Raw genomic sequence first — 128,062 nt, forward strand, 5'->3', positions numbered from 1 at the left:
AGAGTTGTGTCAAAGAAGAGTGCTTGGGAAATACAAGGGAAAAGTGTTTGTCTTTATTGAACATACTTGTATATTTGTACAGGTGGTCCTCACTTAATGACGTACTTGGTTACGACGAGCGTTGTGATAATATTAAAATACGCACTGGCAGCGGAGTTGTGAGTGAGTATGTATTGTACGTTCTTGCCTACGCTTCTAATTGGCGTATGCTCATGCAAATATAATTATTAAAGGTAAAAAAGGTAAAAAAAGCATGGTACAAATGGCAAAATGTGTGCAAATACTGTACAGTGGTAAGGTAGAAATACTGTTTCGCTTAACGACGAAGTCGCCTAACGACAGACCCCTTGGAAGGTAACCCTGTTGTTATGTGAGAACCACCTGTATATACACAAAGTTAGCAACTATGTGTGTCATTCATTCATTCATTTATTATCTATGCTGCTTATCCATCACCCAGGGTTGCAGGGATGATGGAGCCTATCTTTGCTGACATTGGGTAGAAGGCGGGGTGTTACCTGGATAGGTTGCCAGTTGATCACAGAGCCACATATAGAGACATACAACAATTCAATCTGTCTATTCTTTGTGGAAAGAAACCAAAGAAAACCACCCAGACATGTCCTGTCTGAATTAATGTGGGGTACAATAAGAAAAAAGTCAAATCAAGTCAAATAATTTACATATAGGGCCAGATCAGATCAGAGGAATCTCATGAAACTTTCCATGTCAGACAGATCTGGACCATACTCTTTAAAATGATTCACAGAACCTACACATTCCCTCATGAGGACAGAGGTGGTAAGCAAGACTGTGATAGTCAGGGGAGGTATGAGGGTTGGGTTTGGGTGCAACCGGCACAAACAATCTCATGTTAGTACTATATGCAGGGATAGCAGCTACAAGGTTCTGGTGACATAATACAATAAGGGCTTCAATAATCATGGGAGCCTGGCAATGACTCAGGAGAAGACATGAGTTAACTTCCAAACCTAACAAAGCCAATATCTAATTATCAAGCATTATATAATGCCTTTAGGTTTCCTTTATAATGTGAAACTATAAGCTGCGGAGTTTCAAAGCAAGTCATAACACTCGCAACACACCCCATATTGTACATTGTCAGCTAGACAACAGCATCACAGGTCTACACTATTTGGGTAGGATTTTGTTCAAATTATCTCTACCCATGTAATCTCTTTGCAGCGTAGGAGACATTCATTAAATATGTACATGGAGATGACCCGATTGTGGAAAAGCCAAGAATGGCTGAGGTGGAGCAACTCTGTCTGTGAAGGATGTGAAGGGCTATGCAAACTTTTAGCTGTCACCTAAATTGAAAAAAAAAAAAAAAAATATATATATATATATATATATATATATATATATATATATATATAGACCTAACATGTGACTTTTTTGTGATGAAATAATATCTCTTTGCCAAACCTTATGTCTGCTTTGATCCTGTTAATTATGCTAAACTACTTTCATTTCAGAGATTTGCTTGCATGGCTTATTTAAAAATCATACAACTATAGAATTACAGCTGAACAGTCAACCTTTTCAAAAAGATGCTGAAAATATTACCACACAATATATAATATTATTTAAATATGATTTCAACATATTCAAAATCTGAATGAAAGCAAGAACTCTACTGTAATCCTTCAGACTTGAATAAAATTGGACGGTCATGACACTAATATGCTAATTTCTTACTCTCTGTTGTTGATTTAATAAACACATGAAATACATATATCGTCAAATGGATGAAAGAGATTTCCTATGGATGTATGGGGATGTTTCTGATTAATTTTTTTTAACCTTAAATCTCTCTTGCAAATTATTATAAGACTAAATTACATAGTCAAAAAAGTGAATTAGCCATCTGAAAAACAGAATCACCGGAGAGCAGATGAGTAGGGCCATTTCTGAAATCTGAGGCTGCAAGAGTCCACTCTAAACATTTAGAATTGTGAAATGAATGTCATAAAGTGACAAAAAAAGAGTTGATCCATGTCAATATGAAAATGCAAATTGGTCTGGCAATTCCAGGCTAAGTCTCAGATTCATGCAACGAAAAAAATGTGCAGGCTGTGCACATAAACATCTGTCAATACATCAGCCTTCACTTTCGCTGGTGATGGAAAACAGAACTAACAGCTGTGCTCTGCTGCAACCTTCAGTCCATACTAACAGCTGGCTGTACGGATCAAACAAGGTCCACCACACCAACTACTGATGTTCGTGGTTCACAAACACACATTTTCCTGATATTCACAAATTGATATAATTTGAGTTAGGTAACATCCTAATCTGCTTGTTGGTCACAGTAAAGAGCACATCGATATAGGTTTGTAGCTCTATTTAAAATTTTTACTCTAACTCCTTATTCCTCGTTCAATGACGTGTGATTATTGAGTTGAAGTGGAATTGGATTTTAATTCGCAGACACAACAAATTTTACGATCAAAATATATGAAACAAGAAGACATTCCTCCAGTAATCTTGGCATACAAGGAAGACATTTCCAAAGAATGTTTCCTTACAGAAAGCCCAACAGGTAAATACCAACAATAGCTGTTGTTGTTATATGTGGTGAACTTGTATCTTCCAAATTGTTTCATTAATCAATATCAATATAAATAAAGAGACAGAAGACAGAAGATAGCTAGACATCCACAAATAAATAAACAGCAGCAAAAACAAAAACAGCAACAACATTAGGGATAATAATGGACAACATAAAGGAACTGTATGGGAGAAAAATACACAAGCAGAACTATATAAATAGAAATAGACCTCTAAAAAAATAAAGATATAAATAGATAAAATTAATGAAGTATTTGTATTCTATGCCAACATGATACTAGAATCAAAGGTTACCTCAATTTAATAGCCAAAAAATTGCAATTGCAAAAAATGCACTAAAAACAAACAAACAAACAAACAAAAAACTTCAATGACACCTTGGAAAATGCGCCTTTTTGTGACAGGTTTAAATCAGTTGCATTGGATTGTTTTTCTGTGTACATGTAAACACAACCAGCAACTAAGTTTGTTTACATCTGTTTAAGTGAGAATTTTTACATTAAAACGTGTAATAATTGTCCCAACTTCCTATTAATCTATCGAATTTCCTCAGTATACAAGTCTCATGACTCCAAAGGTTAACTTTCCTCAGCTTTTCCCATGTCTTTCACTGTGAACAAAAACACAAACAAAAAGAAAAAGAAAAAGAAAAACAAAAACAAACACAAAAACAAAAAATAAAAAAATTAAAAAAAAACTTAATTAACCAGTTCATTTCACCATTCTTATTTACTGTCACAAATCCTCCTTTTATATATTGTGATTTCTCTTAAATTTATCATCGGCAGTTTATCATCTTGATACAAATTAATTTGTTGACTCTCCCACCTCATCCCCAATCCCTAAATGAAGGCTTATTCTGCTTAATTATGATGTTGGTGTAACTGAACATGTCCTTTATTAAATGACCTTCAGCATAATAAAAAACTGTCCGACTGTTGAACTGGTAATCCCTCCCAACCCCATTCTATTACACTTATCTGGAACTAGCAGCAATGCCAGCTGGTTGGTCAAAGTTAGTGGAATTGATATACAGCGATGTTAGTGACATTGTTCCAGCATGCAACAGCTTTAGCATGTAGGGATGTTGGTTTTGTTATTTCTAATTGCGATACTGATTTACCATTTTATTAAAAACTATCAAAATATATTATTAGAATGGGTCTGCTGTAAAAGTTTCTATCATCTGTGTGTGTTTTTTATATTGTTTTTTTGTTATCTTGCATCTGTAATTCTCATCCCTTTATCTGTCAGTGTTTTTCACATATTCTTCCATATTTCTAATTCTGTCCCTCTTGTCAATCCCCTGCAAGATAATCTGCAGCTGTAATCTGTAGTCATCTGTCATTGTTTCTCTGGACAGGACATTTGCAATGAAGCCAGATTATCATTTCATATCATGACCTGACCAGGAGAGGACAAGTTAAAATACACCCACTCATACACAGATGGACATACTTTTGACAGGGCACACACAGTATTCCTGTAGGCGGAGAAGGCAGAGTGAACTACATACCCCAACCATTTATGTTGTGTGTGTGTGTGTGTGTGTGTGGATGCTTGCGTGTGTGTCTGTGTGTGTGTGTCTGTGTGTGTGTGAGTGTGCATGTATGTGCTATCTATCATTATGAGGACAGGGATGGTCTATAAAGGCCAGTTTGAGCGGATTAGACTTTGGTTTAGATACTTTGTGATGATCATGTCAAAAGCAGGCAGGTAGATTATGTTTTATCATCCCTAAAATTGCAAATAAAGTTTATGTGCTGATTTTACATACCTAGAGGTGCACTATTGTGTTTGTATGTCATAAAACACTGTTTGATTATATATATTATTTCATTTATTTAAGTTTTCTTTTTTATGGGAAGATGATTTATAGACATATATACATACATATACACTGCTCAAAAAAAATAAAGGGAACACTTAAAAAACACATCCTAGATCTAAATGAATGAAATATTCTGATGAAATACTTTGCTCTTTACACAGTTGAATGTGCTGACAACAAAATCACACAAAAATGATCAATGGAAATCAATTGTATCAACCCATGGAGGTCTGGATTAGGAATCACACTCAAAATTAAAGTGTAAAAACAAACTCCAGGCTGATCCAACTTTGATGTAATGTCCTTAAAACAAGTCAAAATGAATCTGTGTTGCTTCCTGAGTGGACACTATGATTTCACAGAAGTGTGATTGACTTGGAGTTACATTGTGTTGTTCAAGTGTTCCCTTTATTTTTTTTGAGCAGTATATTTATATAACTCACATGGTCAACGACAGTGCGACAGTGCAACTTGGAGGGGTGTGACTGGGAGGAACGGCCCCCTGGATCTGAACCTGAGTGATGTTTTGTTAGTGGACTTCCGTGCTCGTTGTGGATTGTTCATAACAAACACCATGTTCAGGCATAAAGGTGTCCATATTTTAATATGATGTCAACCATGCTGAGTTGTGCCCTGAAAGCTTCATCAGGACCCAGAAAACAAGCAACAATTCTCTCTCTCATTCACACATCATGGCAATTTTACCAATTTACCCTTTTTGGATGGATGGATGGATGGATAGATGGATGGGGTGCATGTAATTATTTTCAAGTCAAAACTATGTTCTTGTTGTTTTTTTTATTGCATTTTTAAAAGGACATTTGGCATGTCAAAATAAACAATATGACTTGCATCATGGTTGAGATGTACCTCCATCTTCAGAAAAAGACATTTTCTTTTCATTGTTTGTTTCCTACCCTAACTCACGCCTGCACTGAGAAGTTGGAGAGCAACTGAAACAGACATTTATCAGCTTGTTCTGCTGCATATTCACCTGTTTATATCTGGACAACCTTCATTTCCCAACACTAAAAAAAAGCTTGGGCAGTAATGACCTGAAAGAGTAGTAGATCTTCATTTTATCCTGCTGATACAACAGGTGAGCACTGCCATACAAAAGTCTATTAAAGTACACCGTAAGTATCTTTTCCAGATGATTTAACAAAGGCCTGCCGTTAAAAACTGGCATATGTGCTGATGAATAAAGGTGGAAGTAAATGCTACACTGACTTTTCCATACAGTATCCAAAATTGAAAGTGATGAAAACACAGGTATATTAAAATTTGCAAAGAAGAAAGAGAGGGGAAGAATGGGAGAGCAGATGAAAAACAATTCAGGTCAAAACAAAAATAACGCAAACAGGAAGTTGATGTAAACGTCAGAGGAAACCTGGTTGCTGCACTTAGTAACCACCTCCGTCTCTCATGCCCCCCCCCTTCCTCAGTACTATTTTCCATTCACCTACTTCAAAGAAAACAAACCCTATCAAACGCAAATCAAGCCTCAATCAAAAACGCAACAAACATCATGATGATGTAGATTTTTTAAGCTTATTTGTTTCAGATTTCCATATTATTATTATGGTCCCTACTCCGTATTACAAATATTTTGGGGAACCTACCTAGTTTTGAGATTATCAAATTAAAGAGTTTACTTGATATCCTCTGATGCATGGTTCCATTTTTTTTTTTAAAATATACATATTTAGCGTGGAAAAAAAGGATTTAGTCAGACAGACTGGGGGGAAAGAATCCAGGAAATCCCATTGTCCAGGCCTGTCTGAAGTTTGCTAGAGCATTTGGATGATCCAGAGGAGGACTGGGAGAATGTCCTATGGCCAGATGAAACCAAAATAGAACTTTTTGGTACAAACTCAACTTGTCGTGTTTGGAGGAGAAAGAATGCTGAGTTGCATACAGATAACATCATACCTACTGTGAAGCATGGGGGTGGAAGGATCATGCTTTGGGGCTGTTTTTCTGAAAAGGGACCAGAACAACTGATCTGTGTAAAGGAAAGAATGAATGGGGCCATGCATCATGAGATATTGAGTGAAAACCTTCTTCCATCTGCAAGGGCATTTAAGATGAAACGTGGCTGGGTTTTTAAGCGTGACAATGATCCTTAAACGCAGCGCCCAGGCAACGAAGGAGTGGCTTCGTAAGAAGCATTTCAAGGTCCTGGAGTGGCCTAGGTAGCCCCTAGATCTTAACCCCATAGAAAATCTGTTGGATGGAGTTGAAAGTCTGTGTTGCCCAGCGAGTCCCAAAACATCACTTCTCTAGGGTCAAAATACCAGCAACAGTGAGTGAAAAACCTTGTGAAGACTTACAGAAAATGTTTGACTTCTGTCACTGCCAACAAAGGGTATACAACAAAATATTGAGATGAACCTTTGTTATTGACCAAATACTTATTTTCCATCATAACTTGCAAATAAATTCTTGAAAAATTTGACATCTTGCAATTTTCTATCTCATCTTTTTAAGTGGGAGAACTTGTAAAGAAAGAGTGAAAAAAAGGAGCGGCTGAAGTGTATTTATTTTTGACACAATAGCGATTGCAGGTGTTGTTGATTATTATTTGGAAATAATATCACTGATGGCAGTAATATTTAGAGATTAGGTTCTATAATAACACGCTTTACAACCAGAATCAGACTCAGAGATGCTTTATTTGTTCCTGAGGGACATTTAGAGGCAATTGTAAAACTGATATACATACATGTTACAATATACAGTATGATAATTAAAAAATAGTTGTTGGAAGGAATGTCAGAAGTTGTACTCGCTAGTCCTGTTGGAAGAAGGCTCTCTGCTTTCATATAATGCCCCTCGCTCCAGAGCTGATTGAACAGAAAAGAGAAAAAAAATCACATATGGAAAAGGATCTTCACCCAAAATCCAGCATTTAAACCCAATATGATACATAATATGTTTATTGAATATTTCAAAAGGCCTACACCTGATAGTTTATGATTTACTAATTCAATTGACCCTTTTCTTTATGTTTTTTTGAGGTCATATTGTGAACATATAATTTGATACATATGTCTTGTAAAGCTTTTACAAGATATACACGGCAAAAAGAAATTATAACCTATAGTATGAGCTAATATTGAAACAAGTAGCAGGGAGGTCACCCTGATTGGTGACTGCAAGTATATTTGGAATTTCATTTTGAATTAACTTTATTTGGTCTTGATATTATCTTAATTTCCACTATTAAACAAAGCTACTTTGCTTTGGCTGCTGTTGCTTTGTTTTTTGCTGTTCTTTATCACTTCTAGAAAATTTCTTGCTCATTTGTTAATTTTTTTAAACAAATTAACTTCATTTCACTAGAAAATAGGGAAGGAAATTGTTTTAAATGGTAACGTATGAAAGCGTTTTAAATGTAACACTTTTAATAATGTGCATAAACATGTAATGCTGTTTCAGATTCTGGTAAAACTATTTTATTTGATAATGTTTTATATGGATTTTTTTTTTTTTTCATACCCAGATGTCATTTTTGGGGCTTTTTATACATGTGTGTGTATATATAATTTACCAGGGTAGGACAGTCTCTTCTCTCCCTCAGTGTTTTTCAAAGCACCTTTTCCTCGATGGTATGACACTGTTTCAGAGGAAAAACAGAGATGGACAATTTAAGAATACCTAAACCTCCATGCTTTGGTTTCCTACCATGATGGCGTTTTAGTTGACACAGCTACTTTTTTCAGAGGACAGGTCTATAATCAGATACTTCCTCAACTAAAACAGCATTTCAGCAACTTAGCTGCTGGAAAAGGGGTAATTTTTCAATGATAATCACTGACAAAAATGGCATTCTCGGGAATTGTGATGGCTAAAGCAATATATCTTTGGAATTATTAACTACCGGTAGTTCTCATACTAGCTCTTATCATTTGAGACTCACCACTATGACTCTGTGTTGGTCCAATCCAGCGATTCTGCCTCCTGTCTGATACTGAGAACCAGAAACAACAAGGATTCAAAACCATTTTTGTCCAACACATGATTCACTTTTTTTGTGTTTTTGTATTTTATATCAATTGTGCTTTTAGCTTTCCATCTCAAGGACGCTACATAATAAATTATATACAAGTATTAATACAGAATAAGAATAAGAATAAGAATAAGAATAAGAATAAGAATAAGAATAAGAATAAGAATAAGAATAAGAATAAGAATAAGAATAAGAATAAGAATAAGAATAAGAATAAGAATAAGAATATTTAACAGTTTGTCACAAAAAAGTACTGCCTTAAATAGTTCAAGCTGCTAAGTATTGCTTTAGTATTTAATGTCCAAATTTATTCTTCATATTCAAAATGCAATATTTTTGTAAAATACTGTATTGCAACTGTTGTTTGTCCACTGTTGCTCACTGTTCCTACTAAATATACCGTCACGGAAAAATTGTTACAGGGATTTGCAATAATCGATATTTTACAAGAACTTGACGCATGTTTTCTAGGTGAGCGCTGATCAATAAAATAAAAGTCATACTTAAGAGAATGGTAATGGATGCAGTTAAACAGATTTGTTTAACTGCATCTTTTAAAACATAGAATTCTAAGTAAACTGCTACACGAACACGGGCTTGGGCTTTAAAACACATTTCAAATTTGTAAGAGCATACATTTTGTTCTGCCTGGTACTATCCTCAGTTTGTCTTAATCATTTGGATTTAAAACTAAGATTGTTCTTTCTTAAATATAATCTTTAATCCGAAAATATTTAATCTGAAAATATGAGAGTTTCGGGTTGGTAAGTACTGTTGATTGCATGTAAGCATGCATTGTCAATGTGTGCGCGTGTGTATGTGTGTGTGTGTGTGTGTGTGTGTGTGTGCGTCCACTTACATCTCTTCTGCAAAGCTTTAACGGTGGGTGTGTAGAAGCGGATCGCTAAAACCATTGCCAATACAAAGGAGAGCAAAGCTGTCATCACTTTGTAGAGCTGTAGTTGTCCCTCTATATTTACCACAACATCATCTTGACACACATGCATAACACATACACCCACACACAAACACACACATATACGATCACATACCAAAAAAAAAGAGCAGGTATAAATTACAAAACATTTGTATTCACGAAGTAATTGTACTGTAATTAGTTCTTCAATCTATATGCAAATAGAAGACAAATATGCCACACCGACTGGTTAATTGATGAAGTGTTTCGGCTTGAGTGGAAATATGGGTCTTTTCTTTTCCAATCATATTTGAGGAGGCAGAGGTATGAGCAGGATTTGTGAAGTCATAAATTTCCTGAACGTAATCCTGATAGAGATTCTTCATATACATTTACTGTCTGCATCATGCAGAAAACTGAAACATTCACCTTTCAATGCAAACAATGTGATTTTTAATAATACATATGAGAATTGTGTCCATCAGATCAACTTTGCAAGTGAAAAATAATTTTATATGAAATGGTCAATTATTCAGTTTTACAAAACTCAATACTTGTGATTAGACGAGAAATGTTGAAAACCTTGGAAAATGTGCTTGAATTGACTTAAATTGATATACACGTTCCCAGACACATTTTGATTATATATATCTAGTTCATCTGTTTCCAGCCAAATAAAGTGCAGGATTGACGGTCTGTCCGTCTTACGAATACAAAAAGAGAGAACAAGATCACGCTTCAGTTATTTAACATGACTTTCTCTTTAGAGGGAGATTGCCAGCCAGAGTGTTTCTGCAAAGTGTGTGTCCATTTTGTAAAAAAAGGCTATTGACCATTGGCTCCTTAACCAAAGCAATCTCAGATTTAGAAACTAGTACAAAACACTGTCACATAGAGAGAGCAGCAGGGTGAGTGAGGTTGGTGATCAAACCAAAATGTTTTGTTTTGGTAAACTGATAATGATTAAAGGAGGACCTCAGTCCTAAACTTGTACCTCTGTAATGCTCGCCCCCAAATTCCATGGGTGGTCAGGGACATGGAATCTGTTTGGTCTACATTCAGAGCTAAAACAGTGGCAATAACTTAGTCCGGTAGTGTTAAAAAAAAAATGTCAGTAATTATTCTGGTGGCAGCCTGTTGGTGGAAACCAGTGGTGAAAGAGGCTGGACTAGAGAGCTAAAACCCCTCGCAGGGACAATGATTCATGAAAGGATGTTGGAAAAATGTTCCCAAACTAAATGGGAAACGCAATGCTCAGCCCCATACTATATATTTACCGAGAGGAATAGAAACAACTGTTTGTTGGTTAGTCATTGACCTCCTGATCATGAAGGAGCAATGCAGATTGTATTTGCCTCATAGAACAGGAGTAGCTCTTCCTACCTACTGGAACTCTGGAGGGTTTGCGGGAGTACACTTGGAGAAAATTGACAAATGGAGAAAAATGACGTCCCATCGGTAGGCCAGTTGGGGGTGTTCTGGGAATATGGCGTTCCAGAGTATGCATATGGGCAGGATTTCTTGGCACAGGAAGGGGGAGGAAGCAGTAGCACTTCCGCCTCACGGCAAGAAAGACACTAATAGGATCGGTACAGGGAGTGTGGAGTTATCATGTAATCCCTGTGTCTGTGCAGGTTTCTTCTTGCAGTCCAAAAACACGCAGAAGGTTGGCTGGAAAAATTCGAAAATTTTGACTTGATGTGGGAATGAGAGAATGAATACTTGGTTGCCTCTACAGTATACATGACTGTCTCAGAAAATTAGAATATTGTGATAAAGTTCTTTATCTTCTGTAATGCAATTACAAAAACAAAAATGTCATACATTCTCGATTCATTACAAATCAACTGAAATATTGCAAGCCTTTTCTTATTTTAATATTGCTGATTATGGCTTGCATCTTAAGAAAACTCAAGAATCCTATCTCAAATTATTAGAATATCATGAAAAAGTAATTGTTTTTTTTTTTTTAATTGCATTACACAAGATTAAGAATTTTATCACAATATTTTAATTTTCTGAGACGGTCCTGTATGTAGCCCTGTGTTGGACTGGCAGCTTGTCCCGGGTGTATATGTAGCTTTTGAAGCCCTTACATGTAGGTTAAGTGCAAGGCACAATAAGTTCGTGCATCTTAAAGTTGTGAACTTTATCTCCTAAAGTAGTGCATAGTTTCAGAAAAAAGTATAAAATATGAATCACAACAACATCACAAGTTAGTTTCATATAGTAGTCAAACCTGCGCAGTGGAGTCGGAGTCTCTTACAGCTGCTGGTATCATCCAATGTTTTACTGCCTTCCTTCCAGTTTGGTGTGCCCTTGCATCCTTTTTTGCCCTCACACACAGAGCTCAGAAGACTCTGGACAATAGTCTTGTTGCTGTGGCAGACAGGGACTACAGTGTTGGAGGAGTGATGGAGCTGATGGATATCTCCTTCACACTGGCCGGTCCAACTGACTGTGATAAAGCTCAGGGAGGAGACGGAGCTTTTGGCAGTGAAAGAAGGGCCGGTAGGAGAACAGGAACAGTCCCTTCTGCTGCTGTCGTCATCCTTAGTTGATTCGGTAATGGTTGGGGTTGTTTGGTTTATTTGGAGCAAACACGGGCCTGTTAGTATGGAGAAAACAGAGCAATACACAGTTCATCTATAAAGACTGGGAAGTTATGAAAATCAAGACATAATACTATAAACAAAATACTCGAAAACTGGGAGATACACCACCTGAATGCCGATTGCAGATTGTTCACCGTGAAATGTTATTGCTAGGCGTTCAAAATGAAACAAAAACAATATAAAATACTGTAGCACACAGTTTTTTTTTGCACTTGTCAAAAGCAGAATATCGAGTTGTTAAGTTTTATTAATTCCGACTAAAATAGTCATCTTTTAAATTGCACACATTTTAAACATCTACACCAACATGATTTAATGGTGTGTATCTAATCTTGTAAAAGATATAAGTGATTTTTTTTTAATTCTTTTTATAAACATAAATATGCTATTAGAAATCTAGATAGATCTTTTTTTTTGCTTTGGTTTGCTTTCTTTTATTTGACGTCTAGGGGTGTTTTCCCATTGTTTTGCTAATTTTACTGTTTTTTTTTTTAACGTCATAAAAATCATTCCTGCCTAAAATCTGCCGTAACAAAATAAAGAAGAAAAACAAATTAATTTGCAAACTTGTGTCAGATGCTACTTAATAGAATAACACATAATTTGGTTACAGAATACTGAAATCATGTTTCAGTTTTTAAGTTTGCCAGCGGTTTCATCTTTTAATATATTCAGATGGCTTAATCAAGTATGTTAAAACTGAATAGTAAACCAAAATCAATGATAATGTATTGATTCACGATAAATAATGTTTTCATTGTTTCATATCAACCTTAATTGTGTCATATTAAAAAAAGGCATTATAATTATATAACAAGGCAAGTTAAAGTATTCTACCTGCAGACAGATTGTCACAAAAACCACCCTTGTCATTTTATAGTATGCTGCACTGGTCTTCACTCTGACTAAGACCAAATTTATCGTCAGTTAATGAGTAAAAACAGTTATATCTTTCATGCACGTAAATGTCACCTTTTCAACACTACAAAGTCATTTTAATTTAGCGCCGCTGTTTATGGGCGGCAGAGGTTTCAAATCAGAAGTGAAACTTTCTGCATGTTTGGATGTTACGATAGCAAATTATAAATGCCAATTCCTTGTTTTCTAATTATAAAAAAGGCTAAAAAGAAATAAATTTAAATTCACAAATGTTTTAGGTGCTGTTTCATTGTGTTGAGTCCAGAAAATCAAGTGCAGGCGTATTATATCAGACATTATATCAGACATTATAATAGTCATCACTTCAGTCTAGAACAGAAAGAAAATGTGAAACTTTGCTTTCATGTAACCTCTGTCTGTGCAGGACGTGGGGAAAAGTTCAACCTTCCTTCACTTTTATAAATTCTTAGAACTCATGAAAACAAGAGACCAAGGCCCTGCACAGACACACTGTTAATCAGACCTTCGCTTCGGGTGAAAGACAAAAAGATTATGATTGCATGTGATTATTGTAATATCATGCTGCATATCTTCAACAAGGCTGCTTGTAAAACTGCTTCACCATAGATTATCAGTTTTGTTAATAACAGCAAAAAAGATAAATATTATGTGTCTGTGAATGTCATTTGGTGATTTTCAGTGTGGTGATTGTTACGTACTCTGGTTGAACAGTTGAACCAGAAGATGCGAAACATATATTTGAAATGTAAATATAAGGATATAATGTTTAAAAAATAATATGCATTTTTTTTTTTTATACTTTTACACTTCTTGACTTATATTTGTGTGATTTCATAATAAATGGTAATGTCGTGTCACTTAGACCTATGGTTTAAAACTACGCATCTGATATTACTTGTTCACCTTTGTATTTATGTTATTATTGAAAACTGTTGACAATTAACTAGATATAAATAAGTGGATGCTGGTTTCCCTCTCCTTTTAAATTCTATTTTTTTTTTCTGTAAGAGATCATCTCAATTTTACAACATTGAAAATATATAATTTAAAAGGAACAGACCTCAGGAAAAGAAGATTTAGTTGTATTGCAACATTAAATTCAAATCACTTTTAAATACAATTGTCCAAAATTATAGGGACAATTATAGCCTAAATGGTTTACAGTCTGTACAAGAAAAGACACCAGATGAATTGTCCCAATTATCCTTTTAGTAATTAAAAGTCTTAATGGGCTTGGAAAGAGGAGCCTCTCCACAAATGTATATAAAAAACTAGAAAAAAGGAAGAAAGAGTAATGTGATACAATAATGTACAGATACAGTAATGTGATTAAAATATAAATAAGTATTTGGCCAGAAAACAGATGCATATTCAGTAATAACCATATGAGATCCGTCCAGTCATCTGAAATTAACCCATTATATTCAATGAAAATAATATTACAAACTCAAGACATGATGAATAAACTAAATTAATCTATAATCAAGGGACATCTGATATTTTTTACTTGTCATTTTTGATTGGATTGAGGTAACCAGGCTTGTCATGCATTTTGCGCTTTCCCAACTCCAATTTCAGATTACAGTCACAATATTTGCTGATCAATATATTGGTTATAACTGCACAATAATGAACAAATCTAAGTAATGCAGTTTTATCACAAAAGGGAGCTCATGCTTTAATCTGAAACAGATGTTTTCTTTTTACTCGGAAAAAAAACAACTACATTATGGATGTAAATTTTCATGCTTGCTAAGAATGTTTGGTGCATTGAATGTAACGATTGGCCAACAAGCTAAAATTGTCAAGCCATTTAATTACATTCACTGTACAAAAGTCCAAATCAAAGAATAGAGGTTATAACCAGTGGGTTCCAAGCTTGTGTATATTCCCCTTGCTGTACACAGCTTTGTCGCAAGAACCCTGATCAAATTTTTTCTCATGTGTACTTGCCGAAAATAAAGCAAAATCCATAGAATTCAAAATTTTTTGTACTGTCTTGTACAACTTATCTTAGTATTGATTGTAAGATAGTTGTGGATACTCTAGAAAGCCGCATTCAGAGACGAGGTAAGACAAGGTCACAATGGAAGAACTGTTTTTATATCACAAGCAAAATAATATCCCGACATTTTGTATAGATTTATCCTTCAATCTTTCTTTTCTTTGTATGAGGAAATTAAAAATAACAATTCCATAGCTTGAGTTGTTCCAGAATTGTGGTAGTTCAAATGGTGAAGACAAAACGATTTGATATCTGCTATCTAACAAACGATCGAGAAAAAATACACAATAATCACCCTCACACACTTTACAAAATATATTGTTATTGCATAATTCTTGCGCTGCAAACCAAAGGCTCTACCGAGGCCAATTTTTCAACAGGGAATTCATAAAAATGCAAATCGGGTTTTTTGTTGTTGTTTTTGTTTCTCAACGTTTTATTAAGCGGAATCCTAAGACTTTCGTTGCTTTTGTATTTGACCAATTTTTAACCCCTCTGGTTAAAGTACAGGTAAATTGACAGGTAAAGTATATGACTTCTTGGTGAGAATGGGTTTTTCTAATTGAATTAGATTTTATTAAATGAATGTTCATTTTAAAATGTAACTAATGTTAGTTGAGTAACCTGTGTTTACAAAATGATCTTTATAAATAACAGACAAGAGGGCCAGGAAAATTAAAATATGGAATCGTTTTACTGGAATGAATGTAGTCAGATGAAAACAAACAAAAGAGGTAATTTGATTAGTTTTCTTTTTTGCCTATAACTTTTGAGATTTGTGCTAAACTTGCATTAAACTGTTCCTCCTTTCTCATAAAAAAGGCTTCAATTCAGCCATTAAAGAACCATTTCAGCACTGATACCATGGACGAGTATAGGAGTCTTTTGTAACGATGCAAAAAATGTTCAAATCGTTAGAAAACAACCAATAAAACGCCAGATATAAAAAAATTGCTCACAATATAATGTATATGGATTATGACATTTTTAGGTTTGTTGCTACCAGTTTTGGTTGTCATAATGATCAAAATTAATTTCCGCCAACAATGCATCAACTTAGTTTATTGCATTCAAAATATTGCTGCTACAAATGCTGACTACATGTTGCAAACGACCGGTTGCATAGCATGTACTGCATGTACTGCAAATTGACTTGTGGATTTTTAATAGGATTACAATACAAATGACTATAAATGATTAGTCCAATGTAAACAACCGACAACTGCTGCCTAGTGTTTGGTTTAATACGAGAAATGATTTTCATTTTTTTCTTTATAGTCGTGTAGCTCCTGTGATTTAAGAGGCCACGAGGACCAGATGTGGCAAGCAAAGAAAAATGGAAATGCAAAGACCAACTCTTTAGTATGACATTTTCTTTTGATTACATTGTAATGAATCTGGGTTTTCATGCAGTTTAAGCCACTACTTAGTTTTCAGCCTAACAAAACACTATTGTTCGACTGAGCTCATTGAAATTCTGTATTTCCATTCTCTAAGACTATGTCGTAATGACATGGAACTAAATTACGAACTATTTTCACACTGATAAATCTTTGATAACACCTGATAAAATTCTTGTTTCTCAATAAAAGTGTCCTCTAAGGATTGGGCAGAGTTATAATAACAATCCTTAAATGTTGTACAACATGAAATTCAAATTTTTCAAGTAGTATTTTTAAGAAGCAAGCACACCATTATCTGGGATTAATAATACACACTTTGAACATTGCAACAACACTTTGTGATAATATTAATATACAAAAAACCTGCAACATCTTCAAAATGTTCCATGTAAACAAATCACCTTTTGCCAACATAACAATGACAATTTTTAATGTCTTTTTAAAAATGTATCAAATCATCCGCCAATATAAACCCTATCATTCAGCATCTGACATGTGACTCGAGCAACTATTGATATATATATTGTCCAAATGTATAACTAGATCTACTAACATCAATAACAATCAAAATAATTTATTCATGTGAAATATTGCTACATTGTTGGAACAATATGGAGCATATTAATCTATGATTTCTGCATTTTCTCAGTTGGTGATCAAACGACAACAGTGCTGATTTCCCATGTTCCTCAGTTTACGACACTGTTGGTTTCTTATGTTCCTCGCCTTATGACAGATTCCCAAACAATGTGCACTTACCAACATCCATTAGTAAAATTGTTATGATGCTCACTAGATTCCTAACATCCATGATAGTCGTAACAGCTGCTGGAGAGGGAGAACAGGCAGACCGGAGAAACAGATGACAAACAAACTGATAAAAGGAAAAACCAGAGTTGTTTAAACGCTCCACCCCACTCCTCCTATGAATCACTTCATCTGCCTGCTGCTCTGTTGCTGGTGCAAAACTGCAGATTTCCTCCCTTCAAAGCAACCTCTGTGAAAATGGGTATAGAAGGGTGGGGGTTGGGGGCATTGCAGATGAGAAAAGAGGAGGAAGAAGTAGGAGGATGAGGTGAAAGGATCAGCTAAATTCATTTAGTTTTACAACATGTTTGAGCATTTGCTGAGTGACTAGTAAACAGGAACTGTATGTCTGTGCTTTCACAGACAGGGGGATGAAATTATTATACATAGCACACTTTACACAAAAATAAATAAATGGGTGCTGAACAAGATCATGTAACGACGCTGTATATTGTAAAATAGTAGATGTAAACATCAGTCTTATGTTTTGTCCAATTTATCTCTGACAGAATTAGATTAACAAAGATTTCTTATACAAATAAAGGTCGAGAAAAGTTTTCAAGTGTTATTTATTTTCAGTTAGAACAACGTTCCTGATATTACGATGTGACTTTTGATAAATGTTCGAAACTGCATTTTCAAAGACCAAAAAAGAAGTGAATCAGCTAAAATTTCAAAACCACATGGGAAATATACTGGATTTTTACGAAAACACAAATATAAAAAATGGCTTCATCAAAGGCTCACTTTTCAGCATGTGCATGTTACATTGTCATTGTTAGAATATTTGATATTAATTTTTTCAATTATTACAGAAGCATCTTCTTTATATTCAAGTTAGAACTAAGTATTTTTGGCTTTTGAACAGTTGAACTGTATTCCGATCTGTCCTCTGATTTTACCCTTTGACATTTGACACTGCATAGTAACTTTCAATTTAAATGTGTTGTTGTTGTTGTTGTTGTTGCGTGTGTATGTCAAACATACACATACAGTCACTGTGTAAACCATGTTAACGTCAGTTTAGGAGACTGAATAATCAAAAAAGAAGCACTTGGATAGATGAACAGTCTGAAGCAGTGTGTAACTGGAGCTGAGGAGACACTCTTCAAAGATTTTCGGAGAGGTGGGTCTCGGCGGGCAGCTGAATATTGTTGAATAGGTGCTGTAACTACACTTTATATAGTATACAAATGAGGTTAGCCCCTTATCTTGAAGGAGTTTGTTTGGGATGTCCTGGAGGTGAATATGTTGGGTTATAGATTTGTGCAGATTGATTTGTCTCACTGTTGTAGAGGCCATCATGCTTCTCATTGCACTTTACAGGATACATCACATTCTCAACCGATAGATGGGTTGGTCCATTAAGCCACCTTTATCAAATTAGAGAGACTTTTACTGAACAGAGAGGGACCCTGTGACACATCCTGTCATCCACATTCAACTCGGTGCTGAGACCCGTCCCAACACAGGTCAATATGAAACTACTTGCAGAAACATTAGCACCCTAAAACTTACCCGAAGAGGTCAACAACCCACACCAGTACTCCTATCTGAACCTTTATTGTGAACTAATAGCCTTCTTTTGTTTTCCAACAATTGTTTGTTTGCATTGTAAATAGTTACAAAATATATGTATTACATACCTATGATCAGGCTGTTTAAGTCAGTCATGTAATAACTCTGAATCCCGCACCACACTTTCTTAATACTGTGACCTACATCTGGCTGCGCTTGCTCTTTTTACCTTATTCATCATCTACCTATTGATGTATCTTTATCTTTATTTAATCAATTCTATTTAATTTTTTTTTTACTGGATAAAAAGCTGATAATTATTGTTCAGGTTCTCACCATAATGGAGATGCAGTACTCAGTTGATGTAATAACAAAATACCTGATTTATGTTGCTGAATTCACTCTCCCCCTGTCGTCACCTGACTTTATCACCCATTTTATTTCAACCTCCTTTTTGTTTAACTACAATACAAACCCCAAGGTTTTTTTAATGCTTTTCCTTGAGCTCATTTATGGGGTTTAAATTCTTCCTTAAAGAAGTAAGTATTGACAGGCCACTGTAAAAAGATTGTTCACTAAGATAGTGAAGCACTCCCACAAATCTGACATTTTGACTACAATCTGAAAAACCAACCACATGCGTCCCACGTCGTAATGGTTCCTTCTACAAACAGCGAATAACCAGTTGACAAAGCTTTTGTTGAACTAAAGAGACACCGTACATTAATATGGACAAAAGACAGAGAATGTCATCGGCTCATCCCACCCTGGTGCAGAACCGAATGCTTCAGATGTTCCTTTATGCTGTATAACAGCAGTCAGGACAGCATAATAACTCTGACCGGCCGGAGGTGCATCTGTGCTACAGCTACTTCACCACCTTACTCACTCACCTACATCATGTCCTCATTCTGTTGTCTATTATTATCCTTGTTGTTGTTATTCCATTCTCATCCTGTTTATCAGTTTTTATCCTTGTCATTCTGCTATCTATTTTTACCCTTCTTGCCTTCATCCTTTTAATTACCTCATTTATTTGTATTTACATTCATATTTGTTGTCATTGTTACACTGCTGTGACAAAGGAATTGGCTGTAAGGGGATAAATAATGTAATAATAATAATAATAATAATTTATCCTTTATTAATTCCTCGTGGGGAAATTCGTTCTCTGCAATGAACAATGATGCAGGTGGTTCAGTGTCTTGCTCAAACACAGTTCGACACAATAAAAGAATTGGACCAGGATTGTTCGGTTCTAAAGACGATCTTATCTTATCTTATCTTGTCTTATCTTATCTTATCTTATCTTATCTTATCTTATCTTATCTTATCTTATCTTATCTTATCTTAATTGAATTTTAGACAAGGCAAATAAGAATTGATATCATTAAATTTTCTCTGTGAATCTATATGTTCTGTACATTTAAGCTTGTTTCATAACATGTAATCCTATAGTGACATTTGTCTCATCGGGTATTTTTGACCAAAGGAAAAAATTATTTACTGTTTATTGTTCTAAAGAATTCCAAATATTTACATTATTGAAATATTGTTTTACATTTCTTTTTTTCTCACTCAATGTTACAGCCACAAGAAAAATATATTTCATACTTTTGGGTAGAAACGAATATTTAATTTTTCATAGCATTATTATTACTATTGTAATTACTTGTGGTACTAGTAGCAGTATTTTGAAAGGTTCGGTGATGTGGTATTACGTTTACCTGTGGTTTAAGTCTTTAATACTTTTAAATGAAAATATTTCAAAAAAGTCCATTGATGATACAGTATACGGTGGAAACCGCTTAGAAGACTTTAAAGTACTTCCATGGGTCCCAACTGTACCCAATAGACTTTTTTTTTTATCCTCTTTGGTTTCCTTCCATTTTCGGTCTAAGGCAGACCTGGGCATATCATGGCCTGCGGGCCACATCCGGCCTGTTTTGCTTCTCTATCCAAACAATTTTTTTTAAATATTTTAAAACGTATTTTCAATCAATATTGAATTAAGAAACTCCTTATTTTTTCCCTTTGTTTAATTTTGTATGGATGACTTAATACAAAATAATGTCGGTACATTTATATGATCATTAATGATTCTAAAGTTGAAATGAAATGCTAAAAAATTTAAATACTTATTTTGCAATTTTCATTTTCTACAATTTACATGATACCTAATTGGCCCGCACATAAAAATTAGATACAAAATGCGTCCCGCCAGCCAAAATAATTGCCCACCCCTGGTTGAAGGGCCAGGGAAATAATATAGTCTCACATTATGTGACTAAGCCATCACATCCATCTAGTAATTAAAATAAGCTTGTGATTTATTTAAAAAATCTAGTAGTGATTGAAATTGCCCAGGAGACCTTAATAGATGTGTTTTCAATTTCTTTGAAATAAGTATACACTTGAATGAAGAAAGATTGGCAATTCTCTCGGGTGCGAGAAAAGATGAAAGAGAATGGCCAAGAGTTCACAATGTCATGTGTATCGCAGACCCTGGAGCACCTGCGTATGTTTGGTTAGACTCAGACATTGCCACCATGTTTAATGCCTGCCAGCTGAAGGTGAGTCAGAAACCATATTTTGGGATTTCTTGTCTCAGTCGAAACAAAAACAGTCAGGCTTGTATTCATAGATAAGGTTGATGTTCTCTTGTCGTTTGTCTGTTCTGCTGCAAGGTATGTGTGGATTGAGTGTGTGTCTTTTTTTCTAATTTAAATCTGACTTTTAACTTTGTTTTGTTTTCTTTTTTTTTTTTTTGTTTATAATTTTGAAAAGAAAAAAGACTGCACCTCTGACATGGTTGTGATCTCTGCAGTATGAGCTACAGGTGATACTGCATACAACTCAGAACAGAATAGACGAATAAGAAATGACGCTAAGCAAGAAAAACAGAGAAAAAAGTCCATATGTATTCACACAATAGTCATAAAATTATAATAATTTCTAAATATTGTATTGTCCCTCTTCGGTCAAAACAGTCTTGGAAACTTCACCACACCACTGAAGGTGTGCTATGATATCTGATAACAAGATACTAACAGCAAAGTAAAATAAAACTTGTTTGTCTACCATAGGATTGAGATCCAGGAATTTGAAGTCCCGATCAAGATTTTAAACTTACTATTGCATTTTTGAAACAAACAAACAAACAAACAAACAAACAAACAAATAAAATAAAATAAAATAAAATAGAGCCATTTTTGAAGTGTAAAAAAGAAGAAGATGAAGGAGACCACAACCCAGGCAGAATAGTTTCCAAGGGAGTGTACATAATAGGCAACAATTTACATGTCAAAGGTATATCAGATTGAATGGCCGGACGTAAAATTCCCAGCATAGGATTGCTCATAGCATTACGCTACCTCCACTAACAGGTATTCTTCTCATTACAGGACTGTCTCAGAAAATAAGATTATTGTCATGAATTTCTTTATCTCCTGTAATGCAACTAAAATAAACAAAAATAAGTTTTTCATGATATTCTAATATTTTGAGATAGGATTTTTGAGTATTCTTAAGATGTAAGCCATAAACAGCAATATCAAAATAATAAAATGCTTGCAATATTTCAGTTGATTTGTAATGAATCCAGAATGTATGACATTTTTGTAATTGCATTACAGAAGATAAAGAACTTTATCACAATATTCTAATTTTCTGAGACAGTCTTGTATGTATCCTAGTGTTATGCCTTGCTCAGGTAAACAACATACAACAAAACATAATAATCCATTTGCATAACATAAAAGAATAACTTGTTAATCAGATACGGCTACAGTCTTCGATTGCTCCATGGTCCAGTTTTGACAGTCATGCATGCGCTGAAACATTTTAGGGTTTGATAGCGCTCAGCGTGAGCACCAGGATGAATCTGTGGCTACTCAATACAACAGACTGAAGAGCACTGCGAGCAAATAACTGACACACGAGAAATAAAAGCTGTAAGCCAGCATCCCTATCCAACCTATAGTACCATTCTTAACCTTTCGACCAGTGCATTCTTGTCTGAAGTCTCTTCCTGGGCAAATATTTATGAAAAGTTCATTTTGCTCCAAAATGTCGTTGTTCTCTTAATTAATTTGGATAATACATGGACAATCCAGCCCAAGAACAGCTGATTACATATTTGATTTCTGACTCATTAATGACTTCTAATCTATGAGTAAATGAATATGATAGATTATACAAACATATCCAAACCACATCCAAAATTGTTTAATCCTTTCCCTCAATTATGAATTTATTGTAATTACGAATGGGATTAAATGTAGTGTCATTATGAAAATGTACTCTACTGATGCTTCTATTCATTCTCTTTAGATTCAGGGTCTTTTTTCCTTCCCCCAGCCTCGCAGTCAGTAACTTAGGCTGAGCTTTGTGGCGTCATCAGTCACTAACTGCTACCACCTTGTGTTCAACTTGTATGAGAACAAGAATAACTGTTATCCTCTAAAGAGTCACCTCAAAACCAATCATAATAACCCAGAGATTTGTGAAGCTGTAACATGGGCACACAGTGTCTATGTTAACTCCATCTTCTGTTCGCCTTTTATGAGACACTGCCTTTTCCAGAGTATCTACTCTTAATGTCATCATCTATTTTGAAGACTTCTTGCGAAGATGACTCCTTTACTTACTGTGGTTAAATTTGTTGTCATTTATTTGTAAAATGATGAAAAGCAACTCTAGGTTGACAAATTATGCCTCCGGCATTTTCTATGTTCATCTCTTATGTGTCTTCCAGGATGAGTCATGGTCATTTAGTTACTTTAGCTTTATTATTTGGTTGAGTTTGAAACATATGGGGGCAATTTTTTTTTTTTTGTATTTTTTTAAGAGTCTGAAGGAGTATGTATTTTGTATTTTGATTTGTTTAAAAAAAAAATTAAAGTCATTTAAAGTGCGTTTAGAGTATACATGTAAAATCTTCTTTTTGTGACAACTGGACTTGAAAGTCTTCACTTGAAGACATTTCACCCCTTCAATTCAATTGAAGAAATTGCCATGACAAGAGGGTTTTGAAAAAATATTCACCATGACCTGGATGACTGAGACATTTAGAGTATAGTTGAATAACATTTCTAAGTAGTTGGATACATGAAGAGTATATTAAAGAAGTAGATACAGCAAATGCATTGAATCCAGTTTTCTGCAAGCATAACGCCAGTCTCTCTCATTGACATCAATTGTATGGTTGCGTGTAGGAATAGAAGAGGACCAGCTTTGTAGTCAAATCCTTTGAGATCACTGTAAATCAAGCTACTGAAGTGACTAAATTTGCCTTTTTTTACCAATTAAACTTACATATGCTTTTGTGTTTAGTTCTATGAATGGAATGTATTATATTTATTTTTAACAGATGTTGATTGAAATCAAATTTGCTTTATATTAATACAAAAACTCACCACCTGTGATTTAAGTATGCACATGAAAATGCAGGTATATGTATATACATATCAAATGATGAAATATATATGTAACTCAATAACTGGCATTAAAGTCTCAGGATCAATTAAGATCAACTTCAGTTTAATTATACACAACCTCCATGAGAGAAAGAAAACAAAAAGGGATCTTTAAGAATCTACAGTTACCATTATAATCATGAAAGTCATAGTAATCAGTAGATACACCATCCTAAAGCTGTTTCCCCCCTGGACAAGAGTAGGAGTCTGTATTAGAGCATCATGTTTGCCTCTTGTACATCAACTATTCTTTTTCGGGAACATTCACACAAAAACACCTTCTTCACTCTTTCTTTCCAATTCATTAGAAGGCAAAATGAGGCAAAAAGCTGACATGTATGTGTGTTGATAAAAGTTTTGAATTAAAACAGGGCTGACATACAATGTCATGTCTGCACATGTCTGTGCAAAACATAAGAACATGGATAGGCCTTTTCCTTAACATGCGATCATGTGAGTAGCAGAGTACCTAACACACAGCTTATATGAAATGTCTGATCATAGGTATAATGCATAAGTGTATAGGTTAGTGACAACATTTGGCAGAAGCAATGGGACTCATAGTGAAACATGCACAGGCACATGCAGCAAACTCTCGTCTTTTTTATCTCAAGATACACATCTTTATTGGTTGGTTACCCCTGTCCAGTAAGGCATCATTCACAACTCACTTATAAATTATATGCTTTGATAAATTAGATAAAAACACACCCCTGGTGCCTAGCACTGAACCTAGCTCATCGTTCCATTCTAAATCTTTGTATTTCAGGATAAAGGCTCGAAAGGATCCTCTCTGTAGGTGTGGATACTGATTGATTTTTTTTTTGAAAAAATTCAACATCGAGATTCAGAGACAAATAGAAATGGTGAGGAGGCTTAAAGCAAGGAACTTTTTGCACCTGTTTATAAGTTGTAAAGGGCCCGTTTGTAAATTTCTTAACAGGAAGATGAATTTGCAGACAGATAGAAACATTTTGTTCTTAAAGAGGCGATAGATTTTTGATGAGTGCACTGACAACTCATGAAACCAGAAATTACATACATCGTTTACAATATTATTATGTGCTCTTCAAATGGAGCATGAGGAAGAGACCCAAGCCGTCCTCCCTTCAAAGGAAACATTTCAGGACACAAATCTGGGAAACTATCTGGGAATGTATTGTTCCAGACTGATTCATTTCTTGTACTTTAAGAATGAAAAACTGACAAGAAGAAGCATCCAAATGTTTTTTAGTGGGTGACCATGGGAGGGTGATACCTAAAACTGTAGGGATTCACTACTCACTACTATGAGCCCAAACATACTTTGAGTCCAGCACCGTAAGTCCAGGGTGTCAGAAAAAAACATTCCAGCCCAAAATGCTCACTTTAAATGACTTTAAACATTTCATTCTCTATTCATTAACAGAAAAGCCATTTGCCACATTTTCCTTTTTATACTGCTGCCACTATTTTAGCAATATTGATAATACGTATAAGTTAACAACTTTGATGTCATAGTCATTCGTGTCTACCCAAAGCTTTTCGCCACTTTAATGTCCTAACTTTGTTTAAAGCATTCTCAAATTACACATTTAAAAAAAAAAAAAGAGTTCAAATGGTTTGATAGTAATATTGACTGGATAAATCGGAAATTCCTTGAAGAGGCAGATTCAAGGCATAATGGTGCCAAGCAATATAAGCTGTGGGACAACTATTACATGATAGACTCTAATATTCAAAATTAAAATTGCATCTTTTTTCTTGATTTAGATTGATGACTAAAAGCAATAATCGAAGAAATGAAGTCAGCTACACACATAATTGTCCTTTTTCTTCCCTTTGTAGCCATGGTGATCTGCCAGGCGTTGAGGTCATTTGGAGATCTTGGCTTGCTGCGGAGGCCACCGTAACAGTCCAGATGCAGTCATGACATCACTGACTGGCTCCCTTTAGAGACATGTAACTGATAATGCTCCATTAGAGATGGCAGTTGGTGATGTTAACAGTGCTATCACTATTCTAAATTGAATTTTAAAAAGGGGCAAAGCATTTGAGGGGCAAATACTTTGGGTATGCAGTGTCAAGACATTATAGCAAACTCTGTTTCACCAAGATTTAAGTTAACTCCCGATCATTACAAACTATTATGGTTCAACAGCTATGAAAAAAGAATAATGCTCTATTAGAGCGCAACAACTGTATCTTCTACTTCCTCAGCTGCATTTCTGCTTTTCTGACATGTAGAAGCATTCCATTTTCTTGAGAAATAAAAAAAGGACATTGAGAGAACTTAAGTTCCTTTCAAGAAATAGCGAGCCTTACCGTTGACCACAATAACATATGAAATATTGTGATGAATTTTCAACATAAGTATGATCACAATACATGACTTGAGTGAAGACTTGAATCCACCAAAATTTCCATCCACTTCCGTGTATCAGGAATGCAAAACATATAACACATGAATTAAGACTTTCTTGACAGTTTCTGCAACATCTGCTAGGCAATTTGAAAAATGAGGCCTATAACTAAACGTCTGTACCAAAATACACATCTTAAGAGTGAGCAATTTTTTTACTTTGACGTCATCAGAAATTCAGATGAACGCATGGATCTGTTTATTACACTTGAAATCTCTTGGCTATTTATTTAAAAAAAAAGAATTCACAGCCATTTTTTTTCTCAGTGTCTTTAAGACTTCTCAAATATGGTAATAGAACTGCACTTCAATTGAGGCCTAGAATAGAGAAAAACACTGAAATTCTAGTTAAATGAGCTTAGTATTTGCCGGATGAATAGGTGAAGTACAATGTCTGCTAAAACACTTGTCTACTCTCAACACGAGTAAAATCAAAATATCTCTGATTTGAATGAATCTCATCTTTCACAGTACATTTAAAAGAAATTGAAAGCCATCATGGTCATTTTAAAATTACAGGTTTGTAAACCTGGATCAGCTGAAAGGAAATTTAAGAGCAGTCTAATATGATGAAAAATGTTGGGTATCATTACCATCTTAAAATAATCGCCTGAATAATTTTTCAAATCAAATTCTAATTCAATAATGGCACATTTTTTTGTGTGTTTTCTGAAATACTTGAAAAAAAATGACTCAGGCGATATGGAACCTTTTACCTCTCACACAGTCAAAAGGGTATTAAAGAAAATATAAGAATCCTCAAAGCAAAATTGATCCTTTACACAAAATTTTTCTGAATATTCTACATCCTTTATGTCATGCTTTTAGAGATCTTTCTGGAGGCAACTGTACTTCTTTAAAATCTTGCGTTTTCAAATACATACAAATTCAGTGTTTGAACTGCTTCAGCTGACATAAACACTAGGCTGTACAGATTCACTCCAGTAAAATATCAAAACCCAAGTGTGAACTCAATGAAATCAAAGCATTTCTTCTGGTAAGCATTGTCAAGGAACAAGTCATGTCCATAGAGCAGTTGTGGAGAGAGAGTCTTAAAGACATAAAAAAGGGTTGGTGAAGAAAAGGAACAGAGGTTGAATTCATACAAATTGAAGTCACATGTTCTTCAGACTGGATTGTGAATGACAGAGACTCAAGCAGAAGCAGGTATCATTGCCTAAAGTCAACACATTATGATTACGGGGCTACAGACCTCCAAACTCCCCCTTATAGTCCATGGAACGTGTTTTACTTAAGAGTGCATCACAGCACCTGCACTTGGAAATCCACTTACAGTTAAATGCTAAAACCCCTTATGACAAACTTCATTGGCAGTTGAGGTTTTGAACAGATGTAGACAAAACTAAAATGTAGGATTACAAATAGCTTCTTGAGCTACAGACCATGAGTTGTGTGCACATTCTTATGTAAGTTTCAGCTCTTTGTGTTGGTGTTTACCTGTCGTCAACATTAGAAATGATGAATGAACTACACATATCCTGCTAATATCCAAGTACTAAATAGAAGGAAAGCCTCATACATGACCAGCTGGTGAACATAAAACTGTTAGCAACTAAGGTGACAACATTTAGAAGCACTAAATATATATATTTTTGTGCATATTCTTAAGAAACTCCTTACATGGTTAAAAATGAATATGAAATCATTCATCTTTTTCATGCGGCCTTGCATATTCGTCATTCTGTTAATCAGGTAAGGAGGATTCTCTCCCTTTTTTTCCATCTTTATTTTTTAACTAATTCATGAATGTGTCATTTTTTTAAATGTTTTTCTCATACTGCTGTTTTACAAACTATATTTGAATTAACAAAGACTTTGGATGATGGTTCGAAGCAAGGACTGGAGTTAGCTAAGTGTCCCCAGGACTGGAGAAATATAGCAATAGAAAAATTTAGAATGTTGTGCATGATAAATGTTATAGCAATGTCTCGCGGGTGTAAATGTGAATCACATTGTCCATTAGAGACATAATTGGCGATAGGGTTTTGCAGGTCTTGCAGTTGCATCAAGTAACTGTGCCATTGCAAACCAGTTTTGGTGCATAGACATATGGGTAAGAGGTCTGTTTACTTTTTTTTCTAACACAAAGAAACTCACATGGCCCAGGGAGGAGTTTGTTTACCAATTCTGGTTTGATTTTAGTTATAACAGAGCTCATCATAGAACCCCAAAGCAGAATATCACACATTGATGGTTTGCAAAGCTTTTATTGCAAATTGCAGTAAAAGCTCTTGCTGTGACAAATATATATTCACCATAATATGAACAATACCTAAAACAAGGTCTTATTCATATATTCCCGATTATTTAATTAAATGTGCTTTTAAATCATATGTATATATATAATTGGGAATAGTCTCATAGTCTAATAATTATGGACAATTTTGGACATCTCAACGCACTGAGTGTGACTTAGTTGATTAAGACCAAAGCAAGGTTAAATCGAAGACTGAATACAGGGTGGGCATATTCAATATGAATGATTTTAAATTTTGCTCTTTTGATTTATGGTTGCATAAACAGGCAACATTCTAACGTGTTCTTCTCAATTTCTACAAGTGACTTAGGTCTATTATCTCAAAATGGGGCATATTGTGGACATCACACTAAGTTTTATTAAGTACAGCTCATAATAAATTATCAATGAATGACTGAAAGATACCAAAACTGTGATTCTACATGTTCAATGCATGCAGTAGGAGATTGTTTATGATTGGCAAATTATACTGACTTTAAACTTGCCAAAATAAATTATAAAAAAAAAAAAAAAAAAAACAGGAAAAACACTAAAGCACAATTAGGGCTGTATCCAGATTTCCAAATCTGAAGTTGGGGTATAAATTTACCAACTTTTTTTTCCCCAGAACTCATAATGAAAATCAGTGTATCATGACAGAGCCCAGGTAGACCGCAACCCCTGCTATTATATGTGACCTTATTTATTTACTTAGTAGTCTTCCAATGTTTGAATCCACAAAGTTGTGTTAAAATTTCAATAGATTTACAATGAGTTAAACGTTCTCAACAGAGCATCACACAGGCTGAACTGCTTAGACAGCTGGACTGTCTATGTGAAAGTGAACGCCAGAGCAACTCAGACTTGACATCAAACAGTTTTCAACCAGTATGCTTGCCCATCAACTCGCAGCAGGAGAATTTACCATGAGGTTATGTGTGTGGGTAAGCTCAACTAAAGCAAAATTAAAACACATGCTTTTGAAGTCACACTTATTCATTTGTAGAAGTGAAGCCATTTGAAAGAAAAAAAACAAAAAACAAGTTACCCTCTCCTGCTGTGAGCTACATGTGTGAAAAGGCAACACAATTTAACACTACACTTTATCCAGGCTGACACTTTCCACTTGGGCAGGATTTGGATTCATATGTGAAAGGGACTTGAGGGATTCATTTGTTTCCTGCGTGATATATCCTTTAAGAGTTGGAAAATTGCCTCCAATTGTTCAGCTTGAGGAGTATGAAGTAATGATTTGATTACATGAATTACAAAAACACCCAAAATAATTTCAAAAGCGAATCAAGTTTGACTCATCTCAAAAAAAAATCTTGCTGTCAAGAAACAATTACAAAGGTTTTACAGTGATGGATAGTAAAGTAAAATATTACTTTTGCTGATGTGTAGCTGAAGCTGAATTATTATTTGAAGTGGCTCAGCATTTAAAGAATCACTTTTGCAATGTTGTAATTGTTGAGATAATGAGGAAATGATTTCTACAGTTGATATCAAATGTCCCCGGGTAAACAGTGCCATTCATCAGTAGCCTTAAGTTTTCAAAGTCAAGGTGTTGGGGGGGTCTGCTAAGTGAGGCAGATGTAAATTATCTCAGAACTCTACCATTAAATGTATACATCTCAAATTAATGTATGGTCTATTTTAGTGATAGCTCACAATTTTTTTTCCTCATACAAAGTCACTCCAGGGACTTCAAAATCTTGACATTAGACAAGGACATAACATATTTATCCATCTGGAGTTGCTTACTTAATGCAAATGGGATCATGACTAACAGCATGAACCACGCAGTTTCTAGCCAACACCTACTGGACACTGATGTACTGTCATGTTACAAAAACATCTTTTTGACATAAGGGGGAGTGCACTTGTGTGTTTATAAAGACTGATTGCCAAATAGCAACACACACATGGAATTTAAATGGAGTAGAGGATGTAAGGGAGGAATAGAGAGGGGAGGAGAGTGCAGGGAGACCCAGATACAAGTTTTTTTTTTTTAACTCTTAAACACAATGCAACAACCTGAGACTAGTGAGGGAGAGTTGGTGGATAGGAAGGGTGACAGAGTGAGACAAGGATAGAGAAAGCCAGAGATCATTAGACTGATATTGAAAGAGAGGGCAATAGTGCAACAAAGATATGTAAAGCAAGAGACCTCTTGAACAAGACAACCCGGGAGCATGGGACAAAGTTGGGAGGAAGGGAAGGGCACTGGAGCTTAGGGGAGTAAAGACAAGGAGAGGGTAAGACAGCAAAGTAGGGAAGAATTAGGAAGATTTCAGACAGAGATGCAGTAATGCTCTCAGGAGTATGGCTGTGGAACTCCATATCCTGGTCTGTAGATAGGTCTCCCTGTAGGTGACTGAGAATTGGAGTAGGCTACCCCAGATGGGTAACTGTAGCCACCATAGCTGTAGGAGGCTGGATAGGGGGCAGGACTGCTCTGGGGGTGGCTGGGGGTGTACTGACCAAAGGCTGAGCCGGGGTTTGGAACAGGAAAGGATGCCTGGCTTGGGTAAGGGCAGGAAACTGAAGGTGTAGGCTTGAAAGCTGGCCTAGGGCCTGTATAGCTCACTGCTGGGGTGAAAGATGAGCCAGAACCAGGATAAGCTGTAAACTGTGATGGAGGAATAGATGGACCAGAACCCGCTGCCACAGCCGCCACTGCTGGAGGAGGGTTGGGTGGAGAGACGGGGTATGGGCTGTAGGGGAGGCCAGACGAGCCCACAGAGGATGAAGCAACAGGCTGAGAGGCATTTTGGTAGCTGGAGGACTGAGGTTTGGAGTTCGGCTGCTGACTTGCTGTTGTTGCTGTTGTTGTCGGTGGATTCCATGGTGAGGTTGCTGCAACAGGGTCCTGACTTACACCAGTGGATGATGCAATGGTGGTGGGATGACCCTCTCTCCTCTGCCGCAGGATCTCCTGGAGTTTCTCTATTCGCACACGTCTTTTGTGGGAAAGAGAACGCAGGGATATGAAGCGGTCAAGGAAGGAGTCCAGCGGCAGAGAGCCCTCCAAAAATTCATCAGCTAGAACCTGTAAAAAGAGATGTAGAGAGCAAGCTGTGGTGAAGATTTTAAGAGACCTTTTGGTGATCCTTCTGATCCATCATCGATACCCTATTGTCACTCTATAATTCATCTATTTATTTAATTACGACTAATTAGTAACCCAAATAAATCTGTTAAAAATCCCCAATATTTCCAAGGTAAACATATTATAAAACTGCATACCAATTACTGCCTGAAAATGGTTGCAGGAGAGTTTAGATCCTCCTTCAAGAGCATACAGCCATGACAGGATCGACCAAACACCAGCCATATGATCAATATTATTTTTTCTCTCCCTTTATTGTTTAAAAATTTTTTTTGCTCTGACTTATTCGATCATGCCTCCTTAGTATGTGGAGCCGACAAATTCAATGTTTAAGAAATTAAGAATTTAGACAAAATCTATGCTGTGAACAACCCTTTACATATCATAGCAATATAATCATAAAACACAACCAACAATGATCAGCTCAATATGTTTGTATCATATCTCATAATATGCATCATATTTTGAAGTCTTTAGAAATATCCAACCATACGCAAGAAGCCTTCTGAACACATACAGGTAATGCTTGAGGCTGAAAAGGCATTGACTGAAGACTTTCTTTATGATATGTCACAAAGCATTGGCAGAGGGTGTGCAAAATGACGCAGACAAGGAATACTTTTAACCAAAAACTGATTTCCTCCTAACAAAGATGACTTTAATGATGACATTATAAACCTGTAATATGCCACAACAGATGGTTGTACAGAACGAAATCTGGGTGTTAAAAAAATACTTGGCCGGTAATGGGATAAACCCACTGTCTATCACCACTGCAGGCAGTCATGAAAAGGGTGAAAAAATCTTTTTGATGAAGAAATAGCTTAAGTGTTCTGTCAATGAAGGTAATTGTCCATGAGCTAGATAAAACAGAATTAGTGACACTCACATGTGGTTTTTTATAAAATGATAGAAACCATGAAGTTCTGGGTTATCTCAGCTTCAAATTTTGAATTTGCTGCTTATGGGGCTGGTTGAATTAACTATGTTTGGAATTCTATCTTAAAATATTGTTGGTGGACACATAAGCTATTTGTATGAGGTGATTCGAGTGATGCAAATACGTTTATGATTATGACCCTTATTTTCCTCCAAAAGAATACAGGTGTTTTCAGTGAGAAGAATCTCACACAAATGCACAAAAATGTTATTTTTTCAGGGAGTAGTAAATTGTACTTTCTTTCAGAAATAATCAATGGTTGCAACCAATGTAAAAAATCTATTATAAGAGTTGTTAATCTCATTTTAAAAGATGCATTTTTATGTATAAATACATTTTGGAATAGTTAAAAGAGTATCTGTTTTTGGAATAAGATACCTGATTTTGATTTTGATTTTGATTTTGATTTGGGAAACAGGTTGAACATTAACAGCATTTAGGTTTAAGCCAATTTTAGATCAAAGCGTTGAGAATTATCTAGTGACAGAAATAAAATTCAGCACTGGTTTTCAGTTTCGTGACTTAAAGTACTGCATTTAGGAATATACTGTCAACATGTCAATGAAGGTCTTTCAAAGAATTGAGTATGTGAACACAGAAATATGTGAGGAAGTATTGTAAAAAAACAAATACTGACCTCTGATTCTGCCTCAGTTTTGCTGCCCTCTGCCTGTAGTCTTGAAAACAAGGCCTCAGGAGACACCTGACCCACAATCCCATCTGAGTAAAGGACAGACACATGTGGAAATTGTTTTTTTCAGAGATAGAGGAGAAATGTGCTTTGAGAAACCTTCCAGATATTAAGCAGCTTGAATTGCCCTTGAAAAACAGGAAGAATTATTGCTTTTAAACAATGTGTATGTAATGAAAAAAAGCTTATTGTTGCTGCTCAAAAATGAAATGGCAGAGCAACACAGTAAGTTTGCAGTATAGCTAAGTCTGTGCATGAGTTGAACAAACTATTTTATATAGCATTTGCCATTTAGTGATTTACTTGCAATGATTACAACATGAATCAGCATCTACTGATTTCTGTTCATTTGTTTGTGAGTTATAGACAATAATAGAGGAAAGAGAAGAGGCTCTTTATTCAAAACATTCTTAATGTTTGAAAAATTCAGTTGAAATCATCCAGATTAATTACATGGCATCAAAGAGCTATGATGAAAGGTTAGTAAAAATCAAATATAGGTAAAAGGAAACAATGGAAGGGAAATCCTTTTCACTGAGCTATATCTGATCCTCAAGTGTGTGTCCATTATGAAAAACAACTGGATTTCATGCTGTTAAACCCTTTTTAAGTTCAATCCTTCTAGCAATATGTCAATATTTGGTTTTGCATTTGCGCAAAACAGCAGGTTAATTGGAAAAAAAAATTGTAAAACTGCCCCAAATGAGTGAGTGAATGTTGTCTGTCTCTGTATGTGGCCCTGCAATTGATCAGCGGCAGAAGATGCATGGATGGATTTGTGCAAAACTTGTGTCTGACTAATTCTTTTTCCTATTAATTTAATGGAACTCGTTACCAACATAATATTCCATTGTTTGCATGAGAAATTTTCACGAATGGTTACATAAATTTGAGGATAAAGCACAGTTATGTTTAGACTGATAAAGTGATTTGTCAAAATGACTGCAGGGGTGACTGAATACACGGGCATTATATATGAAGTAGGTATATGATAGATGTTTAGAATCATTAGTAGTGGTAGTAGTAGTCGTAATTATCATGAATTTAAGAATGATATCATTATTATTAATAATAATAATAATAATAATAATAATAATGATAATAATAATGATAGCAGAATTTCAAGACTTCAAATCTGGAAATATTCTGTTTGGGCGATTACGGTTACCGTATCTTCTCCGGTGACCATGTTTTTTCTGGCTAAACAGACCATAAGGAGAAATATGATCCTCTCCTAAACTCAAACCAAATCTTGAGTAATGCCTCAATGAATGGATCATAACCATGGCTTCTTTTAGTAATAGCGACAAGAGGTTGTCAGTCCTGCTGGCAATCAACTCCATATCAATTCAACTTAAATCAAAACAAATTGTTACCCCTATTATGTTACCTATGTACCTATATGTTTCCCTTGTGAATCCTCTGATTGCGATTAAAAGATTTAGTAAACTAAAACTATTTTTTGACTTTCTCTTATTGCATCAAAAAAATGTCTCCTGTGTCTGGGACACATCCCCCGTGTCCCAAAGTGCAGGTTAAGCGGCAGATATAGGATGGATGGATGGATGTCTCAAAGTAGTGGGAAAAGGTTTCTTTTCTTTGGTAACCACTTATCTAGAAATCTGCATGTGGTATACCTTGCATGAACAATTACAAGCATTCTACCAAGTAATATACCAGGAGAAGTACCTTCTTCAGAATCCACTCACAGTAAAGTATTAATGTTGTATTGAAAATTATTTCTTTTATTGTGATACAGTGAAGAAATTTCTATTTTGTTGTGACACAGTGAAGGCAGGTGGATTTTGTCTTGTCATGAGTCACAAATATGTTTGAGTAGCTTCACTCCATTACGCATTGATCCTGTCCTCTTAATCTCCTACCTCTCATGGAACAATGTTGTCTGTAGGTTTCTCTGACAGACTCGAGCTGACTGTATCTCTCCACCAGCACCTCCTTCTGGGATGTAAGGCGTGGCTTCATGTCCAGGTTCTGCTCTGCAAGGCTACGATTTGATGCCAATGCCATCTCTCTCTCCAGCTGGATATTCTGAATCTGTGGATAGCAAAGACAGAAGCCACTACATATTTAAACCCTGAAATATATTAGAAATACCGCTTTTATTGGAAAAATTGGAAGGAAGACAATCTCAATTAGATGAAACAATTCCTGATTCTAATAAAGAGTGACTGATGCATTAAATATGATTAGCTTGTTACAAGTCATATCATTGTGGATGGCGAAAAGAAAATAAATTTGTTTGTAATTATGAGATCCATATAAGGTGAGCAATTTGTTAACAGGTAATTAGAGTTATATGATTCAGCTCATCGACAGGTCCTTGAGGGTGGTACAGTGACATACATTTAGATATTGTTTTGAAAGATTGTAATTTCAAAGGCTAACCTTAAACAATAAAATGCAAACAATTTAACTGTCTCTCTGTCATGAAGTATACAAAAAACTGCAAAAGAAAAGCAATCTTGAAAGAGCAGCCCTTAGTAAATACTACAAAATATTCATAGCTGTAATAGCTTACTGTATCAAAATGTTGATATAGCATTAACTATAATGAAATATCAAAACAACATTAACTATTCCTACTTTCACTGCAACACCCGCTCTTATTCTCTGAAGTCCTGTCCCTAGAGCTACCCATATAAACTCCAACCCTGCTCTTGTCTATCTCTCCTTAGCATGGCTCACCTGTTACCAGATTGTGTTAACAGATAAAACTTCTGTTAACTTGATGACAATTGATGAAAAACAATTTACATGTCAATGTGTTGTTAGAAATTAAACTCAGACTGTTTTTCTGATAAATGACTTGTTAATTAGTTCCAGAGTGCCAATAAAATTCAAATACGGTTAGCAAAATACTCTGTCAATCACAAAAATATGTGAAAATGCTAGTGTTTAATTAGACACCCTGTAGCAGTAGGCAATTGTGTGGTGTTCTGCTTCCACTGGCAGGCATGCTCAACATTTTTTCTCTTCATATGAACAAATACTCTCTTTATCCAACATGTCTTGAGTCATGGTTTAACCAGCTACCCTTCATACATTGTGTCAGTTGATCATAATTTGGACCAATGTGCTCTATTTCTTTCTTCTGCGAGAGTGTCCAGAGAACTAAACATTCAAACAAAAATATGTTCATTTCTAACCATTTCTAACATTTCTAAGAGATGCCCTGGAAAACAGTTGACCAATGATTTGAGACACAGAGTCTGCAAACATCACAATAAAAATGTCATTGCCATGTTACATTTCTCTAGTATCCTACCAAACCATGTAATTTCAGATGTCCTTTTTTGCTGCATTTACTTAAGATTTTTCTGGATTAATCTTTTTATAATATGTTTTTAGTGACTTAGACTTAACTGTATTCATTTTGCATTGCTCAGATAAGTTTCTCTAGTGGAAAGAACAGAGCTTTACTATTTAAGCCATCAAACAGACAATAAATTTAATTCAATAGTTAGAATCATAAAAGTAATTTACCAATGACAATCTCCTTTTTCTAAATAACATCTTATTCAAATCTAAGAAGATGTCAATTCCAGACATTTGCAAAGGTCTTTATACAACCATTCATGACTATACAGTTCCCAATACGTTTTCCCCATTTGTTGCCTTTACAAATGAAATCATCATCATGAACAGGTACCAATCACCATCCAGGGTGAGGAAGATAGTGGACTCCTACAAGTACCTAGGGGTCCACATTAACAATAAACTGGACTGGACACACAACACTGACTTACTCTACATGAAGGGTCAGAGCAGGATTTTCTTCTTGTGGAGACTGAGGTTGTTTGGTGTCTAAAGCTGGCTCCTTAAGACCTTCTACCAGTCTATGGTAGCCAGCGTACTCATCTTTGCCATAGTGTGCTGGTGGGGCGGTCAGTTGGTTCAACAAGCTAGTGGGAAAAGCCCGTTCGGTGGACTGAACCTGGACCATCTCCAATCGGTGGCAGTGGGGAGGGTAAAGGACAAACTGGGAGTTATACTGGACAATCCTTCCACCCCCTGCACGACGAGCTGTGGCTGATGGGCAGCTCTTTCAGCCAACGGATCATCCCACCTTGGTGCAGAACTGAATGCCTCAGACACTCGTTTGTGCCCATCAGACTATATAACAGCAGTCTGGACAGCACACAACTCTGACCAGCTGGAGGTACATCTGTGCTACCACAACCTCCCTACCTCACCCCATTCACAGGTCTTGCTCTAACTCCATTGTCTTTTCTATCCTTGTTGATCTCAGCCCACTGCCTATTTTTAAGTATTTTATTCTTGTCATAGCTATTGTCCCCCTATTTATGTTGTCGTTTAGTTTTGGGTCTCTATTTTCCCCCCATTCTGTTGTCCATTCTTATCCTTGATGTTGTCGGTATCTATGGATATCTTTGCTATTTTCTAATTGTCTCTATTTATATTTATATTCATATTTATTGACACTATAACTATTACACTGTTGTGCCAAAAAAAAAAAATCCCTATGGGGATCAATAAAGTTTATCTTAGCTTTTGATTAATATCATATGCTTTTTGACAAGGATTTGCAAAGAATATGTAGTGTAAAATAAGTGTTTTCATCAATATTTACCCCCTTTAAAGTGACTGACCAAATTCAACTGAGTTCCAGCTAGTTGATGCCAGTAGTATCACAATTAGGGAAATGGAGATGACCTGAGTGTAGCTGAAGTGTGTCAAGTAATTGTAGTATAAAAACAGCTGTGTCTGGGTGTTCCAGTCTCTGCTTCATCTGTATCCTTGCTACAAGTGTAAAATGGAGACAAATGAATATTCCAAGCAAGTATAAGACAAGGGGTGGCTACAAGATGTCCAACTCATTGGATGTTCCGGAGAATCAAGTAAAATCAAAATCCATAATTAAGAAATGGAAGGAGTATGGCATATATCTAAATCTGCCTAGAGCTGGCCACCCTCACAAACTGATTGACCAGGCACCAAGAAGACTGATGAGGGAGGCCAACAAGACATGATTTTTCTGAAGGAGTTAAGAGCTTTCTATGGCCCAGATGGGAGATACTGTGCATGAAACAACTGTTGCGTGGAAGATGGTCCGAGAGAATGTCTGTTAAAAAAGCTCAAGTGAAATTTCCTCGGAATTTGGCCAAAGGCATGTGGAAGATTCCAAGGTCAATCAGAAGAAGGATCTTTAGTTTGATTAGAAAAAAACTGAACTTTCTGCCATCAGACTACATAGTATGTTTGGCAAACACAAAACACAGCACATCACCACAAACACACCATCTCCCTCCACCATGAAGTATAATAGTGGCAATGCCATGCTTTGGATATGCTTCTCAGTGTATGACCCTGGAAGGAATGTAAAGGTAGAGAGGAAAATTAATGGAAAAATATCAGCAAGTCCTGGGAGATGATCTAATTCAACCTGCAAGAGAACTTCGACTTGGGAGAAGAATTATGTTCCAGCAAGACAGCAGGCAGGCAGGCAGGCAGCAAAAGCTTCACAGAAATGGTTCAAGGACAACAAGGTGAATTCTGCGGAGTGGCCAAGTCTAAGCTCAGATCTCAATCCAAATGAGAATTTGTAGTTTGACTTAAAAGTGCTGTTTCTGCATTATGCCAAAGCAACCTGACAGAGCTTCAGCAGTTTTACAAGGAGGAATGGAGAAACTAGCAATATCTAAATGTGCCAGTCTGATTGCGATGTATCAACAGAGACTCAGTGTTGTGATTGCAGGTCCAATGCTAATTTTCAGCCTGCATGAGAATGAGCGTACCACTACACAAGCTGTCATGTTATATAGCCAAACTAAAAAAAGGATTGAATCTTACATTTAAAAGTCCAAATTATGTTTCCTTATATTTTCTTGGAAACACAAATTCTTCATGCATTTCAGCACTTGAACAACGAGCCTAAATATGACTGCCACCACGTAAAATTGCTGTTATTTTCTTTTTCATTTGAGTTTTCTTTGTTCATGTCACCTGAAGATGTTAACACACATCAATGAGTGCTCAGTCAGTCCTGTCTTTTTGTGTCTTTGCCCTAAAGTATGGAGTGCACCATGTACAGATGGGTGAATATATCAAGGCCATAAACGCTGTCAAAGAAAATTCAACTCACCTGTCAACCTTAAAAAAACATTACATTTGAAAGACGGATGAAAAAAGCAAAATGAAACAGTCCGTTTTACCTCGTCAGACTCCAGAGCAATACAATCAACCTTCTCGGGGTTGTCCAGGAGGTCCTGTAGCTCTGATTGGCTCAGGTCCTGGAGCTTCTCCATTTTATTTGCCAGGATGGCTGTCCATCAAAAGAGAAACAAAAAACTATAACTCACAAATGGTGATAAGAGAATGTAAAAATAGCTTATCTTCTATCATGGAATTCCCTGTTTGTGAGTCGTACGGTCATGGTTGACAAACTTGAATCAATTGACAAAATAAACAATAGGAATGTCTTACTTTCAATAGTATACTAACTATCATACAGCTTACACGCCAAATGTAAAAATGAGCCGTTTAAGATTTACTAGTCTTAATTAGCTGGCTAGCAGTATGAAGTACAATTCATATTTGGTCAGGAAAAGTGAGTGAAGGCCACAGTACAGAATAAACAGTTAAGTTGGTCATTAATGATAGTTAACAAAGAATTTGTACTTACACTATGCTAGCAAACCAAGTTTAGCCTTACACTGGCTAGTGGTGACATCCAACACCACCGATTTATTTCCAGTGACAGGTGACGTGACACGTCCACAAGAGCGCCGACCTGCTCTGACAGAATCTAGCCAAAATACAAGCTACGTAGTCCCTTTTAGCACATTTATATCAAAATGTTAGCTAAATACTTCGTCGACGTCCAATTCCACCGAAGAGTTCCGGTTTTAACGTTCCGATGACAACAACAGTCGGTATGATAGCAATGTAAGGCATCCACCGTCAACTTCGAAGGAAGCCCTGCCAATTCCCGATCAAAAACCGAGCACAGAAGGATCCGTCCCGGTCCCACAGACCACTCTTGAACGTCGCTGTGTGCCAGTAATGCTCACTTTGTTAGTGGGGCAAGTAACATCACTAGATTCCGTTAAAACCGTTAATATTTTTGCTAAAAATAGGAAAGTTTAGATCCACACGAAGAGAAACCACCGCCATTTTGGGAACAATCCACGAGCCATGATCAGCAGGGGCTTCACAAAACGTACAATTCCTAATACGGTTAAGTAAGATCGGTACTGTAACAGTTTCCTTATTTAAGATACCGAAAAATTAACTATTTTGCTTCTCGCAACAACTTTAAGGTTGCGTTATTCTGATTTCTGACCGCTGTCCCCCTTATAAGAAAGGTAGTGGTGCGGTCCTCTGCTCAGCTGATATGAGGGAAACCCCTATGTGACGATAATGTTCCATAATGTTTGTTTTGTTTTCCACACGATCTCAATTAATCATAGACTTGCCATTCCATGACATGGGACCTTGAAAAGAAAAACAACAACTGTACATTGCTACGAAAACTCGAAAACACAGCGGGACAGCGTAATATCTGTGTAGTTTCATTCTGATCTGATGCAATAATCATAATAGTGATAATAATTGCAATAATAGCTGCTTATCATGTTACACAGGTATAGATAGATAGATAGATAGATAGATAGATAGATAGATAGATAGATAGATAGATAGATAGATAGATAGATAGATAGATAGATAGATAGATAGATAGATAGATAGATAGATTTGCAATCACAAATATTTAGCCCTCTTACTTCAAGACAATAAAGTGGTATTGGTGATAATGACGTAAAGGACAGAAACCGAATTTAACGGAAAAAAGTCATTAAAAAAATAATTTTGGACCAAAGGAAGATTAACTTACTTTGAAGTTCAAATGAAAAATGGAACTGGTAAGAAATTGTTATTTGTAGTGATATTGGACCCACAGTTTCAGTAATTTGTGTATCTTTGCACATCTTTTAACTTTTATAACTTCTAACAAAGGCTTTCGATAAGTGCTGACTAGCTTCTTACACCCCTCAATCAGAATCTTTGCCCATTGTTCATGAGCAAAAGTCTCTAGCACAGTGATGTTTGAGGTCTTTCATGGTGCAATTACCTTCTTTAAATCCCACCAGGGATTTTCACTGTGATTTAAATCTGCTTACTCAGAAAGCCACTTCAGAACATCCCATGATCTTTTCCTCAACTAATCTTTGGTTGATTTGAAGGTGTGTGAGGGATAATTGTCTTGTTGGAAAGTCTAATGATCACCAAGGTTTAATTTGCCAACTGAAGGCATTATGCTCCGTTTTAACGTGGCCTGGTATTTCTGGGAATATTATGATAGGTACACAATCAAGATAGTTAGTTCCTACCACAGAAAACAAGCCCCACATCATCAATGACCCCTCTCATTGCTTGAATGTGGAGATGGTATTCTTCTGGTCATCAACCTGGCCTCTTGCATTTGTCCAAACAGTTCCAGTTTGAATTGATTCATAAAACTGTCTCCCAAATTCCTCTTCGTGTATTCTAGTTGAGCTTGATGTTCCTTGCGATCAAGAGTGGTATGCACCATGGAGTCCAGAAATTAAATCCTTGTTCATTCAGTGCATGTCTTATTGTTGCCATGGAAGCACTTGAACCAGTCTTCATCAGGTCATCCTATAGGTGTCTTGAAGTCAAACAGGGGTTTCTCTTAATTGTTCTGAGTAGGTTGGCAAAGGCCCTTAATGACATTTTGGGCTTTCTTCCACAGCACTGCGGGTTTTGTAGAAATAATCTCCCCTCTCAGCTTTTCTGAAATCTCTTTTGTCTTTCCCATGGTTGAAACTCAACTTGAATACCTTTATGGATTGGGTAGGTATTCTGCATACAGTATGGTAAAGGAAAATATTGGATTATTATGGTGTTTCCAAATACTTAAATATGTTTTAACTCCAGGCCATAAAAAAAGTACAAAAAGCTAAAAAAAGATTCTATCTCATTTGAATAATTGTGACATGATGATAACAGCAAAATACTTTTACATGAATTATATGTGTTCATTTTATGTGCTCCTGCAGCATCTTTCAGCCGACACTAAGGTTCCTTTGATTTTACCTTGCCATTCATAGCTTGCCTCTTGCAGTGTTCAATTAGACAAAGCAAAAGAAGGTAACATGAAATATGACAGTTTGACTGATCTGAAATTGTCTAGGCTGATTCCTGTATCTTAAAACCTATGAGCTAGCTATCATCTGTGGTAACAACTATGAAGGAGTCTTGCTGTATTCTATGTGGATGAGCACAGTATGCTCTCATAGCAGAACCCATTTTATTCCCAGAAGTAAAACATCACACTACAAATTCTTACTTGTCTTCTTAAAGTAACTCCTGGTGCCACGATCCAGATAAGTGAAACACATGTACCTTCTTAACTATATAATGTGAAAATATATATGATTCAAAGTACTCCTTCCATCTTCCCATCAGTCCTCTGACACCAATACATTCCCCTATCCCTTTCCTTAATCACCCAGACCTTCTGCGTGTCCTTCCCGTCTCAGTCACTCTGTTTTGCCTACCTGCCTAAATCATTCCCTCCCTCCATACTGTCCAACCTACCATACGGATTATCATATGCCAACTCTACCTTAAACTTGCACTGCATCTCCATATGCTCCTGTCTGCTCTTTTCAAATAACCTCAGAATCCCACTTCTTTTTTGCTAACCTCCTTCTGGTATATTACAGACTAAGGTCTTGTTTTCAAGGTAGGTTTAAGGCTCTAATGGAAAGTATAAAATGTATTCGAAATCTGTTTCCAATTTCTTACTTTCAATTAATAAATTCATTAAATAAATGAATAAATAAATAAATAAACAACAACAGATGATGTGTAAAGCTAGTCAAAACAAGTCATGGCAAGGGGAACCCTGACATGAAACTCCAGGTAAGAAACATGCAACAGTTTAGATAAGACATGCAGTGTTGTTCAAAAGCATTCATACCCCTTGAACTTTTCCACATTCTATAACATTTTGATCACAAACGTAAATACATTTAATTTTATGTGAAAGATGCAAAGTGGCAGACATTTATGAAGTACAAAAAAAAATCACATAATATATATATTCACATATTAACTTAAAAATTAGGCGTGCAAAAGTATTCAGTCCCCTTTTCTCTGAATGCATCAAATTGCCTTCAGAAGTTGCCTGATGATTCTTGGATGTTGACCTACTGACTAAATAGAGTCGACTTGTGTGTAATGTAATCTCAGACCTGATCTGTGATGGCCTCAGAGGTTTGTTAAGAGAGTACTGAGGAGCAAACAGCATCATGAAGTTCGAGGACCACACTAGACAGGGATAAAGTTGCAGAGAAGTTTAAAGCAGAGTTAGGCTATAAAAAGATTTCCCAAGTCTGAACATCTCACGGAGCACTGTTGAATCCATCATTCGGAAAGGAAAAGAGCATGGCACAACTGCAAACCTACCAAGACACGGCTGTCCGTCTAAATTCACAGGCCGAACAAGAAGAGCGCAGATCAGAGATGCAGCGAAGGTGACTGGATAATGCAAAGATCCAGAGCTCAGGTGGAGGAATCTGTCTACAGGACGGTTGTTGGTAATTCACTGCACAAATCTGGCCTTTATGGAAGAGTAGCAAGAAGAAACCCATTGTTAAAAGAAAACCATAAGAAGTCCCATTTGTAGTTTGCAAGAAGCCATATGGGGGACACAGCCAATGTGGAAGAATGTGCTCTGGTTGGGTGGGACCAAAATAGAACTTTTTGGCTTAAATGCATAATGCTATGTGTGGGAGAAAGCCAACAGTGCACATCACTATGAACTCACCATTCCACTGTAATTCACTGTATTAAACATCCGCTCTGTGAGCTGCCACCTTACCATGGTTGAGGGGTTTGCGCATCCCAGTGATCCTGGGAGCTATGTTATCGGGGGCTTTATGCACCTGGAAGGGTCACCCAAGGCAAAAAGGGCCCAGGTGAGGGACCAGAGAAGGAGCGGCTCAGAAGACCCTCATGAAGATGACAAACATCGAACCTAGTTTTTCCTTGCCTGGACGCGGGTCACCGGGGCCTTCCCTAATGAGCCAGGCCCGCAGGCTCGGCCGGGCAAAGCTAGAAGGATGGATGTGGGTCCCCCTTCCCCAAGGGGGTCGGTTGTAGTGTGAGCCGGGTGATGGCCAGAGCGGGGGGACCTTGGTGGTCCAATCCTCGGGTGCAGAAGCTGCCTCTTGGCACAAGGAATGTCACCACCCTGGCGGGAGAGGAGCCCGAGCTGGTGTGCAAGGCTGAGAGATTCCGACTAGATATAGTCAGACTCACCTTGACTCACAGCGTGGGGTCTGGAACCAGGCCCCTCGAGGGGGCCAGACTCTGTATTCTGGAGTTGCATCTGGTGAGAGGTGCCGGGCAGGTGTGGGCATATGGATTGCCCCCTGTCTCGGCGCCCGCACCTTGGGGTTCAGCCCAGTGGACGAGAGGGTAGCCTTTCTCCACCTTCAGGTAGGGGGGTGGGTTCTGACTGAGGTGTTTTTTTTTGCCAATCACCCAAGAACAGTTCAGTTTATCCACCTTTCTTGGGATCCCTAGAGGAGCTGCTCGAGAGCACTCCTACCGGGGACTTCCTCGTTCTACTTGGAGACTTCAACACTCACGTGGGCAATGACAGTGCAACTTGGAAGGACGTGATAGGGAGGAAAACCCCCCCGTTCTGAACCCGAGCGATGTTTTGTTATTGGACTTCTGTACTCATCACGGATTGTGCATAACAAACATCATGTTCAGGAATAAAGATGTCCATATGTGCACTTGGCACCAAAACACCTTAGGCCACAGTTATTTGACTGGACACTCAGGTGAAGAACTGATCACCACCTGGTGGTGAGCTGGCTCTGATCGTGGGAGATGGTGGGGTAGGATGACCTACAGGGTACCAATGGAAACTGGGCCACTGTTGGTCAAAGAAGGAGAGAAAGAAGGCGTGTTCGGAAACGGAGAGAGAAGAGGAAAGGTAAGAGTCTGGCATTGAGAGTAGGGACTTTGAATATTGGTACTATGACAGGATAAGGTAGAGAGTTTGCTGACATGATGCAGAGTAGGAGTGGATATACTGTGTGTCCAGGAGACCAGGTGGAAAGGTAGTAAGACTAGAAGTTTAGGAGCAGGCTTTAAGTTGTACTGTCATGGTACTGACAAGAAGAGAAATGGAGTAGGAGTTATCTTGAAGAAGGAGTTTGTCAGGAATGTTCTGGAGGTGAAAAGAATGTCAGATAGACTTATGAGTCTGAAACCCGAAATTGAAGGTGTGATGCTCAATGTTATTAGTGGCTATGCCCCGCAGGTGGGATGTGAGTTTGAGCAAAAGGAGAAGTTCTGGAATGAGATAGACTAAGTGATGCAGAATATCCCCAGAGATGAGAGAATGGTAATTGGTGCAGACGTCGATGAGCATGTTGGTGAAGGTAATAGAGGGGATAAAGAAGTGACGGGCAGATTTGGTGTACAGGATAAGGACACAGAGGGACAGATGGTGGAAGATTTTGCAAAAAGGATGGAAACGGCTGTAGTGAACACTTTTTTCCAGAAAAGACAGGAACAAGGGGTAATATAAGAGCGGAGGTAGGAGCACACAGGAAGACTACATCTTGTATAGACGAAGTAACCTGAAAGAGATCAGTTACTGCAAAGTAGTTGTGGGTGAGAGTTTAGCCAGACAGCATAGGATGGTGGGTTTGTAGAATGACTCTGGTGACAAGGAAGATCAAGAGGACAAAGGCAGAGCACAGGACAAACTGGTGGAAGCTGAAAAGGGAGGAGTGTTTAATGGTTTTTAGGGTGATGGACAGGCTGTCATATTAGGTAAAACTGAATCTCCATGGACCATAATGTTTGCAGATGACATTGTGATCTGTAGTGAGAGCAAAGAACAGGTTGAGGAAAATCTAGAGAAGTGGAGGTATGCGCTGGAAAGGAGAGGAATGAAAGTTAGTCGCAGCAAGACAGAGTATATGTGTGTGAATGAGAGGAACTCGGGTGGAACGGTGAGGCCACTGGGAGTGGAGATCATATATTGGAGGATTTCAGGTAGTTGGGAGTGAACAGTCCAGAGCAAAGGAGAGTGTGGAAAAAATGTGAAAAGACCGGTTCAAGCAGATTGGGATGGGTGGAGAAAAGTGTCAGGGGCACTATGTGATAGAAGACGATCAGCCAGAATGAAAGGAAAGGCGTACAAGATAGTGGGAAGACCAACAATGCTGTGTGGCCTAGCGACAATTAATATGGCAAAAGACAGGAGGTAGAGCTAGAGGTCGCAGAGATGAAGATGCTGAGGTTAACTTTGGGAGTGACCAGGATGGATAGGATCAGGAATGAGTCTAACAGAGGAACAGGACATGTTAGATGTTTTGGAGAGACGGTCAGAGAAGCCAGACTGAGATGGTTTTGTCATGTACAGAGGAGGGATAGTGTAAATATTGGTAGACGGGTGCCTAAATTGGAGTTGCCAGACTGGAGGCTTCGAGGAAGACCAAGGAGAAGATTTATGGACGTCATGAGAGAGGGTATGAAGGTAGTTGGTGTGAGAGAGGAGGATACAGAGAAAAGGGTTAGATGGAAAAGGTTGATACATGTGGTGACCCCTGAAGGGAAAAGCCGAAAGGAGAAGAAGAAGCATAGAAGAATAATTCATGTAGAATTATTAGATTAATTGTGTGGTGAGGAATGGGTGTAAGATCCAACCAGTGAACATACTGAGTACTTGATAACTTTCCAGCCCTTTTGGTGATCTTTTCTTTTAGGAATGCACTAAACCATTGCAGTTCAGTAGAAGCTAACCTTACAAGTGAAGTGCACTTGTAACCACTGGGCTGTGAAACTGGAGCTGAGATGCTGGTGGTAGCTAAGAGGTGGGAGGATATTATACACTGTACTATTTTGCTCAAAATTATCTTTTGTAGATTGTTGTGTTGTTTTAACACTGTGGCCTGAACATGGAGGCTTGAGACTGCAGCAGCCGAAACTATTCTTCACAGTGATCACTAGTGTGCGGTCAAATCTTTTTGATCAGATAATGTATCCTTGATCAATTTTTTTTTGGTGAGGAGTAAATGCCCCCACACTGTGTGACCTTGGAGGAAAAGTGAGGAAAAGAGAAGATTACTATAGATGTAGTGATGGAGTACATGAAGTTAGTTGGTGTGAGAGAAGAGGATACAGAGAATAGTGTTATATGGAGGAAGTTGATTTTCTGTGGCGACTCCAACCCCAGGAGGGAAAGGCCAAAAGGAAAAGAAGAAGAAAAAGTAAGGCAACATTCCTCACTGCTCTCTCTTTGTAACAGATGCTGTGTTCAAAGTTTGGGTTTAATTTGTGTAGAATAAAACTGTTCTCACTATAATGTGGTTGTGTGTACTTTTGTATTTTTATTGTGATAACCTGTATTTTTGTAACAAAGTGAGTTGTGGTTATTTTTGGTTTAGATTTTGGTGTTATTTACAAGGTGGACCTATTTGTCTCATGATTGATTGCAAAATTAATTTTTTTACCATATCTTATTTGCAACGAGAACCCCCCACCCACCAAACACACACACTACTTCTGAGTGGTCAAGACCAGATCTAATAATCATATTTCATTTTTATTTAATAAATGAAGGCCCAAAACTTGGCATTTGTAAAGTCTTTATTTATGACCTTGGTTTCAGAAAAATGAGTCACTTGCTCATCTGTTTCGTGGCTCCATTCTCTTGACTTAAAGAAAAATACATTTACATGGGTAACAACTCAACGTCCTCTGTCGTCATCTACTGGACACTATCTATTAATGCAGGTCAACATTCACCCCAGGATACCACATCTCCACCATCTAAGTTGGGAGCTTGTGAATTACTGAAAGTCAACAAATTAGTATTTAATTGTAATGAACACAACACGCATCCCCAGACCGAAAGGGTAATTCCTTACAATGCGACCAGAGCAAATTGTTGCTCAATTCCTGGAAAAGGTCTCTCTCATCCGAACAAAATAAGGAAAAACGATGAGATGCGCCCAACCCCATCCATTTGCAGTGACATCATGCAGGTGGTGTCAGTGTCTTTGTTTGAACTGTGCCCTCTGGAATATTTTCTTGAAGAAGCTCAGTCATAAACTGTTCATCTTTCACATCCAATTCTGTGGATGTGTAACCTCATGAATCACTGTTTGTCTCAAGCACTATATCCTCAGTTTCCAGCTAGTACTTGGTCTTTCAGTTGACCGTGTACCTGATCCACATGTCTCTTCACTCGTTGTCAATTTCCATTCATGATTGTATGTAACAATGATTCATTAATGTCCTGAATGACAGCAGGAATGCCATTTGGTATATTAGAGTTTCTCCTGACGACCACAGCATATCCTGGACTGAAAGTTGCCAGTCTTTTGCTGATGTCATGTGTTTCTCTGTTTCATTCCTTTACCTCCAATTTTGATTTTAAATCTGTCAATATAAGATCAAACCTGGATTTTAGCCTGTTACATTAGTAAGACATTCGGTGACGTGCCAGTGGTTGGATGTGGTGTGATGCACTAATTAATCAGTAATTGAAACAAATGTGTTTGTAAAGTACCACTTCTTCTTTTTCATTCCCTCCTTAAAAGGTTGGCCCACTCTCTCTAGAGAGCAAATTTGATGGAGGCAGTGTTGGTCTATTATGAATATGATGATTTTTACTCAATTTCTTCAGGATCAATAAAATATTTCTAATTCTGATTCTGATTGATGCCATTTTGTTTCTTGAATGAAACACTGGTGAAACAAGCTCTATAATCTGACATTTCCATTTCTGGCAATCCAAGAACTCTTTTTGCATCATTTGGGCATGAAAATCATTCTGCTGGTCAAAAAGTGGTCCCTTCTGCCATCAGTCTAGCTTCCACTACTATTTCATTCAACTTCATTGTATGACTCATCAAATGTATTCCTCTGGGTAGATTTCACAACTCTGCACGCCTCCCTTGTTATACAAAATGAAAGAGGTAGGAAGGATGTGCAGCAGGTTTGGGTGTTTAAGAATAGAGGCAAATTTATTGACGGGTGCCAAATGAACGGTGGGAAGATTGTAAGAGTACTTTCAGCTACACAATATTCTTCCATTTTCATGCCTTGGTCCTTTTCATTTTCTTTTGTTACCATATATTTACTTCACATCACCATCCTATGCTGTCTCACTTCCCTCTCACCTTCCACTACTTTCATTACCATCCTTATTGCAAAGTTTATCATCATTAGTTCTGCTGTGTTCATATTCTGGATACCAAAAATGGCCATAACTTCATCATCAGCTCTATTACCTTCAACAATATATCCAATGAAGTGTGGTCCAATTACAGCTCTCTCACCTCTGGGGATATTCTGCATCACAACTCACCCCAGAATTTCACCTTCTTTTCTAGCTCACATCCTACCTGTGGAACATACCCATGAGTGGAATTGAACATCACAACTTCAATTTATATCTTCAGACTCACCACTCTATCTGACACTCTTTTCACCTCCAGAACATTCCTTACAAATTCAACCTTCAAGATGCTGAAACCCCGACTCTGGTCCCAGGTAATAAATAAGTAGAATAGATAACAATCTTCTCTTTTCTGCTTTTCCCTTCAGAGGTCGCCACAGTGAATCAACCTTTGTCATCTAACTCTATTCTCTGTATCCTCCTCTCTCAACTACCTTCATATCTTCTCTCACACTAACTATTAATCTTCTCTTTGGTCTTCCTCGAGTCCTTCTGTCTGGCAGCTCCAATTCCAGCATCCGTCTACCTATATATAAACTACCCCTCCTTTATACATGACCAAACCATCTCAGTCTGGCTTCTCTGACCTTCTCTCCAAAACATCTAGCATGTGCTGTTCCTCTGATAGAATAATTCCTGATCCTATCCATCTCTGCAGCCTCTAGCTCTGCTTCCTGTCTTTTCATCATCGTAACTGTTTCTTGGCCATACAGCATCGCTGGTCTCCCTACTGTCTTGTACACCTTTCTCCACCCATTCGAACCTGCTTGAACTGGTCTCTTCACCTCTTTACACACTCTCTGTTGCTCTGGACTGTTGACCCCGAGTACCTGAAATCCTCCAACTTGTTGATCTCCACTCCCTGTAGCCTCACCGTTCCACCAAAGTTCCTCTCATTCACACACATATACTGTGACTAACCTTCATTCCTCTCCTTTCCAGTGCATACCTCCACCTCTAGATTTTCTTCAACCCTTTCTCTGCGCTCAATACACATTACACTGTCATCTGCAAACATCATGGTCCATTGAGATTCCTGTCGAACTTCATCTGTAAGCCCGTCCATCACCACTGCAAACAAGAAGGGGCTCAGAGGTGATCCCTGGTGGAGTCCCATCTCAACCTTGAACTTCTCCGTTACCCCTACAGCACACCATACCACTGCACCAGTCTAACATACTTCTCTGCTGCTCCAGATTTCCACACACAATACCAAGTTCCTCTCCTCTTACCCTGTCATATGCTTTTTCTAGGTTTACAAAAACACAATGCAGCTCGCTCTGGCCTTCTCTGTACTTCTCTTATTCTTAAAAATGGGCACCATCACACTTCGTCTCCATTCTTAAGGCATCTTCTCACTCTCTAAGATCCTGTTGAATAATCGAGTCAGACACTCTACTGCTGCCTCTCCTAAACACTTCCACACCTCCACAGGTATATCATCAGGGCCCACTGCCTTTCTATTCTTCATCCTCTTCAATGCCTTCCTCACTTCATTTATACTTATCTGTGCTAATTTGTGGTCTACATCTCTTTTACCCTTGCGCCTCTTTCATTTTCCTCATTCATCAGCTCTTCAAAGTACTCTTTCCATCCAGCATCTGTCAATACATTTCCCTTTCGAATCTGAATCACCCGGACCTGTTGTACATCCTTTCCATCATTGTCTCTCTGTTTCGCCAAACTCTGCTCTGCCTTTGTCCTCTTGATCTTCCTTGTCACAAGAGTCATCCTGCAAACCAGCATCCTATGCTGCCTGGGTACACTCTCACCTACAACTACTTTGCAGTCACTGATCTCTTTCGGGTTACTTCGTCTATACAAGATGTAGTCTGCCTGTGTGCTCCTACCTTCACTCTTATAAGTTATCCTATGTCCCTGTCTTTTCTGGAAAAAAGTGTTCACTACATCTATTTCCATCCTTTTGCAATATCTCCCACCATCTGTCCCTCTGTGTCCTTATCCTGTACACCAAATCTGCCCATCACTTCTTTATCCCCTCTATTACCTTCACCAACATGCTCATTGACGTCTGCACCAATTACCACTCTCATCTCTGGGGATATTCTGCATCACTTCATCTAGCTCATTCCAGAACTTCTCCTTTTCCTCAAACTCACATCCCATCTGCAGGGCATCACACCTTCAATTTCGGGTTTCAGACTCATAAGTCTATCTGACATTCTTTTCACCTCCAGAACATTCCTAAAAAACTCCTCCTTCAAGATAACTCCTACTTCATTTCTCTTCTTGTCAGTACCACTATAGCACAAGTTAAAACCTGCTCCTAAGCTTCTAGCCTTACTACCTTTCCACCTGGTCGCCTGGACACACAGTATATCCACTTTCCTTCTATGCATCATGTCGACCAACTCTCTTCCTTTTCCTGTCATAGTCCCAATATTCAAAGTCCCTACTCTCAGTCCCAGACTCTTGCCTTTCCTTTTCTCTCTCCGTTTCTGAACACGCCTTCCTCCTCTCCTTCTTTGACCTACCGTAGCCCAGTTTCCATTGGTACCCTGTAGGTCATCGGTACCAATGGCGGTCGTTGTTAACCCAGGCCTCGACAAATGCGGTATGATCTGGTTATTATTTTTGATTTGCATGTTTGGATTTGGCAAAAGTTTTACGCTGGATGCCGTTCTTGACGCAACCCTCAGCATTTATACGAGCTTGGGACTGGCTCAGGGAGACACTGGCCCATGCAGCCCTGAGGCTGCATTGTAGAATAGATAGCAATGAATTGCAAAATATGAAATGCAAAATACACTTAATTGTAACGGTTCGAAATGTTCATAAATTATTTTATTTTTAAATAATACAAATGAACTTTCTCTATATAAAACATACATTTGAGCCACATCTGTTTTACAAATGAGAAATGCTATCTTTTTTAAGTGAAACATTGGAAAAGTGGAAGTTGTAACAATAGATGATTACAACAATGAAGGGTAAAAAAACCAACAAAAAAATTGACAGAAAACACAGAAAAACAAACAAACAGAAAGATATCTTCACCAGACAATGAGAAAAACACTGTTTGAGAAGGGACTGGAGATTGGCAGGTGTCAAATGCCAAGTTTGACTACTTTAGACTACAAAATGGTGTTGAGACAACGACCACCACTGGACTTATTACCAAGTACAGTTGCACTGTGTGGTTCCAAGTATTATCTGTTGCTCCCTGTCATTTGGACCCATTCTTAATATCACAAGTAAAAACAAACAATAGCTGCTAAATGTCTACATTGTCAGAGTCTCTGTGCATCATTTTTTTGTTTTACAACATCTGAAAAATCATTATTGGTTCCACAGATGTCAATCTTTATTTTTACACATGTATTCATCCTCTTGGCCCTATTAGGAATACTTAAGTTGGTGTTGGTGCATGTGTACATAATACATGTAAGTGAGAAGGTAATGGGGAGTCACCATTTTACATCAACACTGCCTTTGAGACAATTTTGCACGGGAGTGATGTGCATGTCAAACATCTTGGCGGGATGGGAAAGGCTTCAGTGTTTTATTCGTTTATTTTTTGGCTTGTATTCAAATGCGTGCAAATGGTACAACTGCATGCAACATACAGTAGGTCTAGTGTATGTGGATGTTATACAGATATCAACTCCAGCAGCTTTTTTTTTTTTTTTTTGATGTGTTTCATTTTATAAAAACAATGCACATGCAACTTGGAACAGCTTCCAGAGTCAGGTGTGGCCTTATGCCCACCAGGATGTTAATGCTTTGTTCACATCCAGGGGAGTCCATGTCAAATAGAGGACGCACGTACGTGTCCAGAACAGAGCTGATACCTTCCCATTCACATAGATGCAAAGGGGAAACTGGCATCCTTCCTGCTTTTATAATACTAGACAATGAAATTAAATTGATATTTGTTGTTAACTGCATTTTTTTATTTTTTTGTTGTATACCTTTGTTTTGCTATAACCCAGGAAACATCAACCAGGACTGTTGGGGGGAGGGGGCAGACAAGATTTTCTTAAAAGAGCAAATATAGATTTGCTCATCATCTTGCTCAGAGTTTTACAGTGATGTAGTACATTGTCACATTATATACGTTTTATCCATTGGTGAACCTTTAGGAAGGCCCAATGTACAAGAGGGGTGATGAAATAGGAAAATAAAATCAGAATTTCCCCTGTTAGTGTAAAAATCAAAGCTGTATTTTTTACAAAGAATTCCACCTAGATCAGAACTGCAAACATTGAATAAGTTTCATATCCTATCCACTTGTATTTTGGGTTCCTCTCCATGCACACACATTACTGACAACATACCATGAGCAGTTTTACACCCTATAAAAATGTTTTGTGCCAATAGTAACAGATAGAAGAAAGTTCACACCGAAGAAAACATACAATCATATGACATGGTGTGGTTGCCTAGCCACAGTAAACATCTTGAGAAGAGCAGGAGACCAGTAATGAACCTCTGAGGTATAGGCACCAAATGTAGGACCTGTACTTCCAGATTCTGCATCCACAGTGTAGCATAGCAGAAATACTGCCAGTATCTGGCGTTCTAGAGGAGGCAACAGATGTGTTAAGATGGGGTATGCAGCCTTCAAGGTAGAGGATCAATTTCCTCTTTTTCAGATCTGTACAATCAGAGGCATGTGTACAATTCTTTTTGGTTGAGATTAAACCATCCTGCTTATCTTTATAGTACCCCACTCTGAGAGAATGACTCTTCATTGTCTCCTGAAAGAATTATAGTGTAAGTTAAGACAGGAATGCCATCACAGCTTAATCTCCAAATGGTAATGAATATTGAAATATGGCACCCCTTATAACAGAATAAATTAACTGTAACAAGAGTGATTGTCAGATCTCATCCAAGCTTTCTGGTGGTGCCTGATTGTAATTCTACATCGTGTTTCTATTCAGTTTGCCTCTCCTCTTGGTGACTTTGAGAGCAGAGGCAAACTGTTGATCAATTAGGATCGGATCCCGTGCCGTCCAGAGACACTGTCCAGTGAGGAATTGGAAACTCTCTGGGTGAGTGTTGGATCAACCAATGAGGATGGTGGAAACAACTTGTACCATCCTATGACAGTGCTTGATAAATCCAACTCCTCCAGCAGGATTTGAGCGACTCCCATGAAATATTTATGTTCCATGCGGCCATAGTCTCCCCACACGATTACCTGAGGGAAGTGAAAAACCCATACTCATTTAAATTGCAGAGCTCCACCAAAATCAATCTAGAAAAAAAAAATAATTCTATCTCACCTGTAAGACTTTACCCTGTGGACTCTCCTCAAATAGCAGTCCTTGCTGATAAAGTGGGTCGAGGGTTTTCCGTGCAATTTTAGTTTTCTTCTTGGAAATGTATGTACCATTGCTGAGCAGATAGACTTTGACGTATGGAGCTGAAACAATAAAAAAACCATTAGTGTGGTTCATCCGTGTGTGTGTGTGTGTGTGTGTGTGTGTGTGTGTGTGTGTGTGTGTGTGTGTGCATGCGCACGTACGCACATGTGCACATGCATGTACCCCACCTGGCAGGGATTTGGATCCTGGTTTTTGTACGAGTCCTCTTGCCCGAATTATCTCCACCTCAAGCTGTCCATTTTTTTCCATCATTCCAATCTGGATGTCTCCTGGAAATAAAAAAAAGGTGTCAATACAGGACTATATAGGATTGAAAATGATCAGTCATATATGCATATATATATATGTGAATCACTGTATGCTTAAGATAGGGTTTTTATCACCTGTAGTAAGACTTTATTTAATTTGTGGAGTGGACGTCAAATTTAAAACATTTTGGCAAAAATTATTATTAGCGCCTGCCAGTTATTAGCCAGTTTTACCTGAAGGTACCTTTTTGTGAGCAGCTTAAAAATAGAAGATACTTTCTCTTAATGTCTCAAAACTAAATTATAAATAAACAAATAAATACAGATACGCATTTTTGTAAACAGGAATTATAACCAAATAAAACAGTACCGATGGCAGGTGTCGCCAATGTCTGACGGCCCACAAGTTGAGCTCGTCCAAGGCCGTCCAGGAAGTCACTGTACTGATTGCTGGCTACCAGGTTCACAGCGGGGAAGATAAGACTGACATGCACAGGAGCAAGTCACAATGTAAAGATACAGGTTTACAAGAAAACACTTCAACAATGTTTATACCTATGTTGTGTTTTTTTTCTTTGTGCATCATTTATGCCATGGTTTTAAAAAACTACCGGGAAATTGCCTGAGCAAAATAATCCTCACCAGAAAACACCAGGACACCATTTGAGTCAGTGTTTTTTTTTTTTTTTTTACCGTATTAATTTGTTTATTATTCGGAGCTGGTGTTTTACACCAGTAATTGCCACATACTTTGTATGACATATGTAGGCCAATGTTTTTACATTCCCCAGGGACAGAAAGAACTGTGTCAGCAAGGGCTGACAAGTGGTAAAGTTACATTTGCCTACAACAACATACATTACGACCTTTGTCAATACATGTAACTCCCCTGCTGTATTCTAAAATGATGCTGCTGATGCTCGCATAGGCAAATAATCTGTTCTCCTTATTTGAAAGGTATAGGAAAAAAACGTAGTTACTAACTTCCCCTCAGAGTTGTCACTGTTTATGGCACCGTTGTTGGATTCTCTGCTGGGCTCACGGCTAATATTCCTGGTCAGCTCCACAGCCATGCCAGTCTCAGTGCTCCTTTGTATAGAGGCCATTCTCTTCTTCTTACTCTTCCCCTCTGGAGTAAAGAAAGAGAAATCACTATGTGATATAGCAATTTTATTTACTGGAAGTCCAATGCAACTGCAAATGAAAATTAACTCATTTCAATTAACTCTCAATGGAAAGATTGAATACATCTCACTGTTGTACTGCAAAACCAACGTAAGGCTTGTAATGTTCTCTTGAAATTAACAGATCACACTAACCATTAGTCTTGATTATTATTTCCTTCAGTTAAAAATCAGAAAACTCAAAGTCAGTCAGCTTTATTGTCAATTTATCCACATACAGTATAGTAGATATACAAAGGAATCAAAGACATTTCTCACTTTCCCACTGTGACATGAGATTAAAAAAATAATAACAGAGTGCACATTAACAGTAAAGTGCACAATAAACAGCAGATACAATCTACCAGTACTGACGTGAAAAAAATATTTTACAGCATAAACTGAAACGTATAAATATGTTATTTGAATTTGAATATAGCGTATCAACAAAGTTATCTGTACAGTATATGTACAGTATACAAATATTGTATATACAATGCATATGCAGGGATTTAAAAATATATTTAAGAAAGCTCTAACATATGATGCCGATCATTTTGATACTCCATTTTAAGAAGCCTGCATGACTTCAACAATCAAACATCAAACATTTCCTAGAAACATTGAAGACAAATGTCATCAAACACAAGTTAGTACATTTACTCTTTTGTCAGTCGAAATGAGCTGAGCTGAGTAAGTATTTGGCTGTATTAACACGTATATAAACTTTGCACCATATAGCATATGTAATTAACTCAAATGAATAATGATGGTTGCCTCAGTTCGCTACTATTTTGTGGTTACTTTTAAAGATTTGGGTGAAGTTGATGAGGTGATGCAACTTGTCCTTGCAAGATCCCCCTTCATGAGACATTATGCTGATCGACTGAACGTCTTCTGAAAATAACACGGGACATGCAAGGTAAGAACCAGGGGACCAGGCAAAGGCAATGCTTGGTTCCTCTTGCATTGCAAAAAACAACCTGTCAACTGGGTGACTCCGTTATGACTCCCCTACGACACATTTCTTTACGACTTCCAGTTTTCAGTCTACGCCTGGAAAATCGCAACGTATAAGCCCAGCATAAGTCTATGGGAATCTGCAGACTGTGACGAGATTATTTGCATGGCAACGAAATTTAGTTTTAAATTAATGGAGAATTGTATCCAGTGATTTCACTATGTGCGGTGAAAACAGCAGTGGACCCAGAACAAAACCTTGTAGGAACCCCCTGCCTAACAGCAAAAGGATTCAGATTGTCAAACAGAACAATGGGATCTCATAGAGAAGTATGAAATAAAGGCAGCACTCAGGTCTAATGAAAAGACAGAGGACGACTCTACTCTGCCTGTAAGAGAACTTAAACTACTTTCTCCAACTTTTGACAAAAAGAAATGGTTTAAAATGTTTCTGTTTGCCAGCAACTCCGCCTGGTTACATTAAAGAGGGGTGTATTCACAACAGTTTAAAACGAGCTGCAAAACACTTGAAGAAAAGCCCTAGAATATTCAATACTAGAATATTCATTAGATAAGACCCTAATGCCAACCATAATAACAACCCAAGCAGTAGACAACGGGAAACAGACTCTATCTACACACACACACACACATTTCTGAGCAGGGGAACATGTGTAGACAACCAGCCTGAAGGAGAACAGGTGAGCGTGATCGGCATAGTTCCCTGGTCAGCTTGTGCAAACATGTTTTGCTGTGATCTTTCTCAGACTTTCTTTTTTTTCTTATATGCTGGATTTAGCACCATAACTCAACATTTGGTGTCAGAATACAAACATTCACTCCCACTGAAGAATCAAAAGAAAAAGAAGAAAGAAAAATCAAACCATTTGTCTCTTTGAAGCCAAACGTGTATTCACTTTCCCATCCTTAATTAAGCTGCTTTCTGTCTGCTCAACTTTTTACTTTTCTGGGAAATTTTGGCATTTTTGTAGGTATTTCTAATGTCCATCAGTTGTAGATATCTGAGTTGAATTGGATCTCTACATGAGATTTCTCCTGGTTCTCTGGCTTCATACCACAGTCCAAAAACACGGGGTAGATCAATTATGGACTATAAATTGCCCGGACGTGAATAGAAGAATGAATTGCAGTATGTCTCCATTTGTGGCCCAGTAATTGAGTGGCAACCTACCATGGTCTACCCCACCTGATGCCAAATAACAGCTGGGACTGGCTCCCGGACTGTGAACCTGAGTGCTGGATAAGCAGTAAAGACAATGAATATATAAATATATGCAAGATTCAAAAAGGCTGTAAGAGCAGTTTGTGTGTACTATTTGGGGCAGCTTACTGGAGGAGATCCACAAGAACTAGTGAGTAGTTGCCATCGCATGACTTAGGAACATTGCTACACTGGGAAAAATTCAATGGAATTTGTTGTGACCTGGAAGAAGGGCTTCCCTCTGCTATGTTGAACAGGATCTTTGTGTGCAAGCTGGAAAAAAAAAAGATTACCAATCAGTGCTACCAATGCATTGTAGGAATGGTAGGAGTGGGTGGTATATTCTTCACCATAGTGGCCGCTCATCCAAGAAAGGGTTATCATTGTGTGATATTTTGATTGTGGAGATGTTTCAGGGAGCCTCCTTGAACAGTGAGGTCTTGCAAGGTCCAAACTTCTACAGCTCTGCCCTTGGAATTATTGCATGTATCAGGGTTCCATCCCTGGCATTCATGAAATATTCAATCCATGTTCACTATGTGAAGTACACTATAGAGGACAGAGATTTTCTTCGCTTTCTCTAGTGGCCAAATAGGGATATTAACAAGGACTTTGGCTCTTGTCACAATGCTTTCCAAAATTATGCAACAAGTGCTCTGCAGGAGAAGTTGTGGCTTGGATTTATACTTTATCACAGGACAATTTTAATCAATGGAAACAGGTTGCAGGACACGAATAGGCTGATACATTTAATGTGTGCAGAAGCATTAACCCTGTGAACTTTGGGTTGGTCATACATGTCCAACTACATCACTGTACCAATGCAGGCAAGGGGGAATAAAGAGAGTTGGAGGGTTTAGTTATTTGTATTGAAAACCCTGCATTATTGAAATACATAAATAATGAAAATAGTTGCTTTCATACATTTGTGTATATAGAATATTGACCATCTGAGAATCATTCAAACCCCTACAGTGGAGATATGTCAGATTTCCAAGAAAATCCAAGATGAATGATGGTCTCTTACTTAAAAATAAACAAAAAAAAATAGCAGGTGTTTGAAAACATGAAGAGGACCAGGCAAAACTCATGGTAGAAGTTAGACTACACTAATTTGATTAAGAGGAAGGAAAGCAGATAAGAATGAATATTGTTAGTGCTTCTGACATGCCTAGAACTATGGATCAGCTCATTGGCTACTCTCAGACTGGAGGAGGCTGAAGGCAGCAGTTGCCTGTTTCCGCAGGTTAAGAGCCCTTCTGTACTTCTGGCTTGAAGTCACTTGTGAAAGCAGGCCATGGGTCATGACTCAGCATCCAGGCGGCACTAGTCAGGGCATTTTGACCCAGACCAAAAGACATACGGTCACAGTGGAGTCCTAAAATTGCAGGTTGACACTATGAATTTTGTTGGGAGTTGAAGTTCTCATTGCCGGCCATCTGTGACTGTTGTCAAAGGGAGGAAGACTGATCCTGGCTTGTAAAACCAAATTTTGCTTACAGTTTATCTATCTTGACCTACTAAATGCATATAACACATAGTTGGAATACTACAGCTCTTTCCATTCTTTTAATAAAATAGAAAACGATTTGCCAATGTAATAAAATTATAATGATGGCATTTTATGATATTTATAAAAAGAACAACCATCTTGACATTCTTTCTTATCTCTCTTTGTTCTTAGTTATAATGGGGACCAATTTATCAAGGTAAAGTTAATTTTTATCTACTCTTATCTTTATATTAGGGACCTTTGAACGTGATCCAAAATTTTTTCAATAAAGCCAAAGCAACACATATTATACCCAGCTAGTCCCCAGATAGTCAGATCCTATACACACAAGTTCTTCACCCCCTACTAGTTTCCAAGTGATGGGACCCGTTATTAAACTCCATCCGACCCACGGACCTCTGAGGTATTTCCGACAAATGGCACTTTACCACTACACAGTTCCGATACAGAATCTGGTACTTATATTTAGTACCTGCTCTGGTGAGATGCTAAGCCAACCAAGCCAAAATCAAAACTTGATGTAACAGTGACTGACTAGGCAGGGGGTGACGTCACTCAGCGCAATCCTTGACACAATTAAACCACTATTATAAAAAAAAATTTAAAACAATTAGACACTTGCAAGACTGCTCCATATTAGTCCATACTTTTCAATCGTGTTTTGGGTTTTGAAAAGGCCTTCAGCCTTCGCCGGCTCTCCTCACTTGCTTTGTGAGCAACTGGGCCACCTTTGCCTCAATGCCCTCCATTGTTTATGGGATTTAGTGTAGTGTGTGTGAAATGACGTCACAGTAGCTTTTCCAGTATGCTGGGTAAATTCATCAACATCGATTTTTAGCTAAAATTTCATTTGATCATTTGGTATGGTCCAATAAATTACAGTTTGAGTAATCTATTGCCCATTTGTTTGTAAAAAAAAAAAAATGGATCCTTTTTTAGTTTATATTTATCATTACATGGTGTTCATGGTTGTAAAAAAAGAGTATGTCTTGCTTTGTGCTGTAGGATTTTAATCTGTTGAATGGAGCTGTTCATGAACGGTTGAGAATAATGTGTCCCTTGATGTGTGAAATCATATCATTACTGCACATCCCAGTTAAAGCATACAACTTACCAGGGCCACTGATATGAGAAGTGCTTCTGCTGCGTCGGTTGCCAACCATGGCGGCAACACGGGCGCTGAGGCTGTAGCGTCTCTTCTTGCCTCCACCACCAACCATGCCCAAAGCAGTATCAGATTGGCTGCCATCAGTGTGTTCCTGCATGTAGATATCCCTGCTCATACTGGAGCATTTCAGCATACTGCTTCCTGAAGTTTGCATCTGTCTACTGGAGGGGAAAAAAAAAAAAACACAACAAGCAAACAAATAATAAACTCCGACATACTTGATTGCTAAGCAAAGTAAATGACTGGTCTATATTTGTCTGATCTCTTTCCTTATTTAGCCTAAAAATGACAAACTAGAGAACTAAACAAATTAAAGATTATTGTTTTCTGTATTTGTTTTTTCAAAAAAGTTTTAATCCATCCATTGGCTACCACTTATCCAGGGTTAGGGTTAGGGTTGTGGGGGCAGCAGAGTGGCCCAGACCTCCCTCTGCCCAGCTACTTGGTCCAGCTCATCTAGGGGGATCCCAAGGCATTCCCAGACCAGCCTAGATATATATTCCCCCAAGCGTGTCCTTGGTCTTCCCCAGAGCCTGCTGCCAGTTGGACATGCCTGGAACACCTCACCATAGGTGTCCAGAAGGCATGCTAACCAGGTGCCTTAAGCAACTTCATCTGACTCTTCTCTATGTAGACAAACAGCGACTCCACTGCACTACCTCCCATGAGATACCTTTATCCTTCTTGCTATTCTCTATAGTCATCAAGCAAAGTTCAGTTTGTATCAGTGGCAACATATTAAGTTTGTGTGTAAGCCTTACACAATCATTTAGACAAAAAGCCAGCTAAATGCATCTACAGAGAAAGGGAAACCCACAATGAATAGCATGGAATTAAGAAAAGTGAGGGGAACGGAGTGGCGAAGGGGGATGGAGCAAAGATCTTGGAACCTAATGTTCTTGGTTTGATTCCCAAGCTCCTCTTGGACTGTTGAAGTGTTGTCGAGCAAAACACTGAACTCTTCACTGATCCCTGTGCACTACTAAGTGGCAGCCTGCTGCATATTCAAACCTTTATTTATACTTGTAAGACCACTGAGGTCTCCCTCATTTTCAGGGTCGACAAGTTTACAAGCAAGCAGAGCACAGTACCACATTATAGTGAGATCAAATTAAAAAAACAGTAGATAAACTAAAAACAGGCGAAAATGAGATTAAATTAAAGACAGTACGGAAGCAGTGGATAAAAACTCGAAACAAGTAAAAATGAGATCAAATTAAAAACTACAAGGGGGTGGATAAAACTAAAAACAAGTACAATTGGCAGTAAAAATAAAAAAAACAAAACAGTAGATAAACTAAAAACAGGTGCAAATGTGTTTAAATTAAAGACAGTATGGAAGTAGTAGATAAAACCCGAAACACGTAAAAATGAGATCAATTTTTACTCAAAAGTACAAGGGCAATGGATAAAACTAAAAACAAGTGCAATTGGCAGTACATACATTTTTAACCAAGTGTTTAAAAACAGCGGCAGAGGGGAGGGTATCTAATTTTAGGGTTTGTTGCAGATTCCATGTTGCATATGGTTCATGATTCATCCATGACGGGTTAAATTTAGAGGACATTTTCTTGCAAGGGATTTCTTAAGTATAAAAAAAAGCCTGAATGAATAAATAAATATGCACAAGACAAATAAGGACTGACCTTAAGCGGCCCCTTGGGCGTTCCGACTGGACTGACATGTAACTGGTAGTGCTGAGGTGGGAGCCACTGCTGGCTTGAGAAAGTGCTGAGACGTCACTCATGTCACTGTCTGACGAACGACCGGACATGTTGTCACTACTATGCCGCTGCTCTGAATACATCTACAGAAAAATCTGAGAGTGAGCTCTGTGGAAGTACAATGATGGGGTGAAGGTCTTACAAGTGGATGCTCACCTTCTTTTTGGTCTGTGGGTCCATTTTTTTGTCACTTAAGGCTGATGTGCTATAGGAATGTACTTTAATTTGCAGCTGTCGGACTCTTTCCTCCAGGACCAAAGCTGATGGCCAGATGCAGAACAGATAATTCAAAAGTGTTCCTCAGAGTGAATACTGGACCTGGTTCATGTACTTCGATCATGCAGCACCTTCACAAAGCATCAATCACCGTGGTGGGCTACTAAGAGAGAACACAGGGCCTGGTTGCTGTAGTTAGGTGAAGCAGAATGTTCACAGATGGTACTTAAAGTCAACAATCTTAGAAGAATTAGAAATCCTAAAATACGAAATACAAAACAGCTTCTTCAAAGTTTGTATTGTGAAAGTATGAAAATAAAAATGGCATATTGATTGAACTACAAGCTGCTATAAGCAACTCAGGGATGTGCTAAAGGTTAAGCTATAAACATCTCATAGTATTTTTTTCTGGACAGATTCTACTGTGCTAATGACAATTTAACATGGTCTAGTCAAAAATAGCTACTTTTAAGAGGAATATCAATTTAACAGTTTTAAATTGTACTTACGTATAAAAAACACCAACAAAACTTTATACATGGATGTATTATCATGGTTTGACTGCGAAAGACTCAAATTCTTCTAGAAAATACAGAAATTACAGGTCTAAAATGTCAGCTTAAAATAGTATGGTATGAAGACTGGCTTGCAGCAAAATCTCCTCAAAATCAATTGTTTGTTATGTACAGCAGTTGTTTGTGCAATAAAAGTTTTGGGGGAAGTTATTTAAGTTCGTGACAACCCAAAAGAAAATTGAAAAAATGAAAAAAACAAGAAAAACTTTTATAACTCACACCAAATTAGTACCCTGTGCCTCTTTAGAGGGGAATTATTGTAATTAAGTGTGTGTCATATTAAAATGTCGAATTTAGGTGGTTTCTGATAAATCATTCCAGTTCTCCTTCAAACCCACCTTGCTCAACACTGCTGTCCTTGGCTGGAAGCTGCGGTAGCTGCCGGCCCCTACGACTTGATGAGGATGTGCCAATTGAAGAGGAGTGACTGTAATTAGGGGTAGCTCTGATAACAGATGGACACAAACACAATGGGGTGAGACAAGAATAAATCATCAATTCATCATGAAAGAATGCGAGGTCAATCCATCATTTAAAATCATAACCTGCTGTATCTGTAACACAGAGAAATGTCAATTTCAATCATGATAATATAAATGGTACCATAGGAGCTGTTGGTAGTGACCGAAAGAACGAGATTGTGGATACAAGCAACCTAAAATGAGTTTTCTCAGGAAGGATGGTCGAACTCTCCCTTAGAGATAGGGTGAAAAGTTTGGCCATCCGGGAGGAATTAAGACTAGAGTCACAAAAAGAGGAGTTCTGGACGCCTCTCAGGGGAGATCTGGGAGGCATTCATAGGGAAGAACCAGGACACAATGGATAGACTATCTCTCTAGGATGGCCTGGGAACGCCTTGCGATCTCCAGAGTAGCTGGACCATGTGGAACTAATGTGGAATACCATTACAAATGTTATAAAAAACATACCAAAGAATACCAAAGAATGTCAGATGCCCAACCCTCTAGAGAAGTGTTGACAGATATGTATAGGGGTTTGAAAGGTTTATCAGTAAATAGATGAGTTATCTGCTGTTATCTGAGTTTTATTAAATGAAGTGCTGTATTGACTGTTTGGGAAAAAAACAGTCAAGAGATAAGGGGAGAAAAACTGGATGATAAATGATATATGTCAATCTTAACTTATTTGTAATATCATTAAGAATCATATGCATACATTTTAAGAAGGGGGGCTGAAAGACAAATTACACACTGGCTTAAAGGTTTGGCAGAAATAGGAAAGATGTATTTTGTTACCACAGACTGAAGAATACATTACCAGACAAGCATAAAGGGAAACTATCTCACTCCTAATAGGCCATATATTCAACAACAACCAAAGAGTTAGGGTAAGATTTATATAGATGTGGAATGATCAAATATCATTAGTCTGATGTGTTCACATGTTACACCACAATTTGACAGCAACTGTTTGTTGATGTCATGAATGTGTATGATATAGTGGAATAAGGAACTGGAAGAGTGATATTCTCTACCTGCTAGCCTATAAAAAGAAATACATAAATGAATAAATAAAGTAAAGGCATGTTGCAGAGGTAAAATCTGAGAGTGACCCCTGTGGAGGGACCATAAGCGTTTAAGCCTATGTGCATGTGGTGTGTATATAAATGAAATATAATAAGTGCGGGATAATTGTTAATGTTTACACTTAAATTGACTTGTACTGAGCTACGCTAACCAAGTCCTTATTAAAATTGTATTTTTAGGATTCATGTCAGCTTCATTGTCTTTACTACTTATCCTGCACGCAGGATCGTTGGGTGGCTGAAGCAAATCCTCAAGATATGCCCACTCAGGCAGACAGAACATGACAAAACCACAGAAAAAGGACCAAGACAACCACTGGGACTGAACTTGAAACTTTCAGTGCACCATTGCATGACCCATTTTTATATATTTTTCTTATTAATCATTTGATAAATGTTTGAGATGCGTGTGAATATTAATGAAGCTTCTTATTGAGCTCCTAAGTAAAGATGCTAAATGATGGAATCATTCAATCAGAGTCAAGGAAATGTTCTAAAAGGTCAACTCAATGATTTCGTTATGTGTTACAGTCTCTTCATCAATAAAATAAATCAACTTTAACACCTGGAGGGAGAATGGAAGTTGGAAGATCGCAGACATGTTGTGCTGGCACTCCTTACTCTGTCCAGCGATGGCTGCAGATCACTGTGTTGCCACAAAATGGAAGAAAAGAGGAGAGAAATAAAAGAGGAAATCAGGAGAGTAGAAAGAGTTAGTGAAAATAAGGAAGAAAATTTTGAACAAAAAGGTAGTTGGGTGGGGCAGATGAAAAAAATATGCATGAAAACGAGATCATGGGAAAATAGGACAATACAGACACCAGGGGGTATTGGAATAGTAATTGAAATGTAATATTATTGGCATTATGGTATGGTTAGTATATATAGTATGTAAGTAATTATGGAGACATTCATAACATTTAACAAACTTTCTAGTAAGTTGCTCGGAGTAAATATTTCACTCTTAAAAGCTGACAGGGATTAACCTACTGAATTCACTGTCGCTCACTCCAGTTCATATACCCCTTATGACATTTTAGATAACATGTAATATCTATTGCGCTCCAGGTTTAATTGCCTAGAACGCCAAATTGTAACTTTTAATTACAACATGTCCATATCTACTTCTTGTTCTGCTTTTGCACAATTAGCTTCCTATGTCACTGATATCTCAGTGAAACAGAAACACATGCAGGATAAGATGAATATAGGTTCATCAAGATGTACAAGTTCATTTAGTATTGTTTTTGGAGGTAAGAGGACAAAAAGATAAAAGAGACAGGTGAAATCTAATTATGAAAAATACAATAAAAAGCGATGCTAGCTAAGCCAACACCATCGCACAGAAACTTAACACACACTGCAGCATCACAATGGTTTGACAAACAGATGATTTATTGCATTGTGACAAAAATATTGTTAAAGAATGGCCCGTTAGCACAAAAATGATTCCCAGTTTGTTTGGCAAGAGATGTAATGAATGGCCTCCTATTACAGGCTTACCCATAAATGGCTTTATAAATTTTATTTCCTCACAGGGGCACCGAGGGGGTTATAGTATCTACCCACACCCATTGTATAAGCAAGACATGCAAAGCAGAAAAAAAAAACATGTAAAAAATAAAAATATCCATTACAAACTTACCAGTGGTAACCCCCACTTCTATGTTGATTGTTGCATAGATATTTATGAATGTAAATTATGTACTGCAAGGACTTGACACTCATGAGAATCCTGTGGTCATGCAGTTGTAAAATTACATTCCATGTAAAACATGTAAAATGTAGTTAGCTCATAGTGAAGATGGAAACCATCATTGAATGACATACTGTATGTCATAATATAAGACTGGATGTTGTTTGTTTTCTTGATTTACCTGTTTGTATGCAGGCACTCAGCACTCCCACCCCGGACAGACCTGCGCATCTCCAGGACCTCACTGTCATTGTGATGATGATGGGTAAACAAATTTTATCTGATCAGAGAATTATGTTAATAGTTCCAGTAAGTTAATAATATCATTTTAGATAATGCAAGAATGCAAATTTAACCATAGTCTGTGAGTGTTGTAGGGGCTTGCAGTATTATGATAAAAGTACCTTATAGTTTATGGATCGAAATAATTGCAAGACACTGGGAAAACCAATTATTTCCAATATTCTAACTGATACTGTGTCTAGGGGTCTGCGTTGGACTGATGGATAAAATGAAAACAAAAAGCTTTGGACATAAAGAATGAAGAGACATTGTGAGGCGAACATACAGATAGCAATAAAAGCATTTCAAATAGGAAGGTTGATTTGTGAGATAGTAATCAAATTAAGTTATACATGAATGTGTATTATCAAAAATTAACATTCAATAATGTTTAACAAATTAATCTGTAATTAACATTAAATATATATGTATATAATTAAAATGATCAAGTTACTTAGACCTACACGCCACAACATTTACCAGTTCTTACAGTAGTAAAAATACGCCCCCAAAAAAACCTTACACACTTCTCCTTTAACAATACAATACAAATGCCCTTTGATTTTCCTTGAATTTTTTTACTTCAGTAGTCTCAGATGACCAAGACAACTTAAATACAAATCCCTCCACAGAAAGCATCCTCAACAGGTTACCTGTCCTCACTGTTCTCAAAGTCCGAGTCGCTAGAGCACTGGTACCCTTGATGGGAGTCATGGTATTTGGAGGGGGAATGGTGGGGGTTTTGGTGGATATCATCCAGACTCCTGGTGAAAAAAAAGGACAAAAAAAAATAAATACTGACGTACTGATCAAAGTAATACCATGGGTGGCACATACTGGGGTATACTACAAAAAAGGGATGCGAATGCGAAAAGACACCTTCAGCATATTCCGTATATGCATGTGAGCACAAATTTGACTTATCATAAAGTTGAAGAAATCACCTTGTTACTTATTTAAACTAAAATCAAACAGAAGCAGTAGATGTGGAAGATAAGATAAGATAAGATAAGAACAACTTTATTAATCCCGAAGGAAATTGTTGTGCCAGAGTTACAGAAAATATAACAGTACTAAATAATAAAAAGAAAAAGGCAGAATTAGAAGTAAAAATAAACTATAAACTATAAAGTGTCTCAGTGAAACTATAAAGTGATAAAACTATAGCGTCTTAGTAACAAGTGAGTGAAAGTCATGTGGTTGTTCGAATTACCGGTAAAAATCTAATGAAACACTACACACCCTGACACAACCACAGAATGACATTTGTACAACTGATCCTGACCTTTGCATTGGTATGTGTGTAGGTCTTGAACATGCACGACAAGATTCCTCTCTGTGAGGAGAAACAGAGCGCGAACGTGTCTGGGTGGGACGTTGCTGCCCGGGTACCACCAGTTTGCTGTCTCGCTCACTCTCTCTGTAGAGATGCTCTCCATCTGCACCACAAACAAATGCAAAAAACATTCCCATGTAAACATCCATACGAGCATCCATTGATGGTGACTTTACAACTAAAAATACAGAAAAAAAATTCCCTTGCAGATTGTGGAACATATATTGAGATATTTCAAAAGTAAATGGCTAACTAGCAAGCTGGTTTTGCTCTTATTATTATGCACAAATACACACTGATAATTTGGACTGTGATGCTTGCTGATGGCATTGTGATTTGTAGTGAGAGAAAGAAAATCTGAAAAAGGTTAAGGTATGAACTGGATGGAGAGGAATGAAGGTTAGCCACAGCAAGCCAGAATACGAGTGTGTGAATGAGAGGGACTCAAGTGGAACAGTGAGGTTACAGGGAGTAGAGGTGAAGAAGGTGGAGGATTTTAAGTCCTTGGCATGAGCAATGGAGAGTTTGGAAAAATCATTTGTATTGTCACTGCACGACTGTTGCCCATGTCTATATATTACATATACTGTTATCCTGGGATTATTTGATTTGTATGCTTTTTCTGCTAAAATTTTCAGCTAACTTTCCAAACATACTGATCCATCAGAAGCGTTTTATGTATTCTTTTATTTATTACCTTTTGCATGTCCTACTGGGCACAAAATAAGTATTCAAAATATAACAAGTCATTTGATCCTTTCAACTCAGGAAGAATTGCATATTTGCCAGCAACCAAACAAGTACTTCGGAAGTGACTCTTGTAGGCTCTTGTTGTTGTTTGTCAACAACAAAACTGGCAGCTCCATTGACAGTCTTGGGAGTGTGTGCAGCTGTGTTGACTGGTCTTTTATTTATTCTAATGATAAGCCACTGATGCCATTTGTAGTGATGATATTTTTAGTTTAACTTTTGACAAAAAGAAAATAATGGATATTTGATTTTTTTTAAAGTACAACTTTCTAAAATGCCTTAGCTCTTATACAATACTTGCCAGTACTAAAAAATGTATGATAAAAAATACTGAGGAAAAAGTGGCATGCTCTTTTGATCTACTTTTTGTGGAAAGACAATACATGATACAACCAATAAAAGAATTATATCAAACAGAAATCACTTGAGTATTCATCTGGATGTAAGATCATCTTTTCTTTTTACATAGGTATCCCTGCCATTACCTGAAATGTACAGTATGAGGGTCAAATAAGACATTTGAGCCACAAATTTAATATATTCACCAAAGTGAAACCATAGCAGAAGCAACTGTAGTGAAACCATGCAACAAGGGCCGTTTTAACATATACTGCCCCTCCTGTTTTTGTAGGCGTAATATCCAGCTAAATCACAGGATATCCGGTAGGATAAAAGCAAACTACTAAGGCTATCAATTTTACATGCACTCAGACCTGCAAGTGTTTATGGCTAGCAGAGGAGAAGAGCTGCTCATTGTAGCCTCTGTAACACTGCATCAGCAGGATGCAGGAGGTCTGTTCCAACGTTAGAGTGGCAAAAGTCTCTGCAGGGTGTAATTTTTGTTAATTTCATAAAACGAAGTACTTTGGCGTGAGGGGGAGACAAAAATAAATCTCTCTGTGCCACTGCTTGATAATTCCAAACATATCAATCAATGCCCAGCTACCCATTACCTTTAGTCTTTGCTATCAAACAATCATTCAATTCTTTGGAAAGATGAGATGAGACCCTACACTCAAGCAAATACACACTGCTGAATGCATTAAGAAGAGTGTAAACTTGTGCCGGAATGCTAGAAACTAAGCACTACGATACACTTTAAGAATATTCATTGTAAGTTTGTTTTTAGATGGACATACTCTGTAGTTTCTTGCTGTTACTTTCTCCTTGGAAATGTCTGCGTGGGAGGTAAGGGGAAGGCTTTGGCAGAGGTATAGAAGACACATCATGTGTCTGAAGTTTGTACAAGTGGGGGATGTCATCAAGCAGGGCAGTTTCCAATTCTATCAGGATCTGAGAAAAGATAAAAAAAGGATGAATTCTATGCCAGGTTAGTATAACCGAGAAATGAAAGCCATGCAGCAAGAGTTTTGTATGTTGAAATGCTTTGTATCTGACCTCGCCCATGAACTCGCTCTCCAGCTCCTGTACCCTGGTCTGGTCCCACACTGTGATTTCAAGCATGCGTTCTCGGAAGTCCCGTCGGTGAACATGTGGATAAAGAAAGGTCTGGTTCCACTTGGGTTCAGTGCTCCTCTTAATTGTTTTAGTCCGTCTTTTACTCTTGTCACTACAAGACAGACAGAAACAGTCACACCTGTGTGTTTAATTTTTATGGTCTGCATCCTATGATATGTTTTTATGCTTGCAATAGTTTCTGTTTTTTTCATTTTAACTTATTCTCATGCCACAAAAAGTGAGAACCCTCACTTGTCAATGACAGAAACAGGGATAGTAAATGCAGCAGCATGGTGTCTTATGTCTTAAATCATGATGATTCTATGTGTATTGCATTTAACTTGAAGTTCTTTGTCAGAGGAACGTTAAGAAGTAGAAAATCTTGAGAAAGCAACTACCTTGTTAAACACATGTGATATCTAGCATCTAAAAATACACCTGGTTTGTTTGAGCTGTTCAGCTTAGACAAGCATAGTTCAACTTTTAGTTGGTATAGATCAGATATTGTCACTATAAGCCATACAGATCCTTTTTTTCTTTTTTAATTTACAGATTTTAGATCTAGATCAAATTACATGACTTTCTACAGGGTCTCAGTTTAGATGTTTTAATGTATTGTGTGATTCACATCAGCGCCATTCATATGATGGCAAACTTGATAAAAATAAACCACACAAGGAAGGTGCAAAAGCAATCCAAGCTATGACAGTGGACACATTCTTGACATACAGTAAATATGAATGGACAGAAGAAAAGCTAATGTTGCAATACCTTCTATCAGGCAGGAAGTACATCTTAACATAGGGGTTCCGAGGTCTTCCATCTGGTCGGTGGGGTAGCGCTAAGGCATGAAGAATGTTGACTATCAACTGGTGACCTACTTTGTCATACCACAGCTTCACCTGTAACAGTTTTTGAAAGCAGTTAGCTTCTGCCCAAATATCTGCATAATGATATATCCCATCTGGTACTCACAGATAGCTGTCCATTAAGGACCAAAGAAGTACCTCTGAGGGCACTGGGACTCGTAGGTGACTTAATGGATATAGAGGGGTGATCCACTTTCTGCGATTCAAAGGAAATGGTGCCTGCTACGGGAGCAGGAAAGTGAAGTAGTTATTTAACGCTAACAAGTGACATGATTAGTCAAGTGAGTCCTCTGAAAATTCTTACACAGACAGAGTCCATGGCAGTTATAGTTCGTTTTAAAGACTTACTAGATTCTGGCAGGTGATTGGTTGACTCTGGGATTCTTTGGATGTCTCTGTGAAAAGCAGAACTCAAAAACTTAACTTCAGCAATTTTTCTGTATGTATGTATGTATGTATGTATGTATGTAAAAATATAGGAGGATGTCCAAAATGATTTGAGTGAATTTATAGTCTCAGTTATATGGTATAAAAACTTGAAGGGGTAATATCGCTCCCAAATAATACTGGATTGGTAGACAGACACTGGAAAAGGGCTCCAGTAATTAAATTGATACTACATTAATGGCCTCCAATTCACATCTTAATGACCTTGTGGTTCCAAAGCGCTTTACACTGGATGACATTCACCCACAAACCAATGGCAAGGCACTAGCAGTCAGGGGATTTTAGTGTCTTGCCCTCCGACACTCTAACATGCAAACTGGAGGGACCAGGGATTGAACCACCAATCTTCTGATCGGAGGGACAGCGCTCTATCAACTGAGCTACAGAGTTATTAATTAAAGGGCAGAAAATATCTGACAATGTGCAATCATAAAAAAAAAAAAAATGACACAATAATAGTAATAAGTAATAAATAATACATAACGACAGCAGCTACTTAGATGCTTTTCCACGAAACAGTTCCAGCACGACTTGGCTCAACTTAAGTGATTTTCTTGTACTTGATAGTGCCACCTAAATGTGGGCAGATTGTCAAGGCATGAAACTGCCGTGATGTTTTAATCACAGCATAAATAATGATGTACTTGGCCATGATGTACTTGCTACTTTGTCTGTGGCTTTTTGTCACACGAGAAGCAAGAAACCAGAGAAGTCAACAAGCAGTGAGACCTAGCGGCAGCCATGCTAACATGTCGCGTTCTGGCAGGCTTTGTTTTCAGAATTATGGGTTTAATTCTTGTGTTCCACGCCATTCACTGATGAAACTTCCTGGCCAATCAGTGACCTGTAATTGTTGATATTGTGTTTTGGTATCAGCTCTGCTTGCTTGGAACCTCACCAGAGCGGGGTGCTAAAAAACACAGCAGGGTACCATCCCTAATGGAAACACAATAAGAACCTAGTTGAGTCATACTGGAACTATGTGGTGGAAAAGCATCGCTTGATATATTTATAAATGTGTGACCACACAACAGTGAATCTTACCCCATAGGTCGAGAAACAACTATTTCCACTTGGGGTTCGGCTTTAGACTTAAGAATAATGTTGTATACATCTTTCTTGGTTGCTCCAGGCAATGATTTCTTGTTCCATTGCAGTACCTCATCACCTAGAGTCAATATAGAAGAAATAAGCCTGAGGCTTTCTATGCAATATATTTGTTTACACAAGCTAAATGTAAGAAAACACCTCTATAATTAAGTTGAATTTTATTTATTGTGGTTTGCAGTTACATGAGAGAAAGAAAGATGAGACAGCATAGCTAGCCCATGATATCAGCAGTTCATGAATATTTCAGCAGGGTGATTGTATACACACATGGAGCAACATTAGTAAAAGAACAACTCATAAACAATGTGGTTCCAGTTAAAAGTTTGAATTGAGATAATTCATGCATTAAATGCACTTCCCCTTAGACACAGCATAACTTTGTTCCTTTCCAGTTATACATGTAAGACTCCAGTGTCTCAGGAAAGTTCAAGACTCTTTGAATTCATTCTACAGGTCTGAGGGACTTTGTTGCCTACAATAAAACTTCTTGGTGCAGCACTTTGATGACATTAGCCTTGAAACAAAGGTTTAAAATCTGTGACTGGTATTACATTGAATTGATTTATTTTGACTGGAAAACCCTTTTCATCTAATTTGCATTCCATCCAAATGCCATTCTGTCTAGTGTTGAATGAGCCTGATTCCTACTGAGAGCATTTTCCCAAGATTTTTTCTCAAAAGTTAAATGTCCCACTGTTGATCACTGTTGTGTCTATATATGTATCAATCAACCAATGGCTGTTATGGGCTGTAGGCCGTTCTGTCCAGCAGTACACATAATATTAGGAAATTAATCATCTTCTTTCAGCTGGTCCTTTCAGGTGTCACCACAGCAAATCGACTTCCTCCATCGAACCCCATTCTCTGTATCCTCTTCTTTCAAAGCAACTAACTTGATGTTCTCTGTCACTATATCCATAAATCTCATCTTATGTCCTCCTTGAGACCACATACGCTTCCTTTAGGCCACCCGGCAATTCCATCCTTAGGATCATTCTCCCATTATATTCACTATTCCTCCTTTATACATATCCAAAGTCACTTAGTCTGGCCTCTCTGACTTTATCTACAAAATGTCTAACATTTGCTGTCCCTCTGATGAACTCATTCGTAATCCTATCCATCGTTGTTAATTCCAAAGAGAACCCCGAAATTGTCTGCTACCTCCAGCTCTGCTTCCTGTCTTTTATTCAATGCCACAGTCTGTAAACTATGCAGCATTGCTGGTCTCACCACTGTCCTTTACACCATTCCTTTCATTCGGTCTGATACTGTTTTATCACACATTACCCCTGACACTTTTCTCCAACTGTTCCAACCTGATTGCACATGTTTCTTCACCTCTTTTCCACATTCTCCATTGCTCTAGACTGCTGACCCCAAGTAATTACAATTTTCCAACTTCTTAATCTCTATTCCCTGCTGCTTCATGGTTCCACTAGGGTCCCTCTTATTCACACAGGAATTTTGTTTTGCTGTGACTTACATTTATTCCTCTCCTTTCCAGGGCATACCTCCACCTTTTGAGATCTTCCCCCACCCACTTCCTGCTTTCATTAAAGATCACAATATTATCTGCAAACATCATAGTCCATGGATGATCCCGTTCCTTCAACTGTCAGCTTGTCCATCACCATTGCAAACAAGAAGGGGCTCAGTGGGGAGTAATGTAGTCTGACATACTTCTCTGCCATTCTAAACTTCCTCATGGAGTACCATAGTTCCTCCATTGGCACCCTGTTGTATGCTTTCTCTAGATCTACAAAGGAACGGTGCAGCTCCCTCTAACCATCTATGTAATCCATAACATTCTTAAAGCAAATAATGCATCCGTAGTACTTTCTTGGCAGGATGCCGCAATGCTCATTTTTGATCTCGGTCTAGTTTCCACTACTCTTTCCAATTATCCATTGTATCGGTCATCAACTTTATTCTATTGTTACAGCAGTTCTACATATATTTTTAAAAAGGGAACGAGCACAGTTCAGTTCTCCCCCATTCCTCGGGAATCCTATCACTCACAAACTCACTAATCTTGTTGAATGATCCAGTAAGAAAACTCTGATGCTGCCTCCCCTAGACACTTCCTTACCTCTGCAGGTATATCATCAGGACCAACTGCCTTTCTACTCTTCATCCTCTTCAGCACCTTCCTCATTTCCCCTTCACTGATCTCTGGTACTTGTCCACAATGGTCACCTTTTTTACTCTACGTTCTCTTTCAGTTTCCTCATTCATCAGCTCTTCAAAGTACTCTTTCCATCTTCCCATCACTCCTCTAGCACTTGTCAATACATTTCCCTCCCTATCCTTAATGGCTTAAACCTGCAACACATCCTTCCCATCTCTATCTCTGTTTCACCAATCTGTATAAATCATTCTCTCGCTTCTCACTGTCCAATTCTCAGGGTACTGATATGAAATTAATCTAAAGTTTTAATTTGTGGCTAAATTTAATCTATGGCTGATATTTACATTTCAAAGAAAATAAATCAATTTTGTTTGGAGGAAGAATGCTGGAGTTATTCTAACCTGCTCTAAGGTGTCCAACGACATCTGCTAGACTTCCTTTCTTGACCTTGGTAATGAATGCCCCAAGTCTCCCTCGGTCTGTCATCTTGCCCCCAACCACCTAAACAGAGAGAAAATGGAGAGACTTTTTAAGTTGTCTGTGAAAAAATGTCATTGAAATCCTGGCAACATTTATACACAGTGTTGACAAGAACTACATAAAGTCTTCTTATGTATGAATCCCCTAGTCGTTGATCTTAATTATTATTTTGAAGCTTACTTTGAGGCCAAGGAGTGAGTCAGCCTCACGGGGCTTTGCTGATCTTTTGCTAAGTGTAATGCATCCGATTAGACAATCACCGTCTTTAGATGGCTTCCATGTAACAGGATGCTATAGGGCAAAAAAAAAAGATAAGGACATACTGCAATTATGATGGTAACTGTGAAAGGAGATAGAAATAAGTTAACATGCTGTATGTGCTTCTTTCTAGATCACTTTCCTGATGACTCTTTGACTGTTTTCATTCAACCAACCGAAGCTTTGTTCCAGCAAGTTTACCACAAAGCTATAATATGTCTTTATATTTATAAATATCCAAACTAGCAAATATGTTGGTATTTTGTGTGTGTGTGTGTGTGTGTGTGTGTGTGTGTATGAATGTTGTGTATCCCAGTGTTGATTTAATTTGCATTATTCACCAAATGTACATTTTCGAAAAATTCCTTTATATTTATAGAAATGCTTCACAGCTGTGCTAATATTCAAAGTGTGGGCGTCTACAAATGTCAAATTCCAGAAAGAGTGTTTTCTGTAGGTGAAACTTACATGTAAAACAGCTGAGCCATGAACATGACAGTCCCATTCACCTGCACAGAGACACATTTTCCTTCAGTATCATGAGCAACATCCACACATGCTCATGCACACATGCACACAATTGTGAGAGTACACATGATTGTATATGTATATATTTTATACTGAATACAGTTACAATGGCGAAAAGACGGGAGGTAGAGCTAGGGGTTGCGGAGATGAAGATGCAGAGGTTTTCTTTGGGAGTGAACAGGATGGATAGGACCAGGAATGAGTCTATCAGAGGAACAGCACAGCAGATGTTAAATGTTTTGAAGAGAAGGTCAGAGAAGCTGGACTGAGATGGTTCAGCAGGTACAGAGGAGGGATAGTGAATATATTGGTAGACGGATGCAGAAATTGGAGCTGCCAGGCAGGAGGTCTCAAGGAAGACCAAAGAGAAGATTTATGGACGTAGTGAGGGGATATGAAGGTAGTCGGTGTGAGAAAGGAGGATACAGAGAATAGGGTTAGATGGAGAAGGTTGATTCGCTGTGGCGACCCCTGATAGGAAAAGCCGAAAGGAGAAGAACATATATATACACACACACGCATACAAATATAAACATATATATATAGTGGGGAGAACAAGCACTATTGATTTTTTAGCATTTCCCACTGCGAAGCTTGTGGGAAATCATAGGTACTCTTTAACTGTGAGTGATGGAATCTGAAACAAAATCCAGAAAAACACATTGTATGGTTATTCAGTAATTAATTTGCTTGTTCTCCCCACTGTACATATAAATATATATACAAATATATATATATACATATACACATATGTATACATATATATATATATACATACATACATACATACATGAGGTGCCAGGTAAATAGGCAACCATGACTGGACTTTTTTTTCCTGGTGGATCTGGATAGCTGTAATTACTTACGTAACAATAAGCACTAAAGTCATTCTACAATTCTGCTTGCCAAAGTCATAGAAAAAAAAGGATGAAGCCAGAGATGCAAAAAAGGGTACTCTGCACAACGTGGGAGTTCTACATTTCTTTGCGATTCTTTTTTACATTTCTTTGTAAAAAAAAATCCAGATTTTGGAAGAAAACATTTACGGGATCCTCAAGTTTATTTAACTCAGTGGATATTGACAAAATTAAGAACTCAACAAACTGGATTCCTCTTATCTCAGAGAGACACCATAGGTTTCATATATGTTGGCCAGCTTTTTGCTGATGTGCTTATTGGACCTTGGCATCCCATTCAAGGGGCGAAAATGCAAAAATGTACAGTAGCTCCAACAAATTTGTATTGAAGAGAAAGACCATTTAATGAAACTGTTATCTAATTAGTATGGATTGCACATTTCTCTCACTGACCTTTCCCACTCACGCCCTCCATGTCCATGTCCTCACAGCTGGTGAATTCTGGGGTGGATCCACCTTCCTCTTCTGAGCTGCTGATGGACAACTGCCTCTTGTTGAAACTGTGCCTTGTCTTGTATGACTGAAGAGAAGGTGGCTGAGAAGACTCAGCTCGGCTCAAAATATTATCCTCCTTCCTTGGCAAGTCCTCCCCAACTTTGTCCCCCTGTGTTGTACCAATGTTTGAGCCCAACGCTGGAAGCCATGGCCCCCCAGGGGTGTCCCCTGATCGCTCACTCTTTCCATCTGTTTGAAGGCCTCCTTCAACCCTGAAGATTCTGTCAGCTGCGTATGCTTTATGGTTGCCTCGCAGAGTCTTGCTGTGTCCCTCCCTACATTCACCCTTACTCGTCAGAAAATTTCTTGTTTTCATTTCCCCGCTGCCTCCTTCACCTCCACCACCCATACCATCACCTGGCTCAAGTCCAACCTCATTAATGGCAAGGTCACTGTGTCGTCGCTCATGGCGGACCTTAGACATCTTTGCATGCATGCGCATCTCTTGTTCCTCTCTCTGTGGTTTCACTGGGTACCGGGCCAGGTTAGGGTCACTCCGGTAACGGTTTCGGAACTCCTCTTCACAGGATTGGCATTCCATTTTATGACCATTTTCTGGCCACCTTTGATGCAATTCTGAAGAATCCACATGTTCTCCAACATTATTGCCCTGACGGTGGATCTTCTCCTGTTTCTGACCGTCTCCTGCCTGTTTATGTTGTTGGTCCTGGGATACAACCACCTCATCCAGTGATGACTGGGATGGCAACTTCCCACTAAGCCTTGGACTGGTCATTGCTTGGCCATTCTGCTCATGGGGGGAATCCAGCCTTTTCCTAATCGGCAGTGAAATACATAACACCATTAAATTATTGAATCAATGTATGGAGATACAACTGCATAAGCACATTCTCTTTATACAACTGGTTTGGGTTTCTTTGCCTTGTTATATATCAATTTTCCATTTAAAAAAAACATGAAAATACAGGTTCAATTGGAAGAAGTTGAAAGACACTTGAAAAATCCACTACAAATTTACACACACACATACATTTTTTTTTTGTTTTGTTTTTCTCCCCTTTTACCAGTTGTTTTTACTGCAGAAGATTAGCATATGTAACAAACATAAATGCATCTAAGGAGCATTTCTATCTACCTCATCTTGGTTGTTGCAGGGTCACATATATAAAACATCTTACTTTTCTCGTGGGGGTACACTCTGGGAGCGTGAGCTGGGAATGGTGTAAGTTGCCTTGGTAGCATTGAGTCCCATAGACAGCTGTGTCTTGTACACCTTGCTGTTGGTGGCAGAGGGCGAAGCTTGGGACTTGGAGCGCAGCAGCTTCCTATCATTGTGCACTTCACTTTCCAGTGCCAGGTTGTTAATGGAGAGGCCAAGGCTCTCAGACTGAACTATTGTCCCCGAAAACCATTCCCTGGATTTTGTGAGGATCTCCTGCTGCTTACGGCATAGGTTGCAAACCCACATTATCTGCAGGGGGGAGCAATAGTTTGGTTACACGAGGAAAGATAATTTAATGAAAAGAAAATGCTTGACCTATGCCAGAAACACTTATTTATGACTAAATGTACACTGCAAGATAATGCAATTGAAAATGGAACAATCCCTATGGTTAAATACAAGGCTCTTGCCACCATTATTTTTTATTAACAAAGCCTCTACCAGGAAATGGGTATATAAATATGAAAAACATTACTTTGACATGCGCTTGACCTATTTCAAAAATGAATAAATGAAAAAAAAACAAAACAGTGCAACAATGCAACCTGCAACCTGCATTACAACCTGCAACCTGCGTTACAAATAAATAACATTAAATATATACATATATAGTTTTAATGTTACATTTAATGTGTGTATATATATATATATATATATATATATATATATATATATATATATATATCAGAGGGTATGTTTAAAGTGCAGTTGAATCACACTCCTCAGCCCCTTGGAAAGGATAGGAGGGTCCGTCGGGTAGTTGAATCTCAGATTCAGGAGGATCAGTGTGGTTTTAGTCAGGGCCATGGAACACTGGACCAGCTCTATACCCTCAGCGGAGACCCGGCGGATGCATTGGGAGTCTGCCCATCAAGTATCCATATGTTTTGTAGACCTAGAGAGGCATTTGACTGTTTTCCCCCAGGAGTCCGATGGGGACAGTTCCAGGAGTATGGGTTACTCTAAATCCCTTAACAAGGGCCATTCTGTTCTTGTAAGACCGGTGTCAGAGCTTGGTCCATACTCCCAGCTGTAACTGTGATTTGTTTCTAGTGAAGGTAAGACTCCACCAGGGCTGCCCTTTGTCAATGTATCATTTCACAACCTTAATGGACAGAATGTATAGGTACAACCAGGCCATTGAGGGGATTAATCGTTGAATGACCCCAGGTTGGCACTTTTATAGATTATGTGGTTCTACTGGCTTCACCCAATGGTGATCTCTAGCGATCATGGAAGAGTATGGGATGAAAATCAGCACTTCCAAATCCAAGTTCATATCCTCAGCCGGAAAAAGGTGGATTGCCCTCTCTAGTCAGGGATGAGATCCTACCCTAAGTGAAGGAGTGCAAGTTCCTCTTCACGGGTTAAGAAAAACTGGGGCAGGAGATCGAGATGCGCCAAAACAAAATTCTTGAAACAATAAAAACATCTTATAAGTTCTGTGCTAAAGCTTTAGATGTATTTCAAAGTACATAAAATAACTTTAAATTTTACCACTTTTTGTTTTAAAGGAAAAACAGAGTCAATTTAGAATAAAGTTGTTACTTAAGGTGACATTGTGACACATGGAGAAAAAAAAAGTTTCCAAAGTGTCCAGGGTATCAAATAACTTCTGTATGCACTGAATTAATTTTCATCCATCCTTTTGGAAATTTTGATAATTTTGATAAAGGACAAAGTGGGCACCCCTTGTATTTGGCCACTCCTCAGTGCTGAGACTACTCAGAGTTTATTTGATTTCATTTTTTTCCTTCATTTGCAACATGCAGAAACAAGATGTCAATGAGACGAACAATTCTCTAAACTTCATATCTGAGGAGATGAGCATCATGGGGAAGCAAACAAGCGATCCCCAAAGGCCTACTGGAGGAGATTTGTGAGCTGAAGGCTAAAATCAAATTAAAGGACCTAAACATTCAGTTAATGAAAACAAGGCTTAATGAGTTCGAGCAGTATTCCCAAGATGATGACCTTGTATTCACCAGGCTGGAGATCAAACATCTCAGCTGTGCCAAAGTTGCTTGCCCAGCTGGTGACCAACAAGGTGAGAATGTACCACCTTCGGAGCTGCACAATTTTTCAATTAATTCCCCATGGGGAAGTTCGCTCTCTGCAATTAACCTATCATGGATGAACCATGAGCAGTAGGTCGCCGTCCACCAGCGCCAGGGGGACAGTTAGGGGTTCAGTGTAATGCTCAACAACACTTTGACAGACTTGGAGGAGCCGGGAATTGAACCATTCCTGACGAGTAAATGACTGACATTGAGAGTCAACAAAACTCAGTCTAACACTCTCTTCCACATAGGAATAACAAAACAAAATCCATAATTGTTGTTGGACAAGGAATGGGAAAGTGTACACACAGCAAAATGCACCACCACGGCAAGCTAAGGCAGTTGTGGTAAGAAACACTTGGATCAAATGAAAAGCGATTTGCAGTGAAAATTGATCAGGTATGAAGTATTATTTTTTTAAATTAATGTTGTCACTTGAGAAAGTTTTTTTCAAGACCTTAATATATCGAACATGGAATCTATCATTTTGAAAATTTTGCAGATCCAGCAAATCATGTTTTCAACTGAGTCACTGACTCTTGCAAATATTTTACTAATAAACAGCTATATGACACTATTGAACGCAAGACATTTTCGTTAACACACTTCACATTTCTGTAGAAGTCTACCTTACAACTTTATTGAAATCAATTAATATTTGGGCGGGTTGAAAAGTACATTTAAGTTAATGCAGCCTCAGGGTTAATTGCAGAGACAGAAGTGGAAAGGCAAAAGTCTGGGACTGAGAATAGGGATTTTGAATATTGGGACTATGACAGGAAAAGGTAGAGAGTTGGTCGACATGATGAAGAGTAGGAAAGTGGATATACTGTGTGTCCAGGGGACCAGGTGGAAAGGTAGTGATGTACTATCATGTACTATCATGGTACTGACAAGAAGAGAAATGGAGTAGGAGTTATCTTTAAGGACGAGTTTGTTTGGAACATTCTGGAGATTAAAAGAACGTCAGATAGACTTATGAGTCTGAAACTGGAAATTGAAGGTGTGATGCTTAATGTATTAGTGGCTATGCCCCTCCGGTGGGATGTGAGTTTGAAGAGAAGGAGAAGTTCTGGAATGAGTTAGGTGAAGTGATGCAGAATATCCCCCAAAGATGAGAGTAGTAATTGGTGCAAACTTCAATGGACATGTTTGTGAAGGCAATAGAGGGTGCAAAGAAGGGATGGGCAGATTTGGTATACAGGATAGGAACGCAGAGGGACAGGTGGTGGTAGATTTTGCAAAAGGATAGAAATAGCTGTAGTGAACACCTTTTTCCAGATAAGACAGGAACATAGGGTAATATAAGAGCGGAGGTAGGAGCACACAGGTAGACTACATCTTGTATAGAAGAGGTAACCTGAATGAGATCAGTGACTGCAAAGTAGTTGTAGGTGAGAGTGTAGCCAGACAGTAAAAGATGCTGGTTTGTAGGATGACTCTGGTGACAAGGAAGGTCAAGAGGTCAAAGGCAGAGCAGAAGACAAAGTGGTGGAAGCTGAAAAGGGAGGAGTGTTGTTTGGTTTTCAGGGAGGAGTTGAGAAAGACTCTGGGTGGTCAGGGAAAGCTTCCAGATGATTAGACAACTACAGGTAATGTTATCAGGGAGACAGGTAGGAAAGTATTTGATGTGAGAACAGACAGGAGTACAGGGCGATATAGCGTAAGGTAAAGCTAGAGGTAGAAAAGGCTAAACAAAGGGCATAGAATTACTTGTATGTTTGGTTGGACAATAAGGAGGGAGAGAATGATCTATACAGGTAGGCGAAACAGAGAGATAAAGATGGAAAGGATGTACAACATATCTAGGTGATTAAGGATAGAGAGGGAAATGTATTGACAGATGCTCGAAGAGTGATGGGAAGATAGAAAGAGTACTCTGAAGAGCTGATGAATGTGGAAAATGAAAGAGAGGTGAGGGTAGAAGAGGTGACTATTGTAGACCACAAAGTAGCACAGGTTAGTAAAAGTGAAGTGAGAAAGGCATTGAAGAGGATGAAGAATGGAAAGGCAGTAGGCCCTGATGATATACCTGTGGAGGTGTGGAAGTGAGAAGATACCTGAAGAATGGGGACAAAGTGTGATTGTGCCCATTTTTAAGAATAAGGGGGATGTGCAGAATTGCGGCAACTATAGAGGGATAAAGTTGATGAGCCATACAATGAAGTTATGGGAAAGAGTAGTGGAAACTAGACTGAGAGCAGAAGTCAGCATTTGTGAACAGCAGTATGGCTTCATGCCTAGAGAGAGTACTACAGATGCAGTATTTGCTTTGAGAATCCTACTAGAGAAGTACAAAGAAGGCCGCCAAAAGGAGCTGCATTGTGTTTTTGTAGACCTAAAAAAGGCATATGACAGGGTGCCAAGAGACGAGCTCTGGTATTGTATGAGGAAGTCTGGAGCGGCAGAGAAGTATGTTAGACTGGTGCAAGACATATAAGCTAGCTGTGAAACAATGGTGCGGTGTGCTGAAGGGGTAAAAGAAAAGTTCAAGGTGGAGGTGGCACTCCATCAGGGATCACCTCTTAGGCCCTTTCTTGTTTGCAGTGGTGATGGACAGCCTGAGGTCAGACAGGAATCTCCATGGACCATGATGGTTGCAGATGACATTGTGATCTGTAGTAAGAGCAGAGAACATGAAGAGACAAATCTAGAGAGGTGGAAGTATGCGCTGGAAAGGAGAGGAATGAAAGTTAGTTGCAGCAAGACAGGGTATATGTATGTTAATGAGAGTAACTCGGTTGGAACGGTGAGGCTATAGGGAGTGGAGATTAAGAAGTTGGAGAATTTCAGGTACTTAGGGTCAATAGTCCAGACCAACGGAGAGTGTGGAAAAAAGGTGAAGAGATGGGTTCAAGCAGGTTGGAATTGGTGGAGAAAAGTGTCAGGGGTACTATGTGATAGAAGACTATCAGCCAGAATGAAAGGAAAGGTGTACAAGACAGTGGTGAGACCAGTGATGCTGTATTGCCTAGAGACAGTTACATTGACCAAAAGACAGGAGGTAGAGCTAGAGGTTGCAGAGATGAAGATGTTGAGGTTCTCTTTGGGAGCGACAAGGATGGATAGGATCAAGAATGAGTCTATCAGAGGAACAGCGCACGTTAGATGTTTAGGAGAGAAGGTCAGAGAAGCCAGGCTGAGATGGTTCAGTCATGTACAGAGGAGGGATAGTGAATATATTGGTAGACGGATGCTGGAATTGGAGCTACCAGGCAAGAGGTCTCTCGGAAGACCAAAGGGAAGATTTATGGACGTAGTGAGAGAGGATATGAAGGTAGTTGGTGAGAGAGAGGAGGATACAGAGAATAAGGTTAGATGGAGAAAGTTGATTCACTGAAGGGAAAAGCCGAAAGGGGAAGAAGAAAGGTAAATTTAAGTTAATAGCTTTATATGTGACATAGCTTAAAGGGGAATATACTGACTTGTATATTAATAGTTATGATGTGGTGGCACCAGAGGAACTGTTTGTCAAAAAATAGAAATGAATTGAACTGAGCAGGGGTCAGGGCTGAGGTGCCATTTAAGTGTATAGTGTAATGTGTGGCTGCTGTTTTTTGTTTGGAAGTGCTTGAATTAAACTGAGACTCAGCAATATGCTTGTTTGTCTCATTGTAATGACTTTTTCATTGGTTACCTTGGTGTTTGACAATGCCACTTGGTACAGAGCAGTTTCTTGAGGTGCGCCTGCAATTTTTGCAGCCGCTGTCAAACTGCCAGTATTTTGACAGCTCAATCCAGCCCAGTAGTTTCAATGCATCAAGGTGTATTTCAACATCCACAAAATAAGCTGTGATGTGATAAGATGACCATTGGTCATTTGCAACAGAGTTGCTTCAGCTGATCCAGCTGTGTGATGATTGGGTTCGTCCCCAATCATGAATTTCTGTACCAAAATATAGGGTTCAAGTTGTAACTGGCACACTTAAAATTACAAGTAGCAAGAAATAGGTCAACCAATACTGACCTGCAGCAAGTTTGCACCACCAAAAGTCTGAAACAATAAAATTTAAGTGACAGATTCCTCATAAGTTAAAAGATTGTTGTCTATAAAGATAGAGCAGCAATCAGCTCCTACACTGCATACTCTGCCTCTCGCTCTGCCCTGTCACAGCCCTGGACATCGACCCATGTCTGTATGTCCGCATTCACAGCAGAAAGTAAGCCAGATCCTAAAAATGAACTAACTGACATAGCAGATAAAAATTTATGGGTGTCCAACTTCAAAAGCCTGACAGCGGATCTGGAATAAGTTGCCTGTCAGAAGGCCAGTCTTGCTTAAGAGCGCATATGGATTGATAATGACAACCTCCCCTATCCCAATGTACTTTTCAAAACCGGGTTTGCCATTCCCTTCACCTATATGAACAGGAAAAAGTATGCACTTGGAGTCCTGTCCATCTTTGCAACACCAAACTTATGCAAACAAATTTTCTCAAGCCTGAACTTCATAAAATCCAATTATCACTCCCGCCCCACAAATGATAGCCTACAGTCCTGTGTGACGATCACAGTCAAATCTTAAAATCTCCACATAGGGAAGACTTACCGCAAGCTTCAGAAACTCCAGTCAAATTAAACTGGGGAAAACAATACCATTTAAAAGGTCATTATGTTTCAGTAAAAACATTTATTTCAGACCTAGCTTTGTAGTTTTTTTTGTATGTTCTGTTGCTACAATTGATAACTGTCTGAGAAGGAGACCCGAGAGCACGCTGAAATTGACTTGTCACCAACATTCCTAAATTTTTAAGTTAACTATTTTAAAGCTGCTTAGCCGCAGCTAAATGTTTTATTTATAATAAACTGGGCTATTGGTTTTTATTTTAATTTTACACAAGTATGGGAAGGACTAAAATAGGCCTCCATGGTTTACTGTTTAATTTATTTCAAAGTAAGCCTATATACGCACAGTGTTCATTGAATTTCATGATTTTACAGGTAATTTTTTTTATACAAAGTATATGCATGTTTCATTGATTATGAGATGGCTTTCAACATGGTCATTCACACCAAGTTGATAGAGTGCATGAGGAACATTGGAACAAACGGGAGAGCTCTAAAGCTGATTGTGAATTTATATTGGACTCAAAGAGCTGCCATCCAACTTGGCAGAGGAGTGTTTGATAAAATCAAGGTCAAGAGGGGTGTCTGGCGTAATGGTTGCTATTGCTGTCTCTTCAATCTATACGCCAAATATATCTAATATGGATAATTTCAAAGGCATTAACATTGTTGGAAGAGGTATTCACAACTTGAGATATGCTGATCACATGGTTCTCCTTGTGGAAATTGAAGACCCTGGGCCATTGTGAACAAAATCAACACGCAGTGAAGGACTGCAGCATGAAAATGAAAGCCAAGAAAATGAGTTACACAGTTACCAGCAAAAGAAGAGAGCCCAGAAATCAAGATCAAAACAGATAGAAGAGAAATAGGATAAGTCCACAGCTTTGACTACTTTGGCCATCAAATCACTGAAGACAGCAGATGCAATGAGGAAATCAACTGCAGAATTGCCATTGCAAGAAACATCCCTTTCTAAATTAATTACATTTTAAACAAGACTACAAATACCTCTGCAAAGATGATCAAGAATTCTAAAATGTAGCCTCTGATCAACGTTAAGTTACAGGGCAGAAACATGGACCATTTCTATTCTGAATCAAAGTCTATGCTTTGGTAATGACAAATATCGAGAAAGGACAGGTATTTAAGAGATTGTTTGACAAGAAATATGAACATTGGGTGTACCTTTACTAAATATGCATCCCCAAAATACAGAACAAAAGACATACAGTAATTTTTTGTTGGTTAACCTGTTAAGTAGAATGGGCCATTTATACACACAAAAACACAAACAAGGGCATTAACAAAAAAGTTGATTTGTCATCACTTAGAATCCAATGGCACAAGTTCACAACATATAGGAGTGGTTAAAAAGCTTATTTTCCCCTTATGTGGATATGTGTGCGCTTATGTATGGAATTCAAACTGCCTCCGATCGCCTTTGCATCACTTGACCAAAAGTCAGTCACTTCACCAAAAGGCCAGTAACACATAGCAACTGGACACATAACCACAGCAAGACATAGCTGCCAAGAACGGAGCCGGTGAAAGGCCTCAGGAAATAACTATGAGCAAGAAACAGTTCACATGTGTGGAAGATTTCTTTTTGTTTTGTTTTTTTGTTACTTTGCACTGTTTGCTGTCCTGTCTTGTACCACCTGCTCTACTTGACTTACAGGTTTTTTGAACTTGGATTTCAAATAACAGCACAGTGACCTGCAAAATTGCAAAACAATCCTAAAAGTGCAACAAATGTACCGCACGATAAGGCGTATCGGATTATATGGTGCATCTTCAATGAATGGCCTGTTTTAAGACTGTTTTCATACATAGGGCACACCGCATTATAAGGCGCATAGAATAGACACACTGTAGTGGCTGGGGTTGCGTTATGCATCCACTAGATGAAGCTGCGCTAAAGTGAATGTCAACGAAACAGTAAGATAAGTCAATCAGTCAAACTTCATTAGTAGAATACAAACCAAAGTTCTGACAACTCCGTTCACTCCCTAAACAAGTTAGTGCATTCAAAATACACTCCCATATGTACCGGTAGCTCTTACGGGTATTTGCGCCGCCTTCGTTGAAAACAATGTTTTTCCAACTCCATTTGTCACAGTTCAAAGCGTTTCATAAAACGAAAGCACCAAGAAGAATTCATTGATGGTCATGTCGCTTGCTAGTCCTGTTGCCTTCATTCGAATAGTCACTGTAGAGTTGCTTCTACTTGCTGCTCTCTGTTCAACCCACTGTTCAAGTTTCCTTGGAAACTCTGTTTAATCTTCTTTACTTGGCGCAGGTTATCTGGTTGCTTCCTCCACTTCCATACCATTGATTCATAAATGTTGAATTCTGTCGCTGCTGCTCTATTCCCATCTTGTCTTCTACTTCTACTGTGACTGATTGCTTTGAGTTTGAACTCATCGTCGTAAGTGTGTCTCTTGAAAGGTGCCATTTTGGTGTCTTTATACACACACAAGTAGGGTGGGACTGGAATTCCCCATTACCCTTTTTACCTCTGCTACTTCGGCGATGCCCCCTGACTACGGTAGCCATAATTAACCAATATTGATCCATAGATAAGGCACATCGGATTATAAGGCACACTGTCTGTTTTTGAGAAAATTAAAGGCTTTGAAGTGCGCTTTATATTGCGAAAAATACGGCACATGCATCAAACACAGCCATCTGAAGTGGCATCGACTAGCATACGCAAGGGACATTAGTAGCACTGAAGGGAGTATTCCAATGCAGAGGATGGTGAGCAGCTATACAAAAAAGTCACTGACAAGAAAAAAACAATAGATCAATAGATGCTAACAATAGATGCTTGTTGACTTCATAGTTTAAGACATGAGACCTGAGGTAAAGGCTTTGAAGAAATATTTAGATTTTTGCTTGCAACCAGACTGCACAGTCCTGGCCCTGCCCGACAACAAAAACACCCATTACCTGTCTGCTACCAATGATTATTCATGCAGCACAGACAGTTACTCAGTTTCAAATATTTTGTTTTTACTTCAGTCTGCACATGCAGTAAGAACATTCTACAGCTGATGTACCAAATATGGTACATGACATACAATTAAAAAATAATTTCAATTAGATGCCATTTTCACCACCAGATCAGTGATTAGTACCTTTGTCACCCCTGTCGGGTTATTTTTTGGAAAGTGTTTCTCAAATGACCAACCTCCTTTGCTCCCACAGGTGTCTGTATGAATCAACATAAGACATTTAAAGATAGCCTTTTTATTAGTCCCACATTGGGGAAATTCCTCGTGTAACAGACTAAATGACTATACGTATAGGAGAAACAAGTCAAAGCAATTGCTGTGTAACCAAATATGACAAAAATGAATGTAACAAAATAAGGAGTTTCTTCTTTCCTACTTCATACAGTGCTGTGGACTTGCATGTTGTACATCTTAGCTACGTTTAGCCTTGGGTTTTCCCACTGTATGTTGGGTACTTAAATTTACCTGAAATGTAATGCATAAAGACAGCCTATTGAATTATGTTTCTCATTATTTATTTTTTTTTACTCAGCATTAATAATGTTACAGAAAACTTTCATAGAGGCCGCACATTGTTAGACCGCTTTGTGTGTTTGTAGTTGTTAATGTGATGATGTCATCAAAAAAAATTGTCTACGTCACTATTATTTTGCTGGCGAGTCAATCTGAAAAATCAATTAATACCCTTCAAACAAACACACACACAAACACACACACACACACACACACGCACAGATATAGAAACACATACAAACATACATACATATACGCAATTACATACATATATATACATATACATATATATATACTGCTCAAAAAAATAAAGGGAAAACTTGAACAACACAATGTAACTCCAAGTCAATCACACTTCTGTGAAATCATAGTGTCCACTCAGGAAGCAACACAGATTCATTTTGACTTGTTTTAAGGACATTACATCAAAGTTGGATCAGCCTGGAGTGTGTTTTTACACTTTAATTTTGAGTGTGATTCCTAATCCAGACCTCCATGGGTTCATACATTTGATTTCCATTGATCATTTTTGTGTGATTTTGTTGTCAGCACATTCAACTGTGTAAAGAGCAAAGTATTTCATAAGAATATTTCATTCATTTAGATCTAGGATGTGTTTTTTAAATGTTCCCTTTATTTTTTTGAGCAGTGTATATATACATACATACATACAAACATACATACATTCACTATATGGCCAAAAGTATTCGCTCACCCATCCAAATAATGGGAATCAGGAGTTCCAATCACTCCCATGGCCACAGGTGTATAAAATCAAACACCTAGGCATACAGACCGTTTTTACAAACATTTGCGAAAGAATGGTTCGCTCTCAGGAGCTCCGTGAATTCCAGCATGTGTGCTGTGATAGGATGTCATCAATGCAACAAATCCAGTCCTAAAATTCCCTTGCTCCGACTGTCGGCTGTATTAGAGGAACATGGTAGTGTTTGGAGATTACAGCAACAAGTGGTAGGCCACGAAAACAGACAGAGTGGGGTCAGTACTATCGGATGCTGAGGCGCATAGTGTGAAGAGGTTGCCAACTTTCTGCAGAGTCTATCGCTACAGACCTCCAATCTTCAGATTAGCTCAAGAACAGAGCACAGAGAGCTTCCTATATGGAATGGGTTTCCATGGCATCACCAGGTTCAATGTAAAGCGTCAGATGCAGTGGTATAAAGCATGGTGCTACCCGACTCCAGAGCACTGGAGATGCATTCTCTGGAGTGATGAATCACGCTTCTCCATCTGGCAATCTGATGGACAAGTTTGGGTTTGGCTGTTGCCAGGAGAATGTTACTTGTCTGACTGAATTGGGTCAAGTGTCAAGTTTGGTGGAGGTTGATTATGGTGTGGGGTTGTTTTTCAGGAGCTGGGCTTGGCCCCCTCGTTCCAGTGAAAGGAGCTCTGAAAGCTTCAGCATACCAAGATATTCTGTACAATTCCATGCTGCCAACTTTGTGGGAACAGTTTTGAGCTGGCCTCTTCCTTTTCCGACATGACTGTGCACCAGGGTGCAACGCAAGGTCCATAAAGACATGGATGGCAGAATCTGGTGTGGATGAACTTGACTGACCTGCACAAAGTCCTGATCTCAACCCGATAGAACACCTTTGGGATGAATAAGAGCAGAGACTGAGACCCAGGCCTTCTCGTCCAACATCAGTGTGTGACTTCACAAATGCACTTCTGGAAGAATGGTCAAAAATTCCCATTAACACATTCCTGCACCTTGTGGACAGCCTTCCCAGAAGAGTTGAATCTGTTGTAGCTGCACAGGATGAACGTCATATTGAACCCTATGGATTAGGAATGGGATGTCACTTAATGTTACTTAATATGCGAGTAAAGGAAGTTGAGCAAATACTTTTGGCCATATAGTGTATACACATGTACCAAGGGGAAAAAAGTATTTTGTCAGCCATCAATTGTGCAAGTTCTCCCGCTTAAAAAGATGATAGAGGCCTGTAATTTCATCATAGGGACACTTAAACTATGAGAGATAGAATGAGAAAAAAAAAAATCCAGAAAATCACATTGACTGACTTTTAAAGAAGTTATTTGCAAATTATGGTAGAAAATAAGTATTTGGTCAAAAACAAAAGTGCATCTCAGTACTTTGTTATATACCTTTTGATGGCAATGACAGAGGGAAAACATTTTTTTTAAGTCTTCACAAGGTTTTCACACACTGTTGCTGGTATTTTGGCCCATTACTCCAAGCTGATCTCCTCTAGAGCAGTGATGTTTTGGAGCTGTTGCTGGGCAACACAGACTTTCAACTCACTCCAAAGATTTTGTATGGGGTTGAAATCAGGCTAGGCCACTCCAGGACCTTGAAATGCTTCTTACGAAGCCACTCCTTCATTGCCCGGGCGCTGTGTTTGGGATCATTGTCATGCTAAAAGACCCAGCCATGTTTCATCTTCAGTCCCCTTGCTGATGGAAGGTTTTCACTCAAAATCTCACAATTCACGGCCCCGTTCATTCTTTCCTTCACACGGATCAGTTGTCCTTGTCCCACTGCAGAAAAACAGCCCCAAAGCTTGATGTTTCCACCTTCATGCTTAACAGTAGGTATGGTGTTATTTGGATAGAACACAGCATGCAAGTGAAGTTTTTACCAATTTTTTTGGTTTCATCTGACTATAGGACATTCTCCCAATCCTCTTCTAGATCATCCAAATGCTATCTATCAAACTTCAGAAGGACCTGGACATGTACTGGCTTGAGCAGGGGGACACGTCTCGCAGTGCAGGATTTGAGTCCCTGGCGGTATAGTGTGTTACTGATGGTAGCCTTTGTTGCTTTGGTCCCAGCTCTGCAGGTCATCCACTAGGTCCCCCATATGCTTTTGGGATTTTTGCTCAACGTTCTTGTGGTCTTTTTGACCCCATGGGGTGAGATCTTGGTGGAGCCCCAGATCGAAGGAGATCATCAGTGGTCTTGTATGTCTTCCATTTACTAATAATTGCTCCGACAGTTGATTTCTTCACACCAAACTCCTTACCTATTGGAGATTCAGTCTTCTCAGTCTAGTGCAGGTCAACAATTTTGTTTCTGATGTCCTTTGACAGCTCTTTGGTCTTGGCCATAGTAGAGTTTGGAGTGTGACTGAGGTTGTGGACAAGTGTCTTTTATACTGTTAACCAGTTCAAAAAGGTGCCATTAATACAGGTACTATGTGGAGAACTAAGGAGCCTCTGAAAAAGAAGTTACAGGTCTGTGAAAGCCAGAAATCTTGCTTGTTTGTAGGTGACCAAATACTTATTTTCCACCATAATTTGCAAATAATTTCTTTAAAAGTCCGACAATGTGATTTTCTGGATTTTTTTTCTCATTCTGTCTCACATAGTTGAAGTGTACCCATGATGAAAATTACAGGCCTCTATCATCTTTTTAGGTGGGAGAACTTGCACAATTGGTGGCTGACTAAATACTTCAATATACAGTGGGGCATAAGTAAATAAACATATATATATATATACACACATACATACAGACATACATACACAAACACATTTATATATATACATATATATATATATACACACACACACTCATAAATATATACACATATATACACACACACACATATATACACACACATGCATACAAATGTGTATGTAAATATACACACACACACACACACACACACACACTCACACCACGTATTTTTTTCTGAAAAGGGGTCAAGAGTGCTTTTATTTTTTCTCAGTTATTGAAAAAATATATAATAATAATAAATAGTTACTTGTAATATTACAGTGACATTTTAATTAATATAATTTGTAAAAATTACTATCAATGGTTACATTAACCCATGTATGGTTACTCAAACAAATGGTTTGGTTATGTATAAATCGTGGTTGAGTTTCTTGAGATTGTAAAAAGTCACAGCATTCTGGTATTAGTATGAAAAATTAAACTATAATTTGTATGTTTGTGGCTGTTTTTTTAATTTGGTTATAAATAGTACCTTCAATGCTGTAAATGAAGTACCTTTGGTGCTATTGCACTGCAATGTGCAACTGTAATCTTATACATCTCATATCAGTTTATGTTCTTAGGGCAATACAAAACATGGAAACGTATTTTAAATAAAGAAAAATAAATAATAATAAAAAAAGGTATTTAGGCTCCAGCCTAAATACCCTTTACTTTGTTATTAAGAAAAAAACTTTCAAGATAATTGATAATTGATTCAAGATAATTGATAATTGAAAAAGCCTAATCTACGGTTAGAATAAAAGAACCCCCTCGGTCGAGAGGTGAAAAATATTAAAGAAGATAAACCAAATCCAGTTGCTATATTATGGTTTTCCACGACTGACTATGACCTGGACGACTGTAGTGTTTGGCATGTTCCTATGAATTCTCTTAGTTATTATGTTCTCAGTAAAAACACAGCTACCAGCGTCTCAGATGCAAGTTGATGGTTACAGTCGCAGAAGTACTTGATAACACTGATGCTTTTCCACCTGAGATTTTCCATTCTCTGTTGTTGTTTACATTTCCAATAACACCAAACCTCAGGCAGGATATGATTCAAGCAACTGCTATCAAGAAATTCTCAGTAATTCCCAGCAACTGTTGTTCTTGTGAACCAGAAGCAAAGAAGCAGATGGTAGCAATCATACTGAATCAAAAGGGGTACCTGTTTGGGCATCTAAAGTGGATGGGACGATGAATACTTAAATGCAAAGGAGAATATCAAAGGAAAAGGTTCCTCACACTGCTAGAGCGCAGCAATACCCGGCCTCCACAACGGGCGCAGAACTTGGTCTGGCAGTAGGAGCAAAGACGGCCACAGCCATCAGCAAACTTGGTCTTGTGACAGATGCCGCAGGTAGGGGCCTCGTCCCTCTGCTGGGTCTGCTGGCGCCGCAATTCCAGTCCAATACGACGCCTTTCCTGTTTGTAGCTTTCAAATTGCTGGTGTAGTGTTCTGTGACAAGAAGAGAGATGAGAACACTGTTGGTTTATAGTGCTTGCAAAAATATTCCTGTACAGACACAAATTTTAGACATCTCATCATGTCTCAAAACCCTTGCATTCAAGTGAGGGTGAAAATATACAGTAAATAAGTATCTTACAAAATATATATATTAGTAGTACAGTGGTACCTCAGTTTACGAATGGATAATTTCCCAAATAAATCAGTTTTCAAACAAAATTTCAGAGCAAACAATGCCTTAGCACACAAACAAAATTGTAGTTGTCAAATGAATTCCCAACAACTAACAGATACAGCACGCATTAAAGCGTTCCATGAACTGCTTGGTCTTTCTCTGTGTTTTTATTTGTTTCTGCACTTTTTTTTCTTTTTTCTGAGAACCATTAGAGATGAGAGAGATCCCACTTAGGCATGAACAAAGCATTCATGTTTCAGCTCATGCTTTTCAGTACTGTTTGGTGAGATTGTCTGTTACATATTGATGTACAAAGAGGCAATCAAGAGACCTGGCGGTCCTAAATGTGGAACTCAGCCGAACAGCATTGAAAAGGTGATTTTTATGCTGCCCTCTGGATCATTAGGAACATCCATTCAATATCAACCGCTTATCCTACACTTGGGCTTAGGAAAGATGCTGGAGTCTATCCCAACTGTCATGGAGAAAGAGGCGGAGTAAACCCCAGACTGGTCACCAGTCAATCACAGTCAATTCACACATAAGGGCATTTATCCAATAAACTCTTCCTGTCGTTGGATTATGGGTAGAAAATGGGTTCCTCGGACACACTGACAATGGGAGAGCATGCAAACTATTCACAGAAACCAGGGTCCTTCCTGGTGTGAGGCAGAAGCACTAACCACTGAGCCACTGTGCTGCATGCAACAGGGATTAATCAATTTTCCTTTGCTTCATATGGCAAACATTTTGTCTCTGTTTCCAAACATTTTGGTTTAAGAACATGATCCAGGAACAAGTTAACTCCTAAACCAGGGTGTTACTGTGTGCACTGATCTGTGTTTGTATGTTTACATATACCCCCCGTTTTGTTTTGTTTTTTAACAATAGAAAAAGGACAAAGATGTAACACAAATTTCAGTAAATGTCGATGTTCTAGACAGTCAAAAAGGTTTTAATTAAAAATGCCATCCCAGATCCAATTTATTCAAACACACATTATCAACCACAATTATAACACAGCTGTTAAAGGATTAATGCGGTGACATTGCATAGCTTTCATATTGATCCAATGGACAAATTTGAGATAAAAATAGAGAGACTTGGAGAAAGAGAGAGAGGGAGAGAAAAACAGAAAGAGAGAGAGGTCACACAAAGACACAGAGGTGACTGAGATCAAAACTGTTTACCTGAGTGATCAATTCATGTGAGCATGAAGCAACTGTCGTCTAACTGGATTTTAATCACACCATACAGCTTTCAGTGCCATTTGGTAAAATCAAGGAAGTATTACTATTACTGAGGCCTGAACCCTCACACCGCAGGAATTGTCTTGAAATGTAAAAGAAATATTGTTATTATTACTATTAGTTAATTGTTGTCTATACTGCTCATTTTCCACGGAGGGTAACATGATTGCTAGAGCCAATCATAGCCGATTATACCCAAGAGGAGGGGACACCATGAACCAATCACCAAATCAATATGGAGATGAGATGTACAACCACTCATTTGTACCCACATACAATTTTGAATCTACAGTTAATTTACTAATCGTTCTGGATGATGAGAGGAAACTGGAGAAATCCTAAAAGAAGAGATCACCCAAGCACAGACATAACATTAAAACTACACAAAACGGCCCCTTTGAATAGATCTAGGAATGTTCTTGGTGTGAGGTGAGAGTGCTACCAACTCCCCACAATTACTATTGCTTAGCATTTATTTTTTGAAAGCCATTTTGTATAAATTATTATTATCATTATATGTATTATGAGAAACCAAGCACCCTTCTTCCCCTTTTGGGTTTTCCCTTCAGGGGTTGCCACAGCGAATCAACCTTCTCCATCTAACCCTATTCTCTATGTCCTCCTCTCTCACACCACCTACCCTCATATCCTCTCTCACTACGTCCATAAATCTTCTCTTTGGTCTTCCTCAACACCTCTTGCCTGGCAGCTCCAATTCCAGCATCCGTCTACCAATATATTCACTACCCCCCCTCTGTACATGACCAAACCATCTCAGTCTGGCTTCTCTGACCTTCTCTCCACAACATCGAACATGTGCTGTCTGTTCAATGGACTCATTCCTGATCCTATCCATCCTGGTCACTCCCAAAGAGAACCTCAACATCTTCATCTCTGGAACCTCAAGCTCTGCTTCCTGTCTTTCGTGTGCTTGGTCTCCCAAGAGGGGAACAAGACATTGGTAAGACCAGCGATGCTGTATGCCCTAGAAACAGTTACAATGACTAAAAGACAGGAGCCAGAGCTAGAGGTTCCGGTGATGAAGATGCAAAGGTTCTCTTTGGGAGTGACCAGGATGGATAGGCTCAGGAATGAGTCTATCAGAGGAACAGCACATGTTAGATGTTTTGAAGAGAAGGTCAGAGAAGCCAGACTGAGATGGTTCGGTCAGATACAGAGGAGGGATAGTGAATATATTGGTAGACGGATGCTGGAATTGGAGCTGCCAGGCAGGAGGTGTTGAAAAAGACCAAAGAGAGGATTTATGGACGTAGTGAGAGAGGATATGAGGGTAGGTGGTGTTTTTATTATGGTTCCCCTGCTCTGACAGTGTTATACTTTGTGACAAACAACATATCCTTCTCTTGGCTGCTGGTAACATGACCATGATAGCTTACTAAGCTATCTGATGGATTTTCCTGCAGGCCCCTTGACCTGACCCTGGGGGGCACCACGAGAACAACACAAGAGACATCCTGTAATGTTTAAGCTATGTGCACTTGGTTAAATTAAATTAAAGTTAAAGTTGAACTTTGTTGTCCCTGTGAGGGGCAATTTGTTTTACAGCCAGCAGGGAAACAAACAGAAACAAACAACAAGAACATGTTCCATACCATCTACTCTCAACAGAGGGTTAAGGTGCATGCTACATGATTCAGGAGGGTGGGGGTTCAGGAGGCTGATTCAGTTACAAATGAGCGCCATAGCTATTTGTCCAACATTTTGGAGCCTTTTGCCAACGACTTGATGACAGCAGTCAGTGGACAGCGGGTGGCTGTGGTCAGCCAAGATAGGATAGCCATTGCTTTCTTGAAGGCTCTGGCCTAATAATACACAGAGAGCTCAACCAGATTGATTACATTTTGGACTTTACTTGCTTTTGTAACTCCCTGCTGTGGGTAGCGTCCCCCTTGTTAAAGCTAATTTTTCTCTGATGTATCGCATTTTTGATGGATTTGGTTCCCCACGGGTTGTTATTTGGGAAATATATAATCATTTCCTAGGGATTATTAAGTCCTCGTAGAAAGTGATGCATGAGGCAACAATCTCAGTCAGTTCATCCAAATCCAAAACATCTGTCAATGAATAGGTCCCAATTCTACAAAAAGAGACAGTCCTGGATGCGCCGTATGGATTCCGCTGACCAGACCAGAACTAAATATCGCTCAGGTTGTGTTTCCCTCAGGACTGGTTTGCACATTGGACACAAATAAACCACACTGTGGTCGGGACATGCCCAGCGGGGCTTTCTGAAAGGATATATACGCGCATCAAGATCCAAACACACTGTGTTTCTGGTGGGGCAAGTGACATATTGGTGAAAGGTTAGGAGTTTACAATGATTTGAGTCCCCCAGATTGAGACTGCTGACATCGGGTGTGATAACCGGAAGCCTGTGGACTGCATACACAATTACCCATGTGACGTTTGCTGTATTTGCTGCAGGTGAATATACACAGGAGCTTTAAATATTTGCAAAAACTCCCTCGGGAGACGAGACAAGGAGACCAAAAGACTTTCAATATCTACGATGCACAGGGATTCTCTGACCACTGCGATTTTGCACTAGTACTCCATATATGTTATTTCCAGAAGTTTTCTAATGAGAATTTATGTACAAGTACGTCGGTTGGTGGGACGATGAAGACACGAGAAGAGAAGAAGAATGCAGGAAATGCGGGTTCCGTCAGTGTGAGAGTTCGACAATCATGTCAGTTCCCCCAATAAGCACAGAGATATTCAGCTGCATATTTAACTTTTTTTTTTAAATTTCTTTTATAACCAATACATTCTGCTTGGTCCTAATGTGCAATGAGCTCTAAGGGGAGTCCTGTCTGTACAAAAAGTTCTATAGTGATTTTTGATTCAGGCCAGAGAAACACATCACAAACCAAAGGTAAAACTTTAACTAAAAAGGGCCGAAATTCTACAAATTGGTGCCATGACTAAGATCCTCAGGGGAGAAGTTCTACATCATAATACCTGGGGTACACATATTTACTTAGTAGATCTCGCAAAATGTGTGTTTTGCAAAATTGTGAATTTCTTATTGAAAAGTAGGGCCCCATGAGGATATCTTCCCCCACTTATCGAGATTCCCTGTCTCAGCATCCTGCTTGCAGTAAGGAAATACGCTGATCCATTTACTAAATATATTTTCATGGCTCCATCTCTAAGCACAGCTGTGCTTGTCACAGCCAACACCACGGTGCTTGTCATAGGACACATGGCTGCTCCATATTACCGGCAGTCAGTGAGGGCTTACAACTCATAGCCTCAGCCTCATTGGTTGCTAAGTCATGTCCACACTGTAGGGTCTGTCAGTCACTTGGAATTTGCATGTGGTTACCCCCCATCCTCTTGCTCATGTCTTCAGTCTGTTCTGTTGCGCTGAGTCTACACGGGGGCAGGTACTCCTCTCCCCATCTGACTTGCTTTCTAATGTGCCCTCGCCCCCTTCTCATGTTTGTCTATCGTCCTGGGTTTGTTCATGGGCATTGGTGCTTCATGCTGTCCCCCTCCGAGTTCCATGGGCAATGTCACCTCATGCTGTCACCCTTCTGAGTTGATGCAGGGGGCTACGTCCTTTTCCTTTTCTTCTGCATCTTTTTATGTCAAACCAACAAACCGCACGTCCTTCATCTTTGCTGCTCCCATTAAGGGTTGCTACAGCAAATCGACTTCCCCCATTTAACCCTACTCTCTGTGTACTTTTCTCTCATCCCTAACTTAATTTTCTCTTTCACTACTTCCATAAATTTTCTCTTTGGTCTTCCTCTAGGCCTCCTGCTTGGCAGTTCAAACCTCAGCTAATGACATTAGCTCAAAAGATTTAACATCCACTACCCCTCTGATGGACTCATTCCTGATCCTATCCATCCCAATGTCTTGTATAACTTTCCTTTCATTCTGGCCGATATTCTTTTATCACACATTACACCACTTCACTTTTCTCCAACCTGCTTGACCATGTTTCTTCTCCTCTTTTCTGCATTCTCCATACTTGGAACTGTTGATCCTAATTACTTAAAATCCTCCACCTTCTTTATGTCCAATCTCGGCAGCCCCGCCAATCCTCTTGGGTCGCTGTCATTGACACACATGTATTGTCTTGCTGCAGCTTGCATCCTCTCCTTTCCTGGGCATACCTTCATCTCTTGACATTTTCTTTCACCTGCTCCCACTACAGATCACAATGTCATCTGCAAACACTATAGTCCACGGAGATTCCTTTCTAACCTTGTCTGTCAATCCGTCCATCACAGTTGCAAACAAGAAGGGGCTCCGAGCTTATCCCAGATGAAGTCCCACCTCCACCTTAACCCTCTCCAGGCAGATGTTGCAGATTTGCGACAGCTAAATGCTACTTAGCTAATTACGCCACAACTTAATTTGAGCCGGAGAGGGTTAAACTCCTCTATCACACCTATGGCACATCTCACCACGGTCTCTGATCCAGTCGAACATCTCTGCCACTCCAGATTTCCTCATGCAGTATCATCGTTCCTCTCTAGGGCACCCTGTCTTATTCTTTTTCTAGATCTACAAAGGCACAATGCAACTCCTTCTGACCTTCTCGGTACTTCTCTATCAACATTCTTAAAGCAAATATTGTCTGTAGTACTCTTTCTAGCCATTAAACCATACTGCTGCTGCTAACGAATGCTAACTTCTGCTCTCTGTCTAATTACCTCAACTCTCCCCTAACTTTATTGTATGGCAATTCAACTTTATTCCTCTGTGCAAGCACACTTCTCCAATTTCTCGCTCTCTAAGATCCTGCAGAACAATCTGCTCAGAAACTCTACTGCGGCTACTTCCATACTTCCAAATGCATATCATCTGGACCAACTGCCTTTTCACTCATCTATGCCCTCTCCACGTCACCTTTACTCATCTTTGCTTCTTCATGGTCTACAATGGTCCCCTATTCTACCATTTGCTCTCTCATTTTTCTCATTCATCAGCTCCTAAAATACTCTTCTCTATCTCTAGCATCACATTTCTGGTACTTCTCGATACATTTCCCTCTCTATCCTCAATTCAAGATAAGTGTTTATTGTCGTATGCACAGTCTTGAAACAGATTTCCCTGTTCAATGAAATTCTTATTTTGCCAACTGCAGTGATGCCAGACAGGTAGTAATAAATATATTAACATACTGTTGCAGCCAAATGTGACAGAAATGTGAACAGTATAAGCTGGATGTGAAAATTCCAAGAGTGCAAATTGAAATGTGAACAATGTGCAAGATTGAAATCTTGAACATTTAGTGCAGCTTTGAGTGTGGAAACTCAAAGTGCAGGTGCAAGTTGTAAGCAAACAGTTAACTAAACATTACAAGAAAGTTACATGAATAGTTAAGCACAGCACTGGCTATGCTGAATCTAAATTGCATGCAAAGAGCTGAATGTAAATTGCAAGGAAGTGAGAAATCACCCTAACCTGCTCTACATCCTTCCCATCTCGGTCCCTGTTTTGACAATCACAATAAATCAGTCTCTCCCTCCTTAGCATCCAAACTGGCATTCAAGTCATCATAGGCCCTTTGTTTGGCCTCTGCCACCATTACTGTCCCCTTGAGCTCCATCTCCCTGTATTCACTGTCTGCTCTCTTCAGTCCCCTCAGTGTCACACTTCTTCTAATCTCTTTCTCTGTATATCTACTTTCTTTCCAGATGGCAAACCAAGGACCTCCCTTAACATGCTAGCTGAAGTTTCCAGACACTTTGAAGTTCCCACTGACTACCTGGAGTCAACTTGTCCCCTAAAAACATACAATATTTCTCCCTTTTCAGCTTCCTTGTCACCAGAGTGACAAACCAGCATCGACTTATACAGAAATCACCTATCAATTATTATGACATTTCTGTTGAATACAGGAATACCTAGTACCCATAAAAGAACAAAAAAATAATAAAATCAGATAAAAAAAGGCTGCAGGGCAGCCTGGCGACACAGTGCTTAGCGCTTCTGGCTCACAGGAAGAATGACCCTGGTTGGATTCCCACAGCGACTGTTTTTGTGTGGAATTTGCATGTTCTCCCCATGTCTGCGTGGCTTTCTTCCTCCCAAAATCAAAAAAATGCAAGTGATTGATTGCCCCCCCCCCAAAAAAATCCCAAGATGTGCAAATGACAGGGCAAATGATTGCATCTGTATATGTGGTCCTGCAGTCGACTGGAGACCGATCCAGGGTGTACCCCGCCTCTCGCTGAATGACATCTGGGCTAGGCTCCAGCATCCCCACAACCCTAGGTGCAGGATAAGCTGGAGATAATAAGTCTTAATGGGGAAAAAATAAATAAAAAAAGAAAAATAAAGATACAGCATTTATTAACAATAACCGACCAGGAATCAATGAAGGTGTAACAAAGGACCTGAAAAAGCTTATTTGGAATTAAATTTATTTGGACTGTATATTTGAAGGCCATAATGTCATGAACTTCTTCCTTGAAAGCTAAACCTCTTCCTTAAACCTAGATTCAGAAACATTTAAGTGACATTTAATGGCATTGGAATTAAAACTCCTCTAATCATGTCAAACACATGACCTGGAAATCAGATGAATCTGTTCATATTTAATTTCACTCCGTGTGTTTATCGTCATTCAGATTTCTGTTCAAATACAACAAATTCCAATCACTTATCTCTGGCAGGTTGAATGCATCATTAATCCAGGCTACTAGCTACTGTGAGAACAAAACATGAGTAGAATTACTTGATCTGATTTCAGGTATTCCCTGTGATATTTCAATAACCACTGAATGTCAATGGTTATCAATAATTTTGATTATTACAGCTATCAAAATGATAATTTAATTGTTGACTATAAATAAGTCCATCTTCCAGACTTCTACTATTTGATAGTAGTTCATTCTCCTTTACACTTCTTAAGTCTAAGTGTAATATTACTCATTCCATGAGATAAGTGCTTGCTCAATCACAAATTCTGACTATATTTGGTTACAGCATCAAGCAATCGTTCATTGTGACTGGTTTTCTCAGGAATGTATTCAGTCTGTGATAAGTTGATGCCTTACATATTCAATCTACCCATCCATATATTATCTATACTGCTTATCCTGTGCTCAGGATCACAGGGGTGCTAGAGCTTGTCATTGGGCGAGAGACGGGGTTCACCTAAGGTCGGACCGGCCGCGGGGCCAAATGTAGTCAAACTCTTCGCCTCCTAATACAGCCTTTTAGTGTGAAAGCCTGAAAATCTAGCAGATTGTTTGCCCAATACTGTTTGGCTGTGAATATTTACGATTATGGTTATAATTATAGGTATAGGCAGGTGCTGGGGTGGCACAGTATTGTAATGATTCACACTATTGCTTCAGTTGTCCAGTCATTTTTGCATGTCTACTGTATTAGTTAGCATGACCCAATTATGATGGTTAAAAAAAAAAAACAGAGGTAAGATATTCAATTTGTGGGTTTATCATAGCTTCCCAAGTGACCACACGCAATAAAGCTTTTCCTATTTTACCTAGAAAAAACACTAATGGATGAAGACCATCTTATGTTGTGTTTTAGTCAGCTATAAAACCGGCTTTAAATGTGAAAGACTAACAATAAGCAATTTTTTTCAGACAACTCTCTCCAGATAAATAGATGTTGGCAATCAGTGGCCTGGTAATGAAACTATTAATGAGGGTACCTGAGGTGTGACTCATGAAACATTAAATATATTACTAACTCCATTGCCTTTCACAAGAGCTCATTTGGCAAACATCTGCAGCATCATGAGTGTAGGAGGCAGCAGGGGCTCAGAACAGACAGTGTGATGCCACATGACCGTCTACAGTGATTTTACATGCCATTCTCCTCCATGCAAAACATGTCACCGGTAAATTCAAATTGTCCTTCGGGCTCTAAATGCACTAAAATTCCCAACTACCCCCAGCCCTTGAATACATGTGTGAAACGTCTGTTCATCTACAGTGGGGATAATGTGATGGTACGGCTCAAGTGCCATCATTGGCTTGAGGGAACACACACAAATTTGGAAGTTTTAGTCCAAGAAAAGGGGAAGACATGATATGATTAAAAAAAAAAAATGAAACATCAAACAGTAGTAAGGACCCTTCAGCTGGTGCACTTCCTTGGGAAGGAAAAGGTCCACTCCCCACTGATGATATGATTCATCCTCAAACACTATCAACTATTCCATCACCATTGAGGCAAGCTACACCTCTCACATCAATAATCCACCATCGAGTCATGTGGCTTGATGGTTTGTTTTACCGTTGTGTCTGTCAGCAACCCCAAGCCCTTTGCAGCTTTGCCCTAAACCTGTAGCCGCCGACTGCAACGCTGTGCAGGGGTGGAGGCTCCAGTTGATCGGGCTTGAAGGGTGTGTGCCGATAGAGTTATAACAGCAATACCGCATTGCCACGTATTCCTTGAGCATTAAGATTCCACCGACGGCAAATATATCTCTTACTTTAGCATGGCTTGTTCCTTCTCCTCCTCCTCCTTCTGCCGCGCCATTACAGCCATAATGATCTTCCGTTCCTCCTCCGTGAGGTGGCTCAAGTCCGGTAGATCCGCGAGCGATGTCGGCGCGGCGGGTGGCCGATGACCGCACTGGTGCCCAACCGAGGCGGACATTTTTTTTCCCCCACTTCAACCACGACCCTCTTAACTGGATTGAAAGCTGAGGAATTCTGACGCGTTTTTTGTTGTTGTTTTTTGTTTTTTTTTGTGCCACACCTCAAGACATCTTCCGAAGACGAAGATGGAGCGGCAGCGGCCGCATCCGCGAACTGTCACACTTCGTGGAAACCAGTCATGGCAGAGCTTTGTTTGTCCTCGTGGAGGAGAAATTCTCTCCCGTCTCACGTTCAACGCACCCCCGCCTCCACCTGTCCGCCCTTCCCCATTCACCGGATTCACGGATGACCTAATCCTTTCTTACGCGGGGAGTCGAGTCTGAATGGAAGTCTGGATCTTGGATTTTTTTTTTCCTAATCGATGCACCGAATCTGCACATGACGCGTGCCAAAGGCGGAGTCCTAATATCTTCTCTCTCTTTCTTTATTTCTCTCTTCCTCTCTCTCCTCCTCTTCCTCTCTCTCTTTCTTTTTCCCTTCCTCTCCCCGCTCACTGTATATCTCGCTCTTTTCCCCAATACAGTAAACCCTCGTTTATCGCGGGGGCTACGTTGTAAAAATAACCCGCGATAGGCGAAACCCGCGAAGTAGTCAGCTTGTCATGAATGTCATCGCTGTCAGCAAAGGTTTCGTAAAGTTTTCTAGCTTTTGTGCGAATAACGTTGGTGATTTTCTTTTTCCTGCAGTCATTAATCCACAAAGCTAAAGCAGACTCCATCCTTACAATGGTCTTGCAGTCGCAACCCTTTTTGCATCCTTGTTAAAACTTATTGCTGCTGTCGTCCTTATATTGTTTTCCTCCTTGTTTATGTAACGAACCAAAGATTCATTTATTCCGTAGTGGCACCCTGCAGCTGCATACCTTCTACCTTCATTCAGTGTGTCCAGAAGTTTTACTTTTTCTGCAATTGTTAACAGCTTCCTCTTCCTTTTGGAAGCAAAGTAACAATCTGAGTCAAGGACAGTTTGCCTTCCTGATTTTACTCATTAAGAGCTGATCTTTATTCACAGGCAACAAGCAGGGGAATAAGAATAAGAACACCTTTATTTATCTCAAAGGAAATTGTTGTGCCAGAGTTACAAGAAAAACATAACAATCATAAATAATAGTAGAAAATTGTATAAACAGTAAAAAAAAGGGGGGGGGGTAAGAAATACAAGTGAATACTATAAAGTGTACCAAGTGAAAGGTAAGGAGTGCACAAGAGTATGAAAAAATATTGCACATGCAGCTGTTATGAAATATTGCACAGTTAGGAATATGTATACAGATAAACTTAGGGAACTGATTCTCAGCGCAAACCATTAGGCCAAGGGTGTACCCCATTTGACAATGAAGGTGCAGGTAAGTGTCACATCGCTCGCAAAGGATTCTGGAGTTCCGCAGGCCAGCCTCCCCACCACACGCTACAATATATCTTTCCTGTGGCTTTCCTTTTTGTCACCTTTTGGTCTCCTTCCGTCTCCCGTATCTCCTATATTGGATAAACTCCCTGGACCTGCCCTTTCATCTCTTCCAGTCCCCTTCAGGAAAAAAAATCCCTGCAAATCAAAAAAAGGATTCAAACTGAAAAATATATATTATAACGACCCCGGAATAGAAGTCAAAGCCTGTCAACCTGTCAATCCGGCCCTTTGTTGATAACTGGACTGCAGGTTTGTCATGTAAGATGCAGTCCAGTGTTTAGTGGAGAGAGGCAGGGGGCTGGGAATGGGAAGATTCGCGAATGTAGAATGAGTGATGTAGAGCGTGAAAACTAGTATGGTTGTATCAAGAGAAGTTGTTGGAAATTAAGCGACGACCTCTGCGGTGAAAGCATCGTTGCAGACTTCTTCATTGAAACGTGATAGAAATTACTTTGAACAAGTGTCCTGGCTGATGGTGTCGTAGTTTTTCTCGAGTTAGCCTGTTTGCCAGCTCGTAGCGTGGCTGGCGCCCAAGGACCAACGGTGAAGATGGAGGAGGGGGCCGACGGGGAGGACGGTGGTGCTTTTGGCTAATCGAAGGAGACGGGCAGTCAGTACGTCAATACTAAACGAGACGCCACAGACCAGGTGAGAGACGCAGTGGGGAAATTTGCTAATGAGACCGGCCTGATGTAATTGTGCCGGAAGTGACCAACAGGCGGGTAATAACCGCAAAGGCGATGGCGCACCTTGTCTGGCCATTGTCTCGGCCATGGAGGTCCCCGAGTTCTTAAGCAAGTCAGATTTGGAAGCTTTTTGTGCCCAGTTTGAACTGTTAGGCTATGCAGAGGGGTAGTTGACAATAAAGTTGTTCTCATTCTCATTCTCATCAGTTGCTGTAGAGTAAAGCACTGCTGCTGGCTTCATGTTTCACACTGTCCTGCCTCCTGCTGTTGGATCCCAGTGAGAGGCGGGAGTCTGGGACATTGGTGGGGCCCTACAGAGGCGGTTCGGATAGTGTTTGCCACCAGGGCTCCTGCATAATGAGCTAATGAGCTTCCCCTATGCGGATCAATAAAGGTTATCTTACCTTAAGCAATTGGGGCAGGAAGTCTGGTGTGCTGCTGTGGGTTTTGGCTCGTGAAATAGTGAGCCTGACTCAGCGGGCCTATAGCCATATGCCGTCAGATGTACAGGGGGAGCTAGCACGTATCCAGTTTATCAGAGCCCTTCGCCCTGCAGAGCTGCGTGTTCAAGTGCAGCTACAGCAACCCTAGACCCTGCAGGCAGCCTTGGAGATGGCTGTGGAAAGGGAGATTGTGTGGGGTGGTGTTGATACGAGCAGTCAAGAAGAGAACCTTCCTGCTGTGAGGGCTGCAGTGGTGAGCCCCACAGATGGAGAGAGGCCGGCATGGGTTAATGAAGTAACAGAGCTATTAAAGTCCGTGGCACTACCGCCAACACACAGGACACGCATGGAGTTCAGGGTCTGCTGGGAGTGTGGCCGTCCATTTGTTCAGGGAGTGCCCTAGCTTGCTTCAGGCTCTGGAAAATGGCTCAGGGCCCGTATAGTGGTGGCTCAGACTACAGGCTGGTGAATGGGGTGGCTAGGAAAGACTCATACCCTCCGCCCTGCGTTGCAGAATCACAGGACCTGGCCCTGCCGCTGCCTGGATCTCATCCCTGGACCTCCAGAGCAACTTTCCCCAAGTGCTTCTCACAGCTGCGTTAAGGCCCAAGACAGCTTTCTGCACCGGGTGGGGTCTGTAGCAGTTTAAGGTCCTTCCTTTGGGGTTGTGTAATGCTCCTGCCACATTTGCCAGGTTTATGGTCAAGGTGCTGGCTGGAGTACCCTGGGATCAGTGTCTGGGGAGGATGAGTGATGTGAGGCGTGGAGTCCAGTACAGTTGTATCAAGAGAAGTTGTTGGGAATAAAGTGACGACATCTTGAGTGAAAGCCTTGTTGCAGACGTCTTCATTGAACCATTAACAATATGTATGAGTATATGCACAACCCAAATTCCAAAAAAGTTTGGACAATTTGTGGAATGTGAATAAAAATAGAATGCAATGATTTGCAAATCTCACGAATCTGTATTTTATTCCTAATTTAGGATTTAGCATTTAGCATAACAACCTACATGTTAAAACTGAGATATTTTATATTAGCATCTGCTAAAAGTTGAAACATATATCTATCTTGGAAGTGAGGAGACCAGTTGCTACAGTTTTGGTAATATTGAGTAATATCCTATTCTCGTCTGATGCAGGATTCCAGCCACTCAACAATCTGGGGTCTGTCATTTCCAGATGTTTTTGTTTTATATTGTTTTATGATAATAATTTCCACTGGTGAAAGGTCTTGAATGCAGGCAGATCATCTCACAGAATCTTCTTCTACGAACCGTTGCTATTATGATGGATGCAGTTTTGCCTTGTCCTGCCGAAATATGCAAGGCCTCCTCTGAAAGAAAGATTGTGTGGATGGAAGTATGAGCTGATTAAAACCCCCGTGCACCTTTCTGCTTGATGGTGCCTTCATGTAGGGTGTTGCCTCTGCTCATTAGTGGATTTGCCTCTTGAACTGTGTGAAATGGAAATTTGAAAAAGCCTTAGTGCCTTAAATGATTCATCATTTCATTCACTTTAAAAGGATTTTTTTTTCCAATGATTCCATGACAATTGGTGAGGTGGATGGAATCATAGGAGACCTTGAATCCAGAGGGAATAGTATGTCGCCCAAGTCATGACTCACCTCCATGTTGAGAGACTGTCTTTGTCAAGGGGGTCAAGGGGGTCTTACTGAATCTAGAATCACATGTAGTTATAGGGGGAGAAGATGGTCTTGCTAATAATTCACAGGCACAGGTTGAAACTGGTATTTGCATAGAAGAATTGTCTACAAAAAAAGGAGAAAAAGGGGGACTAGTTTAAGTTGTACCAAGACTAGTTTGGAGAGTCCAACACCATAAGAATGTCAGTGAGTTTTAGATGAATGTACAAGGTATGAGATAATCCAGAAATTCTAGATGATTTGAGATTGTGGGTAAAATGTGGAACGCAGTTTCAGCCAAACCAATTTGATCGACATATGACATGCTTAGAAGCGCAGGAGAAGGTAAGCACATGAATCAAACTTTGCTCAAAAGAACTCAGAATGTATAATCAGTTTACAGCTAACTGGGAGGCATATGTTGGACCTGGACTAGATGTCCACAAAGGTGCATAAATTACATGAAGAAACACAATCAAATTAATATATTTAGTTGACAATAGTCATAAAGTAATCCTAAAATTGTAATCAATGGAGACAACACATAAGCAACACATAAATTGCAAAGGGCAAAAATGCTTTCTCTAAAACATATGGAAGCAACTGTTTCTGTGGCAAAATTAGTCACCAAACAGCAAATATGACGTCCAATTGTAGACACTGGTTCAAAAGCTATGCAGAGAGCAAGACATCCCATAACAAACTTATCTGGAATAATAAGGCTGACAAGACCTTTATTGACTTGAAAAAAAACCTAATGACCATTTCCCCATTATGACTACCAGACCCTGAGTGACATTTCACCCAAATTGTAGACTATGGCTAAGGCTATGTGACATCTTTATAACACAATTTAATAAAGCAAGTTAAGAGCAGTTATCATGTTCCCTGAGTGAGTGCACTGATAATACTGTTGTGGATTTTTTTGGAGGCTTCTTCAAGAAAATTTGTGAATAACAAAGGATGGTCAGAATGGTCTTCGGATGTTTATTTTGAGGCCTGAAAAGGCACTAATCATGCGGAGCACAGTGTGGTCTACGGGAGAGTACAAAGAACATACGGCGGGGCTGGGTTTTTATGCATAGAGAGGAGGTATCGTCTCGAAGGCCAACATTCCATCAGTTAGGAGGCACGTTTGTGTGACTACTTGTTTTTTTTTGTATGAGATGGAGAAGGACACATTGTCTGTTCAGACAACAGACAGTTGATTAAGCAAGGACATCTTAGTTTCTGACAGAACAGTAAAATTACAGTTACATAAAATATTTTTACAACACTCACTCTGTTAGACAATTTTCTGTTACCAACCTATTCTCTGAAATTCCCTGTGCTTTTCCAATTTTCTCTTTGAGACATACCCCAATGACACAAGCCCAATGATGCTCTCACAGTCCTGCAATGGCCTTGAAGGCAGCTACTGTCTCACGTCCCATTTCTATCTGTTTCGACACCTGTTTCGTGGGCAACATCATACCTCTCAATGCCTGCATTGTTTAAACCTTTGTATACAAGAGGCTAACTATAATCAAATAAATGGAGTCCTGCTGGAAGAAAAGCTGACACAGTCTCTGTTTATTTCCACTCTCCATATACGAACTAACCTCTGATACAATAGGGCTCATCCACCATCGGCCAGGAGATCTGGACCCTGGCCTTGGACTGAGAGGACGAGGAGGGTCCACCGTGGATCCCGGGGATCGCGACCACTACCTCGTCTCAAGACCGTCCTCAACAATTTGGTGTCAGAAGTGGGATCATCAATGATAAGGTAAGCATTGCATCTCATTCTATACAAATCCATTCAATGTGTAAGCAGGCTTGGTGATCTTCATACTAAATTGTGAAAATTGAGAGCTACCTGCAGTAAGATAATTTCGAGAAGTCGCTCAGAGGGCTTTGCCTAATATAGCCCACGTTTATTAGTAGTTGCCACTAAATAATTTTAGGAACCGGTAGAGAGTTGCCTACCATAGTTATCAGCAGACGAGGATCTGCCAAGAAGGAGAAGTTACTCCTTGGAGAGTTGCTCAAGGTGGTGGATGAGTACTAATTATCTTTCCTAACCCACTCGACCAACAACCATGGGACGGGGACAAAGTTAAACCAAAAACATAAATGACGAGCCGATAATTTGTAAACCATCAACAGATGTCCCAAAAAATGCGGATAAATCAGAGGGAGTCACAATTTCACCCACGCCTCTTCACGGTGAAACTCCAAAACAATATGTGGCAAGAATTTGTGGGTCGTATTATACTGACCCATTCTGTAAATTGCACAATCAACAAATTCTGAAAAATGAAGAAGAATGGATCAACCCATTTCTAGGACGTTACACAGATCATGACATGAATCAGCTGAAAATGATCACAAACAAAAGGAACAAAAAGGGTTGTAAAAAATGCATTTACAGATACATGACGGATTGTGAAAGGACATGGAGGAAATGTGCACGAGTATATGAGCAGAGTAATGGTTCTATACTAGTCCCAGCAATCAGGAAGGACACAGTAAGTAAGAATGATGATGAGACAGATGAGGATATACGTGCATGAGCAGCAGAGGGCAGCCAAGTCCAGAGAAACTCCATTCAGATCCCCATGCAGAGGATGAGATGGATGAGTCAGAGCAGATAACCAGCAAGGCAGAAGCATAGTTGGCATATGACAGGAGAGCAGGTAAACGGCATGGGGAACAGGAGGCTGAATTGTTGGAAAGTTTAATGGGGGAAACTCCACCTAAAACACTGAAGGAACACCTGTTGATGTGTAAAGACCATGAAGATCTTTTCTGAGTACTCAATGGATCTAGAAAACTTCTCCCAAAGCCCTTGACAGCACTTAAAGGGAAGTAGAATTGTTTTTAAAGGAAAAAGTGGAAGTAGGAAAGCAGGAAGTGGATAGTGCTCAAGAAACAGACACACGGGGTTTTTCATTTTTGTTGGGTGGGAAAATGATCGTGCTGAAACAACCAGATTTCAATGCAGTAATTAATCTGAATTCACATGTCTTGGTGCAAGGAGACAGCCATCTAAATTTGTTGACTTCCTCCGATAATCAACGTGCTACATGCAATTGGGAGGACCAGATTTCAGAATGATTTTGACAAAATTACTTCCACACATTCCTGAACCCGAATTAATTGAGCAGAAATTTGAATGCTTGACCCACCTCATGATGCCGCAGCAGCAGCAGATCATGTGTAGAACAGACCACATGATCGCAAGTGTTTCTTTGCTAATCTCAAGGACTTTCTCATGAAAATATGTAGATACTTACAGGATCTTACTGCGATACATGCATGTACACAGAAACCAGACGAGGCAGTGGAACTGTTTGGGCACAGGTTCGGACAGATGTGGCAAAATGAGGCAGGTCTGCCGTCAGAGTTAAATCAGTTGTTCATAACTGCATGCATGTTGATTATGACACCAGAATGCAATCGACTTGTTAAGGTGTTGCCTACTGAGGAATTATACACAATGTCTATTGAGAACTTCTGTAGATGGCTTAGAGGTAAAGCCTCAGCAGGAATTTTTCCGAAACAATTTAAAGTCAAAAGTGTTCAGATGATGTTAAATTTCAAGAAGGAAGAAGATCTCGATCCAGCTCTGATGAATCCTCCTCAGCCATCCCTTACCACATATTCTGCTAACGCACCTCACTATCACTACCTGCCCAGACCGCATCAGCAAAATAGACGCTCTATAAACAAAAAGGGAGACGATGCCATAATTGTGCCACAAATGGTCAATGTAGGTGGGAGTGTAGGTCAAGACGATAAAATGATTTTGATCCTGAACAGAGACCTCCCCCACACGATCCAGAGCAACAGGAGAACAGTGCCAGACCAATACAACATGGGTCTTCTCAGAATCAGCCAAAATGCCCCATGAAATGTAATCTTAAAAAGGAACAATAAGGGGGCCCACCATGTGAAACTGATGAGGAAGCATCCCTCCACATCATGTTACATCTCAAATTAACATCAAAAAGCACCTCCTCTGGCACTTCTCCTGACTGTGTCCTTCAAGATGGTGCCTCTTCTCTATGCATAAAAACCCAGCCCCGCTGTATGCTCTTTGGACTCTTCAGCAAACTACTCTGTACTCTGCTTGACCGATACCTCTCTGAGCTCAAAGAAATAAATAAAGAAAAACCCCAGACTCTTCTCAGATTCCAGTTTGTTTTACTTATTGTGCGTCACAGGACCAGCAATAGAAAATTGAAAAACAGGTTGGTGTCAGAAGTGGGATGGCTGAAGATCCATTGGGGACCTCCTGGAACCGTCGGTGGCTAGCCACCAGGATTGACAATCCTCCTGTACCTCAACTAAGAGCGAATTACAGAGAGAGAGGACCGAGGTTCAGAGAAGAGAACCGACCGACTTCACGTCTATCCAACGAACTCAAATTACTCACTGCTGATCCAGTGATATGCAGTATTTCTAAAATTAGAGGACCATAGTTTGTCCAAGATTAAGATACGATTCGTGGCCAATGTTATAGGACTAATATGTCTGTGGAGGTTCTCAGTCATCCAGGTCATGGTGAATTTTTGTGGACTCGACTTGAATTTCTTCACGTGAAGATGTTTCACCCCTCATCCGAGAGGCTTCTTCAGTTCTAATCATCTTTGGGGATATTCCGAATATAAATGAATGAAAGCCTGGAACGGGACCCGACCAACACATTGTCGGGTCTAATCGCCCAACACTTCTATTCTCGATAAAGGAGAAACTGAGACAGAACAGGTTTCTTGCTCACGAGGAGAGCAAACGATGTCACGCTCAGTAACAATCCGCTATACTCTGGCCGTGACTCGCTGCACCATCTCTTTTTATGTCCTTTGGGCGACTCTTGGTTACATACAACTTCCGTTGTCTGGAACATTTTGACACAACATTATGAAAACAGGAACAACCCAGTTCCCCTTGGCTCTTCACCATTATGGAAAGGGAATTATACCTGTCTTGGTATAATAACCAACCGGCCTCCTGGGGCTTATATTCACATGCAGATAACAAAAACAGACAATATGTTTTCAACACACATACAAGAAGAAAGTGTTCAGTTGTCTACAGCATCTAGAAAAGCATGCGGCCATACAAAAAACACTTTATTATCTACTGTACCCAGGAGAAACTGTGCACTGCATCTACGGATTTCCGAAGATTCACAAGGAGGGAGCTTCTCTCAGACCCATTGTCAGCAGCATCAGCTCTGTCACATACAACATTGCCAGGCACGTGACAAAGATTTTGTCACCTTTGATAGGCAAAACCACACACCATATCCAGATCTGGATGCAATCACAGCAGTGAGGGAACACCTTGGAAAGGACAACCCCTTAATAAACACAACAAAACTCTACACAGATCACATCTGCGCCCTACAGGACCTGTGTCTCAAACCACCTATTTCCAGTTCAACAGATGTTTCTACCGGCAAAAACATGGATGTACCATGGACTTGCTTGTATCCCCCATAGTGGCGAACCTATACATGTAGGAGGTTGAGAGCAAGGCCCTCACTTCATTCAGGGGAACACCGCCAACCCACTGCTTCAGATATTTTGATGGCACATGGGTCAAGATCAAGAAGAATGAGGTAGAAGCATTAACCATTCACCTCAACACGATCGGCACCCACATCAAATTCACAAGAGAGGACGTCACTGCTGACCAACTTCCCTTCCTGGATTGTTGTGTTCACATCCAATATGACGGGAGCCTGGACATCAAGATCACAATCTGCAACATCTCGAGTTCAGGCCAGCAGCATCTCGCTCCCACTTCATACAGTGTTGATGGAGCACTGCTCCCCCCCCCCCCCCCCCCCCCCCGAGCCACCAGATGGTGGACCAGAATCTCCTCAAGGCACACCGGAAGTCATTCTCCATGGTCTCCCTGAACTCAGCTTGGACTGACGGCACCTGTCAGCTGCCTCCAGAGCCCCACAGGCCAAAAAGGGCTGATAAAACTCTTTCTCCAGTTTGACAGCATCTCTCAGTGTCCAGGACATGCGGCCACAAGTCCAACAACACTAACACAAGGTCTATCAAAGAACTATGGCCTAAAGTGCTTTGCTGCCAAGTGCACATATGGGCACCTTTATGTATGAACATGGTGTTTATTATGGACAAGTCGTAACAACCACAGATGTCCAATAACAAAACCTGCCTAGGTTCAGATCTGTGGGGCCATTCCTCCAAATCACGCCCTTCCAAGTCGCACTGTCGTTGCCCCCATGAGGGTTGAAGTATCCCAGTAGAACAAAGGAGTCCCCAGTAGGAGCACTCTTGAGCAGCCCCTCGAGGAACCCTAAAAAAGGGTGGGTAAACTGAACTGCTGTTGTGTGCATCGCCACAAACAATAGTCAGAATCCATCCCCCCCACCTGGCAGAGGGAGGCTACCCTCTCGTCCACTAGGTTGAACCCCAATGTGCAGGTGCGGAGTAGGGGGGAAACCAATATGCCCACATGTGGCCAGCACCTCTCACCAATAGAGTCCAGCCCCTCTCAAGAGGCCTTTTTCCAGACCCCACACTGTGCATTGAGGTGAGTCCGACTATATCTCATTGGAATCCCTCAGTCTTTCACACAAGCTCAGACTCCTTCCCCACAAGAGAGGTGACATTCCATGTCCCTAGAACCAGCTTCTGTAGCTGGGGTTGGACCGCCAAGGTCCCACACTTCAGCCGCAACCCAACTCCCACTGCACCTAACCCCCTTGGCCCTTCCTATGAGTGGTGAGCACAGGGTACGTGGGACCCATGTCATCCCGTCAGGCTGTGCCCGGCCGAGCCCCATGGCTACAGGCCAAGCCACCAGGCACTCGCCATCGAGCCCGGCCCCTGGGCCTGGCTCCAGGGGGGGGCCACGGTGACCTGCATCTGGGCAGGGGAAAACTGGGTCCAAATTCTTTAGTCTTCATGGATGGTTTTCTGAGCCATGCTTTGTCTGGTCCCTCACCTGGGACCTGTTTGTCTGGGTTGATCCTTTCAGGGGCATAAAGCTCCCAACAACATTGCCGCTATAATAACTGGGACGCGCAAACCCCTCCGCCACGATAAGGTGGCAGCTCAAGGAGGGGCCAATCGGGCCGACGTATTCGCATATCACCCGTAAAGTTCTGGGGCAGTGGAAAGAATGAATAGAACCATTAAATATAAACACGCCAAAGCCATAATGAGCAGTGGACAAAAATGGGCCAAGTTATTACCATCATTGCCCATGGAAATAGGAATGACCTCCTCTTCCAATAGCCAATTATCGCCATTCGATATAATCATGGGAAAACCATTTTTGACGCCATGGTCAAGGTCAACAGGTGCCCCATTACTACCAGGCGATTTAGAGTAAGTGCAACTTGGCTATGTAGATGTCATGATTCCTCAGGTCCCCGGACCAGTGGCACAGTGATCACTGCGGTTATCCTCCGCACCTGGAGGCCACGCCGCACCAGAGGGGAATCAGCTAATCAGCCTGAGTATTTAAGGCCGACCCAACATTTCAGTGAGGGACCGGTCTTGTTCAAGAATGCTTGAACAAACCAACCTGCAATTCTATGCACCTGTGTCTGTCCTCCTGGGGGAAACCGTAACAGTAGATACTCTGGTAAAAGTTCTTAACCATGTTTCTCCCAAAGCTATCCGGACCCTGGAGGGTCCACCGTGGTTGCCGTGGGGTGCCATCTCTACCTCGCCTTAAGACCATCCTCAACACACCCCTTTTCATCATTCTTTGATCAACTATAATACTACAAACACAGTGAGCAGTTTTTCTGTTAATACAATCCCTTTTGGGGTTTGAGCATTCACTTTATTAATTAACCGTTGGATATGACAGTTTTTTTTTTCCGAGGACAGTCTCCTAAAATATGAAGGATATGATTAGAAAAAAAATAGTTTATACATCAGTGTTTTCTTCTTCAGAGTCTAGATCCTCTATGTTGGTATGGATTTCTTTTTCTTCTTGACACATTTGTAGCAGTTCCAGTCGTTCCCCATGTTGGCAATGACGAATCCCCAAGTGTCCGGCACATCTGTGTGGATCCCAGGTTAGCTTGGTTGTCTATTGTTGCACAGATGTAAAGCATATTGAGCCTATACTGGTATATTTGCTCTGGCCTGTTGCATTTTATTATTGATCATGAATCCACCTTAGTCGTAATTGTTATCCCTCTCTCGAATCAGATGGTTGGAAGGGAGGAGGTGGAGTGTCTAGCTCTGCTTGAGGAGTTGTGATTGCTTTGGCATCGATGAGGTGGTTGTGGCAGAGCAAATGGGAAGTTCATGTCTTCATTTTAGCCCGAGACTGTTCTAGTTCTCTGGTCCTTACTTCAAGGGGCAGTCCTTGGCCCAATATCCGGGATCACTGCAGATGAGGCGGGGGAAGTCACTGGAGTTTCTGGTAGTACTCTGCCACTGGTTCATCCTTCTTTCTGAAGGCCATGTCCCAGGCCATGACCAAGAGTGCGGTGGGGTTCTGGTTGCACTGACACGAATCACAATCATTAGCCTGCTGTTCAATCTGAACATCAATCCCCGGCCACCAGATCTAAAGATATAACTCAGAGCTATGGCTTTCATTTTCACTACACCCTGCAACTCTCTCAGCAATTAGGGCCACTTGGCAGCAAGGCTGTGATACCTTGCTGCCATTCTAGAAGTACTTTATTCACACACTGGGAAGAAAGATGACCAATACAGCCTCAACCATAGCACAAATAAACACTCACCCCCCTGTGGGCCCCAGGGAAATTACTAGAGTAGACAAACACAACCCAATATATCACACCAGTGCCCTACTCAGACTGTTCGGAAACAAATTAGCTCTTACAACAACGCGTGGTCGCTGTGGTTGAGAAAGCCCCAGTATCTTCGTTATATTGTTGTAGGTTACAGTGACTTAAAACTCAAGGTTCCACAGGTAGTAGCACATATTCCTCATATTCAGATACATCACACTTATCTGCACAGTTTGACCAACATATCATACTACCTTGCTTGATTTATCAAATACAAGGTACAGATGGAATGTGCCTAACCCAGTAACCTTTGTACTTACAGTAATAGATGGAGAACTTTGTGTTTGTCTTCAAGTTTTAGATGGAATCTGCACTGAGTCCCAACGTTACGGACCTCCTTAAGGTCAATGACTACAGGTTGGTGGCATTAACATCACATGTCATGAAGTCATTTGAGAGGCTTGTACTCCAGCACCAGAAAGACCAACTGTCTGCTTCCTTGGACCCTCTGCAGTTTGTGTACAAGAAGCATATGGGTATGGAGGATGCAATCATCTTCCTCACACACAGGGCCCTATCCCAACTGTTAGTGGGCAGGAAGCATTGTGAGTCACTTTATTTAACTTCTTCAGTGCCTTAAACAGCAGCCCCCCATCAGAGCATTTATGGACGTAACAACAACATCAGTCCCAGGATGCAGATGGATCCACCGGGGCTTGAAGAGGCTTACTACCTGGGCCCAATAAGTCAGGTCTTCCGGGGAAATTCAAGTCATGGGTGTACCAGCATGGCATCCTGCCCAGGATACAGTGGCCATTGCTGGTGTACAAATTTCCCATCTCCACTGTGGAAGGATTTGAGCGGAGGGTCAGCAGCCACCACTGATGCTGGTTAGACTTCTGGGGCTACCCAGAGGTCGCCCTCTACAACAACAACAAGCTGAATCTACCAATCAACAGCCTATCGGAGGAGTTCATGGTTGCTAGAGCGAGGCAGGTTCTCCAGTGTAGGGAATCCAAGGACCCAAAAGTTGCTCTAGCTGGCATGGAGGAGAGTACTGACAGAAGGTGGAGGGTGCAACTCAAGATAACTCCAACCCCATTTCTCTTCTTGCCAGTACCATCATAGTACAAGTTAAAGCCTGCTCCTTATCTTCTAGCCTTGCAATCTTTCCACCTAGTCTCCTGGACACACGGTATATCTATCTTCCTTCTCTGCATCATCAACTCTCTACCTTTTCCTGTCATAATCCCAATATTCAAAGTCCCTACTCTCAGTCCCACACTCTTGCCTTTCCTCTTCTCTCTCAGCTTCTGAACATGCCTTCCTCCTCTCCTTCTTTGACCTACAGCAGCCCAGTTTCCATTGGTTCCCCGTAGGTCATCGGTACCAATGGCAGGTGGTGTTATGATTGATTCTCATGTTTGGTTTTGGCAAACGTTTTACGCCGGATGCCCTTCCATACGCAACCCACTGCATTTATCCGGACTTTGGACTGGCTCAGGGAGACAGGCCTGTGTCACCCTGAGGCTGCATTAGTCACCAGATTACTATCTTACTATAAAATATAGGATGTTTTAGAGTTTCAAATAATTTCAACATTAATTGCTAATATTTATATTGCAGTTGACAGTTGCGTGAGAAAATTCACAAAAACGTGAAAGGAACAGAATACAGTAAACATGCATAAACGGTTGAATGTGTCCCAACCACAGCTGCTCCATTTCCTTTGAGGAAGTGGTTACTGAAAGTAAAAGGTGTCTTATTTACAACAGTGACTATTTTATTCTGCCTCTCATTTCACTCTCAGTCGAGCAGTCAACATGAACTTTGGGAACGACACAGATTTCAGCCCCTACACTTATGATTACAGCGGGTATGTTAAGATCTGTGACATGGAGAATAATCGTCAGTTCAGCTTCTGGTTCAAGTCCATCTTCTTTTCCATTACCAGCATTGTTGGACTTGTTGGAAACATCTTGGTCATCCTCACTTTCTTCTACTTCAGTCGTCTCAAGACTATGACAGAGATATACCTGCTCAACTTGGCATTTGCAGACATGATCTTTGCATTGACGCTTCCTTTCTGGGCCACCGACTTCGACTGGGTGCTGGGTGCTGCTGTTTGCAAAGCCATATACATGCTCTACAAAGTGACCTTCTACAGTGGCATGATGCTCCTCTCCTTGATTAGTTTGGACCGCTACTTTGCCATCACCAAGGCTGTGTCTGCTCACTACCACCACAACCGAAGAGTGCTTCTCAGCAAGGTGTCATCAGCAACCACTTGGCCGCTGGCATTCATCTTCTCCATACCAGAGATAATATACACAACTGCTAGCAACAAGTCATGCAGTCCTTACTCCAGTAACGAGGACAGACTCCGCATCAGCATCCAGATCACCCAGATAATTGTGGCGTTTTTCATTCCACTCCTAGTAATGAGCTTCTGCTATGGAAGCATGGTCTACACTCTCTACCAGGCCCGGAGCTATGAGCGTAACAAAGCCATCAAGGTAATACTTGCTGTGGTAACAGTGTTTCTAGTCAGCCAGATGCCCTATAACATGATGCTATTTTGGACCAGTGTTGTCACAGCGTATGGAGGAACTAAAGACTGTGAATATCTTAATTTTCTCATTTACGCCACTAATATCACCCAGTGTGTGGCCTTTCTCAGGTGCTGCTTCAACCCTTTCATCTATGCCTTCATGGGTGTGAAGTTTAACCAGGACTTTCGTAACCTGCTAAAGGATTTAGGTTGTGTGAGATTAGAAAGCATCTTAAATAGAAGGAATTCTACCACAACCAATACAGGTCCTAACATTTCTAATCAAATTGAATATGCTTGATCTGTCCATCTGTCCATTCTGCCCATGCTCATAATTTTTGTTTGCTTCACTTAGTTCTGAATTTATGATGCTGTTTCTGTAATGGTACTGTGAAATTGTTTTACTTTGCTGATTTGGATACAGGCCTTAGTACAAGTATTTAACCACGTCAGTTTATGTGCATAAATAGCTTATGCCTTATTCTTATATAAATGAAATTTGAGCTCTGCTGAGTGTGAAAGTTCTGTAATAGGGATTTATATCTAGTATTGCTTCTGTTGAACAGTAATTTGCCACAGCAGAAATTTACCAGTTGAAAGGGTATGAGACTCTTGATAAAAAAAAAAAACAGTTCACAAATGCATATTTGCCAGCCTGTACAGGCAATTTTGATTTGCTTGATTGAGAATTAGCACCACTGTGATTTATTGAGATGAGATATATAAACACACAGCGCCAACTATATTCATGAGAGTGAATGAAACTTCTCAGCAGAGGTCATATTTATGGAGAATCATGCAAAGTGAACTTTTCATTCCCTTTGGTTACTGAAATTTGCTGTCTTAGTGTCTATCAATGACGATGATTTGATTTTTTTGTGATATTATGTCTGACTTAATTTGATGTAAAAATCATTCAAATAAAACAGAAAATAAATAAGAAAACATGATATGTTTGACTTTATTCCCAAAAAGTTGAAAAATGCTAATGAAGCTATGATGTGAAGCCAACTGTGTGGGACACCATAATTCTAAAACCAGTGCTTTCTTTATTTATTAGCGAAACAACTGTTTTTTTTAAAGTTGGCTGTAAAAACTTTAAAGCTGTGCAGAGCAGCCCAAGACAAATTGTTGCATCAACTGAAACTCATTTCAGTCGCTCTGTGACCTTTCTCTTTATACACAGGTTTAAATTTTACATTCATGAATTCATTCATTTTTATCTATTATTATTTTATCTAGAATGAGAGGAACCAAAGTGGAACTATGAGGTAACAGCAGTGGCGGGCCATGCATTTTGCACCTAGGCCTTCAGTAGGGCATTTATCAATCCAGCCAATCTAGCCAGTTTTATGGCTATAAAAACCATCTTATTATGCAGAAATGCAGTGTACAAAGCCAGTACATCACGGAAATAAGTTGTGCCGCCACAATAAATGCTGTTGCTGAAGTAACAAATCTGGAGTGCACAAGTCTGCTACTTCTGCAGCTACAACTGCGACACACATAAACAAGCAACAATAATACCCTCATAAAATTGCAATATAATTTCGGAAAATGGAAATATTTTACTCACCGAATTGGGGTTGGTGGTTGAGTTTTACTAAAACTCACCCCACGCTTTTGATATTGTGGTGGGCTATCATGCCACAACTCAGAGAGGTTGGCCAATTCCTTTCAAAAGCTTTATTTCTCATAGCAACTGGATATAACCTCTCATCTAAGAAGCTTCTTCAGTACAAATAGACTGTGCGGAATTTACAAATATAACCACCAGGGTTGGGCAAACCCTTAAGGAAACAAAATCAAGTCCAGTTGCTATGAGAAGATTTTGACAAGAATTGACAATGATCTGGATACCTGAGAACCTCCGTAGTCAGGGAATGTATTACAAATTCAAAAAGTGTGTGTTTGTTTCAGCCTTTGTTTGCATCAATGGAAAAGCCATGTAGAGCATGTTTGTGTGAGTGAGGGAGTTGTATTGTAGTGTACTGGATTCATGAATAGTTGACACTCCCTGTAGGTATGTTATATATTTGTCAGATTGTATGAATTACATTGTTTTTTCACTAACAAGTTGATATATGTTGATCTGCACCTGTGAAATGTTATTTAATAGATCAAAGTTTTTCAGTTAATGGTCGTTTATGATTTCACTCCTAAATATCTCTTTTATTTATTTATTTGTTACTTAATTCGTTCCACTACATGCCATACATATTTCTGACGAATATATTTCCAGCATGACTACTGACATAATTTCTAACAATGTATTTTTTTTATTAAATATGAAAAACAAAAAGATAGCAGATGTAACAGTCACCTAATGCCATATATAGGTCACTGGAGATACAAAAATCTGCACTGATATTGAGGAAATATGTCAGGTGAAATAGTTTTTTTTTTTCAATTGTAAGAATTTGTCTCTAAAAAAGTAAAGGACATCTAACTGCAGATTTAGAAATTAAATACATTACAACTGGCACGGTAGCACAGTGGCACCACGGTACAGCAGTAATGCATCACACCAAGAAGGCCCCTGGTTCGATCCCAACAAGCAGGAATCTGTTTGGAGTTTGCATGTTCTCCCAGCGTCTGTGTGACTTTCCATCTTCTTCACTTTCCTCTGAAAGTCCAAAAACATGCAAGCCCTTAATCTGAGACCCTAAATTGCCCAGACATGTGAATGTGGTGGGGCTCCAGTTCCCTGCAACCTTCCTTGCAGGATAAAGGACAGATACAGTAAATGAATGAATAGTTTTTAAACCAAATCATTGATGCATACATGCTTTAGTTGATACTAATTCAGACAATAGACCAACACCCATTTGACATTAAGTTATTCTTTATGTGTAATATTAAACAAAGCGATGTAGCAACAGTGACACAAATGTTATCAACATGTCTTATTTGTACAAATACAACACCCAAGCATCTATACACTTAACAAAAAGGAAATATTTGCTCCCAATGAAGCCTGAATCTCCAAGGACATTACACTGTAAAATATCAAGTGTAAAAAAAAGCAGAGGTAAGATATAGTTTACAGCTCATCCCTCTCTCCCTGGCAGATACATGCCGCCCTTTGACTGTTCATATAGGGTCTGCAGCCCAGAGTCCACACGGTGTTGAATAGAGTGTCAGCAACCATCTCACATGCTGAGGAGACACACACACACACACGTACACACACATGCACACACACAAATATACAATTGTCAGTGTGCAAATCAAAAAGTTAAAAATCAAAAGTTAAAGAAGTCCCCAAAAGCTATTCTATATCAAACCCAAAGCATTTTTGGAGCTGATAGATTGGTGGATATTTGTTATGTATGTAAAGGAAAGAATAAATGTATTAAACTGAAGTTAACATGATATGTAGACATGACATTTTAGTTGGAAATGAGATTCACTTTAGAAAGACCATGCTGTACTTAAAAACAGCAAAAATTGATAGAGTTAAACAGTGATATTTGAACTTCAACATTTGATATCTGAAAGACAGTACAGTTTTCCATTCCATATTTTATCAAATATGTTTTTATTGTAAAGAAATTGGTTTTCCATTACTGACCTTCAACCTTTGACACAAAGCCAAGGCTCTTCTTCAGATCAGAGCAGATACTGTGCAGGCACCAGCGGAACTTAGAGTCGCAGCGGTACTTGTTGGAGCCGCAGGTGTCATAACACATATCTAGCTGGTTACAGCACTTGGTCATAGCCGGGATGCCCATGTCCACCTGAGACGTTGTCACACAAATTATGAATATGATATCACACATGGATCAGTTTGGAGCATTAATTATTTAAAAGTCAAAAGATATATATACCTGTGCATAAAAAAAAAATAGCAAATGTGCAAATGTCTCAATATGAAAAAAAAATGTGTGAATATAATTATCAGACGAACATTTGGTTTGATTGATATTCAAATATAAATATAAATTGGATAATGATTTCCTACATTCATTTACTGCCAAAGAGGGATATAGTGAGCCATTAGACCCAAAGCTCAAAGTTGTGGTGACCAGCCAGTAGAATGCACAAAAATCAATACAAGAATCAAATGTAAGTCAATTACTTTGATACCAACACTTGTATTCTTTGCCCTCTTTGGGGTTTTTAATATAATAAATAGAGTGACAAATTTCTGTAGAATTACGATAGCTTATCTCCAAAAGGGTCTTAGACTGATAGTATACCAATACTAATTTTCCTTTCATTTTCTTTATTAACAGTTTAATAGTACGTGGTAATATTCAAGTTACTTTTGACTGATTTATATGGATATTTTGCTCCAGAGGACACTATGTTTTGCTCACTTTGAAAGGATTCACTTCAACCAGGAGTGACGACTCACCCCTTCTGGAACAGGAAGACCCAAAAAGTAGGAGCTGCATCCATCAGGCTCTGGAGCCTGATACCCTGGACGAGGGAGGGGGGCTATACCTGGTGCAGGAGAGCAAGTTCAGAGGGGTTAAAATGGATCCATATTTTAATAAATGTTGTTTCTGATAAATGATAAGTCATATTTCATTTGAGTTTTACCTTACAGCCACTGTAATAGCCCTGAAAAGTACAGCGGTTGGAGATTTTTTTTCATATTGTTTAATTTAAACCAAGTAATTTCTAGTTAATAGTCAAAGTATATGATGGAACCTTTCATGAATGTAGAATACAAAAAGTATTTTTATTCACCATATCTTTTGATTCAAATGCAACGTCTATTGGTGAAAAATTGGAAATAGTACCTTAATGTTATATTTGACTTGATAACCGATATGTTAATTTTTTTTTTTATTTTACTCTGTGTCAACATCACCCAAGGACATATGGAGTAAAAAATGCACTCAAATATTCTAATTCATTCATGTTATATGATCATGATCACCTCCATGGTATTAGTTTTAAAAATGAAAAGTCAAACCTGACTTTAAATTAAATGGACGTTTTGTAGCATTAAACAATAATCCCATGCTGGTTTGTTGTTTTAGTTTTTTATTTATTTTTTGCCAGATTACATTGCCTCTTCACCCAAGCAAAATGCCTCTTCGTTATTCTACATTTTTATGTATATTTGAAGATAACATTTAAAACAATATCTTCTGACAGATTTTTTTCGAGGTACTTACCATATCGGCACTGGTACTGACACACTCCATCACGTCCTCCCATGAACTCCAGCATTGAGTCAAAGTAGCTGCCTACTGCTTCAAAACTTCCTCTCAGTGAGTTCAGGCCCCAGTCTTGGCTCTCATCCTCTGCTGGAAGGACCGAGTGTGTTCCTGGTTCTGGTGTTGTTGCTGGTTCTACAACATCCTGAGTCCCAGTGTTATGGATGATCAGGACCAGGAGGGAAACGAGGAAGAACCAGCGGATCATCCTGTTGCTAGGTATGAACACATTCAGATTTACCCACACTTTCTATCTCTCTGTGCTGAACTTTGATCTAGACACTGTGACAACTTAGTATGTGGAAGAACAAAGTCCAGCTTCTATCTCGTCATCTAAACACATCAATGTCAGGGAGTGTCTGTCAGAAGAAGCCTGTTAGTGTGACTTCCGATACTAGAAACCAAGCACAGATTGAATAAATTTTTATCAAATTAATCAACTAAATGGATGATGGTCTTTCAATGGCATTATAATTCTAACTTATATCAGAAAGATTATGAACTTGGGTATTTCAGAATGTTTTGCTTTGTTATGGCGCCAGGTCCATGCTCAGCTGCGCTCACGCATAAACACAGCTCTGCTTGTCACAGGATGCACTGCTGCTGCATTTTACCGGTAATCAGTAAAGCCTTAAAAACCACAGCCGCAGTCTCACAGGTTGTGGCTGTGGTGGGATTGGCCTGCAGATACTGCTAGGCAATGGTGGAGCAGGCCAAAAATGCAGAGGAGATTCCTGAAAAATGTTTTATTACCAGAAAACACAGAACAAACAGTCCCCATATCCCCAAAACAAAATGTGTAAAGTCTCTGATATAAACAGAAAACAACTAGGCAGCAAGGGTAAACGCATCGGGCAAAATACGATACCAGACTCAAAAATAGCTTGCTCAGTCTCTAATGGAAGCAGAGCGCAAATAGCAGCAAGGACACATACTCAACGTACAATGAAAAGGACCTACATGTAGGAGGCGGTCAGCACCATTACCACATGAGAGGAGGAGTACATAATCAACAAACAGAAACGACATAAAAGTCTGCATAAAAGGTATTAAATGGACATTTCGGTAGTACTTGCAGCCTGCTATCCATGCATCCATCCATCTTACCTGCTTATCCATTGTCAGGTCACAGGGCAAGCAGCCAGAGCAGTGAGGTCAAGACCTCCCTCTCCCCACCACATGGTCCAGCTCCTCTGGGGAGACCCCAAGGCATTCCCAGGCCAATCTTGAGACATAGTCTCTCCAGCGTGTCCTGGGGCTTCCCCTCGGCCTCCTCCCAGATGGACATGCCCGGAATACCCCCCCTGGGAGGCGTCCAGGAGGCACCTTGACTAGATGCGTGTGCCACATCATCCGACTCCTCTCTATGCAACAGAGCAGTGGCTCTATGCCAAGCCCCTCCCAGATGACCAAACTTCTCACCCTATCCCTAAGGGAAAGTCCAGCCATCCTGTGGGGGAAGGTCATTTTGGCCGCTTGTATCCGCAATCTTGTTCTTTCGGTCACAACCCACAGCTTGTGACCATAGGTGAGGGTGGTAACATAGATCTACCAGTAAGTTGAGAGTGTCACTTTCTGGCTCAGCTCCCTCTTCACCACAACAGATTGGTACAGAGTCTGCATCCCTACAGATGCTGCACCGATCCGCCTGTAAATCTCCAGCTCCATCCTTCCCTCACTGGTGAACCACACCCTAAGATACTTGAACTTCTGCACTTGGGGCAGGACCTCTTCCCCGACCCAGAGTGGGCACTCCACCCATTTCTGGTTGAGCACCATGGTCTCGGATTTGCAGGTGCTGATCCTCATCCCGGCCACATCACACTCAGCTACAAACCGCTCCAGTGAGAGCTAGAGATCATGGCCTGATGAAGCCAACAGAATCATATCATCTGCAAAAAGCAGAGACATGATCATGCAGCTACCAAACTGGATCCCATCGACACCCTGGCTGCACAGAGAAATTCTGTCCATAAAAGTTATGAACAAAAAAAGGTGACAAAGGGCAGCCCTGTCGGAGTCCAACTCTCACCGGAAACAGATCCAACTTGCAACCAGCAATATGGACCAAGCTCGAATCTCTGATCATACAGGGACCGAACAGTCCGTATAACAGGGTTTGGTACCCCATGCTCCCTGAACAACCCCCTGCATTGGATTGCCATCGGATAGACATCTCATGCACGTCTATCAGATGAATGATGGTATACTTCCAACGGATATTCTGTATTCGGAGCTGGCATCTGGCAAAAGACCTCCTGACCAACCTCATGGCCATAAAGACCTCTCCAAGCAAGATCTAAATTCCTTCAACAGCAGTCCTGCCAGCTAGGAAGATGCTGCCCAGCAACAAACCCAGTGGCAACAGGCAATTTGCAGTACACTGAACTCACATGGATCCTTACCAGCCCAACACCACAAAACCAACAGACCCGTCCCTTATATACTGTAAAAACCTGTGGCCATGTTCGCCTTTCACAGTTGGTCTCCAAAGCCACAGCAGGGGCTAAGCAAAATCATCTCCAGGCACAAGGAATCCATTGTCTTCTGAGTCTGTGATGCCAGTCTTGCAACTTGTCAGCAGAGTTTGGCCATGTTTCTGGGGTGACCCAGACCAATCTATGTGAGTTTACAGTCATTCAGGGGAATGATCCCTTTTAGGGCTCTGTTTGCCTAGTCTGTTTGGCTAGGTATGAGAGAGTGGGGGAACATGTTTGAATCACCTTTGTTCATGACTCTTTTAGGTAATAATTGTAAAGTTGTTGTTTTGGGGTTTTTTTTGTACTGTCTAGGAACATTTTGACTGTTTTTAGAATAGTTTAATGGATAGACATAGGCTATGCAGACTT

General features: G+C 39.4%; 5 protein-coding genes across 8 annotated transcripts; 1 reads left to right on the forward strand and 4 right to left on the reverse strand.

The window, feature by feature from the left end:
* Positions 1-7,143: 7,143 nt before the first annotated feature.
* On the reverse strand, positions 7,144-17,140 carry cd5 (CD5 molecule). The gene is made up of 6 exons (XM_086177258.1): positions 17,037-17,140; positions 11,594-11,962; positions 9,298-9,429; positions 8,349-8,399; positions 7,980-8,045; positions 7,144-7,272 (listed from the first exon to the last, which is right to left on the reverse strand). Exons 1-6 carry the CDS (start codon positions 17,086-17,088, stop codon positions 7,202-7,204), a joined length of 741 nt encoding a protein of 246 aa, XP_086033384.1. The 5' UTR covers positions 17,089-17,140; the 3' UTR covers positions 7,144-7,201.
* An 11,960-nt stretch (positions 17,141-29,100) lies between these two features.
* On the reverse strand, positions 29,101-40,644 carry vps37c (VPS37C subunit of ESCRT-I). Of its 2 annotated transcripts, none has more exons than XM_086176819.1 (5): positions 40,145-40,644; positions 39,675-39,784; positions 35,364-35,535; positions 33,427-33,509; positions 29,101-31,789 (listed from the first exon to the last, which is right to left on the reverse strand). In XM_086176819.1, the coding sequence occupies exons 2-5, from the start codon at positions 39,765-39,767 to the stop codon at positions 31,055-31,057; spliced, it is 1,083 nt and encodes a 360-aa protein (XP_086032945.1). In that variant the 5' UTR covers positions 39,768-39,784; positions 40,145-40,644; the 3' UTR covers positions 29,101-31,054. The 2 variants fall into 2 exon arrangements, with proteins under 2 accessions (XP_086032945.1, XP_086032946.1); XM_086176820.1 differs by having other exon boundaries at positions 40,533-40,641.
* A 12,731-nt stretch (positions 40,645-53,375) lies between these two features.
* rims1b (regulating synaptic membrane exocytosis 1b) lies at positions 53,376-104,646 on the reverse strand. 3 transcript variants are annotated; one of them, XM_086176742.1, is made up of 26 exons: positions 104,391-104,646; positions 94,291-94,504; positions 79,351-79,643; positions 78,110-78,987; positions 76,740-76,780; positions 76,194-76,304; positions 75,935-76,034; positions 73,337-73,460; positions 72,194-72,240; positions 71,952-72,067; positions 71,748-71,878; positions 70,917-71,088; positions 70,658-70,811; positions 68,718-68,871; positions 68,086-68,196; positions 67,332-67,394; positions 66,020-66,100; positions 64,247-64,353; positions 63,274-63,377; positions 63,040-63,200; positions 61,340-61,551; positions 56,352-56,496; positions 55,738-55,850; positions 55,287-55,388; positions 55,018-55,157; positions 53,376-54,932 (listed from the first exon to the last, which is right to left on the reverse strand). In XM_086176742.1, the coding sequence occupies exons 1-26, from the start codon at positions 104,555-104,557 to the stop codon at positions 54,723-54,725; spliced, it is 4,251 nt and encodes a 1,416-aa protein (XP_086032868.1). In that variant the 5' UTR covers positions 104,558-104,646; the 3' UTR covers positions 53,376-54,722. The 3 variants fall into 3 exon arrangements, with proteins under 3 accessions (XP_086032868.1, XP_086032867.1, XP_086032869.1); XM_086176741.1 differs by having other exon boundaries at positions 61,340-61,554; XM_086176743.1 differs by lacking the exon at positions 67,332-67,394 and having other exon boundaries at positions 61,340-61,554.
* Positions 104,647-119,326: 14,680 nt separating this feature from the next.
* Positions 119,327-120,913, forward strand: ccr7 (chemokine (C-C motif) receptor 7). The gene has a single exon (XM_086177148.1). It carries the CDS (start codon positions 119,384-119,386, stop codon positions 120,338-120,340), a length of 957 nt encoding a protein of 318 aa, XP_086033274.1. The 5' UTR covers positions 119,327-119,383; the 3' UTR covers positions 120,341-120,913.
* A 1,953-nt stretch (positions 120,914-122,866) lies between these two features.
* Positions 122,867-125,481, reverse strand: LOC147216935 (group XIIB secretory phospholipase A2-like protein). Its single transcript, XM_086176933.1, has 4 exons — positions 125,172-125,481; positions 124,400-124,488; positions 123,614-123,779; positions 122,867-123,198 (listed from the first exon to the last, which is right to left on the reverse strand). The coding sequence occupies exons 1-4, from the start codon at positions 125,419-125,421 to the stop codon at positions 123,083-123,085; spliced, it is 621 nt and encodes a 206-aa protein (XP_086033059.1). The 5' UTR covers positions 125,422-125,481; the 3' UTR covers positions 122,867-123,082.
* Between the last annotated feature and the right edge of the window lie 2,581 nt (positions 125,482-128,062).

This window comes from Fistularia commersonii, chromosome 29 (genome assembly GCF_037954325.1).
Source record: "Fistularia commersonii isolate RoL2024-O1a breed Wild chromosome 29, RoL_Fcom_v1.0, whole genome shotgun sequence".
Lineage (NCBI taxonomy): Eukaryota > Metazoa > Chordata > Actinopteri > Syngnathiformes > Fistulariidae > Fistularia > Fistularia commersonii.

Excerpts from the sequence above, each read along its gene's own strand:
- LOC147216935 (XM_086176933.1), bottom strand. The coding sequence starts at position 125,421 with ATGATCCGCTGGTTCTTCCTCGTTTCCCTCCTGGTCCTGATCATCCAT. Across the intron at positions 124,489-125,171 it reads TCAGTACCAGTGCCGATATG|GTATAGCCCCCCTCCCTCGT; the intron begins GTAAGTACCTCG and ends CTCCTGCACCAG. Across the intron at positions 123,780-124,399 it reads GTCTTCCTGTTCCAGAAGGG|GTGGACATGGGCATCCCGGC; the intron begins GTGAGTCGTCAC and ends ACAACGTCTCAG.
- rims1b (XM_086176741.1), bottom strand. The coding sequence starts at position 104,557 with ATGTCCGCCTCGGTTGGGCACCAGTGCGGTCATCGGCCACCCGCCGCG. Across the intron at positions 76,781-78,109 it reads GGAGGGCGTGAGTGGGAAAG|GTGAATGGGACTGTCATGTT; the intron begins GTCAGTGAGAGA and ends GTCTCTGTGCAG. Across the intron at positions 71,879-71,951 it reads TCCTTAATGGACAGCTATCT|GTGAAGCTGTGGTATGACAA; the intron begins GTGAGTACCAGA and ends AAACTGTTACAG.
- vps37c (XM_086176819.1), bottom strand. The coding sequence starts at position 39,767 with ATGGAGAAGCTCCAGGACCTGAGCCAATCAGAGCTACAGGACCTCCTG. Across the intron at positions 33,510-35,363 it reads ACAACATTGTTCCATGAGAG|ATGGGATTGTGGGTCAGGTG; the intron begins GTAGGAGATTAA and ends TCCTTTACTCAG. Across the intron at positions 31,790-33,426 it reads AAACTGAGGCAGAATCAGAG|GTTCTAGCTGATGAATTTTT; the intron begins GTCAGTATTTGT and ends CTCTTTTTACAG.
- cd5 (XM_086177258.1), bottom strand. The coding sequence starts at position 17,088 with ATGGATGTTAGGAATCTAGTGAGCATCATAACAATTTTACTAATGGAT. Across the intron at positions 11,963-17,036 it reads AATTTTACTAATGGATGTTG|GCCCGTGTTTGCTCCAAATA; the intron begins GTAAGTGCACAT and ends CCATACTAACAG. Across the intron at positions 9,430-11,593 it reads ACTCCGACTCCACTGCGCAG|ATGATGTTGTGGTAAATATA; the intron begins GTTTGACTACTA and ends ATGTGTGTCAAG.
- ccr7 (XM_086177148.1), top strand. The coding sequence starts at position 119,384 with ATGGAGAATAATCGTCAGTTCAGCTTCTGGTTCAAGTCCATCTTCTTT.